Source organism: Condylostylus longicornis, unplaced genomic scaffold (genome assembly GCF_029603195.1).
Source record: "Condylostylus longicornis isolate FDR11 unplaced genomic scaffold, ASM2960319v2 ptg000075l, whole genome shotgun sequence".
In the NCBI taxonomy this organism is placed as follows: domain Eukaryota; kingdom Metazoa; phylum Arthropoda; class Insecta; order Diptera; family Dolichopodidae; genus Condylostylus; species Condylostylus longicornis.
Genome location: NW_026578043.1, coordinates 3,853,799 through 3,997,977, shown reverse-complemented (window position 1 = coordinate 3,997,977; position 144,179 = coordinate 3,853,799). Strand labels below are relative to the sequence as shown.

At 25.4% G+C, this 144,179-nt stretch overlaps 1 protein-coding gene across 2 annotated transcripts; it reads right to left on the bottom strand.

The window, feature by feature from the left end:
• Positions 1-49,811: 49,811 nt before the first annotated feature.
• LOC129612625 (uncharacterized) lies at positions 49,812-126,111 on the bottom strand. 2 transcript variants are annotated; one of them, XM_055526320.1, is made up of 2 exons: positions 124,380-126,111; positions 49,812-49,941 (listed from the first exon to the last, which is right to left on the bottom strand). In XM_055526320.1, the coding sequence occupies exons 1-2, from the start codon at positions 125,135-125,137 to the stop codon at positions 49,938-49,940; spliced, it is 762 nt and encodes a 253-aa protein (XP_055382295.1). In that variant the 5' UTR covers positions 125,138-126,111; the 3' UTR covers positions 49,812-49,937. The 2 variants fall into 2 exon arrangements, with proteins under 2 accessions (XP_055382295.1, XP_055382294.1); XM_055526319.1 differs by lacking the exon at positions 49,812-49,941 and adding an exon at positions 96,511-96,636.
• Between the last annotated feature and the right edge of the window lie 18,068 nt (positions 126,112-144,179).

Below are 144,179 nucleotides of genomic sequence, written 5' to 3'. Positions count from 1 at the left end.
AGAAACTATTTAAATTACAAGAAACATGTGGCACTGGTCCTTTAACCAAAACGGTTTCGGGTTTAACCCCTGATTAGGTCATTATAAAAATTATACCTAATATAATATAGCTTAATATATTAAAATGAAATGTCAATATAAAATACTCATATGTCCATAATATTTGATATTGAATAAGTACTAACAAAAAATAAGCAATAAATATCGATATTCATTTAGTATACAAGAGAAAATTACGGCCGGCAGGTTGCTACCAAGTTAATTCTGTGACTTTTGAAACTAAATCTTAACTCTAAAAAGGTAAGTGGAATGCCTTAATGCTCCCAAGCTGAGTAAGGCGAGAGAAAGAAAAAAAAAGCTGAAATAGTAGGTAATAAACAAGTTTTAAAACACTAAAAATTAAAATCCTGACTTTGGTTGAAATTTAACTATTTGATGAATGTTGCTGCAATCCTTATCAAATTATTGAGTTTTAACGTTGTGTAATAAATTTTCCATACCACTACTCTTTTAATATTTGGCTTGGAAAGTATTTAAGTAAACAAGCCTCTATGTAGGGAAGTAAATTTTTTAATCACTAATTAAGTGCAATGAACGGATATGAAAACGGAAATGGTAGACGCAAGTTTTCTACATATTAAGTCAACCATTTCTTGTACAACTGTAATAACGTTGGAATAAATTTTCTTAGGGCACTAAACATAACCATCAATTTACTTCATTTTGTCATATTTATTACATACCGTAGGCATATTTTACACATTTTTCATTTAAAATGTAGAAAAAATTTTGATTAACAAATTAAATTTGGCACTATTCTATATTACAGGATTAAAAAAGAAAAAAAAATTGTAAAAATGTAGGTCGATAAAAATTGGTCTAGACATAACTTTTTTTTCTTTCTCTTTTATAGTTTGTGCACATTGAATAGAATTGAAATGCAGACAGCACATCAAGAAATCCTTTCTAGTCTTAATTATAACATTTTAATTTAAGCAGTTTTATTTCTCAATGATTTAACGAACTATTCAAAGGATATTTTCATAATTTAAAAAAATATACTTGGATTATTGGAACTGACATAAGAGACATCAAGTTAGAACACTAAAAAATTTGTTCATAAAAGTGCATGTCAGAGACAAGAGTAAAATTTTCAGTTAAATTGTGTAATACAATCAAAAATTGTGTATAGAGTATAATGACAGCAGCAATAATGAATCTACAACAAGATTTTTTTTAAATCTGTTAAAAGTGAGGTATAACATTTTTTTATAAGAGTTTCTTACCCATATTTAAGTTTGAAATGGTTATATATATGTCGAATATTCATTGTAAAATTTCTTCATCAACTCGCCAGCATGTTAGATGCCTGCAAACGAAAACTGAATAAATCCAGTATATGCAAATTTTCTTAATAATGTGATACGAGCTCTACCGGAATAAATTCTTTCAGTCAGGAATATTATCAATAAGGAAACGAATGCTTTGCACGAAAGTCTTATCGTTTTTGAAACTCTATTAATTTGAATTTAACTCAAAATCCCGGTTACAAACATTAGATCCGACAGAATCGACTTTTTATAAGATTAATTAAAATAAGATTTAAAAAATTGTGGACAACATGGACACTCCAAGACAATATTTTGAACTTAAAAGAACTTGGTCACTCGATAAAGATCGTATTCTAAATAAACAGAATACATTTCTTAAATTTCACGGCACTCGGATATATTTATAAGATTAAGGCTATAAGATACCCTTCTACTATATTTCAACAACATCAATCTATCAATTCCATCAATATTTCAATAACAGATCACATAAGTAAATTCTCCTTATCAATATGCTTTCAATCACATTCAACAAACTTTCTTCCATTGAAGTACAATAATATTTCTTTCAATTGTTCAATAAAAATAAAAGAAAATTCGAAGAAGGCATTAATATTTTACAGATTGTTTGTAAAAATATAATGGCACTTGTCTCTTCCTACACATATGCTTCGTTATTTTGTTAATAATTGGAATTAATTACTTGTAAAATAAAAAAAAAATGATCCTTTAACATTTTATCACTTTTATAATAATGGCAATTAAATGGAAATTTTTCATTGTGGGTGTTTGATTCTCAACTTTATAAAGCCGGTTCAATAAGTGGGTACAACTTTTATTAGAAAGAAATGCTCGTAGTAATTTTCATAAAATATTTAAATAAAATATATGAAATAAAACACTCGAATTAAATGGAAACACAATAAAAACAAAACCTTAAATATCATTTTGTTTTTGTCATCATTGTTTATTGATTTAGTGATCATCCTTGAAATATGCAAAAAATCATTTGAAAACATTAAAATTTTAGAAATCCTTTAAAATAAGTTTATTTTTTCTTCATCCTTTCTTTGTCATGTACAATATACCTACATTTAAATTTTTTTTTAATTTATTTAATACAAATTTCACCTACAGACAGTAAGCGACGAGGATGACAATACCTCGAGAATGGAAAAAAAAAGAACAAACAAGCATAGAATAAATAAATTCTGCCCACATGTATTTTAGCTAATATCCTTTCTACACAAATAAAATAAATTGAAGAGAACAAAAACACGAAAAACAAAAAAAGGAAATTTAATTCTATAATTTGTATTAAATTTAAGTTTTCATCATTTCCCACATTTTTCCTACACACACATTTTCCGTTTTTTTTGTCATCTCTTCTCTCTTTTATAATCGAATCATCACCTCCTACAAACCATCACATTTATTTTGATTAATCATAATCAACATCATTGTAATGATGATTTTTATCATCATCATCATCATCATCATGATTCTTTACATTTCCTGCAACCATGAATATTAAATAAAAGTCGTGTACATTTCGTAATGTGTTTTATATTGAAAGTTGTTTGTGTGTATATAGAGTCTGTTTTTTATGCTAAAAATAAATTCTATGGAATACATACACACTTACATTGCTCGAAATTTTTAATAATTTTTTATTTTTTCTGTAGATTTTTTTTGCGGGAAAATCCTTGAAAAGAAAATTATTTTTTTTTTCTGGTGAAATTCTAAAAAATTAAATAAAAAATTTTTTTTAGTACATATTCATTTTCACAAAGTTTATTTGTTTAACGTTATTTTTGTCCATTCGTACTAGATTTTCGTTCATCATAGCTAAAAAATTGTTATACATATACATATAATTAAAGTGTACGAAATTAAATTTTGAAATTATTTTCATTTTTAATTTCTTTGATTTCTTAGGTTCAATTTTCTTTTAGGTTATTACAGAATCTCCAAACTTTATTATTTTCTCTTTTGGGGTTCAAATATTGTTATTGAAATTGAACATTATAAAAAATAGCTTTAAATTATTATGGAAAACACAAGCGTGAAAAATTGTACAACCCAAAAATGGGCGACTCTATGTAAAATAATGCAACTTAACGGACACATGGCTTTTATCTACAACGTAGTTTAGTAGATCATATTTGATCACAAAATATAAAAAATTTATTTCACATTAAATTTATTTTCACATTACAAATAAATTTTTTAAGAGTAAATTTGCTTTTCTATGCAATTGTTTACTACATAATAGCCGTAAGTACATAAAAAAATAATTCATTGTCATTTTGTTATAAAACATTTTTTATTGAATATTGAAATAATTTGTCAATTTGTTGAATTCCCAATATAACAAAAATATTTAAAGCAATTAATCGGATCAACTTGTTCGCTTTGTTTTGCTTTTTATTAAAATTTTCTGGATTTTAAAAGTATTTTTTTCTTTAAATGTCATTTGAATTCAAAATAATCGTATTATTATGGATGAATCACTCAAAATCGTGTAGTTATGGATTACTTATACAATGAAATAATTTTTTTCACAAATCCACACAAGTTTTTTTAATAAAAACTGCATTTTACAAAACTTACTATTGCATATACTCTTTGGTCCTTGGATTATTTGAAATTTTGCAAATTTAATTTCAAATACACAATATGCACGTTATCCCCATAATTCCTAACTGTTATGAAATGTACCGTTTTAAAAAACTTATTTTTTTTACAAACTTCTTTTTTAATATCCTTGTTTATCATTTTATACGACAATTTTTCCCTTTTCTTTTCTTATATTTATTACTTTTTATTTTGATATTAAGAAATGCGAAAATTGTTTTAAGGTTGAAGAAAAAAAATTTCCACGCAAAAATTTTTGCAATAATTTTTCTTTTTCTTTTGTTAAAGTCAAAATGTGAAAAATTTTTTTTAAATTTGGTTTATTTTACCTAAGTTTCCATGACATTTACCCTTAAATTAAATAAGAAATCTAAAAAAAAAATTATGAATTCTTGTTTTCTAACGAAAAGTTTATAAAATTTATGCGGGATAATTTTGACATTGTATAAAACATTTTTGCTAATTTAAATTTTAAACATATTAAAATTATACGAAAATTATAACAATTTTTATGTATGTATAAGTATGTCCTTAAAGGAGTGTATATGTAAATTGCAATGATAATGTGTTACCTATACTATTTGATATTATTTTTATTTAAAAAAGATAACAAGCAATACGTTCATTAATTTCGCGATAATTTTTACATTTATTCTTACTATCATTAATTAATCACTCTTAAATTACATATTTCTTAAATTTTACATATCTTGTGACTGCAATTGGTGTTCAACAAGATTAATTTTCTTAATTAAAGTCTTGGTACATTATAACAATCAATTACTTTCATTGCACCCAGAATGTCAAACAAAAACAATAATGTAATTATTTTCAACAAACAAATTTGATTTTACTCTTAGTGTTATACAAATTTTCTTACTTAATTATATTTAATTTTTTTTCAAGTTATACGCGATACGAGTAGAAAAACTTGTTACCATTTAGGACAAACGTATGTTCAAAATCACAAAAAAGGTTAATTTGTTACGAAAGAATTTTAAAGTACACTGCGATATTGCAAGATGTAAAACGGAGTAAATTTACCATTAAAATATTTTTAATTGACATTAACATTGAGTGACATTTATTTTAAAATGTTTTTCTCTTAAAACTTTCTGACCTTTCGTTTGAAATATTAAAATTTTAATATTTTATTAGGGAAGGAATTTTTTAATATTTTGTTATTGAGGCATAACGAATTTTTATTATATTATGTAATCCAGTTCCCCGTAAATTAACACAAATAGAAAAGAATGCAAACGAGCTTTTGGCAGTTAAGATTCTAGAAAGTTAATCTTTGGTTAGAATCAAAATTTACATTTTTGGAGACATATTACTTGACGTAGGTGGTTTTCTTAAAAGAACTTAAAACTTTCAATTTTTCAGAAAGCAACAGAAGGCATAAGAATACCGTGCAATCCTTTTCACGAATTTTTCGTTTTAATTATCTACATAACATTACGAGAAATTATTCAAAACATTTAATGATTTACATTTCGAAAGTACAAGGGGTACGAAATTACGTCATGGCTTTTCAAAGCCCTGTAAGACTTCTTTGAAAACCAAATAGAAGTTTTTCTAAGTAGACATTTTTCTTAAACCAAATGAGAACAGCCTAAAAAGCTGTACCTCGTAAAACCTTAAGATTTGATAACCATTTTTGATTTATTACTAGAGAAGAGCTTTCTAAATTGCCCTGTTTAATAAACTAACACTATTTTAAGGAAATTAAATCTAAATAGAAAATAAAATTAGATTTTTGAGGTCAGCGTGTCTTCGTAAACGTGCTAAAAATGCACTTAATGTTTTATTATACTCTAAAATAACCTAAAGTAGCAAAAGTAAATAGACCTAAGACTAAAATTAACAGACGAATTGTGTATTTAAATGTAAAGAAAAATATTATAAAAAACTAATTATGTATGTATTTAGAAGCTTTAAAAAAAACCAACACTACACGAAACACAAAATTTGTTGTGAAAGAATTAACATTATTCTCTGATTCTAGACATTAAAAATTCAATGTATAAAACAGACATAACCAAAATATATAGAAAACTTTCGAATAGCGTAGAATTAAAAATAAATTTTTTAGCACCGTATTTAAGGTATTTATTAGCATATTACACGTCTACAAATTAACATTTACAAATGATATTTTCTAAAAATAATTATTGAATCCTGGACTATGAATAAAAAGATTGTATAACATTCAAAAATTATTAAATTAAAAGTTAGTCATCACGCAACATGTTACTAAATTTTTTGTATTAATTTAAAATGCTGATTTTATGGAAATTTTAACATAAAAAATCTATTAAAAAAAATTATTGTTAAATTATTCAGGAAATAAATTTTTAGTCGCATTTGAAAATTTTTTATACCGTGTACATTGCTTTTTTCTTTATTTTCTACCCTAAAAATATAACTGAACCGATTCAAATTGAAAAATTAAGTTCGCCGTTCTACATTTATTCTAACTATGTAGGTATGCTAACTGAAAGAAAAGAAAGAAAAGTTTTATTCATTCTTTTACTGTTTCTAAAACACCACAAACATTAATAAATTATCAATGAGTTTTTTTTTGTTTTCGTTTTTTTTAATTTTAACACACCATTCTAAGGAAACAAAAACTTTTACTGTTTCTTATACAAGAGTAAAATATAAAAATTTTATTGTTTTCAAATGGTGTATATACCTACAAACACACATAATATTGTACACAAAATTCAAAAAATACTTACATGCTTACGTACATACATATATGTAAACACAAAAGTATGCCCAAAACCAAATATACGACACTGTTGAGCTTTTAATATTGTGTCGCGGTTTAGCATTTATTTGATTTTGGTTTTTCTTTTTATATTTTATTTTTGTTAACTGTGATTTTTAATATTTATTAGTTGTGACGTCACATTGGATTTCGCGTCGCTCTACTGTTACAAACGCTATTGTACATGTTGGTATCGTACGCGTATAAACAATATATTTTGATTGCGAAGGTCAAACAGACACGAATAAAAACACCATAAAAAGTTACCAAAAAAAACATACATGAGTACTTATTAAAAATGAATGTAAACTAAGCGAATTTTCAGACAACAAAAAAATTTTGTTGTATTTTTGAAAATTAAAGATTTTAATTCAACTCTATTTTTCCACGTACCAGTTGACTAACACATACATGATAAATAAAATTCTATAATCACATAAGGTTTATTGTGCCTGCTTTATCCGCAAATCACTATCGGATTATGCAAAGTCATAGAACCGGAAATTTTTTTTTCTAATCGTCATCATCAACCAAATAATACGCAACGCAACACAGTTTATATGGAACTATCTCAATAGGTAATAATGATGAGATGAGAGTAAATACTTTATTAATTTTGATGAGACGAGAGATGATACATGAATAAATTGTTTATTGTACAGTAATGGAAATAAAAGTTTATCTTATGTTTTAATAATCTATAAATTTGATTTTGGGTATCTGAGAATTGCATATTTGTATGTATGTATGTATGTATATTAAACTATATCGTAGATATATTTTTGATATATCGTCGCAAAACTATGGCGATATATTGTTAGTTCTGGAATATGCAAACTGCATAGTATGAGTGCAATGAAAATTAATTTTTAAAATACTAAAATACAAACTGGCATTCCTCAAATTGAAAACTTTTGAACGCAATAACCGCTATACCAGTACTTTAAGCATTTAAGTTTAAGCTCACTTAAATGTGACAAATTGTTAAGTTTCGATGAGTATTAAATTTCAATTGTGAGTTTTGGCACGACTATTATTATTTGTTTTCGTTCAATGACAGCTTACTGGAAATGTTTCAGGTCGAAAAATCTTGTTTCGTGTAAATTAAATTTACTATTTATAATTTCGAAAAGAATATCACTGATTGAGTGCAAATTTGTATACATTCTCTTCAATTTCTTATATTTTTACTCGTTGAATTTTAACGAAATATACTTAGATTTGAATTAAATTTTTTTTATTATCGACTGTAGTCAATGTGCATTACGCACAAAAGTTTAAATCCCATGATTTCCAAAAATTAAAAAACCGAAAATCAAAACGCATGAAAAAAAGCTTTTTAAGATTTATAAGGTAATAATAAAAAAACATCTCCCAGCCCTTTTATGGATTCAATCGTATAGAAATTTCGTCATCATCACGTTAATGACTTGCTTAATAAAATTTTGTTGTCAATAAAAAAAAAATAAATAAAACACTATAAATAAAAAAATCAAGTCTGTCATTCTGATTTTATTTATAAACCGATTGAAATATTTATTCAATTCAAGCACAGTACAACCTCTTTTTTGAAAAAAAAATTTTGATTGCAATAAGTTTATTATGAATGAAGCAACCACATGAATTCATGATGACACATGGCGCAAACAATATAAAATCTTGAATAAACTTAAAGGTTAAAAAAATGAATGCAATATGATAGCTTATTTGACAATTTACTCTTTCGCGAATTTCGTAAAAAAGAATAAGTAATATGTTTTCTGAACCACATAATGACGCATGAGTACACAAAACTTTTGTATAGAGACGATGTTCACAACTTAACAGATTTGGAGCTTAAAGTCAATTTCGACTGATTTTTTTACTTATTAAAATTTTATGTATTGCTCCTTGCCTGGGTAAAATACTCGTATGCGCATTATAAAATATGACTTCAGAAACCTCAGAATAAGGAATTTCTTACTAATATCGACATTAGTTATAATCTGTTCAGATTTTGGAATAACAGGACTTTAAAGGTTCGAAACATTTGAAATTTTAACTTTTCATTTTCAAAACGCGTTAATTTTCTAGGTGTCGTAACGTGGAATCTTTTCCAATTTTAGCTTCAACACCTGGCAACCTTGTCTACTGATCTTTAATTTAGCATATGAATCATCTTCCTACCTGTTCTGATTTAGGAGTTATTGAGAAAAAAAGTACTCTAATATTATTTTATACCAAATTAATTTCGAAGAATCTTTCAAAATTGTGCCTGCAAATGTATAACTTAAAAACTGATTTTCTCTCACATTTGTAAGAGTTAATGGCGCAGAGAATATCATATGGTGTCTTTCATTGGTACAGTTTTGATATAAGTCAATTTTGATTTCAATAATCTTTTAATAAACGAATTTTTCAACTGGCGCACATATGTTTAGGAATTTACTACTTCTGCTGCATAATTAAATTATTTCAATAATTAAAGTTAAAAAAATTTATTTAAATAAGGGTTTACTGTATTTTGCATTTTACAATTGAAAATAAATTTAACTACTATTTTTTTCATGTACTTGATATACTTATTTAAGGCGTACACAGCTGGTATTAATGTAAACTACTACTGTGAACTACTTATATCTGTAATAATTATCATGGCACAAGTATGCATATATGAAAGTATGTACATATGTATGTGTAGCTACAACATAAATTTCAAAGTAAATTTAAAAATTTTTGCATTTCATTATGAAAAATTTCAAAAATTACACATATTTGTTAAAATTATCATGTTTCAGATTCGTAATTAATATACTTTGAGGGCATTCAATTTTTTTAGCTTCAGTATATGCAATTGATGAATTCAATTTGCTTTTGTTTTGTAAAATAAATTTTCGTCATAATTGGATTTAATTATTAAATACTTTCAATTTATTTATTATTAGACATTTCTATTAATATTACTATTATTATCATTATCATTATATATTTTGTAATAATTAAAGCTTCAGCATATTAAATTCAATGAATAGTTTCCTTTCTTCTATTTAATTTTATTAGTTTTTCTTTTACCTTTAAGTATGTGCCTATAACGCATTTAGCATTTTTTACAATATTCATGTACAAAATATGTATGTATCTATAATGTCCATAGCCCACGTTATTATTATAATAGTAATTATTAAAATAACTCTTGAAAATGATCTTATAATGACAAATGAACAAACATATTATCATAGGTGTGCACACATATAAATAAATGTATGTATATAATTCATATATATTTGTATGTTATTAGTTTTCATAAGATATTAGTTTCAATCGTCATTTGGTTAGCCTAAAATAAATAAGTTTTAAGCTTTTTAGTATTAATTTGAATCTTCAGAAGTTGAGTCGTCTTAATTTTTATTTTTAAATAATTTTTGAAGTTTAATTTTAATTTTAGATATTAAAATTAAGAAAATAACCTTCATAATTATTTCAAGAGAATAGAGAGATTTTCATCACAAAGTTTATAACACGCTATACTTAAAAATTTTATATAATTTTAAGATTATATAAATATTTGAGCTTTAATGAAAGTTATTTAGTGAAAAAGGTTTACATATAAAAATCTTTTAAGTATTAAAAGTAAAGATTTTAAGAAAAACTTTGTTTTTTTCTTTATTTTTAAAAGATGAGGTAATATGAGATTTCTGTGACTTTTTTTTTTATTTCTTATTTATACCTTTGTGTATAAAATTTAAAATGTATAACTATAATTAAATTATTTATTTAATAGTAAATAGTATTTTAAGAAAAAATCTATTTTTGGGGTGGGTTTCTTATTTCAGTAAACTGACAACACAACAGAAGGCAAAAGATCATTGCGTTACAAGGCCAAAGAATTGTTTTCGTTCCATTATCTATGGTCTAATGATTTTATTAAATTTTATATTAGATACTAGAATATTACTTTGAATCCTAAATTTAAATCATAATATAAAAAATATTTAATAAATAAGAAAGTTTCATATACTCTAATAATATAAGATAAAATAAAATATAAAGAAACTTGTAAATATACAAAATATGAGAGAAAAGATGATAAAAAAATTCACTTATGTAAGCTTCTTATTGTTTATCAATGTCCATGTTCCAGTTCTGATAATACGTTTATAATAAATATATACATTATATATTATACGGCGATATATGTATATTATTGTTAAATATATTTACACTAATATTTATAATAATGTGTTCGAGTGTGTTTTCTAGTGATAAAAATATCATTATTAAGTATGAAAATGTTAAAAACATTTAATTTATTAAAAATAATATAAATAAAAATAAATAAAATGTATAACAGAATTTGTATATAACATTATATATGTATATTACTGCCAAAGAGTATTGTTAGTATAAATATAATTTAAAATAATAATATAAAAATATGTGTGTGTGAAAATGTAAGGAAAAATTTGAAAAGGAAATTCAATCTTTTGTTTTGATAAAAAAAAAGCAATTTGCAAAAAAGAAATCTAAATAAAAGGAAATTTTTTTTATTAATTCATTGTGTTCTGGAATTTTTATGATAATAAATAAAAAAAAATATGTAGATGTAAAAAAAATGTAATAAAAATGATAAAAATTTTTTCATAATTACTCATTTCGTCTTAAAAGTTAAGTAAATTTAAAGATTTCTTATAAATGTAAAGAATTTAAGAAGAGTTCCTAATTAAGTTTCAAAATTAAAGCAAAATAAAGAAAAAAGTTGTTATTAATTTGTTTTTGAAGTTTTCGCACATTTTCGGACAACGATTTTTCATTCTTAAATATTATCTTACTAAAATTCTCATCATATATAAATTTTGGAGATTTTTATGGAGAGATAATTTTTCTCAAAATTTTTCTACAAGATTTGTTATGCAAACGCTCTGATATTAAAAATTAATTTTTTTTATATATTTAAATTTTTGGAGTTCTTTGGAGAGTTTTCATAAAATGATAAATTAAAATATTACTAAATTATAAAACAACTTTTATATTTTTAACATTAAAAAACAAAATTTTCGATCAGAATTAGATTACCAAAAATTTTGAAGGAACATAATTTTTATAATGTAAAATTTTTGGAGAGCTTCTTTTACGTTGTACTCGTAAAATTTGCATTACTAAGTACTTCAATGTAATTTTGCTAAAATATAAAAATTTTTAAATAAATTTTTATCATTGATAAGAAAATTCTTTTAAAATTATTTAGTTTGATTGCAATAAATTTACAAAAAATTTAATTGGCTAGTTTCAATATTACCGCAATATTAATGTAATAAATAAGTAGTACTTATACTTCATAAATAATATTATTTTATAATTAAAGAATATGCAATTTATTAAATGAATTTTAAGTTCTGTTACTAAGTGTATGTATACTTAAGATTAATAATTTAAATTAATAATAAAATTAGAATGAATTTTGTTTGTTGATAAATTAATAATAATAAAATAAATAGTAGACATTTTTTATTAAAATATTGAATTTGTTTTTTTATTTTATAAGTATTTTTTATAAATTGCAGCCATTACAATTGAATATTTAAAATTGGAGCCATTATTGTGGTTTTCATAGTTATTTTGAGAATTTTTTTTTTCAAAGAAGTTTAAATTGATCATATTTTTGTAGTAGTAAATAACGTGAATCATAAACAAACCTGTTGACCAAGTCGGTATTGATTTGGTTTGAAGAAGCAACAATTTTCAATATTATTGGATTTTGATACCTTAATTATTACCATGAATTCGTAGAATTTATATTGGAAAATTAAAATTTTTTGTTACAAAATAATAAAGTTTCCATTTTAAAAAACTAACGGTTTCGTGTTGCTCTCAACTTTAGTTTGTGTTGTATTTGTTGTTAATATAAAATTAGTGCATCTTTTGATTATTGTGAATATATTTAATTACATGGAAATTTCTGTAAATAAATGCTTGTTCTTAATAATTAAATATACAGATACAAGCAATGATTTTTCTTTAATTTTTGAATTTTATTTCACATTTATACAATATATAACAATACTGATAATAAAAATATTTAAAATCACAACAAATAACAGAAATTTAATAAGGCTTCAAAAGTATTAGAAAAAAATAATCGAAGAGTTCAACACTATTCATTTCAATAAAACTGGAATTTCGTTTCACAGTCGAATTAAAAATAACAAATTAAATCTAAACAATTAAATCTAGTTTTTTTTTTTTGAATTGTGAGAATAGTTTTGATATAGCTTAGAACTTAATAATACTCTAAACAAAGAAAATATTTTATAATTATTTTAGTGGCTCATATAAGCTTAACAGTTTCATTAATTTTTTTGAATAGTTTTTAATAAATTAAAATTATTAATGAAGCAAATTAATTTTGAAATCATGAATACATTCATTTAGACAAACGAATACACAAAATATAAGAATGCCATATTACATAATCAGTAGACATTGATTATCATCACTACAAAATAATTTGTGCCGGCATTAATTCTTCATTCATATGTTTATACACTTTTAGTATGGCAAATAATTTTAGCTAAAAAAATTTTACTATATTTATGCTCGAATAATTTTATTGTAGCTTAATATGCTTCCGCATATTATAAAACCGTCTTGAACTTGAACTTTAAAATAAAAACGAATTGATATCGCCGTCTTTTGTTTAGTCATAGTGAACTTTACTGCGGAAAAAAATAGTAGCTAATTATATTTACTTTGGAAAAATATACAAGTAGTTACAAAATATTGGGCTTTTATTTTGGTCTAAAATTTTGATCTCAAACGTTATAAACGAAATATGTTTGTATAACTCGATAAATAAGATTTGTTCGAATTCATTATAAATACATACATACTACTATGTATAAAAAATTATAAAATGTTTGTATATTGTCATATTTATATATCTATAGCTTTGTGTGCAAAAGAAAAGCAAACGAATAAAATTCTGGGATTAATTCATGTCACGTATTTTATCGTAATTTTCTGGTCTCATATTATTATATTAAATTAGTTAAATATTTTATGTAAATTTATTAAAAATATTTTGTACCTTCATATGTAATATTATTATCTAACTCTTATATATTACATATATACATACATGAAGCTTTTTTAGTCCAGAATGAGGCGATACTCACAGCATGGAAAATATTTAAAGAAAATTTCGTTTGACCTTCAATTTACAGATTTCGCTTCATAAGGAAAATGTTGCCTTTGTTGTAATCACAAAATACAACTATGTTTAATACAAATTGTTGCAAGTTATGTTTTTAAGTAGATAAAATGTAGGGACTAAAAGTTTTAATTACGATTTAAATGGAAATTTTTTGTATAAATTTGAATTTTCGAAAAACTTATAATAGGTATAAGTTCATTGTAATTTTATTATTAGACTTTCCTTCTTAACAATGAAAATTTATCATTATTTTTCACGATTAAATTGAAGTCAAGATGATGTTCTTCTTAGCCAATAACTCATTAAATGACACAAAGTGTACTTATAAATTATGTTCATAGTTTAATTAGTACTCGATGGCCTAAAATTTAAATTTTAGCCAGTTTTAATTTTTGATTTAATTTGCTGCTCTTTATTTTAGGCACTCTAATAACCCTTTTAAAATCTGTTTGCTTAAAGTTTCTACGTTTTTTTGAAAGGAAGGTATAAGTAAAAGGAATTAGGCATATTAAAATTTCGACATATTTTCTTAAAATTCTTGTAGCTCGAAAACGGTTCCGATTTAACACTATATTTCAATCAAAAATTTTAGTAATTTTCGGCCCTATACTCGCATCTAGTATGTAAATCTTTTCTTGTTGCTGAATCATCCTGTATATACATATTCTAGCAATTGTGAAAAAAAACTGGTTTAAATAATTCAGTCAAAAAAAATTTTTTCAGGGTCATTCACTTATAAATTTGAATAATTAAATTAGAGAATCAAAAAAAAATTAAATATTATGCAGATTAAAGCCAAAATATTTGTATCAGACAGCTGATAGACACAAAATTGAAAATAGATTTTAAAAGCTTTTTGTATTTGCCTATTAAAAAAGTTTATGCGCTCATTATTCTATAGCATACCTATTTATTAGACCTAACATATTTTTCAGTAAATTATCAGTTACCTAATAAAATACAGTAATTTGGTGCAAAAAAAAAAAGTTTTTATGGAATGCAATAAAAAATGAAAAACCTTTTTTATTCACAAGAACGTGATTTGAATTAATAAGCAAAATTAATCAAGCAACAATTTTGTGGTTTTATAAAAAAAATTTGCTAAGTTAAAAAAACGTATTACGAGTAAATTAAGTTTAGGTAATGTAAAAACTTTAGGGTAAAAATTTACAAAAAAATTATACTAGCATAGAAATTGAATTTTCGTAAATATTTTTTTTTTGGAAAAGTTCTAAGAATACGCCTACATACCATTTTATTGCAAAATTAAAGAAATTAACTTTCAATATCAACCTGTTTAACTAATTACAAATTAAAATATTGGAAATATCAATTAAATAAAATGTTTTTCAAATATGAACATTCACTTGTTTCAAAAATAATTTCTGGTATAAAATCACTTTGATGAGCAAAAAATGCTACCCTTTTGTTTGAAAAATAAAAAAAAAAAGGTTCTTGGAAAACCGACAAAAATTTTATTACGAGTAACATAAAATTTTTACTAATTAAAACCCAAATATTTAAGCATTTAATTAATTTTTTCTTAGAATATTAATCATTGACTTTATAATAATTGTTCCCAGTTTTAAATTTCTGAAAAATTGTTTGATTCTAGCTATAATCGATAAAATGGCAGGCTAGGCAAAAGGCATTTCAAGAAGAATGACAAGATTTGATCTCAATTAGTTATTTGGGAAAAAATTTACATACTTATATAAATATTGCGAGATCATAGTGATCATATTTACTATTTCTAAACGATTACACGCAAAACGTTAATGGACTGACAAATATTTAATTTTCGAATTCATACACCTACAATTATAAGTGAAGTGAAAATTTTTTATTTTCTACAACAATTAATTTAATCATTCATTGTTTTCCAATTTGAATTGGAAGTGGCAATTCTTGATTCCTCATCATCTGTTATCAAAAACAATTAAGTAAACAAACTATGAATCACTTTCCCCTAATCTTATTCTACTGACCCAGTTTTTTGTTTCTTTTTCATAGAAAATAAACAAATTTCATACTGTAAAGTCATTAGAATTCGATAAACGAAAAATGAAAATTTTTTATTGAAATCCTTAAAAAATTCTTTTAAATCTAAACAAAATTTTTTTTCTTTTGTATTTTTTTTATTTAACCAAAAATCGATTACAAAAGCCCTAAACATCTTGGGCATTTTATAAAACAAAATTTTCCAATTTTTCTTTGTGTATTTTAGTACTTAAAATAGATAACCACAGATCAGATCATGCTGCGAATGTGATCTTTGCATTGGTTTTGATGGAAATTTTAAAAATTCATAGATTTTTTTCTTCCTATTTTAGTTTCATAATAAAATATTCTAAAAATATACGAATGATTCTGAAAATTTTATATACGTAAGTATGTATATGCTTATTTACTTGTGTATTCATTTTTGTTGTTGAATATTCTGGTACTTGTCTTATAATCTTTTATGATTTTAGTTGCATCGCTTGCGTTGTTTTGGTTGATTTTTAATAATTACACACATGCACACGTCTTTCATTGAAATATTTTTATAATGAAGTGAAAATGAAGATGAACCATAATGAAAAAATTTTATTAGGGTTTGCCGACTACAAAAAAGAGTAAAGTTTTGATTGAAAAGCATTTTGATGTTAGTTTGAGAACTTGTCGTTTGAAATAATTTGAAAACGATTTTACGATAAAATCTTAAAAATTAGATTGATACAAAAATTTGGTTCAATTTTAAGACACTGGAAGTGCTATAAATTGATAATCAAATGGACTTTTTGTCAAAAATAACTTTTTTTAAAGGAGGCATTTTCAAATAGGACGTGGGAATTTAACGCAGAAACTTTCTGTCTATGCTTTAGAAAATAATTCTGTATTATTTTTTAAAAATACTTGCAGAATCACAATTGCTTCTAAAAAATTGTATAAAGAAGATAAAATGCTTGTTCCATTTAATTAAGGGAAACATTATTGTTGGCGTTAACATGGTTTTAAAAAATTTGATTTTTCCTACAGTTCGAATGCTTAATATTCCAAAAATACATAAAATACAGAATCAAGCAACATGTTTATTTTAACCTCTTTACTAAGCCTTTCCGAAACTCTTTGTTTGAAGTCCCCATCTTTCTCAGAACGGAAGCTGTAATCAAAGAAACTTGGATAATAAAAATTTCGTGAAAATTCGTTTAAATTCTGGAACTCGGAAACCCTTGAGATTTGGCACCCGGAACAAATGTTTTACCCATTTTAGATCATCTAACCAATGGAATATGTTGTTGTATACCTTTCAGAATCATCCTGTATATACATAGATAAAATGCGTTAGAAGCCTCTGATAATATGGCAAAAACCAAAGTATCGCATGGTACATACTTTTAAATTAAATGTTCTTTTACAAAAACATTTGTACAAACATTTAGCCTCAATTGACATTCATTTACTATGATAAGTAAGGTGTAATGTTCGGTAAATAAATAAAAAAATTAATTTCTTTCTGCTCTCGTTCCTTTTTTCTATACAAAAAAAATTGTAAAGTTCAGTTCCATAAAGAGGGCGTTTTATTTATAGAATTTTGAGGAAATTTTCTTCTTGCTTTTTTAATAATTATTTTCGAATAATGTTCCTCCATATTTGGAAATTAAGATGAACTCTTTTTGTTTTTTGCTTCTACTTATTTTTACTTCGAGATATAATCGAGAATTTCCAATGGAAAAATTTTTATTTTTTTCAATAAGAAAATTTTTGTAATGATTTTCTATACAAGTTTGGATGTGTGTTATTAAGGTTCATACAAAAATAAAGAAAATATAAAAAGTAGATTGAATGAACTTTAATGATTCAATTAGCTTCAATATGGGATCAAAGGAATTTTTTTTTTAATTTTGTAATTTATCCAGAGATGGCGATAATTGATGCCTGCAAAACTTATTATAATGTGTATTTATCCTTTTAGTGAAATTAAACAGATTCTATTAATTTTTGTTTTGAAAAAATTTTATACTTTTTGATGTACACACTTGTGTATAAAGTAAAGGAATTGAGGGAAAGAATTTCTGGATTAATTTAAATTGAAATTTTTTTGTTCTTTGAAGTTAAGTCAAGTGAATTAAATTAAGAATTGTTTTATATGTGTTTTGAATTTGATGATTTTAATATGCGTACAAATTTTTATGAGAAAGGTCATAAAATTTTACGGTATTTTTGAATTTAGAGAACAAACGAGAGCATATAATACATATATATAAGTATTGATAAAAAGGTACTTAATAATACGAAAATATGGCTGGATTCAATATTCCCGGTAGTGATTTTTTAAATCACCTTAAAAAATAGAAAAAACATATAAGTAATTTTCTTGATTTTGAATATTGTAGCATATATGTATATATATGCCCATTAATATATATGCATAAATTAATTCGATGGGGAACTTCATCTACATTCAAGAACATTTAAATAAAATTCTTTACATTTTAATTACAAACTGAATATTATAAAATAAAGTATTCAAAATCAATTGTGCATGAAAAGAAGCCGAAGCGAAAATATTTTGTTAATTCAATAGATATAAGGAAAACAAGAAAAGAGATTATTTTTTAAAAATACGTGTATCTATGCAACATGTATATGTAATTGTGTTGTAATTTACACTAACAACTAACTGAGGATCGGGTATTTCTTAATAAAACATATTAGAAGGATGCGCGAACACATGGATATATATATAATAAAAAAATAATGGAATCTAATTATTACTAGGTTGAGCAATCAACCGCTTTTTGCAACCATAAATATTATAAATTTGTGATACAATTTTTAATTTTTGTCTGGAATCGCCAAATAACAAATAATAAAACTACAGAATACTGGAAAAAATATGTGAAATCTAACAAGAAATTTTAATTAAAACAAATTTACTTGAATTCACCTGATTTCAAAATTTTTTTAACAATTTCGCAAATATTTTCAGCATACCTGCTTTAATACATGAAACGCATAGGAACATCATGTTTTGAGCTATTAATTTTAAGAATATTTTAGAAAAATTTTGAGAAAAACATATTTTTGAATATTTCTTCGCCCGTCCGTTCAATCACCTGCGCGAAACGGTTTAAAAATAAAGAGCTGTAATTTTTGTAGATGAACAAATTCCATTGAAAAGATTACTGCCTCAAAGCAAAATTAGCGTCCATCCTTCCTCCCTCTCAAGTTAAAAGTTAAATTTCTAAAAATTTTATCAGAAATAAAAGCGGAAGTATAGAATTTATGGCACTTATCTATTCTATACCAAAAATTATTTTAAGGAAATATCGGGATATTGAATTACTTTTTAATCAAAGGTTCAAGAGGTTCAATATTTTCAAATATTTAAGGACTCGCTATTACTTATCTTATTGGAAAGGAAAAGTTTTTCATATTCTTTTTATGGTCAAGCTCTCATATCTATAGCGAAATTTCATCTATTTCCGATCAGTAATAATATATTTCTCAGAAATTATAAAGCTTAACAGAGCTTCTTTTAAAATAAGTTGATAAAATAAAATTTATCTTCTCTATGTAACATTCTTACATTCCTTGACTATTTTAACTGTCTATTTAATTGAATCGTTATTCTTTTACAAATTCCTTCAAAATTTTTCTATGTATGCAATATTATTGTATGCAAAAGATTTTCTTCTTGACCCACTTCTACTTTTGAAATGTGCTATTTTTCAAACCGTTTAGATTATAATAAACTACTCTTTTTTAATTGAATTATTCTTCATAATTGGTTATTAAAGTAGTTTGAAAATTCATTTGCATTATTAATTACAATACGTAGGTAAATAAGAAAATACACAATTTTACCTGAATTTAAATCAAATCATAAAAAAATCATCATATTTGGTTATAACTGTATTTACATAGTAAATTTAAGGTAACTTATATGTATAGGTCTACATGAAAATGTTCTATATCGGATATGGTATATATGTATATTCCTGGCCTTAAAAATAATACACTATTAATAAACATAAGTATACATAATATATACATATTTTATGAATGTTTTTGTAAAATAGAATATTTTAATTGAATAGATTTACATACCGGAATATTATTGTTATATACATATATACATATACATATTATTTGTAACTAAATTAAAATTTTAGGCAGAATTACACAAAAGATTACAAATTACAAGGTTAAAGAATAGCATAATTTATTCTGAATTTAATTTATCTCAAAACTATTTTTGGAAAGAAAATAACTCTAAGTGTTTTGTTGTATAATTAATGCTTTCCATATTATTCACCTTTGATGTATGCGTACTCATATGTAACTTATGTATATCCCAGAAGAATGGAAATTACTTCATTATTATATACAAAAATATATTTTTGTGTTACAATATGTGTATTATATTTTAATTTTATTATATCTGTTAGTAAATTATTCATGTGAATAATTAAAATTTGTTTTGTAACAATTGTATGAAAAATTTTTACCATCTTAATACCGATTTTTCCAACTTCTTATAGCATGGTCTGAAGTAATTGTTTGTAAGATGTTTACAGTTTTTATGAGCAATATTTTGTAAATATTAAAAATATTTATGCAACAATTTGATTTACAGAAAATTGATTTTTCAATTGATAGCATTTATTAATGTTTAAAATTAATAAAAAAACTGTTTTGAATGCACATAAATCTATACATAAGAATTATACACTACACATTCACTCACTAAAATTGCGTATAAAAAGTTTATATTTGGCTTTTCAACAGTCGACTCGGAAACAATTTTGCAAGAAACTCTTTTAAAAATTGAACTATAGTTGGTCCACCTTATACTCCGTAAATACTTCTAATTTTTCAAATTTTTCTTTTTATTTAAAATTCGAAACCATTAAAAAACAAAAATTACAGTGAGTAAATATAAAATATTTCGTTCAAAATTCATAATTCCTCAAATTTTTGGATTTATAAGTGAACGTAGTGTAAGTTGTTTATAACCGACTATGGGAACAGAAGGATTAAATACGATTAAAAACAATTCAAACAGAATAAAGAGTTTGAAATAATCAAAAAAATTTAATTGCGAATTTTACTAGATTCAAATCTCACCAAATTCAATAATTTTACAGGAAATTGATAAAAATTGTTAACAATGAATTTAAACGAAGTTGTCGAATAAATATGTGCATGTATGTGTGTTTGTACATATTGGCTCCTTTTTATTAAATCTCATAGTCATTCTTTTGGACTTGTGTTGCTTTCAAAATTTAAAAAAATAATAAAAACAGCTTATATATGCAAATTATGATGAAAATGAATTTATAATACCAAATATTCCGTCAGATTGCGGTTCAACTTATTTTAATCGAATATTTTAAACGATTATCAGTTCTGCTATTTTCCCCAAATAAAAAATTAGATACTTTCAAGTTAATTAAAAAAAAGTTTAAGTAAAAGAATATTAAAATAGACACGTTCCCTTTGCATAGTTACATATACATATTTTAAGGCGCTACAAGTTCTGACGTAGAATTATTATTAATCAAATTAATAAAGAAACTTGTATGCATAGTTTTCCTTTGCTTTTTATAATAAATTTTCTTATAAGATACATAAATTTTCAAAATTAATTCAACAACATATCCTCGCAATATTATAAAGAACACGTTTGTATATGTATAAGGAACCCTCTCAAATATTTATTTTATTTTGAATTATTTTAAGGACATGATCAAGAATTTTTAACTTTAAGAGTATATACATTGATTTATTAACTCATGAATATCCACTTATTTCCGGATTTTATATATGCACATCACATCAAATTCTTTTTTATTATGCTACTACATAAAAAAAAGAAATAATGAAACAGAAAAAAGAAAATGAAATTTTGATGCACAATTTATGAGCCACATCACATACGAATAGGTAAATATCTTTGTATACACACACCGTATATCCTTAAAGTCCTTTTTTTCTGAATGATGAAGAAAAAATACGAAATCATGCATTGTGATTTTTCTTCTTCGGTTTTTTTTTTTTCAATTCCTTTTTTCATCTTTTTTCTTTATCATAAAAATCATAATCACACCAATCGAGTATTAAATAGTAGACATAAGTATGCATGTATGTACGAGAACGTAAAGTTAAACAAAAAAAATAAGTATGTTTCCTAAATAGAAAAAACAATGAAAATGAAAGAAAGCAGTAAAAAAAATTCATATATCGTATGTATAATATATTTAAAACAAACTATAAGAAGGATACAAAAAATTACGTATCCTTTTTAATTTATTCTTAAGTGTAAAACACACATTATACTTATACCCACCTATATACGCATATATTTATAAGTACGTTTTCAAATATGTTTTATATACTAAGCGTACTATACAATATTGAAAATAAATTAGAATACCGTCTAATTTACATACATATATGTATGTACATATATACGAAATAATGTACACTCAAGTTACGTAATAAGGATATGAACATAATATAAACTTAAGACTCCAGTCTGTCTAGCGAATTCTCGAAACACGTATAAACAGAAAATTCCAAAAAAAAAAAACAGGATAAGAGCATAAAAGTTTTCCTTAATGTAAAAATCAATCATGACGCGATTATGTTTGTTGTACTGAAATACAATTTCATACAAACATACACACGCACACATACATAATCACATTATTAATTTTCCAAATGTTAATAAGAAATTACGAACGACAACGTTGCAAAACCAACAAGCAACATAATAATCCAATTTTTGTATTTTACTCATTTTCTCTTCTTCTTATAGTCCCTTTTTCTCTTGGCTGGCCACATCTCTTTTCCTTACTCCCTTGCTTCAATATAAAATTCGTTTTTTTTTTTAGAGTAAGTAGGTATATGTAAAAGAGCAATATAACATTTCCCAATACAAGCAAATACGTATGTTTTAGTATATTTTGGAAATGAGACAAAACTGAGAGAGACGAAAAAAAAAGAAACAGGAAAAAATCAATAAAAATAATGAAAACAAAAACAAAATACAAATAATATGGAAAAAGAAAAATAACAAAAACCACCCACCACAAAGCAGGAATTTCAAATTTGAATGTTATTAGAACAATTGAAGGCGAAGAGAGGAAAACTTTAAAGGAAAACACAACAACCCGTCAGGATTCAGGATATGTAAAGAGCATATATGAAAAAATACAATGATAGCATTGTTTTGTTTTTTTTCGTTTTAAAAATTTTTATATTGCTATTTTTGCTTGTACAATATTCTTGCTTGTCATATACACGGTTTTCTACTTACACATACATACACATATACATATATATATATATATTTATTACAGATGTTCACTATCATTTTGTGTTTCCATATAATGTAGAATTGTATTGTGATATTTTTTTTTTATATTCAAAGATGGAACGATGGATGAAGTATACCGTACACAAAATCTTGAATACAATTAAAACAAAGCATGAAGCAGGATGAAACAGAAAAATTAAAAGGGAACAAAAATGCTCAAATATTTTTTTTTTTTTTTTAGAAATAACTTTACATTTAAAGAAAAATTATTTAGTCCTTTTTTTGAAAATGATCAAAAAAGATTATTTATATGAAAAAAATTGGATTTGTTTCTCTTTTCGCATATTTTGAAATTTTATTATACAAAAAAAAAAACATTATAGCAATTGAAATCACAATATAGAAAGATAAGCAAAAGAATTTTTTAAGTGGATCTTATTACTAACTTTCAGTTGTTTACATACATATGTATATGGAATAATTATATTAGTAAGTATCGTTATTTTTGAAACACAAAATATTCATATTTACATTTTTTTCTTTAACATTAATTTTGAAAAATATTCGGCGATGAACTTTAAAAACGTTTATTGCTCGGGCAAGCTTTTTGTCAAATTCCTTTGTCAAGATGCGAAAAAATAGATGAATCTGCGATCGAATGAATACAAAAAATTAAAACCAATGGCGTCCTTTTTCTTACAAAAAAAAATTTTTATTTAATTCACATTGGTCAGCTAACATCCACTGCGCTTGATTTATGTAATCGAACTGAATTAAACTACATAATCAAAAAATTATTATATGTCGACATACAACTATGTCGACCATATCGACTGATTACCATAGTTTGATACAGGAGCTAAAGTTAAATACAATGAGATGTCAAATAAAACTTTTAAGAATATGAAAATTATTGCATACAAAAGTTAAATATTAAAAGAAATATTTAAAAGATAAAAAGTAATATTTAAATATTTAAAAGATAAAAAGGAAGTTATTTAGTATGTTCATAATTGCCCTACGTGACTTGGCCTCACACTTATAATATTTCTTGATTTTACGACTTCCAACCTTGAAAATAATTTTATGGAAAACGAAAATAAAAGACGGTTTTTTTTACATTTAATAAAAATTCAACATACAGAAATTTCAACCGATTCACACGATATAAAATTCACTTTAAATAGTTTCGGCTAACATACACAATCAAACAAATGAATTAAATTCAAATGGAATTGAAAAAAAATTAAAAACCTGCTCATCTAATAGTAGACGATGTGCTGCTAGAGGAAAATGTACTGGCCTTACTAATTTTTTTACTGCATTCATATTAAGCAAAAGTAATTGTTCAGTTTCATAATTGGATTACGACCTCATGCAATAGAATTTACACAAGCAATTAGGACCGCATAGCGCTGATCCTAAAAACAATACTAAAAATTAAAATTTGATGAATTAGTCAGTAAAAAATAGGTTCAGATTTAAGAAATTTTTTCTCTACAAACGCAATATTTCGCAATAGAAGAGGTAATAAAAATTTTGGCCGAATATAGTATTTGAACTCAAAACATTTACATCATACAATAAATTTGTATACAACAAATGTTTGCAGTACTAAAAGGTTCCTTGCTTCTACATTGGTTTGTTTTCAAAAGGTTGTGACATAAAAATATTTTTAAAAATTTTATATGAAAACCTCTTTTGTTTATAAATTTTTCTTTATTCATTTATGCATTATAAATTTTCTTTATGCATGACAAAACTTTTTAATTTATTGCATATAACTTGGAGTAAAAAATTTTTTATCGATTAGACTGAAATGTAAAGAAGAAAATTTTTTCCATAAATTCGTCAACGAATTTTGGATGTTTCCATTAAATTAATTTACATTATTGATAAAATAATTAAAAAAAAATCATGTTATGTTTTCAGCAACAATTTGACATGCGCTTACATTTATCAAAAAAAAAATGAGAAAAAAGGAAAATTAAAAAATAAAAAAGTAGAATTAATTGCAGAATTTTTTGCGTGTCACTTTGTTTTTTTACTTTTTTAATGAAATTTTGAATGTGCTTTTTTAAGAGAAATAAATTTTATTTATATTTGTATTTCTTCAGTAGTAGGTTTTATAGTTGAAGATTACAAATTCCATTTGCAAAGGCTATACAATAAAAAGACACTCCCTTTATTTGGATTCGCCTTAAAAATTAATCGAAAATTAAAATTTTGAATGCTTCGTTGGTTTTAGAAACGATTCTATTTATTTCGTATGAAGTCTCATCATAACCCTATGTGAAAATAAGAGATTTTATGGACATTTTTCGTCAATTTGCCATTTGCAAACCAATTATAATTTGGAATATCCAAGTTTTTTACTTTAAAGCAAAAATGTGTTTAACATTTTTTTTGTTAAAATTTTTATTTCTATTTTTTCAATTAAAGTAATAAAAAGAAAATTCATGAGTCCTCAGAAGTCTTAAAAGAATTAAACAAATATTACGGAACATTTAAAATCACAGTAAATATAAATTGAATAACTCAATTTTAGTTGAAGATTCTAAACATTGCTAGGATTTAGTTCATTTCTTTTTATACGTAATAGACTGATTGTTAAAAATATACTTTTAACCTCAATACTCTATAACTAAATATTCCCTTATTTACTCATTTATCGTATATAAAGAAAAATTATACACAAAAAGAAAATATTCTCTGCTAACAAACAAGTAAACTTTATTAAGTTTTTCATTCAAGTTTTTCATTTTTTATATCCTGCACCTTCGTGAAGGTATGGAAATATGCTCAGCGTAAAATTCTGAGTTGATTTAGACATGTCCGTCCGTCCGACGATAACTCAAAAACGAATAATGCAATCGACACCAAACTTTCACAAGTTTTTTCTTTTGTGCCAAGCACGAACCCTATTGTAATTGAACCACAGCTGCCACACAAGTCAAGCTAATTTAAATATTTGGAAAAATAACAAAGGTAGTTTCATGAAAATTGGCAGTCGTGTTCCAATTATAGGTCAGACATATCCGTGAAGTTTCTATAAAATGTAATTGCTAGATACAAAAATAAAAGGTGCAGGGTATAATTCAATCGGTTTATACCGACTGAAACATTTTTACTTGTTTCAATTGAAAAGCAAATCAAATGTTGTAATGTTTATGTTTGTAATTTCACATATTCTTACATATTGAAATTATTTTTGTACAAAAAAACTTCTTAGTCTAAAATATATTTATCCAAATAGGAAACCTTACGTCTATGCTAATTTAATTTACCGTTGCAAAAGATAGAAATATTAGAGAACTGAGCTTTTTTTTTATATAAAAAAAATACCTCAGTTCCGAAATGGTTTTCTTTTAAGGAATGATTTAAAAGAAAAAGTAAGAAAGTAATAATTTACCCTTACTAACCGTCTAAAAGTAAAGTGAGCAAAACTCATGTTTCAAATGAACTCTGGACATACATACTTTGCAATATTGTGTCTAAATTTGAAACTTGATCGAAACTATTTCTTTATGCAAAATTTGTATGCTCCTAGCCTTTTTTACAAATTAATTGTTTCTCATATTAATTTTTCTAATATTTATTCAGAAATGAAAAAAAAGTTTATAATGGTTTCACTTTATCCGCCCTGTCTGTTCATGAGTGCGTGCGTCTTCCAATTAAACTTCTACATCCTCTAAAATAAAAAGCTAAAAATCTATACAGAAATGGATCTTTTCCTAAAGCTTAATTTTCTTAGAAAAATTTTTTTTAAGACGGTTGATTCACTTGATCAAGAGAAAAATGGCATTTTACAAATTATTAACTTGATCCTAATTAATTGATAGCAACATTTTTTTCTACACAAAAGCATTGTCATATTTCTTTCAGTGTAATTTTTCATTAATAAGTAACCCACTACTTATGTATGTACATACGAGTATATATAAATTGTAGAACAAACATAAAGAATTTTAAATTCCTCGTTTTTATAACATTTTCTTTTATTTGGAGTCTATTAGTCTGAAAACTTCTTAGCCTCCTAATTGTAGTAACAATAAAATAAAAAATTCTTTTTGTTTATTTTTTCCAATTAAGAAATAAAATAAAAATATTTTATTAACAAAACAAATATACAATAATCATAAGTCATAAAAATAACAAAAAAATAAACAACTCACCAGTAAACATCCGATGACGTCAACATTATAAATTCTTGCTGTTTCATTGTTAGTTTGTTTTCTTTATTTCAAAATATTACAGTTACAAATGCTAAGAAATATCAAAAATTGCTTTCAAGGACTTTTCTATTTTCTTTTATTTTTTGTATAATAAATTTATTGTATTATAACTATATTTAAATTAATTCTTATATAATTTTTTATATAAATATTCCGAATTCACAAAGTCACCAAAAAAACAAAAATGTAAACTAAGGCGAAAGCAAAATTGTTTTTGCCTCAAAGTAGTATACCCACCCCCTTCAAAATGTTACAATAAATATCCTTATGGTAATATTAATTTATTATTCGTAATTATTAATATAAGTAATTATTATGAAAATGAACTTGAAAGAAAATTTTTCGATGTTAAGCGATAATCGATTTTTGAATGTTAATTAATTGTAATCTAAGTTAAAAGACACCGCCACCGTACTCGTTATTATTTAAGACTTGTTTTTTTTTCTGTTTTTATTCACAATAAAGATAGGACACCAATTAAAATTTCTAAAGAATTTTAAGGACTGTTGCCTTTTACCAGTTTATTTTTGTCCTTTTTTAAGATTCTAAATAATTAAGTACACCAAAGTCGCAAAAAAAAATAGAAAAATTCGGAACAAAAAGAAATTTTATATCCTCTTGTGGTTTATGAATATTTTCACAATTCACAATAGAAAAAAGGGAATCATATGCAAACGGAAGGATATTAAATAGAAAAACAAAAAACGACAGCAAAAAATAAAAAAAAAATTTCGTAGAAGAATTTTTGTTTTTTATTTTTTCTTTTTTTTTTTGTGTCTCTTTTGTTTTCTTTATTCTTTTATATTATATTTCGTCCTTTTTGAAATTCTTTTTTCCTTTTTTATTATTATTATTGCTATTTGCTTTTCGTTATGATTTTCTTATTGTTATTATTTTGTTTTTTATCGATTTCACTTTCATTTAAACTTTCAGTTTTTCAAATTTATTTCTTAGCTGTTTCACTGTTCAGGTATTTTAGTGTTCTTCCCCTTTAGAAAAATTCCTAGTTATTATTAAAAATACATCTATTTTCTACTAGAATATATTTCAGTCGTTCAGAATGATGAAAATTTCAGTTTGGATGGATGAGATTTCAAATTACTTTTTTACTTAAATGAAAGTAATAAAGTGTTGATTTTGAGTTTAAGATTATTCATGCACTCATTTGGTAAAGAATATTGTACGAATAATGAGATTTTAAGTATAAAGTAAAAAAAAATAGATGAAAATTTGATATTTTTTTATTTTATTATTATTATTTTTTTAATATGAATAAAAATGGCTTTTTTTTAAAATGGCTTCCAAATTTTTTGTTTCAACTCACAATTTTTCTTATATTTTTTTTATTGTTTTTCATAAATTTAAAATAGCATTAGATTAAAAAATAAAAGCGCATTTAATGAGTACTCTGAACTCTGATACAAATTTATATACATGCATATATGTATGTAGGTTAAAAGTACTTAGCAATGAGAGTCAGAGAAAGATTAAGTATGCAGTTATTATCAATATTTCTAAAGAGAATTAAAGAAAGAGAGAGAGGCAAAGAAAGTAGACGGATTCATTTTTTTTTCGTTTTTTACACATTTACTATAAAATTTATGCGAATAATGAATGAAATATAAAGCACAGTTAACTTATATATATATATTATATATTGAATTATATACATATAATATACTTGATTGAATATTATTTATATATTATGCAAATAGGAATTAGAAAAAATTACTACTTAAGGACACTATACACGCATACAAACACATTTTATATATTATTGAATTGAGAAATTATCACTGAATAATTAATATGATTTTTTTTATTAAAATTAATTTTAATTAAATTTTTTAATATTTATTGCAATAATTAAATAAATTATTGATTACATTCATTGAAACCGTATTTATTTATTTCACTTCGGACATGATATTCACATTCAATTAATTATTTCTTTATTTTATTTAAAACTTAAATTAAAAGTTCCCTTACAAAAAAGTAGAAATCACGTTTTTCTAATGAAATCTTAAAAGAATTTTTCTTAATTTTTCCTTATTATGCTCTGTATAAGTATTTCATATTTGAACTAACACACTCACATTTCTATACATAATATTCTTGTTATACTGTATACAATCATTATAGTAACGTCATACAATTAAATAAATTGAGAGCATATATACCATTTTATTATCGTGTACATCAATTAAAACACTATATAGGTAAATACAATTTATACAAGTATATTTTATAATGTAAAAATGGATGATTGCATTGACTTCATATTAAATTTTTCTATAATAAATGAATAGTTAGTTTGTACTACCACTAAAATTATATCAGTTTGTATATAGGAACAGAAAAGAAGAAAAGCAAGTGAAGTTCTGCCAAAAAAGAGGAAGAAATATTTAAAAGCAAATTAAGGGTATGAGAGAGTGATGATTTAACCGAACATAGAAAATAAAATAGAATAAAATATAGAGAGTTACTATTTATACGAAAAAAACAAAACAATAATATAAAAAGTAAGGAAAACAAGAAAACAAAAATAGAAAAGGAAACATGAAATCAAAATGGCAGAGAGTCCTTTTTTCCTTGTTTTTTTTTTTAAATATATGATAATGTTCTGTTACTTGATTTTAATATAGGGCTTTTCAATTTATTTTACTAGTGCTAAGATAGAATTTACTTAATTAATCACTATCCTACTAAACTCCATATATTTGTTAAAATGAAGTTTCTCAAACTAATGGTTTATAATTATTTATATTTCATTTTAATTAATTAGTACTATGTATTAATAGTTATTCCAATAACCCGTTTTATCACAATGGAAGAAATCATTCACCTTCAGTTCTTCAACGTTATTATACCAATTCAGTATTTCAAATTAACTAAAATTTTACACACACTATTTTAATTTTAAAATTTAAATTGTTTTTTTTTTTTGGAAAATATTTGAAAATTCACAATAATTTAGAGGACATACCTACATAAATAAATATCTTTTCAACTATTTAAATAGGAATTTAAAAAAAAAACACACTCCGAACCGAAGAAAACCCCTTTTTTTTATCTTTCTTTTTTAAAAATTTAATTTCTACGAAGACATTTTCTTATGACGGTATCTGCATTTAAACTGAAATTTTCGATAGTTGAATATCCTTTTTAGTTTTTTCTATTGTAAATATTTTCTTTTCTCCCGCTCTCCTTATTTTGTAAATGAGTAACATTTATTTGTGTATGTTCACGTTTAATGTAAAAAAATTATTTGTATATTATATACATAATACATGTATATATATATAATAATGAAAATAAGAAATAAATATTTTATATAAATATATATATGTAAATATGTACATAATAAAGAAAGGATACCATTTTGAGAGTAAATTTTAATATTTGTACGAGTATAATGTTTGTGAAAGAAAAATCCTCATGTTATTTTAATTCATTCAACGTAATATGTATATATTTAAATATAAATGTAGGTATGTATATGTATATTTTGATCAAAATCATTATTAAATACTCTATTATGGGGCATACACATAAACGAGTAATACACAACTGATATACTTACAATAAAAATGAAAATTGAGTTGAGCAGCGAATAAAGTAAACCAGTGACTTTTTCATTTAGGAAAGCCATGCATGAATTGGAATTGTAGCATCGAATTCTAAGGTCGATTCAGGAAATTTCAAAGTTGGTAGAATTTATCGAAGCATGTGCTTCAAAGATATTACAATCAGAGTTGCCATTTTAACTTTTGAATGCTTGAACTTGCCAAATTTTTAATATTTTTTCACCAGTACACCAATTTATTTAATATAAACTTATTAGCTCTACAATAAAATGAAATGCAACAATAAATTTTTTAGGAAAATAAAATATTAAATAACACTCATGGCCTGTATTTTTGCAACGTCCCTGATAAATCTGTATGAGCCATGTATACATAAAAGTTCATGTCTACGAGATGTGTATTTTGTTTAAACAAATATTTATATTTACAATATTACATTAATACAATACCGTTCAGTGTTTGTGAGCTATAGGATAAGCATATATATGAGAAGTGTTGCCAAAGTAATCGACTATAAGTTGTTGATTCCTATTTGATAAAATAGATTATGCCTAGTAAAAAGGGAAGACGTTTTGCTACTGTATATTGCAGTAGTGTTAAAAATTCAGAATACTTTTAGTAAAGTAAAGGCATATTCTAATTTTTCAAATAAAATAAATGTTTATTTCAGATAATATGGCAACATTATTTTAAATTTTTCAATATAAAATATACAGCGCAACAATGTCTTTCTCTTTTCCTTTACCACTACATTGATACATGTACATGTATGCAGTAGACAAAAGTATGTGTACGTTTTTAAAGACGTATTGCGTGATATAATCATGTAGTTTCCTTTTTTATATTATAGAAAAAAGTTTATAAAATTATAAGAGTTTCTATGACTATAATTGAAATATAATTTAAAAAAATTTCAGAGGACAATTTCATGTTCTGAGATTTAATAGTTATAAGCGTTAAATTTCAAACTACATATGAAGACTAACTAGATTTAAGTAGACAGCTACATATTGCATGAAATATTCCTTCTTTTTAGTTTTATTAAAAATTCTATATTTTTAAGCAATTTGAAGGGCTCTCAAATTTATTAAAAAATATAGATAAAAAACTTGAATATTTCTTCACAGTTAAATTTTTTTCTCATATACACTTATTATTTTGTGCACACACATACATTTGTAATAAAAAACAAATATTTCACAATAGTGAATAAAGTATACAGTCAATTGCAAACATTATTCCCAATATATGTTCACGTAAAAGGGTGAAATTAAACAAAAAATTTTAATATTATACAAGAGGGTGGTGGAAAGGACGAAATATACATAATAAACGTTTCCCTTCGATTCTGTTTCGTATTATTTTTTGTTTTTTATAAAAATGAAAAAAGAAGGAATTGTAATTGTGTCTAGATTTGTATCTCGTAACATAAAACTGAAATCATGTATAAAACAAAAAAAAATATTATTAAAAATAAAGGAAAATAAGGGAATAAAGGATATGACTGTAATAATGGAAAGTTCCTATCTTTTTGTATTTTTTTGTTTTAACATTATTTTTATATTTCATTTTACAGTCGGTTGTCATCATTTAATTGTACTTACAGGTACATATTGTACTTATATATATGTAGGAATGATAAACATTACGTTACTTTTCTGAAGGGTGTGGTAAAATGTAAGGCATAATGTACAAAACTTGGAATTATCCAAAAACCCTAATTAAAAATTTTTCATATACACAATAGATGTATGAATGTAAGTATGAGTATCATGTGGATGCCGAACAGGCAAATATATTAATACTTGGTGGTGATGGTTGGAATGTAAAATTTTGGCATTAAAATTAAAAAATTAAAATATTATTTTTACTTCATTATTCAACCAAAATAAATACATTAAGAAAAAATAATTTGTGTGAATGTGTATATATATTTGATATGTAATTATTAACAAATTTGTTAGTGTGAATCCAATTAGCTGGAACGTAAAATAATATGAATAATTGTAGTGTGGAATGTATTAGTTTCCTAAAAAAATTTGGTGAAAAATTGAAAGGATTGAAAAAATTTTTATTCTTACAGAATTTTTTTTTAATAATAATTGAAATAATAAAAAGTGGGGTTATGAAATAATTAATTTTTAAAAAGTCCCGGAATTTACATATTGTTTTCCATTCTTATCAGCCAATGGCAATTAAGCACAAAATTTTGTAAATGTCCATTAAGTAAATATACGCTCTGAATAAACTTTGGGCATTATTTTACAAAATAATTTTGCTGAAATAAAACGATTAAATGTAAAATCAGGTTTCGTGCTAAAAAACTTTTTGACATTATGATTAACACACTTGGTAAATCATCCTGAATAAGAACACACCTTTTAGAGCAGCTGACAAGCTAATGGTATCACAAAAACTGATTATTACAACTAACGGTTTGAAAATATATATTTTAGTTGTTTTGTGATCTCAATCATGAACTTTTTGTTAACATTCATTACTTATTCACAAAATAGTCCTCATGCACGAGAAGTCTGACATTTTCCTATTATTCTTTATATTCTATTTCCCAAGGAATCACTGGTTTAGGCCGATAAATTAGCATGTATATTCGTAATACACAATAATTTGTAATATACAAACCAGACTGCGGTAGAAATATTCCCGAAATAATTCTGATGTGTTAATCCCTCGACTGCTTTTTTAACGATATTATTTTGAAAATTTTATTTTTTAAGACTAAAACCCATTCATTTAAGTATTGTAGACTGTATGGTTTTGTAAGAATTTTGGTGAAAGTAATTTTATTTTTCAATTTTAATAAATAAATTGTTTTATTTTTAAAGTGTAATGGAAAAAATAGCCTGTCAAAATTTTCTAAAAACAGCATAGTTGAACAGGAAGGTATCAATGAATTATTTGGAAGAGACAATGAATTATTTTGCTTCTACATTGTTGATTCGATTTAACTGATTTAGAAAGACTGCCTTTGCTTTGCGTATGTAAGTTTTGTCGAATTTTATTTTATCGAAATTTTAGGACAGAATTTACAAATTTCGAAATTAACAAAATTTTATATTAAGATGTTAATTTTATTAGTTTTTAAATAGGAAAGCTGCTAGTTCAACTTATTTAAGACTTAATTTCCAAAATTTAACAAAAGTTGACTAATTAAAAAATTTTCAAAAAGAATAAAATTTTTTGTTATACTGACACGCCACATTTTAAAAACTTCGAAAAACTATAATTCTGTTTTAATTTCCATATAGATACATCGATGTTCAATTGCGCGTATATATTATAACTGTACAAGTAATTTAAAAGTACATGTGCATACGAGTGTATGAGCACATTGGTACGTCATGTTGTACAATATAAAATTAAAAATAAATATAAACTGCGAAAAGTTTTTACTCTCAATTTTTAAAATATTTAATACAAAAAAAAAGAAAATAGTTGTAATAAATTCAAAAGAAATAAAAAAAAAAGAAAAACTTTTGCCATTTTTCCGCTAGTTCAGCAAGTTTTAAGAGCTTTTTGATATGGAATTGAGTGCAGTAGAGCATTGAACTGTTGTTGCTTCGTTGAGCAGAGAATTATTTATGAAAATGAGAGAGTTGTACTACATCACAATGACTTAATTTCAATACTAGCATATAAATAGGAAAGAGAAATACGTAAAATACATAGAAAACTTATAAGGATTAAAGGAATACAACTGTACAAGTAACAAGAATATAAATTTGTTAATACTGTGAAAATCATTTGAGTAAAATTTTAGAATATTTTATTTACCAATTAAATTTAATTCGAATGTATTCGAAGAGAAATCTTTGGAGCTTTACTGATGAAATATTTAAATATAGGAAATAAATGACACGAAGATACTAAAGAGCGAAGTTTTAACTATTAAATTTAAATTAAACGTTAAAAATTATTAAAAATATACTTCATTATAAAAAATATAAATTTTATTATAAGATATGAACTTAATTGAATTTTTATTTAAATTAGCAGAAAAAGAGCCTTACATGGCACACATGACTATAACAAAATGCAAAAGCCAACAATTGTCTGAAAAAAGAAAACGAAAAATTAATGTCGCTTTACATTATCGGATCACACCTTGTATGTTACTGCTTTCGATTCCAAACTCAACACAGTTTCTACTCTTCTCTCTGCTGCTAGTATTATATTCAAAGAGAAAAATTTTTATGAGAATAATTTTTAGTTGAGCTAAATTTAACATTTACTTGTGAACGTGAATGAGTATGTGTGATGTAAATGTGTAAATACAATACCTACTCAACACAAATAAACAGAAAGGACTATATAGAAACTTTTATTTCATAAATTTCCCAATAGAGGGTGGAAAACATTTTGTTTTTGCTTTTGTTTTCATTTCACCCTCTTATTTAAATTATAAGAAAAATAAGCCGATAATTTGTATGTGAGACAATTTTCATTTTATTAGAGATGCATTAGAGTTTATACGTGATGTGAGCATAAGGAATGAATGGAAATGAAACTCGTATTATTATTCATTATTTGTGTGTATTTGTGAATTTCATAAATCTTTGTATTTACATTACATTTTTCTTCGAAAATTTTCATTTTTCTTCCGTTGCGTTTTTTCCTCCTTTATTTTCATTTCATGCTTTTTTCTTTTTTTGTGAGAATATTTTTTTTCCATGCTAGTCCTTATATGTGTATATAAATACACACACCTATATAATAAATTTTGAAAAACTGAAAAATTACATATGATGCCGACACGAAATTAATATGTCTGAGTTTTAAATTGGGAAGATTGTTATTTGGGTTGGAATTTTGATCGCCGTATTTTTTTTTATTCTTGTACATTTTATTTGCTTTTTGTAAGAACTTTGAAGAAACAAGGGGATATTGAAAGAAACAGAGGAGAGTGTATAATAAAAAATGAAGTTGCAATATGGAAAATGGCATAAAGTTTCAAGAGATTTTTTATGTTGTTTATGGAGAGACTTTCTATATAAGAGATGACTTAAATATGACTTAAATGACGGCATCATATTAATGCCGTTATTTTGTTTATTTTAGTTTAAAGGAATAGAATTTAAGGTCGGGGAGGCGAAAAAAAAGACTGTTAAAATACATATAATAAGCAAGATAAGAGAAAAAAAGAGATTGCGTTTTTCTTTTTATGTTATGCTTTTCTATGCTTTATGTTTTACGTTTTCCTTTTTCCTTTGCTTACTACGTTTCCACCGTCTTTTCTGTTTTGAAGCAAATTTTATGATGTCTGTTTTCAGGGTGATAATTTTCTTTTTTCTTTAGGCTTATGTTCTTTTTATGATACGAGAATGGGTGCGTCATTAGATGTCTGCTGATGAGTGGGGTTTGAAATTTTTCTATGCTTATATAAATATTTTAAGAGGAGAATTAAAAGAATGAAAAAATAAGCAAAAATACATTTTCGTTTTTCTTTCTCATGTCCATTATGCAAATCTTTCATTGAATCGTACGGTGGGGGTAGTTCGAGGAGAGGAATTTTCACGAAAAATTTATATGAAAAATTAATGTTCAATTTGAGGGTAACAATAAAGAGGTGTATTTGCAGGAATATAAGATAGAAAAGAAGAAAAAAGTTTAAGAAAAAAAATTTATGAGTATCGAATTAGATATGTTTAGGTGAAGGGACAAGAGAAAGAGAAAGAGAAGGAGAAATAAGGGTAGGAGAAAATAAGAACTGACTTTTATTTGTTTTCAAGAAATATCCGGCGGTGGAAGATTTGTGATTACATGATTTAAGTGACATTAGTATTTTTTTCGGTTTTTGTTAGGAATATTTAAAAATTTTGATTAAGAAGCAACTGATTTTTATTAAAAAAATTGTAATCTTGATGGATTAAAGAATATCGGATGGATTGTTTTTAAGGGAGGGAGAAAAATTAATGGAATTTTTAAAGAAAATTATTAAAATAAAATTTTGAAAAATATTTAAAGTACCTAGAACCATAATTAATTTTTATATATATTTAAAAAAAAGAAGAAAAATATAAAAGAAAATTCTTTCTGTAATTATTAGAAAACTTTTTTATCTCATAAATTTTACTCTTACCCTTCCTGCCTTAAAAAAAAAACTTTTTGTTTTTCTTTCGATTTTCACCAATTAATTTTATGAAAAGTTTTTTTCTTGTTTTTGTTTATTTTGCAAAATAGAAACATATTTTTAAATTTATTTTTTTTTTCGAAAATTTTATGAATTTTTATTCTTAAATATTTGAAACAATATTTTTTGTAATTGTTGTTCTTATAAGGTTACCTTTTTTAAATACATTCATACCTATACACATATGTATGTATGTATATGAGGAATATTTTACTTCAAAAAAATTTCACTTCTTTTATTATTAATTCATGGGGGAATTTCAAATTCATTAATCATTCTTGAGGCTAAAGAATTTTTATTTTCCAACCCAAAATGAAAGTATGCTACAGTTAAATCCATTTAAATTTTGTAATAAGTTTAACATGATGTAAATTTATTGATTAAAAGCGGAAGCAAATCCGGTAAGACTACTACAATACGATTTAGTTCAAAGAGAATTTTATTCAATAACTTCAGCCATGTGGCTGTAAGAATATAAAATTAATTACTGCGGGTATAAGAATTACCTAACATTTTAATCTCAGAAGTTTTTCAAAATATATGGCAGCATTCAATTAAATTGCATTAATCTTAACATCATTTAAAACTTTGAGCTTTTTAATCGAAGCCAATGCCCAGCAGTTTTAAAAACTATAGTGTACCTTTAATTTATTAAGGTATTAATTTACCTTCAAGTTTGTCAAGTATATAACACTAATGAATAATCAAAACATTAAAAATTTCTCGCAATATCATTGAACTTAGATGTTAAACCTTGTTCTTAAATCTATTCCTATTAGGTTTTTTCACACCATTGAAGCGTTTTTCTGTACCACTCTTAATAAGCCATTATTTAAATTAGTTGAAAAACGAATTTTGTTTTGACACTGTAATTTTTTTAATTCTGAAGTTAAGATTATTGGTTTTTCACTGTATACAAGAAAATCTATATCTAGTCAAGTTATGTATTTAAAAGGACTTAAATTGTCTGGTATAAACAAATTTGTGGTTTCTATCTATTTAAAGAATAGTTTTTAAGGGTGGTAGATAGTTTCTATTAAAATATTGGTGAGCATATACATTAATATATGTACGCACGTATGTGGAAAAAGAAAATTTTTGTGGTTTTATCTTATAGAAAAATATTTAATATAGGAAAAAAAAATTTATAATATTTACACGTGTTCACGTGTATGAATTCTCTACATATTGCCGAAGAATAATTAATGAACTTGAAGGGTATATAAATAAAAAATGTACAAAGAGACGCAAAAAACAAAATCGAAGTCTATTGTAAAATAATGGTTTACAAAGAAGGACATTATATCCCTAAGAAATATTAATTTTTGTTAAATAACCAGTTTGTAACGATAACACTTGTGTGCAATCAGACTAACAATCAAAAACTTCTGTTATAATATTTTTGGTGACAAACGATCTGAAAAAAAAAGGAAAAGGACCACTGAAGATAACTACAACAAACACAAAGTCCAGGCCGTCAACGTAAAATCAAATGCAAGACCATAAATTTGGTTTCTATACATGAGCCGCTTTATTTCAAAATATTGACTTAAAATTTGTGAAACATTGGTTTTATGTTCTATTCTAAATTTAATAAGTCACACTATTTAAAGTTCTGTTTTAAATTCACTATTTAAATATTTACCTTTTCTGGTTTGGGTAATATGCATGAAAATTTTTCTGAAAGTAACAAGTCCAATTTAGCAACTGTAAATAATTTTTAAAGTTATTTTCAAGCTTACGAAGTTCTTTTACATTTTCTCTTAAAGTATGTATACTACGAGTAAAACAATCAAGATTTATTATTGGAAAATGTTGTATAAAATAAAGAAAGAAAATGCAATTTTTCTATGAAGGGATGTAAAAGGATTTATTAACGTACGATACACGGATTAATATTGATTTAAACTTAATTTTACAAAAACGAAAGATTGAGAAAACTTTAAAATTAATTTAAAATGTCCCGAAGAGGAATTTGTTATAGTAATTTGTTTTAGTTTGATTTAACACACCTGATTTTATTGTGTGTATATACAGGTTGTACTTATTAATGTATATTTAGGATAGGAAAATTATCGTAATTTATATTCCCATAATTTATTGATTTTCCCCTTACAAGTACTGAATTTGGGGGTTTTAAAAGTATATATTTTTGTATGACTCATTTAATTGATTTGTTCAGAATGTAAAATTAATTAAGAAATAAAGTTATTGAGCGTACTATAAAATAAGACAAACATAATGGAAACTCAAAATTTTGGTAAGAGTATAAATTTGTTATTTAAAATTCAGCAACTCATTTGCGTAGTTTTTGGTAATAATAATGAACGGAGGAGGACGAAACAGTCCACATATGTCAATACACTCATACCCCGCTTAACGAATTTCGGTTTTCCGGAATTCAAAAATTAAACCTAAGTCTCTTTTTACGGAATAGAAATTCGATTTACGGAAAATTTTTAAAATGCAAAAAAAAAGTAGTCTAAAAAATTACAATTTTTATAAAAAAACTTATTTCAAGACATTTTTTTGTTTAAACATACATATGTATATGTTAAATATTAAGTAGGTACATTATAACCATTGTGATTATGTATGTATGTATGTATATGTACTTCAATGTTTTATATGTTTGCCGTGATCTCTGGCAAACTAATGTAAAGAATTTATGTATGTAATTGCTTTTTTTCTAAGAATTAAAATTTCTTGTTGATTCTTTTCGTCTAATGTTGTAAAAATAATAAAACCCCACTATATTTTTTTGCAAGTTAACAAGATAACAAGATATGTACTTATATAAGTTTAGTTAAAAAATTATGTGGTTGCAACGTAATATAAGTAAAAAGATTCGATTTACAGAATTTCGATTTACGGACAATTCCGGAACATATTAGTTTCGTAAAGCAAGGGATGACTGTATTGTATAATTAATTCTGATTGAATCCGGAATGACTTTATCATATGATAAAGTTATGATTGACTTATTCAGTCTTCATTTTTGCTTTTTAAATTAAGTTTAAAGTTTAAAATTACAAAATATTATGCAAACATTTTGTTATGACTGATATCGAATTTCAGTAATTTCCTATTCCATTCTTTATACATTTCGAATATTAAAGTACGAAATCCTTAACTGGTATGATAAGATTTAACAACGGTATAGCAAAAGAACATACAAACAATTTAAAATGATAATATGATTGCATACATGCGCATATACGCCTGTGCCCAAAATGTAATAAATTAAATCCTCTTATGTGTCAGTGGTGACCTCAATATCTAAAATGTGCATTGTAGAATCTACTAAGAATCTATCTAGTCTGTTCAAATTGATCTCTAATTATAATGCATAATATTTTTTTTCTTTTCAACTAGTTCAGGCTTCTTCATTATATTTATGAGTAAGCTCTTTACCTCTTAAGCTACAATAGGTAAACATAAAATTATGAAAAATGAAATTTTCAAAACGACAATCTTATAATAAAATTCAAAACTCAAGAAAAGTTAAATATTTACACTGTAGGAAATCGAGGACACGAAATGGGCAAGTATGAAATTACATTTGGACAGAATCGCGAGTTTGGTGAAAATAAATAAAAAGAAATAAAAAGAAAGAATTAAAATTAAAAAAAATCCGTCGAAAAAACTTTGTAGCTCGACTTCAGTGTGCTGTAGGAGGAAGAATTATTAAGCGTCGTAAGTAATTGATAACTTTAAATTTGGGATGAACATAACATACGAGTATTGCAAAAGCAAATTTTCACCTTAATTTGCTTAAGACTTTGCCTTTGTGTTGTAACACCTCCACCTAAAAAAATCTTCTATTATATGAGGTGAATGTTGTATAATATGATGCACCACAAATTTTTATACACAAAATTCTATAGTTCATTTTGTTTTCCTCTTTACGAGTATTATCCTCTTTATCCCCGTCCTATTTTCTCAGTAGGCATTTAATACAAAAGTATGTGTTCACCAATCTAATTTTCAATTTTTTTACAAAACATGGTGGATGGACGCCTCATCCCTGATACATATGTATGCATATAATCAAAGCAAAAATTGTAAATATTGAGTATGTATATGAAATATTTATTAACATATTTGATATTGATTTGATTGTGTTTCGAAATCTTTATTAACTGATAAATAATTAATGAACCGGCATTATTCCTTTCTAGCTCCTTTATAACTTTTTTCTTTTTTTTTTAACTTGTATTAAATTGTTTCAATACTTTCTGCCAAATTTCGTTTTCTTATTAACAGTTTTACTGTTTATCAATAGCCTTACGATATTATCATAGGGTTCAATATAAGAATTTTATTGGTTAATAAAGAAAATTAAGTTTTCATTACAGATGAATGAAAGCGATTTAGTGTGGATTATTGTATATAAGAAATTTTTACGAATATAAAAAATTTATTGCGTTTGATAATAAATTCTTTATATTCAATTAATAAATGAATACTTTATTCTTTCCTTCAATATTTTCTAGTATTATTAGAAAAGATTTATTTAGAACTAGGCTTGGTTTGTTTTTGAACAAAAATGTGGTATGATTTGTTAAGCAAGTTAATGATTTTATTAATTTATTAGTTTTAATTGAAATGTCATAAATTTTATAAATATTTAGGAGCTGTGCTGAATTTAGTGTACTGCATGTACTACATGTATTGCGTTTTAAATTAAAATTAATAAAAAATTATGTATTTTGATAGGGCATTCAACAGAATTCAACCTAAAATACACAATTAGACCTTAAACCTTATCACATTTCAATTTTTATGAAATTAATTTCGCAGGATGTTAAAATATCTGAACTTGCGATTTATTTTTCCATTTTACCTATCCGACTTTAAATATTTCTTAATTTTTTTGATATTCATGTAATAAGTGCATACATGTACAAAATCCTTCATTCTTTTTTACGTTTTTCTTTTTGTTTTAATAATATTGTTTTGAATTTTTTATTTTCATTATTCAATTCAAGTGTCGTGCCGTGATATTCTTCAAAAGGAAAAAAACAATAAAACCAAATACACTCGAAAAATGTTCAATTAAAATTTTTTTTCACATCAAAATTCACATTCAAAATGTAGGAAAAAAAATGGAATGGAATATCAAGGATGCATTCCGCATTATTTGTCCTTTTCAATATATAGGAATTGATAAAATATGAATTAAAATAATAACATGTATTTTGAGTATGTGTGTTTGAGTATGTGCCATTTTCCTAAAAAAAAAATTAAAAGAATATTCCTTTTCTTCTGTAAACTTGAGTTGTTTTTCTTTATGAACGAAATAATCATATACTTATTTAGAATAATATTAAGAAGCCTGAGAATTTAAGGGTATGTTCAACATAACAATAACATTGAATGGTAACACTGCATCCCCTTTTTATTAAAAAATTATTCGATGTGAAAAAAGAAGTTTAGCGTTTTCAAAATCCTTTACATATTTAATGCTTCAGTATTTTAAATTTTTTGCCTTTATTACGTTCCAACACTTAAATAGAGGGGCAAAATTGTGAAATATTGAAACAAAATGCTGTTTAAATTATTTTGTTTCAGTGAATTCAGTAGTGGGTAACAAAAGTTCGGGAATTAGTACGAACATTTGTTTCATATGTTCGCTTATCTGAATTTTGGGAATAATTTTAAAATCGCAATTCTGTTAATAACTTAGACAATTTGTTACTAACTCAGCTATTATCTAATATGCACTCAAACTATAGTAGCTTAGAAAATTTGGTAAGTATTGTGTTATTTCGAGAATTATTTTAAAAAATTGAAATGTGAATCAGAATGAAAAGTAAACAAAGGAAAACTAAAGCGCCTCCAAGCATAAGAGTTTGAAAATTCTGGGTGTAAAAACAAAATATGGAAACAAAATAGAAAACATAAATTCATAAATTTATGTTTTCTATCATAAGTGACGTTCATAAATTTATAAAGTCATACTCATAATTTTTTTAATTAAAAGCAATTTTTTTTATTGGTATGAATTCGCCGCCCATAATAAAAGGTCTTATTTGGTTTTGAATAATAAAAAGTTTTGTTTTACAATATTTTGTTGTAGGTTTTTTAAATCTTTATGTTCTTGAAATATTCAATTAATTTTTTCTTCATTTGAATTAACCGATCCTTTGAGTTTTATTTTTTTGTTATATAAATTCATTTTCCAATATAAATATGTATAACACATTTTAAGTGTAATAAAATAAATTAAAAAAAAAATTTAAAACAAAACATTTATGAAAAAAAACTTTTTAGAAAAATTTCAATTTGATTTCATTATCAATTTTTACATTGTCTATTTTACAACCCAACAATCACTAAGTTTCTTATTGCAGTAGCAGTTAAAGACACAAAAATAAGATTATATTTTTGTAAGAAATTTGATATTAATTCTTTCGATCGAAAATTGGCCTAATCATCAATTTCGATCTAAAGGATCGAATTTTTTGATTTTAAGATTTCAAAGATTTTGTGTTATGAGAAAGCTGAAATTTCAATCTAAAAATTAATCAAGTCAAATGACAAATTAATCAACTTCTAGGAAAATTTGATATTTTTATATTGCACCTGTACAATGAGTGAGTTCCCTTTGAAACTGTTACTGAAACCAGTAGAAATGTGAATAAACGAACTTAACTCATAACACGATAAAGAGATAAAGTACAAATAATTTTCCAACTTATTCCGAAATTTCGTGACTGGCACGCCTTAACATAATAGCAATAAGTTGACATAATAGCAATAAGTTTTAATGATCATTGGAAAATGTTTGAAAATTTTATTTTTAATTAAGTGATTCACATAGCAGAGAATAAGTTGATTTTAAAAGTTAGCAGCAAAGTTTATAAAATTCTTCGTCTATACTCCATACACAAAAACTTTTGACAGAATCCCTTTAGAATAAAAGAAAACATATGTATTTATTTTAAATATGAAATTTAAACAGGAAAATTCTATTCTCTTATTGTATGGACGTGAAACACACATACAAAATATATAAAAATACAAAAACCGTAAAGGAGAAAAGAAAAAAGTGAAATAATTCCAATTTTCAGGGTTATCATTGCAACTTTTATTTTCGTTATGAATGAGGGAGGAACAAGAAGCAACAACGGGCGACAATAGGGATTTAAGAAGTATAAAAACGAGTCGCAGTTGACAACAAGTTCTTTTTATATTTGCAAAGATGGAAAAATTTAGAAGCACGATTTTTTTTAATTTTCTTTTTTTTGGTTTTTGGTGTAGTGACAAGACATATACAAAGGTGCAAGGACACCTGAAACCTTTATTGATTTTTTTAGTGTTTTTTTCTTTGCAATTTTTATACAAAATAAATACAAATACATATATATAGCCGCATATGGTCGTTGTTATAAGCAGATATGAAGCAGAATTGATTTTTTTTTTAAAGTTTCAAAGAAAAGGGAAAAAGGATATCTTGCTTGAAAAGGAAATTATTATTAGATATTTTTTTTTTTTGGCATTTTATATTTGTTTTTTGTTGCAATTCTATTAATATTAAAAATTTATATAACTTGTTAGTTGATTCTAAACATACGAAAAACAACAATAAGTAAAAAAGACAAGTTTATTGAAGAAATTTTTCTTTTCTTCTCTAGTTTTCTATGATAAAAGGATAGAATTCGTGTTGCAGGACAGCAGCAGAACTTTTTTTTTTCTAATATGAAAGTTTAATAAAAAAACAAATACACAATTTCTATACTCTAATTGAATTCTAAACTTATTTATATAACAGAATTGTCTTTATAATGACTTTTTCTCTTCATTGCAGTCGTCTATACAAAAATCAATTTTTAAAACATAATAACTTCGATTGAATTCATAGATGCATTGAAAATTCACATTATGTACATAAAGTGTAGAGTGACATTTAAAAATTGCTTTATATAAATAACAAGACCACCTCACAGATTATTTATAATGGTTCAATAACTAAATACAATGTAAAATAGGAACGCAGGTGTTATTAAATACGAAACCAAGATTGTGGCATTTGATATTTGATTTAATCTCTTTGTTATGAATTAATTAATCACTTACTGCTTAATTGAAAATTAGAAACTGTAATGTTATGATTATTGTCATAAGGGCAGAAATATTTTAGCTAGTTTTGTTAGTTTACGATATTTAATTCCGTAACAAAGAATTAATTTTCGTTCAGTTTGCATTTTAAATTAAAATGATTAAAATTTTCCAACATGTACATATATAAATTTTTAATGATTTTCGAGTTATACAATTTTTCTTAATTGCTATAAAATTTCTAGTTCAATTTTAAGTTTCACAATAGATTTAGAGACTGCTATTAGACCTGCTAACATTGCGGTTCATATACGTATGTATATTTTTATAACCTGCAGGTTATAAAAATATAAAGAAGGGTATATAAACTTTGGTATGGAGTTTGTAACTACTTCAAGGAGTCGTCTGCGATATGGATATGTGTATATATTCTTGTCAGCATAAAATTTTGCGTTAATTTAGACATGCCCGTCCGTCCGACGGCACGATAACTCAAAAACAAATAAGGCGAATGTCATCAAACTTTTACAAGTTTTTTCTATAGAAATTTCTACAGAATGGTATCACAGGTTCGAGTAATTCCTATATAAAATGAAAGGTGCATGACTAAAATTCAATTAATTTATACCGACTGAAAATTTTTAAATAAAAATATTCAAACTAAATTTCCTCAAACAATTCCTTTTGTATATTTATTTTCACGTGTATTAACTACCAAACTGCTCAAATTAGTCAATAAAACTGCTTTTATTTTTCAATTTAAGCTATTATAAACACGAAAAAATTATTTAGAATATTTCGGAATTTCATCTACTAAAATACCAAAATTATTTAAGCAAAATTTTGATTGGAAAGTAAGTTGTTTTTTCTTCGGCTAATTGAAAGCTTTTCACAAATTGATAAAATTCTAGACAAAAAAGTGGCTATCAAATATTTGAATATTTTTTGTTTAAATGTTATAGATTAATAAGTTGGTTTAGTTGAAAAATTCCTGGTCTAATCATAATGAATTTAAAATGAAATGTAAAATTGAATACAAAAAATTGAAATTGATCAGATATTTAAGACTTTAGTAAAAAAGTTAAGGGCACAAAATATGAGCTAACAAGCATAACTTAATTGCTTTTAAAATTTAAATATATACAAATAAAATAATTTCGATGAGGGAATCAATTCAAACAACAGTTATAAGCACAATTTCCTTGACGTTCAAAGGATTTTAATTAAAGCTCCATGCATTCACATCTACATATTATGTGTAGGGAATATATACTATACATAAATACAGTAAATGTCTAAGTGTGTATATCATGTTCTAAATATTTTTTGAAATTCAAATATTTTTTTTAAATTAAAATTTTAATTTGCGTTCAGTTTGCATTTGACTTCAGTCATTTACTGAAAAAAAATTTACTTTGTAATGAAGTTCATTTTAGGATTTAAAATAATTATGTAATTTCAAAAACATAAATTTTTGTTAATTTTTTTTTTCATTTTTTCTTATTGTAAAGGATACGTTCAATTTTCGAAACGGAATTTGATAAACATTTGCTCGAAACTTTTTTATATTTTTTTAAGTAAAAGATCATAAAATATTGTGTTGTGTTTTGTAACACAAAAATTTCTTTTAGAATACATATTTACATTTTTTCTTGTACTTCTTTCCCTACATGCACATACATACACACTTACAAATATTTTTTCAACATTATAATTTTCTTTAACAAATGAAATGAAATTTAATTTAAAAAATTTTTTTGCCGCCCTTTCAAATCTTTATTGTACAAAAAATAAATATTTATCAGAAAAGTATAAAAAAAGGATGCGAACATGTGAAAAAACATTCCCGAATTTTATAAGGTAAGTAAGTATGTACATTAAGAAGGAATTAGGTAACTTATTGAAGAATAGGCAAAATAAAAAAATTAAGTTCTAGTCATTTCGATTTCCAATTTCAAAAAAATTTTTTAAAATTGTAAAATAATTAATAAATAAAATTTAATGACAATCTATTAGTTTGATTAAACATAAAAAACTTTAAAGTTGACTTCAAGTTCTATTAGTAAATCGAGTTATAATTATAAAATATTGTGTTGTGGTGAATTTGCGGAAGCATTATTGAGAGGTATTTTCTGTGAAAATACGACATTTGTATGATATTTGACTTAAAAATTTTTTGGGGAATTTTTGCAATGGGGTTTTTTTGAGTATCGAATCAGTAAGTGATAGTGACATTTCTCGTAAAACGTTCGATATTAGGTTTGTAAACACAAAAAAAATCGTAAGAATGGTTTGTGTATATGGAAAAATTTTTGTTATAATTGTTAATTCTTGTCTGATAATAATTGGAATTTTTAGAATAAAAAGTTTCCGAAATGTCATTTCGATGTACTAGATGGAGACAGGGTAATCCATTTTAACTTTAAAATTTAGCCTTACGTGGAATAAAAGAAATTTATTCCAAGATACAAAATTGAACTATCTGTTACAATAATTCTACGCACTAATATCAATTCATGAGACGGTAATTGAATTTTTATTGAATTGAACATAATTCTAATTCGATTTATACGACAACATTTCTAATATATTAAATTTTTAAATTTGCTTATGCTTTATTGCTTGAACGTAATGACAAATTTGCAACACCAATATAAATGTATATAGACCGCTGCGAAAGAAAAAAATTGCCAAGTTAACATTTTACATTGAAGTCGTTTCTCTTGTCCAGGATATAAAAGGGTCCAGAATTTAATTAGACAAACAAATAATCAAAAAATGCTCAACAGAAAAGAAAAAAAATTTGTGCTTTTTACCATTTTTTATCAGCTTTATTTTTTTTTCATTTGCACTGCAAAAAATTTTAACTGCAGAAAATTTTCTAATTTCTCCTTATTTCCAAACAAATAAGTCGTTTTACTGATGTATTATAGACCATATATAAAATAACAGGTATTGTCATCGACAGGTTAAATTATCACATCAAATTTCACATACAAATGGAAATGATCTTCTCCATATTAGAGAAACTTAACCGATTTACATCAATTTAGTGAAAATCATTTTCATACAAATTTACATCTGATTTTTTTTTTTGAAGATTTGATGAATTTATCAACTTTTTGCACATCCACTAACTTAACCTTTATTACTTATGGGCTGATTTTACATTTTTAATGGTATGTAGGAAATAATCAACAAAATTTCTTTGAAAATGTATTTAAAATCCAATTTTCAAAAGAACAGGCCAATAATATTTGCTTTTATCTTTTCAGAGCAAAAATTACATAAATATAGTACAAATTTTGAAAAATTCGTAAGCCCTTCACATTATTCTTTTGCTTGTATAATTTTTCGTGATTACAATAATTTTCAATATACGAGTAATGGTAAAAAATATTACGACGAGTTAAAGTACATAAAGTTGAGTTATTAACCGTCCAAAGTTAACCGTAATAAATGTGACATTCTTGTTAAATAAGAAGTATGGATGTCTAAGATTCTAAATTTTGAGTTTTACAGTTTGATCGCGTATCTCGCTTTTTTATTCACTTTTTATTCACTTTCAAGTCACAATTCACAGTATTTTCTAATGGATGTTTCACCAAAAAGATTACTCATTTTTAAAATTAGACATTTGCATTTTTTCTCAAATTATCGACTCAACGTTAACTAATTCTTCTCACTTGAAAATTACATTATACAAATATATGATAGTTACTCACTTTCTTCTCACTCGAGTAAAATGGCGAGATATACGATCAGGCCCTTAACTTCAAAAAGAGATCAATAGCTCTTTTCCTAATATTTTTCTCATATAGAACGGGAAAAGAACATCGAAGAATCAGAGTTATACATTTAATAAAATCTGATATGATCAGCACAAAACCGACCGCATAAGGCTAATAAGCTCGTAGTTAACATACCTAGAAAAACGTAAATTTGGCTCTTAGTACAGATTCATTTTATCCCAAAAATGTAAAATTGGCTCGTAGTAAAAGTCCACTTGATGATACCAGATTTTGTTAAAAAGTTATGTCACATGTTGTATTGTGAGGCAGTGCTAGTATGTGAAATTTCAGAAAAATTAGTTGATTATTTTCTTAAGAATAGTGTGAGACCTGACAATCCCAAAAGTTGATCAAATCATTTAACCTTCAAGTAAACTCAAATATAAAATTTGGTGAAAATAGGTTCAGCCGAACTTCAGATACTGATTTGCACAGATGGACAAACAAACGATCGACATCTCTCTAAACATAGTTTATTAACGCGTCTCTATCATAGGGAAATGCATTTCCACTCAAAACTCGACATGTGAAATTTAATGCCAACACATAACTTCCCTTATTGCATGCAATGTGGCAAAAATCAGATTTCAGAAATCAAGAAATTGCATAATGCATAAAAAATAATAAAAACAAAGTACACAAACACAAACAATGCCTTCAGGGTCCGTGCTATTTAAAATCAGAAGAGAAAATAGTTGAAAAAAATTTTAAGATTCTGCAAGCAAACATTAACGTATATCTTTTCATTTGAATAGCAATAACAAATTAAATAAAAAAAATTATTACGTGATGTTTGAATGATTTTAAAGAGACTTCTACTGAGCTTTATGAATTTCCAACTAGTTGATGTGATGAATTTTTAATACTCACCTGCAAAAGAACAAAAAAAGGTAAATAATTAATTATATTGATTGAAATGCGAAATTTTAAAGATTTTAATTCAAACTTTAAATTTTTTAATATTATAATTAAAACATTAGCTGGTCATAATTTTATTCCATTTCCAGGCAGTTAGAAATTCGAAGAAAATTAAATTAAAACTAAACTTCTGCAATTTATTGCCCTATAGGTTCGGATTATATTTCTGTATTCAAATATGTAATTCGCATTACAAGAAACCATACAATGTGTGATACAAATTTCAATTTGTTTTTAACTTAATATTAATTGGTTCAAATGTGTTCTTCCGACCTGTTGTCACAGTTAGCCTACTACGTTATACTTTGATTTTTTAAAACAAATTATAGCCTTTTTCATTATAAATTGTTAGAGCTCTGCTTGTTAACTACTTAAAGATGAATCTCTCTTTACGCCACTTTAGCAGAATTAAATTAAACACATTTTACTTTAAATCAATAACATCAAATTATTCTGTTTGTTACTGAAAATTTATACAATTATATGCATCTGTATAAATATACTAACGTTGTTTTTTTGTTAAATATTCGAAGTTAAAATAAAGTCAATGAACCTACTTGTTGTTTTAAAAATTAAACGAAATTTATAATCTATTTAAGAGCTCAAAAGTATTAAAACCAAAATTTGTTAAACATATGCAAAATAATTTTCCATTCTCTTTATAAAATTCATGCAAATTAAAATGTTTTTTATAATATAAAATTTGTTTTATATGTGAGCAATTATTCATTTATATCTTGTCTTTATTAATTATTCACGCTCATTACTGCTATATTTATCCAACCTCATTTTGAAAAGTAAATTTTCTTTCAAACACCAATGTCTGAAATGATTTGAATCAAATATTGTTAAACAGACGAACAAACTTTTTGCGTGTTCGTATAAAACTTCTCTCAAGTTTATAAATACGACTTCTAGGAGTGAAGGTACATATGGTAAACATACACTCATTCAACCAAGCAAACTATATAAAAAAATATTATTTAAATTTCTCAAATTTTCAAGCTAAAGAAACTTGCCCTAAAATATTGAAAAATTAGTTATTTTTTCCATTAAACATTAAAAGATTGAAAATTTAATTGTGCACGTAAATTACGAAATCCATCGGAAATAATACTGTTACAATATCGAATACAAATTTTGGATTTAATACTGCCATAAAAAAAATTTACATGGAAAACTTTGTTAAGTATACGAATTTGTTATGTTAATTTAAATATAAAGGATTGGAGATTTATTTTCCAGATAATGTCACTTATCCGAAGAAATATGCACATCTAGTCCGTTTAGCTCCGTTTTTTTATACAGGCCGGTGTAACAAGTGCCATAAGCCGTAAAAATTTTTTGATTCTTTCGGAAAACTTTGTGCATGCGTTCGTTTTATTTATGGTATTCAACATTTTTTTAATTAATCCCAAGGTTGACAAGCTCAATTGATTATTCTGTTTCTTTAAAGTTTATTTCAACTTTTTCCACAAAAAAAAAAACAAATTTCTGTAAATATTTGACAAGTGTAACGAAAATAATGTAACACGAGTAAGATAATTATCAAACATGTGTCTTGTCACAATGTGCTAAATTTTTGGTGCATGTGCTCTTCTTATAAAAGCCACAATTATAATTTAAGTTGATTTTTTTTTGTATTTTAATTTGTTGTTATTGCATACTTATTTCCATTAAATATTTTTACTGACCGCATTGAATATAATAAGGAAGATTACGTAATAATGGCAACAAATTCTGCATATCAACTTTTCGACACAAACGCACTTCTCCATAGAGGTGACGGTCTGTCGACTGAACCGATTTTCATGAAATTTTATATGTGAGTTTGTTTTGGCCATGCCACGAATTGATCAACTTTTAGCATATATCAGGCCTTGGGAGCTGCTCTTTTTTGCGGGCCAATTTTAGATTTTTGCCCATATAAAGAGAAGTAATCAACCAATTTCCTTGAAATTTAATATTTAAATTTGGAGTGTTAAAACAACAAACGAGCTCCGGTTGTTACCGAAACTAACTGGCGAGCCTTTCAAGGAATTCGAATGGCACAAAGCGAAACTCTACTAAGAACCAAATTTACATTTTTCTAGGTATGTTAACTGAAAGCTTACTAGTTTAAAAGGCATTTTAATATTGTTCTGTAACACTTTCACTTAACTAGACAATAACCATTCCGATTGGTTGTTATGTGCTGACCACATCAGTTTTTTTTTCTAGATTAATAAATTGATGAAAAAATATTATTTTTTCTACATTATTTCGGCATAATTCTCTATTGACTGATTATATGCACATAAATACAAAACCTGCATACTCGTCATTCGGTTATTTCGCATTATTAAACTTGCTAGGCACAGTAAAATCCGTTTAAAATTTATGGAATGAATATTTTAAGTAGAAAATTTCTGTAAAAAATTTCTCGAATTAGTTTTTTCACATTGCAAATTTGATGTAGATTGTATATACTGCGATAATTTTTTTTGGTTAAACCTGAAAATACTATAAAAATACTATAAATTTTTATAAAATATATGATGAATCATTATTACTAAATTGTGTTTCCACTGATTTTTGTTCTTAAAAAGGTTCAGGTTTGAAAAGTAATTAAAAAGAGTGTATGCAACAGCCAATGAACTTCAATAAAAAATGAACTCGTTTTTGCAAAAGAATATGCGAATTTTTTAAATTTTGTTGTATTTGCCATGCGTTTACAGGGGAAGTTTTATTTAATTTGTTTATACTGTTTACTTTTAATTCAAACATTGGTCCAGGCTTTAAATTTTAGCAAGTTTTTAATGGTTTCGAATACTTCAATACGAAAACTCTTGTTATAAATTTTTAATTTTTGTTTTTTTTTTCAGCAATGCAGGTGGTTAATGAAAATGAATTAATAACCAACTTTATTATAATAAAGCGCGTAATTTAATTTTAATTTATTTTGTAATTAAATATAGTAATTTAAATAAGATAGTATGTAAAATGTCTACGTTAAACATTAAAAAGGCAGCAGGTGCCAAAATCAACTCAATTTATATTTTTAAATCTACAAGTTATAAATGACAAATATAACACAAATTATAGTCAATGTAAGTAAGTATAAAGAAATATATTACCATAAAAGGAAGTAAATTGTAACTAGTTTTTGTTTTTCGAAATGAGCATATTGGATGTGAACATTCAATTTTATAATAAATTCGATATTGATATATTCGATCGCGGTTAAAATTGTTTTACCTAGCATTATAAATTTTTAGACAGAAATTCTTTTTATTATACAGTTAAAGCTCTGCCCACAAATAAAATATGTAAAAAATCCGAAAAAAAAAAGAACACACAAAAAGTTGAACCTTTGAAGAACCCGAAATTGGTAATATTTTTTGCGCATTTTCAAAAAATATTGGCATTAATTTTTAAGATTCTTTCTAAATGTATAGAACATTAGCAATACGAAATATTTCATGCTTCGAAATATACTATTTTACTATAACCATTACTATTTACAAAAAAATCCAAAATTTTTTTTATTTGAGCTAATTTAATAAACGGAATTTAAGTGGTGAAATTTTTTTTTATGAAGTAAAAAAAAAAAGGAAATCATGTTTATACTAAAATTTGTGTTGCAACTGACGAAAGAACCTGTTTACGTGAAGTTTGGGCATCAGTCACTGTAGTTTGTATAAGTTTTTATAGTTTAACAATATTTTTGTTGCATGACACCTATATTGTTAGAACTTATAAGACTAAACCTAGTTGGAGTAAATTTAATTGGTACTTCCGAGATGTGACTCTATGTACCTACTCAAATCTCTTTTTAAAGCAATGACAAGTTTAAACGATTTGTAAAAGTCTATAGTTTAATGTGTTTTGAGTGAACGCTTTAAGTAATCATAACCAAGCATTCTTTAATTAAGTGGTGTACTTACAATAATGTTTACAATACATATTGAAGTAAATTAGACAGGGATAAAAAATTTGACAAGAAATAATTATGAAGAGGTCAGTGGGATTAAAAATTTTGAGTTTTAATTTTTTTTTCATTTCATGAAGAAAATATCATTTCCGGTAGTTTTTCTTGAAATTATGTACGTATGTATAGTTCACCTTAAATTAATAAATTAATAAACAGTTTGATGCATTAGAAGCATTTTTAGCATGAAATGGATTCAAAATTTTATTGCTGTATAATATATATGTATATAGAAAAATACGTGAACACCTTTAGAAAAATATTCTTAATAGCTAAGTTAACTGAATTTTATTCGTGAACCGGAGATTAAATTTTGTTTTCCTTAATTAAAAATAAGTTGATTTCAGTTGTTAAAATTTAATTAATTGTATAGTGTCATAAATAGTATGCATTTTAATTTGCAAACTATCGATGTTCAAATAAATTCCCTCGGGCATTGATTCGGTTATTTATATCAAACATGATATAAAAGTTGGTGTGTTGTAAATATATAAATGTTATCAACTTATCACAATAATTAGTAAAACTGTTAAAACATGTACTTGATTAAAATTAAAACAGAGCAGTGTACGCCGCAAATTACATGCAAAAATATGAAGTGTATACGTTTTTTGTTTTTAACAATCACCAAGGATTTTATACATACTTTATAAATTTTTTTTTTTTAAGTATGCTCGAACGTTCAGTAATTTTTAGTTCGCTACTTAAAAAAAAAAAAACATAAGGAATAACATGTGCATCAGGACCACGTCACATTTTTATTCATGCGAAAAAATTCGAATTTTTTAATAAAAATAAATAAGGTTGAGTCAAACCAGTGGTTTGTATTGTAGCACTTTTTCCTTCAACAAGTGAAAATTCTGCTTTTAAATACAGTATATGTAAAACTTGTATAAAATTATTTTCCTTCAACGAAACTATTATTAGGATTGCATATATTTAGGATGAACGATTTATGCAGTCTTCGAAATAAATCAAAAATTAATTTAAAGAGGAATTAACATAATGCTTCATTTTAAGGGTTAATTAAGAAAAATAATTATGTTTTTTAATGGCATGGAATTTACTGTTGGCTTGCAGCGTTTATAAAAATTAAAAAGCTTGTGGTTTCGGAAATAAAGGTTGCCAAATATTCAAATTTTACAAATTTCGAGAGCTGATAACTTGAGAGAGCGTGGAGATGGGAAAAAATTTTCTTCTAACGAAATAAATTTTCTTCTACATACCAAATTTCAGCTTTCTATCTTCAAGGGTGTAGAAGTTTTGTAAACAGACACGGACAGACGGACGGATGGATTTTTTTAGAAAAGCGTTAAAAATGGGTAAACGAGGGGAAAAGAAAGATTTTGTAAAATTTGCATAATTTTTGCAAATTGAAATTTAAAATTATCCTATTTTAAATACGTTCGTCTACATATTACTTAGCAAAAATGGTGCTTTCGTTAGCTGATTTTTAAAATTAAAAAAAAAATATCTTGTTGCCTCCATAAAATCGCAAGATAAATAAAATTCAACAATTTTTTATTTACCCTATAAAGTTTTGCGTATCACAAACTATAATGGTTTCTGGGTTGCTTGTCCCCAAGGAATTTTATTTGTATTGCATTATGGTTAAATTGTATTATTAAAATTTTACTACAAATTCAAGAAACTATGAAAGATATTAACATAGTATTTAAGATTAATTAAATTTAAAGCCCACGATTTTATTCCTTCATTTTTGGCATTTTTCAAACTACAATTCTTTTTTTACCAATTAAATTTGTAACTTTTCGCTTTATGTCTATTGTTGTCACTTGATTCAAATCATTTTTTCAGTTAAAACGAATTTTGCCCATTTAGTTAGCAATTTTGATATAAAAACCCATACAAGCACCATAGAAAACACTCTTTTTTTTACTTGCAAACTTTGTTGTCATTCATTGGATACAATTTGATTCTTTCATTTTCCTCTACCTCTTGTGCAGATTTGCCCCATTTTTGTAATAAAATAAGATACTTAAGCGATACTAAAAATATTTTAGCAATTTAATAAAAAACTCGATTTTAATTAGTCGTACTCTTATTTGAACATCATATTAACAACTTTCAACATAATTACAATCAAGAATATTATGTATGCGTCTTTGTATAAAATGAACAAATTTACTAATGAAAACCAGTTGGTTTTCTTCGCCGAATATTGCTTTCATAGAAAATGAATTTTGTTCATTATTATCTTAAACTTTTACTTTTAAATATTATTTCTATTGATGACCTAATAATAACAGTAAAAGTATTATATTACATGATTTATAGCTCTACTTTTTTTTACCATTATATTTACATTATAATATGTACATTTATTTAACAAAAAAAAATTTGATACACCCGTATTTTTCGCAATTTTAGTATACACCAACATTATCTTCAACGACAACTGTATGCGATAACTGTATATTAAATTTTTGTATATTGATATATAATTTAAGTGTATAAGAACATTGCAAAGATGAAATATTTAAATTACTTGTACGTGTGTGTTTCAGAATAGTTAAGGTGAAATTAAATTAAAATACAAGTAACCTTAGTTCTTTATTTTAGTTTTTATAGGTGTCATGAGTTTTGTATAATCTACTATTATTATTATTTGGCATTTTACTTAAAAATATTAACTATATAGACCTAGAAATAATATATTTTTCCACAAAATCTTGATAACATACTTGTAATAAGTTTATAAATATAAATAATTATTTTTCTACATTAGAACGCACTGTTCATATTAAAATCTAAATACATACATATGTACATATATATATGTACATGTTCTAAAAAAGCAGATATCTAATTACTTACGTGTTTTACTAGCATAATTAAAATGGAAAAATTGGAACAAAAGAAGAATAAAGCCGGCCGTTTTAATAGTATTTCTACATTGCTTAAACATGAAGGCATGTACATAATTTGTGTATTGACACAAACATGTTACATATACATATGTATGCGATTTCCATAAAGGTATAACATCGTGTAGTTTGTTTTAATATGAAAATATTGTACTTGTACCTTCTTTTAACGTTTTATTTAATGCACAATTGAGAATGTTATTGAATTTTTTAAAAGTAAAGGAAATATGAATATGTAAATTAGTTCGAGAAGTGAGAAAAACTTTCAATTCGTCCCAAGAACAACAAACTCGTTGATCTAACAATCTATTGTAAAATCATGATTTCTGAGCTATAAAAACATATAAAAGTTGAACTATTTTAAAGAGAACAAAAAAAGAAAATAAATCTCTGATCATGTTTTATTGATCTTTTATTTCTTTTTGAATTCTATCACCTTATTTTTAGAAAGCAATGGCGTCCGTGTACCAATGACGCCAAAATTTTCCAATATTTTGCTCAGATTTAAAGTTTATACGATTTTGGATTCTTCCGACTGAACAGAGACAATTACTTTTGAGTCATATTTTGTGAATATCAATAAAAAAAATCTGATGTGGTCAGCACATAACCGACCGCAATGTGTATTGTCTAGTTAAGTGAAAGCGTTACAGAATATTATAAAAATGTCTGTTAAATACTTCTTTCCAATTTTTAGGACATTAGTAAGCTTATAGTTAACATACCTAGAAAAATGTAAATTTGGCTCTTAGTAGAGTTTCGCTTTGTGCTACCCGAATTCCCTGAAATGCTCGCCAGTTAGTTTTGGTAACAACCAGAACTCAAATATCAAATTTCAAGAAACTCCATCAATTCGTTCCGTATATATGGTGAAAAATGTAAAATCGGCCCGCAGATCAGTTTTCGAGCCCTGATCTTTCCAAAAAATTTACATGTTCATTGTTTTAATACAAGGAGTTCAAATATTAATTTTCAATGAAATCGGTTGATTATTTCTCTTTATATACACAAAAATGTATATTTGGCCCGTAGTAAACGTCTAGTTGCCGATGCCTGATCTTTCCAAAAAATTTACATGTTCATTGTTTTAATACGAGGAACTCATATATTAAATTTCAATGAAATCGGTTGATTATTTCTCTTTATATACACAAAAATGTATATTTGGCCCGTAGTAAACGTCCAGTTGCTGACGCCTGATTTCTTCCAAAAGTTAGGAGGTTTCATCGCCGGTAGAGCAAAACTTATATATGAAATTTCAAGTAAATCGGTTGAATATGTTCTTCAATATGCTCAAAAATGTAAAACAGGCCCGCTAAAAAGTGCAGTTCTCGAGGCCTGATATATACCATAAGTTGATCGATCCGTGCCATGGTGGAAATAAACTTACATATAAAATTTCATCAAAATCGGTTCAGCCGAACTTGAGATACACGCGTGCACACACACACCGACAGACGGACAGACCGACAGACCGACAGTTTGCTAAAAATAGTTTATTTACACTTCCCTACTATGGAGAAGTACGTTCCCACCGAAAACTCGATATGCAAAATTTGTTGCCATCACATAACCTACCTATTGTTTACACAATACGATCGGTAAAAATGAGTTAATACTGCCTTAACCAAAAATTTATGCTATATTTACAATAGCTGATTTTTTAGCATTACAGTATTCACCAAAAACACATAAACTAGCTTACAGGATTTTTATAATAATAATAGTAATTAAAAATTTTATTATTAAAATATAAGTATAATAAACATATTAACTCAAAAAATATAATCGAATAAGCTGCTTATATTGGGAACAGTTTAAAAACTACTGAATCATGTTAAAAAAATAACTGCAAAACAGTATTAAAACAAGCCACAACATAAAATAGTTCTATAAAAACAGGCACACTACCTTTCGCTTGTGTCAGAAGGCGTGTATTGAGCTTCAACATCAATAGAATAAATTACATGCCCCCTTCAAATATTTCCGCGTAAAATTAAATTGATTTGAATTGGATTATGTAATAATAACATAACAAGAACCCTGCATTAAAAATTAAAATTCTACATTAAAATGACAAGTATATTATGATAATGACATGTTTTCCATGTTCTCTATCAAGTATACAAAAAATATATGTACATTTTAAAATTATTTTTGAAAGCAATAAAAAGAAAACCTTCAAAATTTAGATTAAAAAAAATTTAAAAATACGTGATAGTTATTGCATATGAGGAGTTTTACAGTTTTCAAATTGACCCAATAAGTGGAGATTTCAAATACTGATTAAGATTTATTTTTCATTTCATATTTATATTGTTCTAGTTGACGACAACATTCCTATATGCTTTAAGTAGTTATTAAGTGTATTAAACAGAATACATTTATTTTATACATGTAACATATGTAGATCTTGTATTGGAAATCCGTTCTCAATTTTAATTTTTTTTTATTTTAAAAGAACTTATACTTTTTAAAATTATTATCAATGGTGTGGTAGCAATAATAAGTACCACTAATGTTGTCGCTTCTATTATAACTTTATTTTATATTTTAAATAGTCGCGTTTATATAACATAATAATCTCATCCTAAATCTCTTTGGGCTTTATTTCAATACATTTATCTTAAATGTGCTTACGAAAAACCAAAACAAAATAAAGAAACGCGTGTAGGATGAAAACTACTTACATACATTTTTCTACTTACAACAGGTATTTTTGTCTATACATTTTTTTGTTTTGTCATTTTATATTTTATTAAACACGAGTACATAAACAACCATTTAAATCAAAAATTTTTTACGTAGGTGAATTTTGAAAAACTATGAAAAAATTTGAAAAAAAAAAAAAACGAAAATAATATTACAAGTTATTAAACTAAGAATACCAATATATTTATGGCTTATTGGGAGGCCTTTTATAAAAGCTTACGTATTAAGCTGGTATATATACTCAAAAATACGTAAATAGCCTCAGTTCAATACTCAAATTGTATGTACAACATACTTGTTGTTTCGTATACAATTGTACAAATGTAAAATATTTATAAGCATAAACGAATGTGGCGGCATGTTGCATATTATGCAATCCTATTAAATTAACATTTCTGTATTTCACGGTATGTTTCGGTTTCTTTACAATTTTTATACTTTTCTGTTTATAGGAACGAATATGAAAGGTTTATCAAACTTTACGAATTTTATTTTCATTTATAATGCACAAAATACGAGTATTTAGTGAGATTTTCCAAAAAATAGCCGTGAACATAAACAAACTCATTTGTCATAGACTTCTCACAAAAGTGAGAGAAGTTTTGAAAGTAACCAGACATTTGAAGTACAGGAATTGAGCTTTTCTAAATAACAAGCCTTTTTAATATTTTTTTGCTTACTTAACTGGTTTTGAAAAGAGAAAATGCATGCAATCATAATTTGTTAAATTTAATTTAATACCTCTAAAATTTTTTGAAGATTCCATTAAGAACCTTTGTTATAAAATTCCAAACAGACGTTCAAGTAAGTCCGCGTTAGGAGTATGATGCAAAACTATAGCGCAAAATTATCTTTTGCATTTATTTTCATTTGCATATTAAGAAAATTATGCACTAATTGAAATGAATGGTAAATGGCGAATATTGTCCTCATTTTTAAAAATCACTCAAAATAAAATAAAAATTGCACAGCTGACTTAAAAATATGATAGCCAGATAGTTAACAATATGGAAAATTTACGATTCATGAGATAAAATTGGTAAGGAATTTCAATTAGTTTGATCGCTACACTTATTTAAATAAATTGAGACAAAAAGATAATTAAGAACAATGCTTTTCAAACGACCACCTCAAGATCAAGAATGGAATAGAATCCAAATTTTTAATATGAAAACGAAATTAAAATTGTTTTACAAAACCAATACAAAATAAAAACATTAAAAAAAAAACGAAATTGATTTTTCGTAATCTTTTACTTCTGCTTGAATAATAAAGCAAAAGCCAAACTCGGTTTCCCGGGATCGTTAATTAAATAATCAATATTTTTTTCAAATAATTACTAACTTAAACTTATACAGGTTTGTGAGTGAAGTAAAATAAAAAATACCGTAAAAAACAAATTAGGTAGGTATCCTACTGTTCCCAAGGTAAAATATAATTTTCGTTTAATACCGTCGGCTAATATATATAAATTAAATATTTAAAATGAGAGCGTATTATATAATATACAGTAAAATAAATATATAACATTAAGGTCAGAATTTTCATCTTTCGCTAACACTATTTGTGGATTTCACAGGGGATTTAAAAAAAATAAGAAAATTACCAGAAGCAAAATCAGTAGTTACCAGGAAGGAAATAGCAAACCTTACAGATTTTTCAAACTATTTTATAATCTGTATTTAATTGTTTTATTTCACTAAGAGGTTATAAAGTAGAAGGTGTGTAGTTACGCCTGACTATTTAAAAAAAAGTTATTAAAAATTAAGTAATTGAACACGAAAGAACTTTCCACTATTATGAAAATCACATCAATATATGCACTAGTATTTGGTTATGAATTTCGCATTACAGTTAAAAGAATACAAAATTTATAATTGTTGTATAAATAATTAGGTATAAAGTACTTGTATTCGTTTTGTTTGAAATCATAGAACATGACACACTTCTTTCTTTAATTTCTATTCTAACAAAAATAACAAAATGAAAATGGTAAAACATTTTGTTTAGTTTAATTTCAGTTTTATAGCCCGTAAACTGAGGTTAATAACATTTAAAAATTTTTTTAGAGGATTAAAGAATTCTCAATTATTAATTTTATTTTAGAAAGACTTTTAATTAAAATGATTCATTTTTTATTTTTCAAATAATTATTTTCGTCTTTTTTTTTCAGTTTTAGAGAGATAAATGAATACAAAAGCAACATATTAGTTTCTTCTAAGAAATTTTAAATAAAAAAATTAATGCTGTTAATTACTTACAATTATCTGCAGTAATAAGATTTTTAAATCGAAAAATTTTATAGCAAATAACAAAATTCTATAGGCAATTTCATATACAAGTTAAGATTAATTAGACTCATATTCAGTTTCAACAAAAGATTTGATTTAATTTTCAATAATTTTTTTCTAATATTAAATAAAATTTTTTTTCTAAATCAATAATACATCAAAAATTTTTATTTGCAATTTCATTTTACTTATTCTTTAATATCATCTAATTTTTTAGCACTTTTCCAAAAAATTTTTGAAAAAAAGTGCTTATTAGTTTCACTCTGTCCGTCCGTCCGTCTGTCCGTATGTCTGTTTACAAAACTTCTACACCCTTGAAGATAGAAAGCTGAAATTTTGCACGTACATAGATTTTTACTAGAAACTTATTTTCGTAGAACAAAATTTTTATCTATCTCCCCCCCTTTAGAAGTTATACCCCCCCGAAACCCTAAAAATGCCATTCTTTAACTATTTAGTGCAATGAAACCATAAGGATTTTTCAAATTTTGCAAACGCAGAAAGGCAGTGGCTTGCTTCCCCTAGCGGGGTATACTACAGGTTAACTTTAGAAAAACAAAATGGCCGCTCAAATTTACCGTTATCTAAAGTCCGTTTTTTCCAAATTTTTGATGTCGTTTATTTTCTAGACCCCAGCCTGTAGAAGCTTGAAATTTTATGATCTTTTAGACATTAACAAATAGTTCATTTCGTTAGAAGAAAATTTTTTTCCATCTCCTTCCCCTCTCAAGTTAATGCTTCTTGAAATTTGTAAAATTTGAATTTTTGACACCTTATATTTCCGAAACCGCAAGCTTTTTCAAATTTCTATAAACACAAAAACCTAACGGTAAATTCCATGACATTAAAAAATATAATTATTTTTCTTAACTCACATAATTAAACCTTAAAATCGAGCATTATGTTAACCCCTCTTTATATTAATTTTTGCTTTATTTCAAAGACTGCATGTATGTATCATCCTAAATATATGCAATCCTAGAAAGAGTTTTGTATATGAATGAAAATAATTTTTAGAATGTGTGAGAGGTATACATAGACTGTATTTAAAAGCAGAATTTTCACTTGCTGAAGGGAAAAGTGCTACAATACAAAGCATTGGTTTGACCCAACTTTATTTAGAAACTTTGTCTCCCTAAAATTTAAAAACAAGAAAAATATATTTTTTGTTACCATTCGGAAATGAAATAAAAAAAGTAAATGAATTGATCAACAAATTGAGTAGTTAAATTTTACCACTTCCTTATTCTCTTATAGCAAATAAAATTTATTGTTTCCTCAAAAGAACACGAACGAAAAACTAAAGCATAATTTTACATAATTAAACTTAAAATTATACATTTTGTGTACATACATAAGTAAAATTCAATTGCCACATTATCGATTCTAGATAATCCCGATTATGTATGAGATCAAAAGAACTGCACAAGATGTTTTATTCAGACGTATGAAGAAAAGGAAAAAGCAAGAAACGAAACAGAAACAGTGAATGAAATACCTACATGTATTCAACCTTTTGTTTAAATCTCACCTGAGGCCATTCTTATTATTCAGTCTGTTACTTTGTACTTTTTTTCTCATTTTTGTTTTTTGTATAAGGAAAAAGTAACCACACTTCAATGATTTTTTCCAATAATAGAAAAATAAATCTCAATTTTATTCATTGACTATTTTTCTTTTACTCCAAGATTGATAGCATTGATAAATAATGCACATATATGTACGCACACATTTACATTCAATACGAACTTGAGATTGTTCTTTGTAATATAATAGAAGATAAGAGGACAAAAATTTAAGTGAAAAAAAAGAACATGACAGCTGGATAGACAGAAAACTAAATGAAAGGAACAGACAGTCTTCTTTATTTATGTCATTATGTGGAAGAAGTTCTTGGTTATCATTTTAAAATTTTCAATTTTTTAAATATTAGATGAGGTGACCATAAAACTTCAATTTATATTGTTAAATAGGTACCAAAAAAAAGACCTGAATTTCTTTGAATGATGGCTAACAAAAAATTTCAAAACTTGTAATTCAGAAAATTGGTTTAATTTACTTTTATACAACAAATAATTATTTTTATACGTATTGATCAAATATTTATTGCCCTAAGTGACAATGCAGTTATTTTGTGTTTAATAAAATTTAAATTATAGAATTTATTTCCAATCTTTGACTTAAACAGATTTAAAAAAATCTATGCACACATTTACTTTTCTAATATTCTTCTTACTTAAAACTTCCCTCACAAACAATTTGATATTTAATACTTGAGATCATGTAAATATTAAGCACAAATAGTGAGCACATGACTATCTAAAGTGTCCATATAACGAAATCATATTTTAAGAATATGGTCACTTTAATTTTTTTTTAATAAGAAAACAGAAACATGTATGACTGATACAACAATTCTTTTTATGCTTTGTAATGTCTAGGGTTCCGCATTGATACCCCCTGTCGCGATCATATCATTTCTGGTGATGCAACTGAAATGCAATATGGTTTTCATTCAATTATGTAAATATTTAGTAATCGAGCACATGTCTATGAGCTTAAATACGTATTTTTCCATACATGTGCACAGTGTAAATATGCATATCGTTCATACAAATGTATGTAAGTATGTCTAATTTTAAAAAAATTAATTAACAATAGAGAGGAAATTTTCTCGTGGCATCTAACTAAAAAATTGATTATTAGTGTTAAACATTTGAGCACATGTTAAAAAAAGAATTTTGAATCCTTTAAGTTTTTGGTTTCACATTTTATTTTTTACAATTAAAATAGTATTGAAAAAAATAAAAGTTTTATGACACCTTAAAAAACTACATTTACAAAAACTTAATTTGCAACTATCTTGACAGTAATACTATTTATGTTTTCACACATTGGCACATAATGCATCAATAGTCCACTCATTCATTCCATTTTTTTCTTATCTCGTGACTCAAAATGTTCCTTGACTTTTATATTTTAGAATACTTATTTAAAAAAAGTCACATATTAGTAATAACAATGGTTGTTTAATAGTCTCGACAGTGAAATATTGTCTCGACAGTAAAATGACTACTATACAAATTAACATTATACACGATTAACACGATAAAACATTTGGTTATTACTTTTTTCGTGATGGTATTTTATCGCTTCACTCAATTCAATTAAGCGATAAAAATTGTAAGATATACCTACAATGACAATTTACGTTATGCACCCCATTTCTTTGATTGTATACATTAAAATGTATGTGCATACGTAATACGAGTATGTATGTATGTATACAAATTAAAAATTGAATATTTTTATGTTTACATATACAAACATATGCTAGTAAGGTAAAAAATGTTCACAAAGTTTTTAACATGAAGTCACGTCCTTGTACTTAACATCTTGTTATAATATATCATTGAATTTTTTATATGATTTCTTAAAATGTGTAAGTATGGTAAGGTTGTCAAAAATATAATTAAGAATATTTAAAATATTTTGTACAAAGCTGTGGATTTACATAGATAGAGGTTGGTAACTAATATTGATATTAAAAACCATGAGAAGAAAGTAATTTTTTGCTAATTTTAAAAACAATTAAAATATCGTTTATAATACATGTTATATTAGCAAAGTACTAAATATATAAACTGGAATGAAGGTTTCATATATAAAATTGATGTAACACTTATTACTATTAAAACAGAAGGCACATCTATAATGTAAGATACGTACTCTCTAGCACAGGGATGGCAAACCTTTATCGGACTGCGTGCCAAAACATAATTATTTTAGAAAAATGAAAATGCTCGCGTGTCTTAAAATAAACAAAATATATTTGTCATTTACACAAATATGTCGATTTATTTATAACTGACATAATCTTATTTATACATACATATATTATAAATATAGAATTAATGAGATTTTTTTCATCAATATCAGGATGATAATTAGTTGTTTTTAAAGGAAATACAGGTATCACTTAAAAAATTTTTGGAAACAATTTTTAGCAAATATAAGTTTTATATTTTAAGCAAATATAATATCGGAAATATAAAAAATTTTGCACTAAAGTATTTATTAGCGCGTGCCAGGAAAAGTAGAGACGAGTGCCACCTTGGGCACGCGTGCCTTAGGTTCGCCATCCCTGCAGTCTAGTATATCTAGAATAAAATTAAATTAAAAGTTAAAGGTGGTTATTTTGGTAAAAATTTCAAATGCGTAAATAGAAACATGACGAAATTAAATTTTATGATTTATGAACTTAATAGGGCCGCTTATAGAAGTTTGGATATCCGTAAATATTGAAGCCACTCCACTTCTTGCGGATAGAGTTAGCACAGAAAAACTGAATGCAGACCTCTCGATTTGCCTTAAAGTGGTAAGACAGTTTGTCTAGTTAGTGAGTTTGTCTAGCTTTAGGGAGTCATAGCAACTCAGGTATGCTTGTTTAAATTCCTCACTATTGACAGACCTAATGACTACTTAGGTTCTCCTAGTTTATGTCTCAATAATTTTCTATTTATCGTATTAAAAAAACTATATACAATTTATTATAGTGTAAATAATAAATTATGTTTAATTTGATCGCGATTAAGAAAGTGGTTGGAGTTTTGAAACAGCTGTTTCATATATTTTGTATACACGATGCTGTATACTCTACCTATTCTTGTTTTTAATACGGTATTAATGACTTTAATTTTAATTGGAATCTCATGCTAAAAAAAATATGGAACAATTGCATCTTTTTTATACCCTGTTAGGTGTTTATGGAAAATATTCGATTGACAAAAAAAAACAATAGAAAAATATTAAACTAGAAAAATACAACAATTTAATCTTGGTACACATATTGGCTACCACATGCTTATGTATATGATTTGTCATTCACAATAGAATAACAATAATGCATTATAACATAACATGAACATAATATGCCCGTGAGCAATACAAGAAAATTTATTATAAAAATATAGAATACTCAATTATGATAAATTAGTTTAAAATAAAAAAAAAACAAATTCCATGTAAGGTAAAATGCAATTTTGATTATTATTGTAGCTTGTTATGCATTATACTTCTAAGTTTTTACAGAGCGCACACCTTTAATAATAAAACGTACCTCATTAAAAATATTATAAAAATAAAACGCGGTGGCACATCAAACGTTTAAAAGATTACTACCCAAATATAAAAAAAATTGTTTCAGAAATATTTTGTATAACGAAAAGCCCCCGAAGCAATTTACTCCTTTAGAATTAAATGAAAAACTGTTTTGAAATTATTGTAATTTTACAACTGACATTTTAGGAATTTCTTTTAAAAATGTTTTATTCTAAGTTAAATTTATAAATTCAAAATAAAATACAATTTCTTACAAGTTGATGACTTTCTTTTTTGCATTAGAGCTTTTTGATAATCTTCAACAGTGCCACCAAACAGTTCTTGTTTTAAAAATTAGAAAAATAAATATTCAATGTCCCTTTATCTATTTTCATTTTTTACAATACAATATATTTTCTATTTTTCAATATTTAATTTCAACACAAAATATTGATTAAGGATTGTCATAGTGCCGAGCAAACGGTTCCGATCTGATCATTTCGCAAGAGGTCTGAATGAAATGTTAAATAAATATCATATAATTTTCATACTTAATAGGATTATCAGATCACTCACATCGTCCTTAATAGTAATCCTTAAGTAAAGGGAACTAGCATAATATTTCATAACAAATAAGCAAATTTTCCAAAATCCGGAGCAAATTTTTCGTGGTGAAACTGTTTATTCCCATTTTAATTACTATGCTCCGGACAATGTGCACACAAACTTAGTTAGATAAAAATGAATTGAAATTGTTTTAAGTATTCAAACGGAATAAGTATTTAAATGGATTTTTAAGTATTTAAGCGGAATTCCAATGTTGATATCAATCTTATAAAGAATTTGGGGTTTGTAATTAAAAAAAATGTTTAGGTTCACTGTTCTGCAGCATAATTTACGAATATTGTTCATAAACAACAAATAAACTTTAAAAAGCATAACCAAAACAGAGACAGAGAATAGAAAAACCTAAAAGTATAGGACAATGTCCTTTTCGCAACAATATTCTTAACAATTATTTGTTTGGTCTAATTACAAAAAGTTTTTTCTATAAAATAACAACAACAAAATATTGTATAGTACGTTATTTAGATTTTCATTCAATGACAAAAAGATGGACATCAGTTTTCATTATAGGCAACATCAACATCCTTCCTTCTCTTAGTAATATTTCAGAATATTTTTTTTATAAATTTCCTATGTATTCTTATTATATTTTTGTTCAGTTGCTTGTTCAACATTTTTTTAATAAAAAAACCTTGCTTCCATATTACAATAAATAAGAGCAATAACTTTTTATTCAATAATAAAAGAAAAAATATTTCAATAAGAACTTTCGAAACAGATGCTGGTTGGTGTCTTGTATAATGTATGTACATACATCATATATTTATGTAAATTTGAAAAACTAACAGTAATCAGCTCCTATGATTTATGAGAAGAAAAATAACTTTTGAGTCTAAAATTTTTTTTAAATCAAACTGCTTGGTTACAATGCCAAAAATCGAAGACTAGTTTTAGTGTATTGATCAAATTAACAAGTTAGATGAATTAAACTTGAATTTGTCGTTATATCAGTCTAGAGCAGGGATGGGGAACCTTTTCTCTATATAAGGCCAAATTTTAGTCAATGCAAAGTCAATCAGGCCGCAATGTTTAAAAAAAGTTCAAAGGTTTTTGCTTTGCGTAGGTTGATGAAAACAAAATTATGTCAGAATATAAAAAATAACATAAAACAGTTTGTTTCATAATATTAATAGGATTCAAATATTAATATGGGTTTGTTTTCAAACAAATATGTATGTAAATTTTGAATTCAAACGTTGTTAGAAATTTCATGGCTTTGAATTTTCCAATTTTTAGTTTTCAAATTTGAAAGTTTATGTGCACGGTTTATTTTTCTAAATGTTTGATTTGTTTTCGAAAATTTGGCAGCAAAATTTTAATTTTTAAAAAATATAAGAAATAAATTTTTTTAAGGACAAAGGCCACTAAAAAACAGTTAAAAGGCCGCATGCGGCCTTAAGGCCGCAGGTTCCCCATGCCTGGTCTAGAGAATACCTAGTCAGGAAATCTGTTTTTCCGGATAAAAAGTTACTAGCCTATATTGCATCAAGTAAAATGTTCGAATACTTCTCTAAATTAAATTTTAGAGAATATGAAGCATTCCGCTTGATTAGTCTAGTTGAGCTAATAATTGCAGACACAACTGAACGCTTGGGTTTCAAAAGGTTAATATTTAAAATTTTAATAAAATCGCCATGTCTGCTATATAAATCAAAATATAAACTTTTATAGATGAAAATGTATGAAATATAAGCACAAGATATTAAAATAAAGTTGAAGAATAATGGTTATTGTCCTACATTTTGTTTCGTTATATTTAATATAAATATAAGAAAGCAAAATACATGCAATGTATATGTATATGTATATATACAAATAGATAATTGAAATTTTGAAGAGATTACAAAAAAAATGACTGAAGATGAATTGAATGATCAAAATTCTTTGTTATTCAAAACAATTTTTAAAACTTTGATGTGTTTTTTTTCTGCAATTTTATTCTTAAAAGGAAATGTTTTCAACGAATTGAAAATTATAAACATGGAAAATGAAAACCTAGACTTATTTTTAAATTTTTATTTTTTCTCCAATATTTGGAAATATTTGCTATTTATTCTAAATAATGAAAATTATGTTTAAAATGCGGAACTTTGAAACCAATAATTTCTTCCTAATAAAATGAAATTAAATTCTTTAGAACTAAATTAAATTCTTTTTAGAATTCATAAAATTCTTCAGATTACCTAACGTTTGAAAACTCATAAGAAATTACTCCACATTTGTTGAGTTAAAGCTACCACACATGAATTATTGGAGAATTGAACGGATTGGTTCATTTTCTACAGATTTAGTCAATTCCAACAATGAAGCAAGAAACTACTTTTATTTCGATGTAGCTATTATACTCGTTGCTTGTTTTGGTCGTTAAAAGTTGAAATTTTGAATGTCATAAAACTTTTAACACAAATACCTTTGAAATAAATTTATTAAATCGACAATTAATGTGCAAATGCCATACAACACGGAACCAGTACAAAGTTCTTTTGTGATACTTTATTTAAAAGGCAATGGTATAATGTGAAAAAATTAATTTTTCCCATTGAAAAATCTAAACATTTTTTTAGTATTAGTAATGCTTACTCTGTGCTACATAAAAAAGTTTATTTTTCATTATCTCATTTCATATCATTTTCAACTATCATATTTATGATAGCGCCGAAAACAAAACAAAAAAAAATTAGACATTCATTGTACAAAATATCAAAAGCTTGCATATTATTGTAAAAAAATATTTTCGCTATAAAATTCAGGTGAATTGAAAAAGAAACACACACAAAAACTATTCTATAATAATCAGAGTGAATAATAATCAGCGAGTCATTCACCTGAAATTTCAAGTCAGAACTATGTTTTATATTCATTGTGTTTTATACATCAAGATAATATAGCCAGGTACAATTATATATACCTACACAAATATAATGTTTTAAGTATGCAAATATTTTCGCTTTTATTTTACATTTGCTGACTAGGATGTAAGTTTAATACTCGTATAATCCTATATATATACAAACATAAATAAGCGCAAGTCAAAACCAAAGAAAAGTGTATTTTTGCATTTTGCCCCAAATTTTTCCACCTTATATTTTGAGAATTTTTCTTTTTGAAATTATCATTTTTAGAACAATAATTGATAACAAAAGAATAATAAAATTTATAGAAATTATAGTTGTGTCTGATGGTTATAAGGTATCTTGTATGTTCGAAAATTTTCTAAAAATTAAAACAAATCTGTATTATACATCTGAAATTGTGTTTGCGTTTTCATAGTTATAAAATTTTTTAATATCTCTAACCTGCTAAGGTTCTTTAATTGCGTGCCTCGACAATTAGCTGTGTATATCGTTCAGTAGATGACTACGTTCTGTGCTTGTAAACAATGTGTTTTTTTTTTGCAAAGAAGAATTTTATAAATTTTTATGTTAAAATTCACAATAACTTTAACTATGATTATTTAACACTTGAGTTGTAACTATTGCACACAGACTAAGAAATAACTGTGAAATTTGAACAAGTTAGACTATGAAATTTAATTCTTCAGTAACTAATCGATTGCAAGTTTAGCAAATTCTTCAGTAACTAATCGACTTTATATTGCAGTCAACTTTATATTTCCAGTATTTTATAAATTTAAGTTCTAAAACAAGTCGTTATATAAAAATAGTTAAATTTTAAAAGCAAATCTAATATTGCTTTTCTGAAAAAGTACAGATACAGAACGAAGTAAGTACATTTTAAATAAAGGCTAAGCTATATTCGAAAGAAAATTTGAACTATTAAACATATTTCGCTGTAGTAGACTTATATAAATACGCATACATAAAAGCATCACGCTAATGGAGTTTAATTTAGAAAAACTATAAGTAACAGAAAAAATTGGCACACCTTAGGGAGCAATACATATTTTCCCCCAATATACAAATTTTTCACACACCCACGAAAAGTTTCTTAACACTAGAACTACCAACATTTTATGTATACCTAGTTGTACCAATCCGTCAATTTGACGGATATTTAAATTAATAAAAAAATTGTGAATAAATAAACTTCTATTTTATTGTAATTTAAAATAAAAAAGGTACAAATTCAGTTATATAATATATAGTAAATAAATAAAAAGGATTTATGTAGCACATTTCTTACAAATAGAAATTTTTTCGGCAGTACACTTCCCACACATGTATTTCGTGCATTTAAAACAAAGAGAATTTGTTTTGTTTTTATTGCAGAGTCCAATTACACAAAATTTTCGCTGCATATCTTCTTTAGGATATTCCGAAGTAGATTTCATGGTCTCTATTATAATCCATTTTTCTGGCTGCGAAGATTTCAGCATTATATTATGTGTATATTTATTCGCGAGTTCTTCACATAATTGGTATAAAAATTGTTTTCTCGTTATATTTTCGCCAGTAATATCCTTATATAAGCTCCAGGCGTTGATTCCTGCCAAATCTAAAATACTATAGAAAACTTGCAATGGCCATCTACGGGAACTTTTACACTGTACTACCGAGCCATTTGGTCAACAACATCTACTCCGAACTTAGTTTTGCTATAGAATTCGACAGTTTCTGGTAAAAGTTTATATTTTTTGGCAATCTTCACGTTGGTATGTTTGGAACTTAGAACTAATACTTTTTTTGCAGGCTTTGATTTGTAAATAGTCAGAACTATATTATCAGATTTTAATAGTATTGTTTCATACCGAGCCATGTTGTCTTTTTTTACTTTTGCTATTTGTGGTAATTCTTTTTTATTACTTCGCAGAGTTCCAACTAATGTGGTTTTTTTAGCTAAAAGTTTTTTTGTCATTGGAATACTGGTAAAAAAATTGTCAGTAGTTATACTTCTTCCGCAACCTAAATAAGGCTCAACAAGCTTCAGAACCACATATTCATGTAAAGGTGTCGATGACATTCGTAATTTATCTTTTTCTAGGTATGGAAAACCATTTAGTGTATATCTATTTTCAGTATCGGTTACCAACCAAAACTTTATCCCAAATTTAGAAGGTTTATTTGCCATGTATTGCGTAAACCTACATCTTGCTTTGGTTATAAAAAGTTGCTAATCTATGGTAAGAGAAGAACCCGGTTTGTAGCAGTTTTGACTATCATTGATAAATGCATTCCATGTTTCGGAAACTAGTGCAAATTTATCTACTTGTAAACGATTACTTCTTTCATTTTTTTATCAAATCGAATTAAACGCAAAATTTCCGTGGACCTGTTTCTATTCATTGTACTTTTGAACAAAGGAGGTCCCCATTTTTTTGACCACAAATATGATATTTTCATATTTTTTTGATTATACAACTAAAACGCATCAACTAAATAAATATATATTACCTAACAGTATTTTATTCTATATTTATGGCGATTTCCCGGAATATTCATGGGGATTTTTCGGAATATATAAATAGAATATTTATTCAATGAGAAGTTTTACTTTTTTTCATTCAAGCAACTGCAAATTTGGCCAGTATTTATAAATATAAGAACAAAATTATTCATTCCGTCATTTTGACGGGTTGGTATGTATAAGTATACATAAGGCGTTTCCTCAGAATTAACGGTTTTATAAACAAGAGGATAGTTAACTTTTGAGTATCTTAGTTTCATATTAAAAGTCATTATCAATTTAAAAAAAAATATTTACATAATAACAATAAAATTTATTTGTAAAATATTAAATTCCGTCATTTTGACGGATTGGTAGTTCTAGTGTTAATATTTGAAGATATTTTATGTGCATAAATCTAAAAAAAAAAAACAAAATTTCCACTGTCTTCAATTTCCTTAATTTCTTAGACTGTAGGTGTGGATGATGTTGGGAATATAATATGGACATGTAATAGGGACAAAACATCAGTTCGTCAATATACTTACATATATGTAGGTATATTCATTTTCCACAACTTTTAACTTGATCTGTTTTTCAAATATTGTCTAAAACATGCATCCGAAATGTATAACAAAACCGCAGTTTATTTTATATGCGATTAGTAGACGTGGTCGTCGTTATTTATTATTGAAAAGAAAAAGTTTACAAATTTTTTTTGTTTTGCTCATTTATTTTAGGTGGCCGCTTTTATAATTACCAAAGTTTATGATTTATTTTACATTTTATTTATAAAATCTAATATTATTAATTGCGTTGTTCTCGATTTTTATGTTTTAAATTGGCTCAATTAGCGTTGAACAAATACTATGGTTGTATAGCATATAAAAATTTAGTACCATAAAACATTTTTTAAATGTTTTTTTTATTAAAATTAGAAAGAGAATTAATGGGAAATTCGAACGAAATTTATAAGCTTTAAATATAAAAATTGTATTTCTAATAAGTTAGTCTGAATTTTCTTAGTTTTTACTCTCGTAAAAATACAGAAAATTTATGAAAGAACAATTTGTATTTAAATATAGAAGCATGTTAATGGTCGAATAGCATTTAAATTAATTACAATTTACTGTTCAACAACATGAAAATATGAAAATTCTGAAAAAAGAAAAAATTAATTGGTAGTCCAAAGTAATTTTAATAATTATGCTATTAAGTGTTTATTACAATTTAATTATTGATTTCAATTATTAATTAATGGTGTAAAAAGAAAAGAAAAATTCAGAATATTCTAATAACTTGCATAAATATATATAATTTTATAGGCAAAAATGTGAATGTAAACAAAATACAAAGATCCGGAAAATATTAGATTTCAAATGAAGTTTTTTCTAAACGTGTTTGTAATCAATTAGTACGCAACAGTGCGATCTCTTTCAGTTAAAAACTCGTTTCTTTCATATTTGAGTTCGTAACAGTTGTTGTTAAAATTTTATTTGTCTCAAAAATTTCTAAAAATTTTTACTTAAGAATATAGCTAGAATATTCAACTATGGACTTAATTTGGGAACGCTTAAATCAATACGACTTGTATAAGAGAAGCAATTCATTTAGCCAATTAAAAATACAAATAAATTTTTTCAATACGATTTAAGACATCAAAAAATAAATATAGTCTACAATAATTCCAGAACACAACATTTCGAACATTTGGGATGAGATTGCTGCACTCCATGTGACAATTTGTAAGCGAGTCCTTGAAAATTTTGATTTGCCTCCCTAATGAATGAACCGGCTGTTATAAAACTAACAATTCGTTTTTAATATTATACTTTTATTTTTTATTCACATATATTCGATTTCTTTATGCAATCAAGCCACCAGTGTTGTATCTCATGCTGTACTATGAGCAATCAATTAATATAAAATTATGCAATGTTTGACGTGCTTTAAATACAAGATTAAGCTTTTCCTCTACGCTATTCATAAATTACTTATAGCGTTTGCTCTTTTTAAAAATATTTTTTGATTAGTGTTTTGCAATTATTCAGCAAATTTTATTGCTTTAAGCCGCAATAATCAATATAATAGGTGGAAGTAAAAATTTGATACTTCAGTTATTTTTAATATCTTAAAAATGTCAAAAAAATCTAGAATTATAGTTTGTTTTGAGCTCAGTTTTTAAATGTGTGAAACTAAATTCTGTTATTTAAGAAATGAGTAAATTAAATACGCTTATTAAAAGAACCAAACCACATATTTTCCTTGCCTTAAAATATTCAATTTAATTGCGTTATCGATTTGAAAAAGCTCAAAGATGCTTCTTGCTTTTTCTCCAATCATGAAAAAAAATACAAGCAATACCTATTATATATGTATGTTTGTATCTTTAATTTATTCATCAAAATATTTTATTTCTCAAAGGTTTCGATATACGGAAAATGAAGGAGAATCTACTAAGATTTAATTCAAACCACATACATATTTATATTGCAGTATAATTAAAATTAGAATTATTAAATTGTAATTTAACTCAAATATATTCAAACTGTTCTGAGTTAAAATTTACATAAGTATTGCACCTGATCTTAAAATGCTTGCCTTTTACATGCATATGTATATGTATATGTAAATGAGTAATCAGAAATTTTTTTCTGATATGCAATTCGGCTCTAATGTCATTTAATAAACAATCTTTAATAAAAGAGATATCGAGTGTTTCAATTCAACTTGCATCAAAACGACAATTTCTATCCAACATTAAATAAAGTGAAAATACGTGCAAATGTAAATGGAGTTCAAAAATGGGATCTATGATCGGGCTCATTTAAGTTTTATGATCGGGGCTAATTTTTTTTAAAAAAAAAAACTTTATTTTACCGTTGTCACTGTGAGATACCTACTTATATTTACATAATTATAATTTGATAGCTCATGCTAAAAGAGTTATTTTCTTTGAAAAGGGTGGAAATATTATAGCAAACATCGACCTTATTTCGGTTTCATTTAGATATGAATTTTGAACAAATTTTTTCATGGTTCGAAAATTTTTAAAAATTCAGTGTCTGTTAATTTTTATTTTACATAAAATTATTAAAAGTATCTAATACTAAAGTGATTGCTGTCAACATAACACGTTCAACTCTGATCGTTAAAGTGACTGAAATTTTCAATGTCCAGTAATTAATATGTTGTTACCCGTAAATATTTTCATCTGTCTAAAATACAGATACATATCACGAATTTTCTGTTTGTACACCCATAATGTTCACTATAAATACTCAATTTAATGAATATTGAAATTATTCTAAAGCAATGCCAAAACATGTTGGGTGGCAGAGTTGTGTGTGTAACACTGCGATTTCTTTTGCACATTAGAATTACTTACTATAGCAAATTAAAAAGTTCTGCATTAAAAGCTTGGCGCCATCAAATCGTTAGCATTTTAAAAATTTTAGAAAAATATTCAATAATAATTACAACAATTTATTAAAATAAATGACATATTTTGCCTTGAATTAATAAAAAAAAATTTGAGACTTGTGGTAAAATTTCAATTTTCTTTTATTGAATTTATATAAAGGTTATAGGAATGTTTTTTTTCTAATTTTTGTTAAACTCAAGTAAGAATCAATAAAAATTTATGGAATTTAAATTGAATTAAAGCTAAAAAGATATCCAGAAACACAAAAACCGAAAATAAAAATTCATTAGTGGAGGTGGTTTTTGGAATTAAATTATAAAACTTTAAAGTTACGTGTCAATACAGAATAATTGAGGTAAAATTATTAATAACTTAAAAGAAAAATGAATTTTGAAATAATTATTGAAATTTCATGTTCAAGCTCATTTGAATAATAAATTTTATTTTATAAGCTTATTAGTGAAGTAATGCGAAATATTTTGAGTGTCAAAAATTATAGCAAATTTTGACTAATTCAGTATAATGTAATTGGCTTTAGTTTTATTTAGAAAATAATTGGTCCAAATTAAAGTTGGTCCAAATTAAATGTCCTTCTACAAAAAAAGGCGTTAAAACTGGATTTTTTTTTAAATTTTGTTCCTCAAACGCTTCAGCATATTTGCAACCGGTAAGTTATGTTATTTGAAAAAATTCACACAAATTTTTGTTTTACTCTGAAATGAATTTTATATAAGTACATTCGTATATTATGTACATGTGGTTAATTGCCAAAATAAATGCACAACGCTGTCATGTAAATACAAATAAGTGAATTCAAATATTTTCCGCTGTGTATAAAGTAGTATATGATTAAAAATATCGGAAAATAAGAAAATATTAACTTGAATGATGCCATTGAATTTAATTTTCACCTGCGACTTGCTCAATTACTTATTTATTTACAATTTTTAAATATCTTAACAAAAAAAAATTTCTAGAAGATTAAGAGCTTTAAGAGAGAAGTAAATACTCGAAATTTACAACAAATTGTGCACATTTTGTAATTACTATTAAATTTTGTAAAACTATTTTTATAGCTTATATAAAATTATCTCTCGCGTTTTGACTAACATTATGAAAATTTAAAATTAGTCACAGCATTGTTGTAAAAAGTAAATGAGTGTTGCAATAAAATTAAAATTAAAGTCTCGAATATCTAATCAACATTATTTCCATTTTAATTTGAAATCTTAACAATGTTGCATTTATTGCTTATTTGAAAACAAAACTATTTTAAAAAATCTCTATATAATATTGTTTCTCAATAAGGAAAAATAATTGAATTTAATAGCACAATAAGTGCATATTATAAATATAAAATCTAAAATAACTAATATTTAAATTTCAAAAGTAATATTTTTCTTTTTATTTAATAAAAGATCAAAAAAGTCTGACGTAAGCATATTAAAAACTGCATAAAATCTAAAGTATTCATTTTTATGAAATCCTTATTCTAAAGCAACTTATGTAATGTGTTGTTGTGTACTCAAACTAATAATACGTAACCTCAAAATTAAATAATTTTTTATTGCTGAAGCATAAATACTTTCAGAATATTCTAAAAAACTATCAATCTGAAATATATTTACATAACATGACTATTTCAATACAAATGTGTACACCAGCATATTTGAAATTAAAAAAAAAAAATATATATATATATATTTTTTATATATTCCAAATATGAAATATACTTTGGGTTGTTCTTCAAAACTGTACTTACTAATATAGTTTAAAATCTAATTTAATTTTAGGTTTAAATTTATATAAAATTAGTTTTGAATTCTAAACGATGTCGTGGAATATATCACATAATTAGAACATTGCATAACATACTTAGAACATCGTTTTCTTCCAAACAAAAAAAGCACTATAAGTTCAGGTCTAATCATACTTTGTTGACAAGTTAAAATTTCAATTTTATTAATTGCATCTGAATTTGTTTTAAATAAAATTTTGATTTCATACTTTTTTCTATCAGCAAATAATCGAATTTACTTTGGTAGATTATGTTGCTGTTGTTATGTTATGTTTTGTATGTTTGGTAGATTATGTTGCAGAAATGCTGTTGTTTCAGCTTTTCTCAAGTAATTTCCGCAATATAACGGTAGAACATTATTTTGATTTGAGTTCATATTTCCTTTTTATTAAGTCTGTCAGACAAAATTTGTGATCTTTTCATAGAATACGTGATATACGTTTTATAGTGAATATTTAATATACAAATACACGACATTATATTATTTTGACAGAATTGACTGACGAATTATTTTTCATTTTTAGTCTTATACAATCCAACAAAAATTATGGTACTGACGAATATTTTCTCTTAATATTTTTTAGATATAGTTTTTTTTTCTTTTTAAATAAATTTTGAATTTAATCATTGCAATATTTTGAACACAACATTTTTATATAAAAAAGTCAAAAAAGTAAAAACACAGGTAATTCTTATGTGCACATAACATTTATAATTGTGTACCAAAATGCATTATACTCGTATACATATACGAGTATTTATGTCAAATTTATCACAAAAAAAAACACATTGTACTTACACATGTTGCAGTGTGTGTCACATACATATTTGCAGAATGTATGAATAAATGCAGTAGAACATTATGCACTTTTATAAAACTACAATTATATAATTTTAAATGTATATATATTTGTATGTATATGATTGTATAATATGAGAAGAAAATATAACATTATGGAAATCAATTTACACTAAATTGAAGTTTCTTGCTATATAAGTAAAATTTATGCTCATATTTTTATTATGCTGATTTTTTTTTTAAATTAAAACTTAAAAATGAAAACATCAAAGCTATATAGAATTCATATAACGTGATCTACCTACAGATATGTGCACGTAACTGGGTAAGGTTTGTGAATTTTCGTATAAATAGTTGTACATACCTATATACTAATTCAAACACTCTATAAGGATATGCATGCTGTTATAGTGTATTTTTATTTTATATGATGTTAGAACATGTAATATAGTATTTATGGAATTCAATTATTTTAAAATTAAGTATTTTTGAAGAAGAAAATTCAATGCAGTAAAAATTTTCAATCATAATAATTTTTGGAATATACGATAAAAGTAAAAAAAAGCATTTTTTTTTAATTAACATAACAGAAAGTTCAATACTTCAACATATACAAATTTCGTTTCATTAAAATGAGAAATGATAAATTTCAACTACAACATAAGTAAATTATGAAGTTTTTTTTAGATCGTGCTGTAATTAAAAACGTTATAAGGTCCTTATTGAGTGAATGAACTCTTTGAAGGAGTAGTACTTTGATTTCTTATCTTTTACAAATTACATGCACTAATATTTTTATGTAACTTAATAAAAAATAACGAGTTGGTTTAATTTTGTATCAAATCTAATTTAAAATAATTTTTAATATAAAGTAAAGTATTTTGGAAATGGCTATAAGTAAGTTCTAAATTTTAATTCAGCTAGTAGGTTTTCTTTCCCTATTTTTGTAACTTCTTAAAGTGATTTGCAGAACCCTTTCATTTATTATGTAGTACATATTATGTATTTAATTTCTTGATTAAGTTAAAATTAAGTAGATGAGCCCATATTAATATCGCCAGGAAGCTTTATATATACATATTTCCTACACGTAAATGTTCTAAATTGTTTAGATGTAATAATGTAATAGTAATTTTTACCATGAAGTCCGAAATTCCACTGAAATGTGATATGATAGGTAGTTCCAAGCGAGAATCGCAAAATTCTCTTGCATAGATTCAATTCTTCAATAAATAATTTTCTAATTACAAAAACTGCATTTTATCATTTACTAAGTTAGATGGTTATTTATAAAATGAATGATTTATTTACATATATTTAGTTTGTTGCAAAGAATTCAACTTTGTAATTAGCTTGCATACAGTTGTCAGTACTGAGATGTTCATGATTTTGTTGTCTTTTTTAGATTTAAACAAATCGTTATACATATTTTAATCCGAATTAGCAGTGTCTTTACAATTTTCAATTTTTTAAATCTATTTTTGATTTTTGGAAAAACCGAATAAACGTTGAAAGCGTGCAAATGTGTAAAAATTGATTTTTTTAAAGGCTCTAAATATTGGGAATTAATGTTCACTTTTTAAAAAACAAAAAACAACGGCGCAAGACAATAAATTATTTTTACTCTTCACTGAACATGTCAATCAACTATTTTCGATGTTTATGTATCATACTCTCTCCAATCATTTTGCTATTAAGTGCATTACAGTGGTTAATATATTTTTTTGAACATTAAATTTTGATATGCATGTGTTGTAGTCTTACAGAAAAATGTTAATTGAAGGACATTAACAGCTATTTCTTTGATCTTCATTGAACAATATTCAAACTATTTGCATGAAACTGCTTTCTTAACCTCTCCGTACACCACACATACATTGACCTTCTGCTATTGTAATCTTTATATGTTGGAACTTCGATGCTATAAGTCTAATTTATGTATTAGATGTTACGCTATTAACTTTATTAAGGAATTGTTATAAGTACTTAAAATTATTTTCAAAATTTTGAATTTCAATTGAAACATTTAAACAAATAACTGCAGTATGAGTACATATATGAGCTTAATTAAAAATCAAATTAAAAATTAATATTTCAATAATTTGCTTATCTTCATATTTTATTGTGGAATACATTTACATGAGAAGCTTAAAATTCAAGCATGTAGGTACATAAGCAATAACAAACTCTTTTTCAAAATACTTCTAAAAGCAAAAGAATATAAATATGGGGTGCAGGTTGTTATAATTTTGCTTATAAATATTTTAGATAAGATAATAACAATTCGCTATTCCACGTATACATATATATGTACTTGTATGCGAGTTTCTATGATAACTTATCAAAATATGTACTAAGTTTAATGAAAAAATTTCTGATTATGTGGCATAGAAATTTTAATCAATAGCGTGCATATAAAAAACACAAAAATTTAACGCTCCTTAAAGTTTATGAATAACTAACTGTTTAGGAAAATTATTTTTAAACTTTTGAACTTGTGATTCAGATTTGACTAACATTCTTTCTTGTAATAATAAATATATGAATACTTAAATGAAGTGAATCAAGTAAATTTGCCAAAAAGAAAAAAATTTCATTCGCGTTTCAATTTTTTTATTTCTGATTAAATCATTTAAAATATATGCAAACCATATATGTATGTGTGGATGGAAAAAAGAATGGTGTCACACAGTTTTGTTGTTAAAAAACAATCATTCTGAAGGGTTAACTCTAACAGACCGTAAATATTTTTTAACTTACATATACTACATACTTATTCAATCTAAAGTTTTTATGCAAAGAAAAATTTTTTTCAACTTTATAAAAACACTAAAAAAAATTTTTTTACCACACTTTTGAATTGAAGAAATAAAATTGTCGGATATAAAACAAACAAAGAAAATGTCATATTAAATAATTTTTAGTATGTATGCATATGATATAGTCATAGTAAGAGAACTTTATAAAGAAACGCAATATGACCTCAACTGAATGGATCAGAAAATATTGAATTTAGGAGGACATCAGGAAACATACATGAATTTACTTTATTATATGTGCAGCACATATACATACGTAAGTATGTATATAAATAAATTATGCATTTTTCATATGAGTACAAATATGCTAAATATATATTCACCATATGGCGCCTCAGTACGATTGTCGCGCTATAAATCAATTATTTGCACACTATTTAATATTGTGTTGTCGTAGTTTTTAACGGTTTAATATGAGCTAGGGGCATAAATTGAATTAAATGAAGTGAAAATATATTTGGTTGCATACACAAGCACATTTGGAAGAGAATTTTTTTTTGTAATTTAATTTTCAGATTTAAATGAAAGTGATGAATTCATTTTTTATTGTTTTTTCAAATGATTAAGTAATTTAGTCGTAAAAATTAAAATAAATTAAAAGTATGCATACAATCTACAATCTATTCAAAATATAAACAAGTAAAAACGTTTTAGTCGGTATAAAACGATTGAATTATACCCTGCACCTTTCGTTATTGTGTAGCAATTACTCGAACCTGTGAAATTATTTTATAGAAACTTCACGGATATGTCTGACCTATAATTGGACATCCGACTGCCAAGTTTCATGAATCTAACTTTATAATTTTTCCAAATACATATTTAAAATTAGCTTTTGGACTTGTATGGTAAGTACCTGAACCTGCCAAGAAATTCCATTAAAACTTCACAAATATATCTGATCTATAATCGGACATACAACTGCCAAGTTTAATGAATCTGACTTTATTTTGCCGAATATAAAAAATTTGCTGTTGGAGTTGTATGGCAGCCACCCGAATCGGTGCAGCTATCCCATTATAATTTTTAGAGCATGTGTAGAATATAATTGGACCTATATATATAAAATTGTATATTTATAGCTTTATTAGTTTTTGAAATATTTAAAATAAACTCTTTGAGTTGTATGGCAGGTACCCGAAACCGTTGTCCGAATTAGTCCAATAACAATAGGGTTCGTCCTTGGCACCAAAGAAAAAACTTGTGAAAGTTTAGTGTCGATTGCATTATTCGTTTTTGAGTTATCGTGCGATCGGACGGACGGACGCACATGTCTAAATCGACGCAGAATTTTACGCTGAACAAGAATATTTATATATGTCCATACCGCAGATGACTCCTTCAAGTAGTTACAAACTCTATACCAACGTTAATATACCCTTCACGAAGTGCAGGGTATAAAAATTGGTCCAAACGCTAAAAAATTATTTATAATTAAGTATTGAGAGACTATCTAACGTATATGTATGCTTATTGTATTGTGTTTTCATTACGTTCGTTTACTTTTCCTGGGGATTTTGAGTGCAACTGAAAAATTAAAATAAGCATTAGAGATTTCTAAAAAATGAAAGATTAAATTTTTTCAAAAATTTTTGATTTCATATTCCAAATTAAAAAAAAAAATAAAATTTAAAGGACGTCTTACGCTCACGAAATATGAAAATATAAATTAAATTAAATGAACCAAATTGGTACAAGAAATCTACGTCTACTTTAATGGTACACAATAATATGAGGGCAGTTACCGGGTTATATTTGAATTTTTTTCATTTCAAAAAAAAAGCACAGAAACATAAATTAGATTACAATTTTACAATGCTAGGATTATGTTTACAAACTCATTTGACGTTTTAACTTAAATTTCATTTGAATTAATGAAATTTAACCTCTGTAACGGTGTTGATATGTAATACTTCATTTTCTAATTGATAAAATGATATTTTTTTTAATATGAATCAGAGACATATATACTTACAATACATTTAAGTAGTATCAACAAATCTAACAACATCACACAACAGACAAGAAATCTAACTCACTTCCTAATTATATTTTATCTTATATAGCATGTTTGATACTAATTTTTCCCGAATGTGTTCATGTAATTTATTCCTTGAGATATTTTTTTTGTTTAGAATCTCTCTTTAAAGCATTATTATTCAAAATTTTACAAACAAAAAAAAATAAAAAATTAACTTACATATGCGACCCCGTTCTTTGATATTATTCACCATTATAAATTCCTGAGCGTGATCTAAATTTGCAAGTTTCTATAGCAATATATAGCTCGTTAATTTAAAACCTTATATCATTCACCATTGACAAGAATAATGCGTGACTCTTACAATTTTGATTTAAAATTACAAATTAAATAAGTATAATGAATATGTAAGTTATGCACGTAAGCAAGTACAATAGAAGAGTTTTCCAGTATAATAGAGAAGTGTGTAAGTAAGTACCTTAGACTATTCGAAATAAAGAAAAGAATAATGAAATAGTAATGTTGTACCAAACTTTTCTAAAATGCAAAAAAAAATATTTTTTTTTACTATTACAAAGTAAGTGAGTTTTATAGCCTTTTTTAATGTTTTACAATAATTCTTGCTTTTTATTTATCTTTAAGAACCAAGATTGAAAGTTAGTGTTTCCTACATTTACTCACTTTTGGCATACTTTTGAACTGCTACTAGCAATGTGCATAATATATCTAATTTATGTGTTGTTATGTTTTTGGCATTCTATAAAGTTTGTATACCTTGATGAATTTTTTAAATAATTCAAAATAAGAAGGTTAATTGAATCCTCTAATTAAGAAATTATTTTGTTGCCATTGATCGCTTTAAGTAATAAAACAGTTCTGTTGGAAATTAATGCAATTTTTCTTCAGCTTCTTCTATTTAAAGATTCTATTGTTAAATGAATTTCTAAAAAATGAAATTAAAAATTGATATAGGAAGGAAATCTTTTCTAAAATATTTTTTTAGAATATGAATACCCTTCCAATTCCAATTCATTTCACAAAAAAATCAGCTAAAAATAAACGAGGTCAGTATCTTCGAATGTCTCCTTAATGTCGTTTTAAAATTAACACATTTTTTAATATTAACGTAACGACGAACTTAACGGGCGAACATGGCGGACATTTTTTAAATCAAATTTAGTTCTTAATAGATTTCTTTTTTGCAAATGGCCGATCGATCTCTGGTATTGAAACATAAATTCAAAAATTGATGTCAAATATATAAATGGGTGAGCTTGTGGCTATCTATGTATGTTTAAATTTCTACTAAATATTCCAAGAAAAAAAAAACCGTTGAGATCAAAATTTCCTAACAGACTAAAAATTAAATGTGAGGTGAAATTTGAATTTCATACTTCCGTGTACCGAGCCAGACCATTGCCGCACCATTACTTTTAAATGTAGAAATGTAAAATGTTCTAATTGCTGGTAACATAAGTATGCTATTTTGTAGTTTTATACTCGTATGCGCACCTTAACTAACTTTTAAAAGTATTATGTTTATGAAAATGTACATATATGTACTTAGGTAAACTTTACATATTTTAGTTTTTTTTTATTATTCCCGACTGTGTAATACAAAGTTATAAGCAAAATATTGTAAAAATTAAATTTCTTGAAATATAATTTCTTTAATCAAGCAAAAAAAATCTTTAATGTATAACAAGCTTTGTCTCTATGACTACAATAGCATTATAATCATCGTCATCATTATTATTGTTATTAAAAATTGCTATATGCACGAGGCCATTATCAAATACTATTTTAAAGTACATTTATTAATATTTATGTAACACATTTACACACAAGTTTACACATATCTTCTATGAGCTATATATATGTATATATATACATGTGTATGTACACCTAATGTGTGTTTTGCGAAGATAACAAAGTTAAAAGTGAATAACCAAGTACTTACTAGCATAATTCCGTTTTTCTTAAAGTTCATTAAATTCATTGTTATATTTTCGACAAAAGTACCACTTCTCAAACAACTTTAACTCTTGCATGTTAGTATTAATAACATTAAAAAAAAAAAATATTTTCATTTTTAATTTACGATCCAGCTTTTTCTTTTGCAGTTAATTTATTACACAGAAAAAACAACTAAGTAAGTTTTTAAAATAATTAAATGGCTAGCACATAACTAGACTATTATTATTTTATTTAATTAAGGTCTTTTTCGGATTTTCGACCCCTTCACGGCCTCACACGACCTTTTTTAAGATAAAACAAAATTTTAAACTTTTCCTTAAAATTACCCTATATTAGATCATATAAAACTCATATGGGACCTTGTTCTGAAATTTTCAAAATACTTCGTGGAAGTTTGCGTTACAAAATTTGTATTTGAAATTTATTTTAAATTTTTCGTCTAAAAAGGTCTTACGCATATGCAATGAAATTGAACGACTGTTGAAACCAAGAAAAAAGTAGACTTAAAATCAATTAAAAATTTTTTTACTAATTCAGGGAAATATCATATTTAAGCCCTTATATTATTGAACAGAAAACTTAAGACGAAAATATTTCAAAAATCTTCATGAAAATCAAAATCAAACACTGAAGGTATGCATTTATAGATGTTTTATTCAGTTCTAAAAAATTTTTGGTTTTCCGATGTTCCTTTGGTAGGATGGGATGGCTCTATCTTAACATGAATTGAACCTTTAATAACAAATTAAATAACTTATACAATATTTAGTTTCTTCGTCTACGATGTTTTACATATTTTACAAGTTTTCTATATTCCGAGAATATTAATTAACCTTTATTTGAATACTAATAACTTATTTTTATGTACCAATGATTACTGATTTGCATTCTCCCTTTCTTCAATCTAAATATAGCCAATTAGAAATTTACATATTAAAAGTAAAATGATGTTGTCGTGCAAAATTACAACTTGAAAAAAGATCAAGTGCAAAAACAAAAGCAAAATTTGAATAATTTCATTCTTTTCTAGTGAAAACTGTTGATTCAATTCAAAAAGTTAAACTCAGTACAGATGAGTAAGTAAGTAAGCAAGTAAAGTAAGTATATGAATGCAATTCTATTTTTAATATTTTTATTTCTTTTTCCCAATTTCTCTATTTATTGTTTATAATTTTGCTTATTATTAAATTCCCTGGCAGTTTTCTTTATTATAATTTTTCCCACGCATTTCATTTCCCTAAATTATTTTGTTTGCAATTCTTTTATTAATATTTTTTTTCTCATTTTAACAATTGTTTATTGTTTTAATATAATGATTACTAAAATATTTTTCTCTTTATGACGAAGGTGGTTAAAGACAGAGGGTGGGTAGATTACAAGGGCAAAAAAATTATGATGAATTATTCTGACACGTTCAATGAATTTAACATGCTCATGTTAAATCATCTTTCAAGAGTTATTACTGATTTTCAAGTAATGCAGTAGCCTCAAGGATATATTTTAAAAAAAGAGTGAAAACAGTAGAAAATTTATTAATTGAAAATTCGATTACGTACTCAAGTACTTGGAAATAAATTTTGTGTTCTTTGGTGATCTGAGCAAATAAAAAATATAAAAGAATTTATTTTTAAGTTAATGATATAAGAATATATAAACTTTAATATTTAACTATAACGGCTTTAATATTTAGCTATAACTTTGGCAACTTTTATATTGAAATTCAAACGTTTCAAAACTGTAATAAAAATGAAACTTAATAAATAAATTTAAACAGAAATGTAGGTGAAATGTGAGTTTTTTTCGTTTTGCAATTGATCGCTCTTTTAAGAGAGATTCGAATCCACCATGAAAGATGTGTAGACGGTTCTTTTCATGTGTGCAGATGGTATGCATATGTGCACTGCACAACATTTTTTAATGTTTTTGTTGTAGCTGTTACAAGTTGCTTAACGTAATTGATATTATTTTTATTGATTTGCACAACGATGATTAACTTTATAATTTGCTTATTATAGCTGTACTAAATATTAAAATAATTTGAAAAGTTACACAAATTTATGGCCTAACATAGGGACAGATTAAATTTTAATGGCAAACAGATATTTGTTTCCATCACAAAAAAATAAAACTCTCAAATACGCAGGGAAAATTTATATTTTTTTTTTAATTTTTTAATAATCTTATTTAAAACGAGAAAAAATAGAGCTGACCAATAAATATGTCATAGCTGACTATGAGACTGACTATAACTTTAAGTTACCATATTAATTTATGCAAAATTTCAGTAAATACTGTGTTATGACCAAAGAAGATTAAAAGATATGACCAAACTACTATTGAAGTTGTATGGCAGTTACCAGAAAGAATCAAGCAATTTCAACGAATTTCATCAAATTTCAATATCACAGCTTTTATAGTTTCTGAGATATAGTAAAATAGCTTTTGAAGTTGTATGGTAGCTACCCGAACCAGTATCCAGATCATATCTAATGTAGAGTTCTGGCATTTACTATAAAAAATCATTTGTGAAAGTTTGGTGAACTTAGGGCAATTAGTTTTCCAGTTATCGTTGGGACGGACGAACGGAAAGAAAAATCTAAATCGACTCAAATTCGACGCTGATTAAAAACATACACTTATATCTCAGGTCATTATTTCGTTACAAACGTAAGGCAAATTTGGTATACCCCTTGAGCCTACATTCGTACGGGTGTAATAATTATAGTATACATAGCATTTTAACCTTCAATTCTAAGAAAAATTACTAATAATTCTAAGATGCTATTAGAAAGTATGGTGATATTTAAAATTCACTTTGATTTTAATAGGATTGAATTTTTATTTGACGAGTTATAAAATTTTTAGTTATTAGTTAGTAATTAAACAACATCTTGGGATTGTAGGTTTGCTGAACTAATTAGATTAAAATTTATAAAGTTTTGTACGTCTTAAAAGAATTCAAGCATAAATTTAATTAATTTGCATCTTTCAATTTTAAATAAACATTAAAAAGTTTATTGAAACGAAAAATCCCAATTAATTTAATTAAACGTTAGTGGGTAACATAAAGCAAAGTGCTACTGTTTGAAAAACCTTAAAACATATTTCATTAAAGGTTAATAATAGTCACTTGATCAGTGATATACGAAAAATTTAAAAAGACTGATAATATCAAATATCATAAACTTTGACAATAAATATTTTTCATCAAATTTTAATGAAATCAAGCAACGTCATTAAACAATTTTTGACAAGTCTTAACTTTTTTTGTTTTTTCCTTCTTCACTCCTAGGAGGAGCATAGGGCTAGTGCATGATATCATGCCCTAGTTTCATACAGTCATAGAGTTAGCTAGGTAGGTGACTAGCATACCGTAGTTTAATTTATATTAGATATTTTAAGTTTATTAATTTACTGTTTATTTTTCTTAGTCTTTAGTCTCGAATATTATGATTTGAAAATTACTTGCATAATATTTATTAGTATTGCATATTAAGTTATGTAATATTGAATATAATTTTTATGGTGGCCTGACCGGGGTTTGAACCCAAGACCCTTCGGTTAAAGGGCCGGTGCATAATCGCTGCACCAATGGTCAGATACAAGTCTTAACTAATATTTGAAAATTTGCGATAATTTTCTAAATATTTCTTTATTTACAAAATTATTGCAAATTTTAAAAACAAAATATTTCATATTAATATCAGACTTTCAAAATCTTCCTCAATATTTTGTAGTCAATATATTTGTTTCTGACGAATGGTGCAATCCAATACTATAAAACAAAAAATTAATATAAAAATAATTACTATATTTTTATAATTTTTAAACCAAATACCAACAAAAATTATATAAACATTCTTAATATTGAAAAAAATCACGGCACACTAGCCACCTGGCCGTAATTAAAACCAAATGACTTACTATATGAATTTTTGAGAAAACTCGTATAAGTTTAATATGCCTGAATCTGAACAATTTTAATTGAAAGCTAACTAACTACCAAATTAAAGCAAAAAACTTATGGAACAAAATACTTATCCTTATTTAAAAATCCTTTGGCAATACAATAGAGAATAGAAATTTTTCATGATTATAAATCCTGTGTTTAAACTACTCTTCAACAATTATTTCGAATGTCAATACAAATAAAACTTCTGATTTTTTTTTCTTGAACTTCTATTGTTTCAACAAAATTTCGTTTTATTTCTTTCATTGTTTCAAATACCTACACAATACAAATTAAAAAAAAAAATATGGTTTTTATTATTTTTTCATCGTTTTACTTGTAAACATTAGCATGAGTTCAATCACTTTAGAACATCCTTGTTTTTTTTAGTTTGACAACAAAATTTTATGTAAAAGCTATGCTATTCCAATTCTTGACATACTTACAACTTTACATATTATGTACATAATGTAAATTGTATGTATACATCGTTTATACATAAACAAATATATGTACGTACATTCACAAATATGGTGTAAAAAAAAACAAAAATTAAATTCCTATAAGCATTTTTTTTATTTTTTTCTGAATTTTTTATCCTTACAAATAACTTACAAGTTTGCAAATCATTTGTTTGCATTACAATCCTTGCGGAATACTTTGTTCTTATTGTTTTAATTTTTTTGTTTTTTCTCTTTTCATTTATAGTTATTTTTCAACCATAGAATGTGCGAAACAATAAATCACATTATTATAAGACCTACTTTTAAAAGTCACAATACAAAGGAATGTCGTTGAATATTTTAGAATCCAGTGCTTTTATATGAATCCGATTTTATAACGCTAAAATAATGAACTCAGTCTTCTTAGATTTGCTCAAGGCAATGTTATATTATTCCTTTAAGCATGTTATACTTATTTATTCGCTATACTCGTATATGGGAATATATATATATATATATATACATGTTATTTTAAATAGAATACAAGGTGTGCATAGTTCATAACATTGGAACTTCAAGAAATGCAAAGGGTTGGCTTAGATAAGAGCGGCGAATGATAATTAATAATTTCCAATTTGATATATACAAAAATTGAAATGATTAGAAATCCTGCTAATAATATTTTTTTAATACATTATGTTCATGTAGAATGGTTCAAGATTCAGAAATTTGGAATAGATATATTATACATATTGGATGTCAGTCGCACCAGTTACATCGAAATTTCTCTTTGAAGGGCATCAAATTTGAGCATATGGAACAGAGAATACTCTGTACAAACAAATGTAAGCTAAAGCTCTTTGTAAAATATGTTTATGTTCATATTTATTTATTTGTATAGTTGCAGATATATTCAAATAAATCCAGAACAAAACAAAAAAAATTATTACAAGTATAGCACACACTATATGCAAGTACCTCTATATATGAGAATAGAGAACTTAGTAGAGTACTTCTAGAACAATGAATGCATCTCATGATGCATGCACTCAGTGCACTTTAAGTCAACATTAATACCATTTTTAGCAAAAATATATTATAAGAGCACTTTAATGTATGTGCAATTATGTGTATATTTACATAGTTCTATAAAAGCATAAAAAAAAGCAAAATAAATGTTATTTTTAGGGTCTTTTTCCTTATTTTTGTTGTTTTTTGTTTTTTTATTCACTATTATGCTCTAGCCACATTAAAAATCGTAATAAAATAAGATGTCATTGAACTTAAAAAGTGAAGTTTGCTTGTTGTACGCTCGAATATATTAATTTTTTTTTAACATTTTTGTAAAAAAAAAACGAGTGCATTTTTACATTATAAATACTTTGCTTTACTCATATTTGATTTTATAATTGTAACTGTAGTTTATAGTTATGTAAATTTATATTCTACATACATGTACATATAAATTCGTAATGTAAGCGAACCAGGGATGCATTACAGATTGTTTATGTATAATTTTCGGCTAAGAAAAGACTAAGCAAGCTTCCCGCCACAAATTGATTTATATTTTGTAATGGCATGGTCGCATAGTAGAATGATATTTGAAGAAATTTTATTCTAGATGTTTTATCCTATTTTAAGATGATTTAAGAATAAAAACCAAAGAGGACGTTCGAAAGCTGAATTTTTTATAGATTTAAAAAAATTTTTTATCCTTTCCAATTTTGAAATTTGCTGAAGTCAAATTTGAGACCGCAAACTTTTTCATATTCCATTTCATATAACTTTTTCAAAATTTTTCCAAAAAATCGTCTATTAGATACTCGTAGGAAAAGTTATAAATTTTCACACGTTCTATACCTACTACAATAAAGTTATTTATTCAAAATAATCATAAAAAAACATTTCCAAAATAATTTATTAATAATTAATTCTGTTACTATATCCAAAATTCAAAAACATTATCCAAAAACACTATAAAATTTCAGTTTGGCCTAATAATCTATGAAAATTGAATTTCTCGTTTCGTGCTCATGAGTAAATAATTTGTATGTGTTTATGCTTACGAGTACAATAGCAAAACAGCGAGTTAAATTGTGTTAATAAATTACAACAAAAAAATATTTACAGCATTTATTTAAAATAAATCTCATAACTTAATCAATTGACTTTACAGACTGCAGCACAGGTTTCGCTTTTTAGCAGATGTAGCCTTTTGTTTTGTTATATTTTTAGATAACGAGCGAGATTTTTCTTTAAACAATAACAAACAAAGTATTTTCTTTACTTACAAAAAATTAATACAAAAACACTTAGATTTAAATTTAGAATCGGATTTATTAGCTTCGTTCTACATTTTTTTCTCCGGGTATTTTTAGTTTTAAAGCTCTGTGCTTCAAAAGATCAACATGAAAAATAAACACAAAATTTATTGTAACTTTTTTATTTTTGCCGATAATACTGAAAGAAGAAGATTCTGTTAGCAATATGGAACTTTAGATTCTTATTATGACTGACGCATGCATGTCTAAATCGAATACATAGTCCAACAAATTTAATAAAAGTTTCTAATATCTACTGTTATTTTTAAATCTACTAATATCCATTGTTATTTTCGTTAAAAAGAAAATTGAATGAAAATTTAAAAGAAAATGCGTGACTCAATTTATTTCTTCTGTTAACAATAAACTAATTCAATTAATCTCAAGATATAAAGTGCTTAATTAAATAAAAACTAAGAATGTGTATTAAATATAAAATAGATAGCCACAAAACAATTAATGTTATTACATTTTATGCTCAAGTATCATTTAATCATACAACAATTCTGTCTACAAGCTATGCACTGACCGTAGACATAGACATTATATATGCGTATGTGTATCGCGTATATAAGATTTTTTTTTTCTGATGATTTTCTTTATTGATAGAAACTGATTTCTTATAGTCTTGACATAGAGAAGAAAAAATCTCCGGAAAAGAGATGTTATGTTTTCAATACATAGCTATATATTTTTGTTTTTTACGTATGTACATTAATAATTATAGGAATCGTATAATACAATAAATACTATTGTATTGTTATACAATTAAAATGAAATGAAGGCTTGGGAATTTTTACTCGTATAAGGTAAGAAAAAGTTATTGAGAAATAACTTTATTAGCTCTATGAGATCTATTGTGTTGCGGTTTCAGATGTCATATGACAGTTAACATAGAAATGTATATATACAATTTCGACTACTTTTGAGTACTATACTAAGTGCTAAATTCACTAAGGAAAATATGAGTTTTCCGACCAGAATAATTTAATTCTTGCGGTCTAAATACAAAAATAAACATAATAGTCTTCAATTTTTCCGGTACAACAATAATTTGTTGAAGTCATTTCGCATAATTATTTTGATAGCTTATCTACAAAATTTTGTGTCCAAATTCAGTGTCGCAGCCCAAATAATTTTTGAAATATTCATTCTGATTCAATGGTATAGGTCAGCGTCTAGGATTTATATAGTCTTAGATCTCTTTCAAAAAAAAATAGTGGTATAAATACAGTAAATAAATTTTAAAATCTGTTTTTTAACTGGACTACTTATCCTGGACTTCCTTTCACATTAATTAAATTTTTATGAAAATCATATTTTTTTTTTAAATAAGTGAGATCGACAAGCGAACTAAGTCTCTTTTTGTTTTCTGTTTTGACATTTTTCAATAAAATTGCACTTGCAAAAGTCTTTCGCTTTGTATGAAGTCAAACATGATTTTTTTAAATAATTTGATATTCGTGCACTAATGGCTAATTTTAATTAATAATTAGGACATATTTAGTTACAGCTACTAATTAGATTTAAAAAATATATAAAAATCTATTTACTAAATATATATTTTTACATTAATAATACTAAATGTACATAACTTTTAAATAATTATGCAAGAATTTTGTCAAAAGATTAAAATTAATGTTATTAATTAAAAATTCAAAAAAATTAGTGAAGAAAAAACTTGTATAATTAGAATCATTGGTAATTATTTATTTAATATAAAAACTAAGTAAAATTATTTAACTTTAATCTTTTACATTAAATCGTAAAACTACACTTTACTACAATTATTTGGTACACAATCTCAGATTTTATAAAGTGTATTACATAAATTCAATTAAATTCAATCATTTTTTATAGAAAAATTCAGTAAAAAATAAGCATAAGGCTAATTCTAATAAAATTTATTCTCATTGCATTTTTTATTATGCAAACTATGTAAATGATATTGCAAAAATAATTTAAATTTATAAGTCATATAATAAATTAAACATAAAATTGTAAGCACAAAATTAGTAAGACTTTTAAATCACGTGCCAAAGTCGTTATTACGTTAATCTGGCCAATGGAAATTTCAACAAATAAAACATCATTTCATTGGCAAGCTTAATTTTATTCGCAGACTAGAAATATTCGAGAAATTGAATATTTTATTAAAAGTGTGTTTACAGTGAACATTTTTATTTCAGTTTTTATTAAAATACGATTTTAATTTTCATCGCTTTTCGCTTTGATTTTATACTTATTTCAAAATTCCTTGTTATGTATCAAAGTATCGCAACTCAAAAATTCGTGTAAAATTTCAAAAAATTATTTTTAAATTCGTAACCTTAGAATTTCAAACAAATTCCAAATTTACGTTTTAAATATACTCAAATTTAGAAAACTTTTGAAAAAGAAAATAGATTTAAAGCCTTTAATGTTACAGGCTTACACTTGTATGAATATCTAAATAATTATTTAACAATTTTTTAAAAATAATAAACAAATATTTTTATAACTATTTTAGGTATCTAACCTTAAACATTAAAAGAATCCTTCTTCAAAAAGAATTTTATGAAGAGAAACATTAAGTGTATATATGTATATACATATATACTGAAACATATTTTTGTTTTGAGAGTATGTACTTGTTATAGAAAATATAGTGCTAAACTTTTCAGGAAAATTTTAAACTGGGTAGATGGTACTCACTATGACAATATAAAAATAAAAATGAAAATACATTTTGGATTTGAAATTATTTTTTGTAAATTTTTTAAGTTTTTAGTCGAAGTTATAACTAAAAATATAAAAAACTAATATTTTCAACGAATAATTTTGCTTATTAATCCGTCAGTGTACCGGGGTGTCTTTAAACATCTAAAAATTTTCCCATTTTTTGTAGAAAAATTTTGGGTACTATAGAAATGATCATATCTAACACAATAATTTTATAGCAGCCTAAACTACTAGAAAAGTTTAGGCTGCTATAAGCAGTAGAAACTGCTAGAACAGAAAAGTATTGACTAATTTATGTAAATATATTTCCCCTCCTATGCTTAAATCCTTTAAATTCTTTGTGTTTTTTTAATCAACACTAACAGACGTTCAAGTTTCTGCCTGTTTCTACAATTTTCCTAAATCATTTCTGACTATAATTAAAAAAGTATTTAGCTTATGAAAAGCTCGGGAACATTCTGCAATGTTCCGATTCTTCATGATCCTAACGTTTTATCTTGTAAGATGTTTTATCTTGTAAAAACTACACTCTGTCGTTCAGCACTATATATTATTTACAACAAAATTAATCATCTCTTTTCTTCATATCATAACTGTGGTACATTTGAATGGAGCTGAATTTTTCTTTTAATGAATATGCATAAGAGTTATGACACTTCAGAATTTTGTATAGTACAAATGCTTCATAATAGCAACAAAGGAAATAAAAACTAAAATGCATAAAATGAATGCAAGTAAACAATTTAAAAAAAGAACAAAAAAAAGAAAATAAAGGGAAAACCCTTACAGTACAGTTATTATCTCTTTTTTTTGTGTTTTACTGTAAGAACAAAAAGAAAACCATTTTCAAAGAAAATTCAGATTTTGTCAAAAAATTAAAAAAAAAAAATCTTGTTTAAAAAAAACAAAAGAAATCTACGGTATAGAATTTTACCTTAACTATAGTACATGTGAATGTTTAGCGTAAGTATGTGCGCACGAACACTCTAGCTCTTACACATAAGATTTTAATGTCATCAGCCTATATGATAAACTAATCATAATAATGTTTAATGGATCTTTGGTGGCAGTATACAAAGGCACGTACATAAAAAATTATGCGCACATGTGCTCATTTTACCTTTGAGGTGTAAAGTGAATGAAACTATTTTTCTATTTTTTTAAAAATAATTTTGTATCATTTGCAAAATATAAATTATCTTTTTTACATTCTGTTGAATGAAATATTTTATACCCATAACTAATGTTCTACTTAATGCTTAGGCTTTTATATGATATATATGTATATATATGTACATGCATTCAATTTACTATAATTTTTTTAATAAATTTTCCTTATGTAAAATTTATGTGTATGTAAATATATGTAGGTAGTAGAAATGTATACGTATACTTACAATAACTTGTGTTATTATGCACTCATATAGAAAATTATTTAAATATTATAGTTTTTATACTTCACTGAACTGTATGTTATTAGTTACCTGAAAAAAATAAAAAAAATAAATTATTTTATTATTGTTGCTAAGTTATAGGTATGCGAGCATTTACTTTATACAGTGTAAAATGAAATTCTTTAATAGTAAAAAATTTTTGATATTATTTCAATTTATATTCAGTTGTTCAATAAAAAAAAGCGTAACCTTCGTACATGTTAAGGAAATTGGTTTTGGATTTAAGTTTAAAAAGCTCAGCAGGAGTTTTTTATAATGTTTTCTTCTTAAAATATGTCTAAAGAGTTGAAAGTCACAGGTCCTATCCAGATAAAACTAGAGATAGAGTTCTTTTAAACAAACCAACGACATACAGGTCGTTACGTACTAAAGAGGAAGTTTTCGATTCTTCAAATTTTTTAAGCCTCTAACTGTTTTAATCAAATATTTCATCAACAATATTCACTCAAATTAAAACGAAATTAGCATAATGTTTATTCAATTAATGTTGAAAAATATAGAATTAATTTTTCCAACACTTAATTATAATATAGATTTGACAAGATCAAATCAAAAGGAATTAAAAATTGTTTACATCATACTAGAAACAAAAACAAACAACATTTTGGGAAAATAATTCATTTATTTTCGCTGTACATCTATATACTCGCTTCGTACTGTTATAACAAAAATTAATTGTGTAACAAATACTTTGTTTATAATAGCGCAATTCTTTTTCAACTAAATCAAATGTTTTATAACAAGTTCTCCTCCACATTTCTTTACTTTGTCTGATTTCAATATATTATGCACACGCATACATATACAAACCTGACAAATATTAAAAACACTAGTTTTACAAAACTTTAACAAATAATTAAGTACGTATATATATATGTGCATAATTACATACATGCATTGCATACATTCAAACACATATATATGTACAATGTGCAAAGGTATATTTAGTATACTTATTTATCTCTTGAATCTTTCTGGATACAATTGAAAAAAACCTTTTTGTTCCTGTTGCTTTTTCTATCTTATGTTTATTTACTTTAGATAGTTTTTCCTATACTGATTTTTTCAATTTTTTTATTTTACGATTATACAATTTTCCGATTATATTTTTTTTTCATTCGGAAACTTATGCGATATGAACGAGATGACAACGTCTTTTTCTACATACTGGGTTCTTTTTTGTATAGGAGAAACCTACCATCGTCTGTCTAAAGTTTCAATTTTTTGTCTTGTCTTCTCGTTTTTTAAAGTAATGCAGGTTTAAAAAATTCTATTTGCATCATTGCTTTTCAATTTCCACATTTCTTTTTTTTCATGTATCTTAACTTTTTTCTTAACTGGTATCTTCTAGTGTATAATATTTTTTAACTTATCTTATACATAACTGAGTATAGCATAGTTCTGCATATAAGGCTATTGTTAATGAGATTGCAGTATAGTTGTCGTCATCATCATCGTCATAATCATCATCATAGTTATCGTTAAGTATTATTATGAGCAAATGAAGGTTTAGACATGTTGAATGAGCCTACTTGAAATGCCTATTTATTTTTTTCTTTGTTATTTTTTATTTTATGATTGTGTCATTGACAACATCGTCTATAAGGAAGCGTTTCTAAAGAACAGTGAAAATAAACTAATGATTGTAAATCTATAAGCATACCAACATGGCACAATAAATATAGTATTTGTGATATCAAAATTTAATAGAATACATTAGAAAAGGATCGTATGTGGAAATAAAAACCAGCAAGAACAAAATAATAAGATTGAAAAGAACCTGAGATTTGTGTTAAGCACATAAATGATTTAAAAATTAATAAATTTTAAGAATATTCAAAAGAAAGCGGTTGTACTATATTCCAATCAGAGTGGTTTCTCTTTTACAACTTACTTGATTTCATTTCAGTAACTGAGTAGGTGAAATTGAATAGTTGAGTACCAAATTGAATACTCGTAGTTGAATTTAACAAATTAAACCATTAAAATTCAGAAACTAAGTTGTTTAAAAAAAAATATTCCAAAACTTTGATTAACAACTACGTTTTGCTTTCCTGTAAATATTGCTTCAAACTCACTTATTAATTACTGAAGCAATAGTCTAAAATCAATACAGAATTTTAGCTTAACAATAAACTGAACCAACTTGCTCATGTCAGTTTTAAATGAACTTGTTGAACAACTGGGAAAAAGTGAATATTATGTGAAAAAATAAAATTAAGTGATAAGTCGGGTATATGAATGAGAGAACAGTCCAACTGATTTATTAGCAAGTGCACTAAGTAAGCAAAAATTTTGTTAATAACCTGCGAAAATGTACGCGATTGTTACAAAAAAAAACGATTTGTTTTTTTTTAATGAAAAGTCATAAAACAAAAATAATGAAAAGAACTTGAACTTTGATTTAATTTAAATCTTTTTCGTTCTTTCTTTTCCTATTGCGTACTTATGTATTTGTTTTTCCCCATTATTCCCAATATTTTCTTACATACATAGATATTTATGTAACATGTGTGATTATAGTCATTAATGGCTGAAACTATATGCATATTTCGTAGAAATCACAAAACTGGAAAAAATGGAATGCAAGAAACAAATTAAAATTGTGATCATATGTGAATTCTGAATGTGACAACGATGACGACGACAACATAAAAGACGCCTATGGCACGATACGGTTTATCTAGTGCAAGGAAAAAAATAAGAAAGCTATTTTTTTTTCAATAGTTTACTTTCTCATTAGAAGCAAAATGAAAAACTAAGCAGGATAAAAATAAAACTACTACGTCTGTCGTCATTTTCAACTGAAATTAAAAGTTCAGAACTCGTTTAGAAGTCGGATGCATTTTAAGAAAAAGAAAATAAATTTTATGGCTTGCGTTTTTTTACTTCTGTTGTTGTTTTTTCTTTCTATCGTCTGTGGTGTTATATTATGTTCATACCCTGAAACCACAATATCTGTAGCACATAAAAAAAGAAAAAAATAAAATCGCGTACTGAATTTGAAAACGAAATTATAAAAAACTTACATTAGAAAAAGAATAAAAAACAAAATATAGAACTAGGTTTTTAAATAAGCAGATTTAAACTAACGAACTTAAAAATAAAATACATACTACATTTGCTTTAAAAATTAAATTTACAGCAGGTTTCTACATACAATTATGAATTTGAAATTGGATTATTCGTTAGAATTTATGTTGATTTGATAAAATTAGTTCATATAGGACTATAGCTCAATGACCAATAAACACAATTTTAAGATATAGGAAAAAGTGAAGTTTTTTTAACAAATTTACTGAGGAATTCAGCAAAAATCACGCAGAACGCTACATTAAAGCCAAAATATATGCTTTAATATTTAACGTATTTGCTCGTGCGGGCTTATTTTTGACGGCAGGAGATTTTTATTTGATTCGCGATTAGATAAATGATACCTAAAATGGTTATTCCTAACCTAAAAATGATCACTGTGATTGGAATTGGAAAACTAAATCATTATAAAAATTAATACTTAGAGATTTATCCTCCACGTCCTGAATACAAAAATAATATGAGTGGTGCGATACAACGAATTTCTAGATGAAATACATATGTAGTTATAAGCGACTATCAAACAAGTCATTACAGTAAAACAAAATTTTTCTAATTTCGCCACTTTATACTAATATTTCATTAGGATTTTTCCAAACGAGCAGAAGGAGTGACAATTAAAATTCAAGAAAAAAAGTTCTTTTTTAATTTTTTCTTTAAAAATACTAAAAAATAAAATCTCTATCTTCTCCTTTAAATATCGGTATAAGAGCGTTGTCGTTTTCTTCTTAGAATGAAAAATTTAATTTGTAGCAATTCTTAGCAAAAATATAAGGAAGTGAAGATAAAAGTCAGGCATTTTATTGTTATATTTTGTTGTAGCACATATGGCACAAATGGCGATATTACAAAAACTTAAAATGTTTAACCTTGTCTACAACTGAGAATACAACATTTCAGTTGCGAATAAAGGAAATCTTTTAAAACTCAAGATAATCTTTTAAAATGCAAATAAAAATTGCAAATCGAAAAAGCAAAAATCTATAAAATTAAATTACATTACATTAATAAAAAGTGAAATTAATTTAATATTTTAACCTTAGTCCGTGCACATGCATACAAATACATATATAATAATTTGCTTAGCAGTCGTTCCTATTCTACTTGCCTCTTTTCTTTTAAAATAATTTTTTTCTTCATAAAACTACTTAAATAAGAGAAAATTTTTCTACATCAATAAAAGTTTTAGATTAGAGTACAAGTACTCTGATTTCTATTAAACAGTAACCTTGTGTACATAATTGTATGAAAGTTCGTTGAATTTTTTATTAAATCGCAATAAGACTAGGGAAAAATGGAATGAAAAAAAAAAATAAATCAAATAAAAAAAAGTGTAATGTTTTTAAAAATGCAATCAAAATGCATCTTAATTGTAAATTAGAACTTGAGATTGTATAAAAAAAACTTTAAATGCACACAGATAAGAAAAATTTTAGAATTTTAAAGTTTTCAACATTAAAAAGTTTTATTCATTTTTATAACAACAACATGAAAAAAATGAAAATTTAATTTATATCTTTTATTTTCCATAAGCATTACACAAAAAACAGTTTTTTAAAGAATAATTTGCTGATATTATTCTGATAAATTTCTATGTTGCAGTTTGGTCTTTGGTATATAAATTAGATTTTACAAGCATTCATAACTACCAATTCGACAAGTTAGTACTTAATTATTTACATTAAGCAAAGAGTAACTAACTACTCTTACTTATGAATAGTTAAACAAAAGATAAGAATAAAATATTAAAAAACAATTCGCAATGACATGCTTCTAATGTCCATTTCTTGTTTTATATTACTATATTTATTATTCTATTAGCAGACTGAATAAGATAAAAACCATTTATTACAAGTAAAACAAGTATTCTATTAAATTAATTATAATTGAATCAAGCTATTAGCATTCAGCGAAGCACATGACAGGCTTATGAGGAATTTTTCTTTATTTTTTTTTAAAACAATAACAAATTATAGCTGGTTCTTGTAAATTATAGCGTATCGCATTTATAATGTACTTACATAAAAAATCAAAAAAGAAACATTAAGCAATAATTAATCTGAACTTATTGGTAAGGTTTAAGTGTAATTGAAACTGTACATAAAAAACAGTAGTGATGTAATATTAAGGTTTACACTACATACTAAGAAATGTTTATTTTATTATAAATTTTTATAAAGAACGAAAAATATCATGAATCGGCCAATGTGATATAATACGCCACTTTTACGACCTATAAGATTTTAATTATGTCTTGTGAAGAATAATTTCGCAAGAACAAGGTAAGTAAATCGATACCAAGTAATTTAAAGCATTTTTAAATAACATGAAAAACCTTTGCAATTTGAACACGACAAACAAAATAAAATTTTTAGGCTTGAATTCTATTCAAATAACTTAAACAAATGTTCAAACAATCATTATTACTTCAAAATTGCCGAAGTAATTCATTCAAATTATGAACAAGTATTGATTTGGATAAATGCGATATGTATGCATATTTGCCAGTTGGCTTCCATGGCTGAGCAAAAAATCAGCAACGCGACTCAGATAATTCTTTCAAGCAAATTGATTTTTAACCAACCTTAAATAAAAACAAGTAAAAACGTTTCAGTCGGTATAAACCGATTGAATTATACCCTGCACCTTTCGTTATTGTGTAGCAATTACTTGAACCTCTAAAATCATTCTATAGAAACTTCACGGACATGTCTGACCTATAATTGGACATCCGACTGCCAAGTTTCATGAATCTGACCTTATAATTTTTCCAAATATTTAAAATTAGCTTTTGGTGTTGTATGGTAAGTACCTGAACCTGTCAAGCAATTTCACTAAAACGTCACAAATATATCTGATCTATTATCGGACACACAACTGCCAAGTTTCATGAATCTGACTTTATTATTTTTCCAAATATGTAAAATAGGCTTTTGGAGTTTTATGGCAAGTACCTGAACCTGTCAAGCAATTCCATCAAAACTTCACAAATATATCTGATCTATAATCGGACACACAACTGCCAAGTTTCATGAATCTGACTTTATTATTTTTCCAAATATTAAGAATAAGCTTTTAGACTTGCATGGGAGCTACTCCAACCTGTCAAGCAATCGCACCAAAATTTTAGAAATATGTCGGACCTATAATTGGACACACGACTGCCAAGTTTCATGAATTTGACTTTATTATTTTTCCAAATATTTAAAATAAGCTTTTAGACTTGTATGGGAGCTACTCGAACCTGTCGAGCAATTCCGCCAAAACTTCAGAAATATATTTGAGCCATAATTGGACACATGATTGCCAAGTTTCATGAATCTGACTTTATTATTTTTCCAAATATTTAAAATTAGCTTCTGGAGTTGTATGGCAGGTACCCGAACCTGTCAAGCGATTCCTCTAAAACTTCAGAAATATATTTGACCTATAATTGGACACATGACTGCCAAGTTTCATGAATCTCACTTTATTATTTTGCCGAATATAAAAAATTTGCTGTTGAAGTTGTATGGCAGCCACCCGAACCGGTGCAGCTATCCCATTATAATTTTTAGAGCATGTGTAGAATATAATTGGACACATGTATACAAAATTTTATATTTATACCTTTATTAGTTTTTGAAATATTTAAAATAAATTCTTGGAGTTGTATGGCAGCTACCCGAACCCGTTGTCCGAATTGGTCCAATAACAATAGAGCTCGTCCTTGGCACAAAAGAAAAAACTTGTCAAAGTTTGGTGTCGATTGCATTATTCGTTTTTGAGTTATCGTGCGATCGGACGGACGGACGGACGGACGGACGGACAGACGGACATGTCTAAATCGACTCAGAATTTTACGCTGAGCAAGAATATATATATATGTCCATACCGCAGATGACTCCTTCAAGTAGTTACAAACTCCATACCAAAGTTAATATACCCTTCACGAAGTGCAGGGTATAAAAAACGACTTATAATAGATTTGATGAGATAGTTGATAATTGTTGTACTTCTGCTTATTGAAAGAAAAAATATTAATGAAATCTGAAAATAGGCATTTCAAACAATGAAAAAATTGAAGTTATTAAATAGAAATAAGTAATATTCTAAAATTCACAAAATCAGTTTTATTAACCACCTTGAAATTTTTTCAAAATATGTAGAGCGCGTTTTGCTTTATCACCACAGATGTAGTAACATAAATCTTTTACTAAAAATGAGGTAACACCAGGTGAAAAAGAAAAACGCCTCAATTTGAAAAATCAAAATTTAGCTGAAATGAAAGGAAAGTTTTGTAATTTTATGCTAAATACGATAAAATTCTTGCAATATTTTAAATTTTCTATTATTTTTATATGCAGGAATAAAGCTGCAACTAACGGTCGAAAGATATTACGTGCTATTATACCTGAAAACAAAAAGAAAACTGGTTAAATCAAATTGAGGGTTCAAGTTTGAAATTACTAAATTTATTGGATCTTAAAAAGCATATGAACACGCGTTTAATTAAAGATTAACGTTTAGATTTTGCAGACGTGCTTAAAATTTCTTGTGTCAATGATTTCATAAAAATCGACACATATTTTTAAATAATTTATAAAATTATTAACCGTGAAAAGTGTCATTATAAATTACTGATCACAATTTTAACTATTTCCCCCAATATGGTGAAAAAAAAACTTTTGCGTTAAAATTACTATAAAAGAACGTTTGTATTGTAAATCTCTTGTCACTATCAATTAGTCAGCAGTGTCTACCTAATTTCATTAAAAGTCATCATCATTTAAATACGCCTAAAAAATTCTTTAAAATTTTGTATATTTTTCTTACTTTTTGGGAAATTTCCAAATTTGTTACTTAACATGTTTTAAGCTTATATAAGCTTATTTTTGATTTTCCCAAAATATAAGAAAACTATAATAAGTATAAGCATTTTAAAGCTGCTAAAACGGTTTTTTTTCCTATTAATAAATAAATATCAAACCTAATAACAAAAAATGGGAAATTAGAAAATAGCGTGTCGATTTGGTTTTCTCTTTGTATAACTGAATGAAAAGTTATAGCAGCAGAAAAGAATGCATTTTTATTCATCTTCCATATCTGAAGAAAATAAAAATAAAATTTTATTATCATATTTTGTACGCCTTGTTTTTGTTGGTGTGTTGCACTAGCACACATGTTCCCATAAACCATCATAATGATCATAGACAGACTCTGTTATACTCTGCCTTTTTTCATATTGTCCATAAACTTTAAAAAGTTGCAGCAGCGTGAATATAATTTCTTTTTTTTCGCTTTTGTTGTTTTGTTTTTGTAATATGTGGCAGTGCAATAAATTCAACCAAGAGAATGCTAATAGTATGTGGTATTAAAAATATAAAAAAAAGTGTAATAAAAAAAATATTAAACGTTGATCTAACCAACACTAAGATTAAATATTAAATATTTCAGTAAACAACTGACTGCATATGAAGCAAAGTGATTACAACTACATGATAATTAAAAAACAATGTTCACCAAAAATTAAATAACACAACTTGGTTCGTGTATTTGAAATCGTTAGTGCTTAGAATTTTTACTTAAAAGTAGTTTGATTGTTCTGCAGCACGTTCCGTAAGAAACTTACACTTAGTATTAAATGAAATTTTAAAAGTTTTATACCCTTAATGTATTGTAATTTGAATAAATATTTGAATTTTGAAATATACAATAGCTTCAAATTGTGAAACACTTTATGTAAAGAAACTTAAAATATAAAAAAGTAAAAACTTTTTTAATATATGTAAATAAAAATTTATTCATAAATTCATGAAACAATGGCAAGAACAGCGTTTTCAACTAAACGGTTTGCGCTTTCAATTAATTTAATTTAACCTAGACGAGGTGATTTTGTGGTTACATTCGATATTATGGAACAGTCTATCTAACAGGTTCAAGGTTTCCATATACATATTTTAAACTAGTCAAAATAACGTCGGCTCATTTTGAGTTACAAGACTCTACAGATGAATATTAATAAAGTTGGGCCAAACCAATAATTTGTAAAAAAGCACTTTCTCTTGAAAAAGTGAAAATACTGCTTCAAAAAGCAATCTACTACATTATATTACTTCTTTAAATTAGTTTCATTGATATAAAATATAGTTTCATTGATTAAAATACATATAAAACTATTGCATACATTCAGGATGAGCTAAAAGAAAAATATTAAATTTTACAAATTTCAGGGCGTGATTTGATTTAATTTCAGGGTACAAGTTTTGTAGACAGACAGACGGATAAACGGACGGACAGAGTAAAATTATTAGCACATTTTTTCAATTTTTTTTGAAAAAGTGCTAAAAATGAATATTCTTCATAATAAACAGTTATCTCAAAATGTCACAAATTAAAAATATTGGAATGGTAAAAAAGAATAACGTGAAATTCTAACAATTCGTTAAGAAAGTATGGCCGAACTCGGAACATATATGAACATATTTAAACATGCATGAGTTTGTATACTTAAATAAATTTTACCATAAACTAAAAACGGAAAAATTTACCATAAGTAAGTGAGTAAAACTAGACTAAAATTGACACATTAAATCCAACTAGATTACTTGATTGCCAGAATGATACTTTTTCGAACAGTTAAGTACACTTATAAAAATTTTGTCAGTGCAATTTTAGTTTATTAGTTTAGTGTTTTAAAAATTTCAAAAAAGCTTTTACGTTTTAAGTAAGTAAGTATAAATATTGTGGCAATTTTACAATACCCCTTAGTACCAAAAATTTTTAACATCATCTTTAATACATTTGTAAATAAAACTAAAAAAATGCGAGTATTGAACTATCACATTTGTATTGTATACAAGTTTTATACATACATGTGTATATAAAATTATCATGGTTGTTTGTGCTATGTGTTATTTAAAGATTGCATAGTCGTGTATTGAATGTGATGTGAATTGGTATTGAATGGAATGAAATTAAATGGGATTTACGTTTAAAATATAATTCTTTTCTATAATTTAATTGTTACATTGCACTAGCATAAATTTTTATAACGGGAATTTGGGCATTAAATCTTTTCTTTTTTTTTCGGGGTTTTGTGCACTTTTGTATTATTTTCTTTTTAAGCTAGCATTTAAAATTTATATAAATTATGTGATTGAAATCACTTTGAACTCTAGTGCATATAAGTAGAAATCATAATGAAAAGAATTTTAAATATGTATAAAATATGAAGCTTTTAATTTTTATTTTGTAAAATTACGATTTTTACCAAAGTGACCATTTGAATGTTTCTCAACAGGAGAAATTTCAAAACAAATGGAATCAATTTAAGTAAATATTTGTAATGCACTTGTTGAATTCAAAAAAATTCAAATAGGGTTTTCACAATTATCCGGGAAGCATCATTAAATTATCCATATGGAAAATATCTATTATTTGCAAGGTGAATATTTCCTAATTTCCAAAAATAAAAAATCAGTCGACTACGTTCATTTGCACATAAGTAAGTGCTAATAACAAAATAAGTATTAAGTTAATTTTTGCTCAGAATTTCCATTTTTTCAATTAGTTAATGATCTTGAAATTCAAAAGAAGCTATGTACATACATACACTTAACATTCAATTTCAATTCAGTGTTCTTTTCAATATACATACATACACAAGTATTATGCTTTCAAGTGTAGTAATCATTTAAAGTGTCCTTCCTTTATTTTTAGCACTTATTTGTTGCAATGAAACCATAAGCATTTTTGAAATTTTGCAAACGCAGAAAGGCAGTGGCTTGCTTCCCCTAGCGTAGTATATTATAGTTAAACTTTAAAAAACCCCAGCTTATAGAAGCTTGAAACATTTCTTATAGACCCCAGCCTGTAGAAGCTTGAAATTTTAGGAGCTTTTAGACATTAACAAATAGTTAATTTTGTTAGAAGAAAATTTTTTTCCATCTCTACCCCCTCTCAAGTTATCGCCTCTTGAAATTTGTAAAATTTGAATTTTTGCCACCTTATATTTCCGAAACCGCAAGCTTTTTCAAATTTGTATAAACGCAAAAAGCTAACAGTAAATTCCATGACATTAAAAAATATAATTATTTTTCTTAACTCATACAATTAACCCTTAAAATCGAGCATTATGTTAACCCCACTTTGTACTAATTTTCGCTTTGTTTCAACGACTGCATAAATCGTTCATCCTAAATATATGCAATCCTAGAAATAGTATCGTATATGAATGAAAATATTTTTAATAGTGTGGTAGATATACATAGACTGTATTTAAAAGCAGAATTTTCACTTGTTGAAGGGAAAAGTGCTACAATACAAACCATTGGTTTGACCCAACTTTATTAAATAGTATTATTACTTCTATAAAAAGAATGGAAACAAAAAAAAAATTTATGAGGCGATGGTCTTTAATATATTTACTTTAATCTGTTGTTGTAAAACATCGAAATTGTTGAGCACTTGTTATTAAACAAATAATTATTATTATTATGCTGTAAATTTTAACTGAAAATTATCGTTTGACACAAAAAATAAACAATAACTAATCAAACTCAGATAAGACACTGTGACAGCAATTAATTTAAAAAATAAAAATAATGGGTATTTTTACAAATTTTAAAATATCAAAATTAAATTTTGAAGATAGTAAAATTTCGAGGTCTTGTTTCTTTATACATACATTGTATATATTTATGGTTACATAATTGTCAGCATCAAATATATTTCAATTACAAATATGTACATGATTGTATAAATTTCTTAAATCATCACAGATAAACCCATATTCACTTTAGCTTTTGAATGTCACTTTAGCCTTAAAGATAATAACTTTTGTCGATCAGAAAAAGTAAGAAAAACGAACTGAATCCGCACATTGATGACAACATTTTAATTACCCATGCAATCAATGGCAAATGTAAGATAAATGATTTCCTTGTATTAATAATTAATTTTGCTTGCGCACTTCTTAAATAAAAAACTAAATGTGAAATTTATTTTTGGATAAGCATTGTAATAGTAAATCAACAAAAATTTGCAAATTAAATTTTTGTTTAAAAAGTACACTAAAGCAACAGTACGTAGAATAAAATAATTGCGTTTTTTCTCACATCTCAACGTTTTTGTTCTTTTCATATTTCTGAATGCTTACTCTTAACATACTGGATTAAGTATTTAGTCATAACTTTATAATTATTAACGCATATAGTGTTGGTAAGCAATTTTTATAGCTGTAAATAACATAAGTAATGCAATTAAATTTATTTGTTTATTAATAAATGCAACGTTCTGTATATAGGTACTAGTTTAAGTACAGGAAGTACATTGACATTCTAAAAATAAGTACACACATGTAAAATAAAATCAAATGACAAAATTATTTTATATTTTTGTTTTATTCAAAATTTTGAGGAATTGTAAAAATTAAAATTCAATTTTAGTTGAGTCTCATAAATTTACAAACAATTTTACTCTTAAATTTGTGTAAACTCAAGAGCTTATATTTGAGGTAGGTGTTTTAAGTTTTGCTGATTCATAATTTAAGAGCAAAGAAATGATGGCGTATGAGAAATTTATTTTATTTAGTATTAAACAAAATTTATGTGGATTTTCTTTTAGTAATACAAGAACATTCAATGTTAATGCAAACAGAATACATTATCAATTCATTTCTTATTGCACTTTAGTGCATTAGGATGATCTAAAATGATCAGACCAAACGATCTGGTAATTTTAGATCAACAAAATTTATGACTGATCATATCTAACAAGCTTTTCTATCGTTTGTGACTAAAAATACATGTTTTTGATTGGTTATATTGAACTGTTCGTAATTTAATTATACTCAAACCTATATAATCGATCAGAGAAATATGATCATTCACATTACTAAGTAACAAATAAGTACATTTAAGACTCTGTAATAACTCTATATTTTGGAAATCTATCAGATGGTATTCAAAAAACGTACTTATGGATTTTTCCAAAGAGCTTACATATAAAAATAAAGTTTGAAAAAGCAGAGCTTTACCCTCAAACAAATTTTGGATTATGATTTCTTAAATTCCGGTTGCACGTACAGAACACAGTATTGAACTCACTCAAAATTATTTTTTTCCATTTAAAGTGAATATTACCGGTGATTAACGAAAGCATTTCATTAATATAATATAATAGTAAAATAAAGCGCAAAAATAAAGAAATTTATTCCATTTAAGAAATATGTAAAACATTGGTCCAATATGTTATGATATCATTGCTTGCCGATTGCCCCAAATATCTTTAATTAACTCTTATACACTTACTTTCAAATAAGCTGTCATTGTTACTAAGTATATTACACAATTCTTAAAATAACATAAAGTAATATCTAAAATCAGACAAATATTGGAAAACACATTATAAGTACATTTGTGTAGAACACAAGAGTCACAGAAGTATATAAAAATTCTTTAAGCCTAATTTAAAGATTGACTACAAAACTATTTGAAAGTAGGATATAACTATTAATTTCAAAAGAATTGTTTTAGTGGCTATAGATCCCAAAGTACACTTACTCGACTCCTGACGGAATCATAATAAATAAAAAGTACCAATCAATAAAATAAAATGAAAACGTTCCATCTACACACTGCACATAATCATTTTTTTAAATCTCTTAATAACAACATGTATGTACAAGAATAGCTATTCAAAATAATCGCAAAAATGAATGAAACAAGGAATATTACTTTAAAAAACATACAGACACAACATATGCAATCTCAAAATCTAGAGATCAAATGTGCATATATGTAATTGAATTGTTCTATTTTTTCATCTCCTTACAAAATAATTAAAATCATTATTACATGACAAAATTAACAAAAATTTATACTTGTTCATTTTCGTAATAAGTTTGTTTTCTTAAAAACAAAAAAATATTTTTGAGACCTTTGTTCAAATTTTCACTTTTCATTGTTATTATCAACATTGTATACAAGAAAAATATTTAAAAATTACTCTGTGGTTGAAAATGTGGTTGGGACTCAACATGTGTTTCATTGGGGTTTTAAATTTTTTGTGCTGTTATAGTACAGCTACTTATGTATACATATATGTATACTTCTGAACATATAAATTTTTGAATATCATACAAAATCTAAAAATTATTCACATACAAGCACAAAATATGTAAATAACATATGACGGCTATATTTAAGTGAGTAATCAAAGAAATTGTGTTATGTAAATTATATACATATATACACTTACTTTATATTATTCTACAACAAAAATCAATATCATGTTTATATTTAAACTATGTATATCAACAAAGTGAATCTACGAGTATGTCGTGTATTTTTAATGAAATTAAAATTTCAATTTTTAAACTTTTAAAAAATATTAACTGATATTAATTAATTAAACAATAGTTCATATTAAATATTAACTGATTGATGAACTTATGATTCGGGAACGGATAATGGCTTTTGACTTCTTTTATTTTATTAAATTCCCTTAAGTATAATTTATACGGTGTAAATATACGTATAGTCTTTATTCCTCTTTTCTGTATACTTTAACAAAACTTATTCCAAAATTATTTTATTAAATTTATAATTGAACTTAATCGTCAAACCGGAGATTTTTGATCGTTTAATCCGTTGATTTTGCTGTTGAAACCGCCGTCCTCTGAACTCTTTAGCATAAAGCTGCGTATTGATAAAGACTTGCGTTGAATAATTATATTTTTTGCACTTTCCAAAAAAACTTTTGAAAAAAAGTACTTATTAACTTCTTTCTGCCAACCCGTGTGTCTGTCCGTGTGTCCGTTTACAAATCTTTTACACCCGTTGAAATATAAAGCTGATATTTTATACATGAGTAGATCTTTAATAGAAACTTACTTCCTTAGAAAAAAATTTTTTACTGATTCCTCTCAAAGTCCTAAAAATGCCATTGCTTGACTATTTATCGTAAAAAACCACAAACATTTTTCAAAATCTGCAAACGCAGAAATTTAGTAGTGAGCTTTTTTGACCTTAAAAACACAAAATGGCCGTTAAAATTAACCGTTATCTAAAATCCGTATTTTTTAAATTTTCAATGCCGCTTTTTTCCTAGACGGTAAGCTGTAGGAGTCTGAAATTTTAACAGGTTTTAGATACTAAAAAGTAATTCAGTTTGCCCAAATAAAATGTTTAACACAGCTAACTCTTTAACTTAAGCATTACGTTATAATGTCTATTTCAATTTTTTTTTATAATATTATCTAACTGATATATGAATGAAAGTAATTTAAATAACGTAGTTTTTTGCATTATTTAATATGAAAGAATAATAAATAATGTAAACTAGTACTTTATTTACTACACATAACTACTACATTATTACAAAATATATTGCAAAAGATAATTTTTATAAAATAAGCAATTAATCTTTTTTATTTCTGTTTAAGTATGTATGCAAATACAAATAATAATTATGAATGTGAGTAACTACACAAACAAATATGCCTAACATTTCATACAAATGCATAGTTATAAAGAAAAATCATGTAGTATAAAAAAGGAAATCTTTGAAAAGACTGGTTTCGAAAATTATGATAAAATTGTAGATAAGAATTTTTTTGGTTAAAAGAATCCAAAAGTCACAACTTAACTAAGCACAATGACTAGAAATGCTTGATTGTCTTTCTTATTCTTATAACAGAAGAAGTTTTTACAGTAGTTGAAATATAGTAAATTGTAGTATAATTTTACAAATAGAATTGTAGTAAGTTTTCTTAAACGAAATCTATATTTATGTATGTACATATGTATATGTTATAAATATGTGATCAAAGTTATGTGTCCCGAAGAAATATTTCTGCAATGTTATTCATATTTTATTTTCAACATCATTAATCATAACTATTTTAATTCATTCCAGTGTTGAAAACAATCGAAAAACCTTATAAATAAAATATGATAATTGTATGTGTGTGCATACTCAAAAAAAAAGGTTTACTAAATTTGAACACATATGTATAGTTTCATGGCTTCAGAAAATTGAATTTTCAGTAGTTATAACTACTTATAAATATCAACATAATTATAATCTTTGAATTTCTACGATATGGAGAAAAACATATTACACAATATGTACTACATACAAATACTTTTGTTTCTTAATATACTCGTATGTATGTAATTTCATAATATGAGCATAGTTAAATATGCATAGTTCCAATGACTTTTAGATCCAGTAGGACTTCTTTGCTACTTTAAGATACTTTTGATAAACAAAAAATTGTCCATGAATTTTGATTTTCGAATGGTCCATTAGTAAGAATTCCGAGTAAACCGAAAAAAATCAAACGATCTGGGTGCCATATGAAATCGTTCTTCCTTTTCAAATCGGCACTCATCTTGCAATTTCACTTACCATTTAAGAATGCGAAACTTTACATTTTTTACTATTTATTTTTCTGTGTATTTACGGTTTTATTTTACAATTTTTACTGTCTTTTTGTTTTAAAATACTCACAAAACATAAATTTAGTATTCGTTGCGTTGTAACTCATTACTGCAATACTATTACAATAAAATTGATTGTATCTCTGCCTACGAATAGAATTAGAAATATATTATACTAATGTCGATATTAATTTGTTCTATTAAAATTGGTTTGCTTATGGTGATGGATTGTAAGAATATTTCCATTCTCAAAACTATTTTAATTTAGACAATTAATTCTATCAACCGTAAATAAACTTGAATGAAACTCACCACTGCTTGTACTTTTGCTCTAAATAATCCTCATTAAAAATTAAAACTATATCTAAGTACATCTTACATTACTTTTACAAACTATAAATAACTAAGTACCTATAGGGATGGTAATAAAATATTTTTAGTATGTACGTAATTACAAAACTACAACTATAACATTAAGTACGTAAGTATATTTAAAAGAAATATGATGATATCGTTTAATAAGTAGGTAAATTTTAGTATAAAAATTAATTTCTCCAAGGATTGGTATTCTAATGTAAAGGATTCGTTTTTATTCTTCTCTTCTTTAAATTACCTTCATGCAAAAAAAAAATTTTTTTTTTAATTCCGTTCATCAAAACAAACAATAAAACGAAAAAAAATTCAACAAAAATCCTACTTAAATTTTTTCAAACTTTAATTCTTTCTTTCATTTTTCTTGTGGTCTAACCGCATAGATAACATTAAAGGACTAAAAATAAATTCCCAAAGAAGAGATTTCAGTTAATTAAGTATTTTATTCATTGATGTTTTAAGTATACGTAAGTATATGGAGCAATCATACGTATGTAGATAGTTAATTCATAATAACCATAATAATGTAATGGTAGGCTTTGTACGTATATTTGATGTGAGAAAGTGCTTATTAAATTGAATCATTTATATTTAAATTAAATCAGGTTGGCAAATTAAAATTCTTATATGTATTTTCCTTTTGGAAAATATTAGGTAAATGGGTTCATTTAGTTGGTTAACTAAAATTAAATTTGTTATGAAAATGAATATTAAATTTTTCCTACAAATATTTAATTTTGTTTTTATTTCATTGAATTTTGAATTTAAAAATTAAAATCATAAAGGGTACATTCGAAATTACATCATCTTCTGAAATTTCAACAAAAAAATTTGACGATGTTTTATGTTCAGAATTTGTTTGATGTTATGTTTGCCAACGTTGTTTACATACTGAAATATCTGTCAAATTGTGTATCCAAAATCTTTTCAATACAATGTTTTATTTTATATTTTCAAAGGCTAATGTGATAAATTTAAATTACTATGTAATTTTCTGTTAAATAATTAGAAATTTTTAAATTAAAATAAATTAATACAAAAAATTTTCTTATTAAAGTATAAGCAATTTGATTAAATGCTACAATGTATCGACTTTTAAAGTTCTCAAATGTAAAATAATACAATATGTTTACAAAAAGACAGATTCAATGTATCAAAAATTATATTCAATTTTTTTTGAAAATTTACACGATTTTTTGACAAAATCGTACAAATTTATTTGATCATTCCGAAGAAACTCAAACTGTTCACTCTTTTCTATGAACAAATAGAAAATCTATTTTGATTCTATGAAATGTTTTCAATTTTTATTACTTTACTGTGAACTACTTAAAACCCAGAAAAATAACAAAAAAATTGAAATCTTGAGTTCTTATAAAATTTAAATCTTAAGTTCTTATCTTAGCCCATTGGGTTTATCAATGGGCTAAGCTTTATTAAAATAATCATAAGCGTTCTAGAATGGCTTCCACATTAAATTTTGAATATTTCGTATCAAAAATTGAAATGCATTTCGTGTGTTTTACAATACCTTCCAAATTAAACTAAGGTTTTTCTATACCACGTTTTCTTTGACGGTTGTACTTAGGATCAAGTTTTATATTTTAAACTAACCCTAAAAAGTAATGTGGACCCAAATTAATGAAGGTCAAATTATGCTAAATATAGGAATGTGAAATGCGCTGACAATAAAAAAAAAGGCATCCATGCGAAATAAATATTTAATAAATACATGCAGTCATCTTATGTGTTCTGGAGTAAAGTGACTAAATGTTCTTACGTAAAATAATTTAGGTAACGATAAAATAAACAGTCGGACCTTTACAATACCAACCACCATTTTGCAGAGAAATTAGGTCATGTTAAAGAAAATTAGTGTTAAGAGTTATGAAAAATTAAAATAAATTTTATGCTAAATTAACAAAACTGATCGTGTTACTGAAATTTGTTTTAAGTAAAGCGATTTGCCACTATTATAATAAATTTTCGCAGAAACTCTGTATTTTTTTAAATTGATCTGCTTTTAATTGATTTTTAAATGATCAATTGTAAAAGTATCACCGCAAACATTTAATTTATAATTGAATTTTAAAAAGAAATTTGAAAAAGCAAAATTTATGTTAGGAATAATCTAATAAAAAATTAGTATTTAGGTGCAGGCTGTAAGATTATAAAAATTTGCATTTCAAACAATAACAATCAAAATCAAATACAACAAAATATTTTTACGAAGTTATAACGAAATTATAAAAATAAGTACGTTATAAAAGTTAAAAGGTTGGAATAAATTTATTATTGTATAAGAACTAAAAGAAAAAAATGATCCAAATTCGTTTTACAGACCATTTTAAGAATTAAACACCGAAAAATCTCCATAATGAATCGATTTTCAATGAAATTCATTTCGGATGTTTGTAGGCGATTCAAAAGAAGAAAAAACAACAATTTTAAAAAAAAGCCAATAAAAAAGAAACGATTTAATAATAATAAAAAAATGGTTTTTTTTATAGTTAACAGTTACTAAAAACGGTTATTTTTAAGACAACAACTGTAACAACTGTAAATAAGTATGCAACAACAACATATCGCCTTGACAAAGAATATTAAAATAAAAATTTATCTTAAAAATATACGCAATAAATTTTATTACAATTTTTAAATTTAAAACCAGTGTTTTACTAAAAAAAAAACTTTTAATATGAAATAAAAATTTTTAAATTTTATGCAATTTGACTAAATACATACTTATATACGAAAGAAGTAAGAATCAATCCTGCCCCCCTCCTAATTGAAAATTGTCCGTACGTGATCCGTAATATAAAGAGTAATTCGACGAGAAGTATGTTTATTTTTGAAGTATGAGTATGGTACTATAGGCATAAATTCCAGAAGTACATTTCAGTAGCTGGTTACATACCATGAATTAAGCAATTCATAATTAAATTAGACCCTTCAAATTCATAATAAGTATTCAGGGTCCCTGTTAAAATGTTTTTTTTACAAATTGGGAACGAAAATTAACTATCTAAGGTTCTACAATTGGAAAATTATTGCTACTCGTACGAGGTTTAAATTAAAAAAAGACTTTGCTTTAATTAACATTAGTAACGAATATTGAAAAATCAGAAGGAATATGACATCATTTCGTGTTCTTGTAAACTGAAATACTGATTTCAAATGATTATATTTTAAAAACTTTTATTTGTCTAGTTAATTCAGAAAATATTAGCTCTTTTGAGAGAGTTAGTTTTGAGAGAGTTGAGATGAATTATTTAGAGAACATAGTTTAATTTTTATAAGTCCAAAATATAAATAGGACTATTTTCAGAATTAAGTTTGGTTTCAATAAAAATTTAATAATATCAAATTGTACTTATGGTAAAACGTTAAAGAAAAGAATTTTAAAATTAAGTACTTTTGGAATCCTTTCATTGGTGTTTTTTACATATTAAGTTATTTTGATTACAAAATTTGCAAACTGACTTCTTGTTGCACTTAACAAAATATTTTTAGTCTTAAATGACTTTTAAAGTTAAAACGGTAGTGTTTTATAGCGTGTTTGTAAATAATATGCAAATCAAGTTCAAAAATATTTTTGATAAACCACTTCAGATCTATAAGTATCTCAAATCAAATAAAGCCAACAACTAAGTATAAAAGTTCAAAATCAATCAAATATTTGCCTTTACTTGCTAACATTTAAGAATAGGTACGCTAATATGAACAAATTGTTTTGAAAAAATGAAAAAAAAAATTATTAAATTTAAGTATTAAATCTAAATAACCATATAAAAGCTTCTACCTGACCATTTATTAAAGGTAATTTAATTAACTGTATAAATTAATTTTATTATTTTTATAAAATAAAATTAATAAAACTTCTTTTTCACCATAAATGAATTTTCATTAACATCAGAAATTAATTCAATAAATTATAAAATGTCAATTTGTTTTTATCTTTTATATTTTTTTGAATTATTAATTGAGTTGTGAATGAAAAATAATATTAAATTAATTTTTTTTCACGAAATTTTTTATGAATGAATCGCAAAATAATTATGGCGAAGTTCAGTAATTCATTAGCTAAATTCAATGATAAATTATTATTCTTTCATTAAGAGTAAACATTTTATTTATTAGAAGACCTGAAATCAATGAATTGAAACCAAAATAAGAAATGAATTGCTCTCAAATATTGAAGTTCAAGACAAATTCAGTTAAGCTTGAGTAAAAATCAAATTTATTTTATTAGAATTTGAAATTGAAAGAAAATCAAAACAAAAATATTAAGTAAAAAACTTTATGAAGTGTAAAAAATATTTCAGCACATTATACCAAATCGTAAGGTGCGCTTAAAAATAGAACTATGATAAAAAACCGATTGAATTTTTATACCGCCAGAATGGATTGTTATATTATTACTTTTGACCATAATTTTGAATCAAATATTTAAAAATAATATTTCATCAATTAGGTATAAGCTATCATCGATAGCTTCTTCTTCAATACAACTTTTATTTGAATTAATCAACCAAAAAAACAAATTTCAAATTTATATGTGCGTGTATACAAAAAATATTTGACCAACAATACTTTAAACAAATTCAAAAATTTTAACAGCAACAAATGTCTCAATGAGCACAAGAAAGAAGAAAAGGCATGACATACAAAAATAAAAATAACAAAAAAAAAATTGTTAAAACAAAAAACAAACATCAAAAATAACGTCTGTTAGTTAAGTGCTGACTGACCATGAAAACCATCCAACGCTCACAAAATTATTTTTAAAATTGTTTGGTTATTTTTATTTAAGCGTTTCTTTTTTATTTTTTTTATTTTCTCTTTTGATTTTAGTTGGAGTTTCGATCCAAAAAATTCACCACAACCGTACCGCAAAATTTATCGTCAGCATGAAAAATCTTTATTTTTTACTTAATTATTCAACTTTTTCCTTTTTTTTCAAAAAATAGTAAATTAAATATCCGTTGTTGTTGCTAGTACATGTGTGCAATTAATGTGTTATACAGTAGATATGTTTTTCTTATAAGTAATAATAATAATTATTAATAATGATAATAAATGTACAAAACAAGTAAGCCAGTCAGCAACGATATTTTTTTTGTTATCTTTCTGTTCTTTATTTGCCGACTTAACTTACTGACTTAGTTACCATCTTTGTGTTGATAAAACAAAAAGCTAAAATGAAAAGAAAAATTGGATGTGCACCAGCATATGATCGACAGCATTGTGTACAGTCAATTTTCCAATCAAAGCAATAACAAATTGACAATAACACGAAAGCAATAACTTTACTAACATTAGAGCTGAAATGCTGTATAACATATTATGTAAGTTTCTAGTAGTTCCTAGTAACTGTGTATAGTTTTCTAGTTTGTTTTTTCAACACAAATTTCAATATACCTAATATGAGCAAAAGTATAATTAATATTCGCTCCTAGTAGAAGTTCTGTTGAATAATGCACGCTAATAATCGAGCAATTAATCTGAAAAAGGTTAGCTATAAACTTTTGTTCAAACTGATTTGGGGAGTGGTGAGGGGTGAAATATGTAAACTCACCAATGATCCAAAATGTCAACATTTCAGTTAAAATTTGATTTTTTCAGCAATTCTTGCACAGAAAAAAGTGAATTGGATTTCTGTTAAATTTTCGAAATGGAAAATTTATTACGAAAACAATACCTTTCTTATTCGGGAAGTCGGAATACGAGGTCGGAAAAAAAAAAATTTGTTTAACAAATTATACTTACTAAGTAAAACTAAAAATTTAAGTAAATATTTAAAAACTACTTAGTTATTAGGTAAAGTTGAGAATTTGTACTCTTTTATATGATCGTGGCTACGTATTTGTTCAGTAAAATGGTTATGTTCAACGAAAATTGTAAGGAAGTTAGAAATTGAAAGTAAATGAGTAAAAATAATTAATTAAGTGAGTATTCATGTAAAAATAATTTTTTTTGCTTTTGACCTCAGTAATAACTAATTAAAAATCTTTTTAATTAACCAGAAATATTTATCTGGACCCTATTACACTTTTTCTTTTCAATTTTTTTAAAAAAGTACTAATTTTGTTAGTAGGTATAGTTCATTAGTGTTTGATTGTTGGCACAACATAAACTTTGCAAATTTTTTGATTAAATGTTTGATTAACAGTTGGAAAATTCGTTCTGTCAACTTCACGTTAAGTTATATTATTTTGTGTAATTGTAATTTCATTATCACAATTTCAACGCGTACACACATAAAACCTATGTACGAAATAAATTTACAGGAAAGGGTTAAATAATAAAAAAAAAGTTCAATATCATACCTCAAGCACAAAATTTTTTAATGGCTCATTAATATGATCCTAACTAAATCCTGATCCCAACTAATATATACTCGATTTGAGTATTTCAAATTTGTAAAAATATCCACATTTTCTATTACATCTGCATGACCTGTACATTTAACCCTAAACACTTAATTGAAAATGAATAAGTAGAGTAATTTAATTTCATGAGATTTTTTTTCTTAAAATTGTAATGAAATATAAGTAGATTCACTTGCATATTTTTAACTCTAACAAAAAATATTTTCAAAATAGGTCAAGGTTTAATGGATCCTTACAAAAAAAATTTAATAAACAATTAAGTAGCAATTTAATAAATTTTCTAGTTTTCTAATTGAAATTTAAATTGAATGGTTAGTTTTTATTTATAATTGCTTCATGGCTACCAAATTGTAAATTTTGTATTTTATTTGCATATTATCATTCATCATTTACCGAAAATTTTACGGAAGAAAACGCTTTTAACTTGAAAATCCTTGCTTATGTGTAATTTCACAACTCAAAATGTGAAAAGTTTGCAAATAATTCAAATTTAGCCGGATTGAACGAAAACAGACTATTTATAAGTAGATCTAGCTTATAAATAGATAAAGCTTGAATATACATATTTAGTTTTTTTTCAATAAAATATTTTCTAAATTATAGAAATGTATTCTTAGTTTGAAGTAACGTTACTTTGTTACAATTCATAAGTACTTTTACTTTGTATGCAACTTCTATTACTAAAATCTACTGAAAGAATTCCAATTAAATTAGAAGAGCGTGGATCAAAACTGTTTTTTTTTAATTCCTTAACACCATACCTAAGTAAATACACCTCAATTCATATTAAGTTGTTTTGATAATAAGATTGCGTCATAAACCGATTTCATGCTGTTTTTAGCAGTGAAGGACAAATAAGTATATAAAACGCTTAAAGTAAATAAATAATAAAATAAGTATATAACATTCAAAGTAAATTTTATTCATAAATACATATTGAAATCTCAATCATAGGATAAGGAAGCTATTCTCATCTTTTCATAACTCAATTTACAGGCGAAACCCACGAAATGTAATTTTCCACATAATTCCGAAAAGACGAATTAGCAACGAAAACAGATAAAGTTTTAGATTATTAGTCAAGATTAATAGAATTTTGAAAACCGATAAAATATTTTATTTTATTTCAGTTTTGAAACAAACTAATTAAACTTACAAAATTCACATACATATGTACATATACAAATAAATGAAAAATAGTTTCCCTACAATATAAATGTAAATTTATGATTTTAACACATTCAATTCTTTATGCTTACCTTCATAGTGTAGTTTAAATAAGAACTAAAACTTCTCATATACTTATATGCAAACATGTCATGGCGCCCTATTTCTTAAACATTGATTATCAATGGGTCACTTATACAAGTAACTATGTAATTTATTTTTATTGCTTATTCCTAGAGAGTAACTTTAAAATAACTGCCCTTTCACATTTTTTTTTTCTTTTTAGTTTTGTTAAAAGCAAATTCAAAAAAGTGTGTTCTTTAAGTGTTCAAATAATATGGACATAATTACAATTATTTGTGTATAACTTTGTAAGTGTCTTACTGCAACTTTAAATAATAAGACACGCAATAATAACAGCACAACAGCAGCAGCAACCATATAATTGTGTGACACAAAACAGAGGAAAATAATGTCATCGATTGGGTCAATGAAAATAAGTATGTGAGCAGAAGAAAATCACATTTTACTTCAATAAAAAAGAAGAAACTAAAAAATATTTTAGTAAATAAATAAAAGAAAAAAGAGCAATAATAAAAATAAGTGTAAGTAAATAAATAAATAAGTGTTGTATTTTTAGGGCTCGAAAACTCAAATAATAAAAATAACAGGAAAAGAAAAGCAAAAACAGAGGAGGTGTTGATACGATTATCACTAATAGTTACAAAAAATTTTACACGATTACACGATGTTGCAGTTCCAAAATGCATTCTTTTGTAATAAATTTCGAAAACTGAAAAAATTCAAGTAGGTTTTAAAATATTCATAACTCAAATAATTTTTTTCTTTTATTAATAAATGCATAATGACTATGAAAATATTGAATGTTAGATATTCGAACAACAAAAAAGAAGCGATAAGCGATTTAATACGACTTGGTAGTTAAAATTTGTAATATAAAGAAGTCACAATATTGAGAAATATGATAACAATCATAAATAGAAAATAAAAAAAAAATCCAGTTGAAAAAATAAATTTTAACTTTCTCCACACTTACTTGTGTCACAGCCTTATAAATTAAGACTAAATTATTTCATATGCAAAAGGAAAAGGTAGATTTTCCGGTATCAAAAAAATATATGTAAGTATATATTATACTATTTGTAACAAATTAAAGATTGATCATAAACAGAGGCAAATATTAAGAACACCAAGAAATGGAGAAAGAAAAATTTAACAAGTACACAAAAAATTAGTAATTTTTGATGTCTTATTATTTTAACAGTGTGATTATAAAATCAATTGGAGTCAGTTTAATTTTAAAGCGGATTGTCGGAAAGCAGATGAACTGAAGAGTTTTGTTACATAGTCAAAATGCAATTTTTTAACATACATGCGCCTAATACAAAAAAAAGGTTGTTAAATTTAAATTATTTATCTTAATTAAATTCCTTTGTGACACAAAATACACGAAAGTCTTAAATATTCATTTGTTATCATGATTCATGATGAAGCACAAAAAGTTTTATTGAAAATAGTTAAGTACCACTCAGTGAGCAAACCGCATGCTGTTGAAAAATAAGCTAATTTTCAATAAGTTTCTTTTAACAAATTGTAAAATCAAAAAACAGGGAAGGAATATAGTATGTGGTTCTTATGTAGTTCAAGTTAACAGAAATAGTCACATTGAATTACTCACTTAAGTAAGAAAGCGAGAAATTTTTGATAATTCAATCACAATTATATAAATAATTAACAAAAAGGATCTTGTTAAAGTAATCAAGTAAATAAATTTATGTAGTTATTTACTAATTAATTAAATGATAACGAATTTGACGAAAATTGCAAATGCCTACCTAAGCATTTTGTAGGACGTGAGTTAAATAATATAACAGTTATAAGAACTCGGACATATTAATTATATTCGAAATATTTCTTCATATTTTTCTACATAGAATAATAAAATAAATCTGTCTATTCTAAAATATTAGTGATACGAGTATTTCCAAATTATCGAATGCAATACTTAATAGAATATACTGACTCAAAATTAAAACTAGTCCTTATTTGCTAATTAGAATGCAATTTGTAATTGGACTGTTGATGTTGAAGGAATTTTTTACTTTAAACTGAAACGCAAGCAAATTAAAGAGCGTTAGAATTGAATCGCAGATACTTGATATAACTTTATATTTACAAGTAATGACCCTTAAACAAATTTTATACTAAACAATTTCTTCTAACAAATAACTGCAAGCCCTTTCTATTTAAAGTAAAAAATATGTTAACATTTAATTTATATTCATTTCCAAAAATACACGTCGTACATATTAATGACTTTTTTTTCATTTCATCTTTTCTCTTCATCAAAATCAATAAAAACGTATTGATCCAGACAGGAAGTATTCCTAGTTTTTATCTCTAACCAACAATAATAAACATTTTTTTTTCAAAATTTTAGTATGTATCTAATGTTTTCTATATTGAGATAGAGCATTTTATATGTATAATTTTTCACTATAGCTTTATACTTACACAGGTAAGTATATTACGTATGTATGGGCACGTATTGCTGGGTCCTTATTATCCTTAAACATTTACTAAAATACATCGTAATAACCATAATGGATACATAACTGCTTTTTAAATTTTTTTTAAGTGAAAATATTTCTAAAATTATTTTTATGTACAATTGTATCTGACTTATGTACATAGTTTTGTATATATAGACCTAAAATACGCACAGGTCACGAGCTAAGTCAGTGCAAGTACAAATTCAAGTTAATACAAGTACCAATTTAATGTAAAAAAAACTCAAGAATATTTATATTGTGAAGGTCAGAAATAAAAAAGGATCTTTTAAATACATATACATATATATACTTATATGTACACACGCACGCTTCCTTTCACAAGAAAGTACATCCTTTTACGTTAAGTTTTAAGAAGGTATTTACATCGTTATATGCTAAGCTTGTAATACCTTGCTGTCTTCAAGCATGTTGGCTTTCAAGTATAAGCCCTTTCTTAAAACCATCTTATCATTCACATCACATAAAAACTTCTACAAATGCATTCTTCCACATGACGACTACGCAAAATCAACATGTACACAAAACTCAAAGTATTCAGAAAATTCATTCGATTAAGTAGACGGCCAAGCTCTTTCAATTTCGCAAAAATAAACTAAACATATTTAAGTAAGGAAATTTTTTCAAATAAAAAATCGTTTCTGCCTGAAATACCAGTGAATGTTCTTTTGTTTATACAAGATCAAAAAGCTGCCTAATATTACAAAAAAAAATAAAATAAATTTTCTCACCTTTCTAATTCTGGTAAACGCTTCAATTCTTGCATATCCAATTCTAAACGTAAATTAGAAACTTCACACAAAAGGCGATCACGATCATTTGTTATTTCTTTGAGTTTCTCTCTTAGAGCATAATTTTCCAAAATTAGTTCATCAATATTAATTATTTGGGTTATATTGCCGGGATTAATATTCATATTAATATTCATATTTGAAATAGATTTCGATAATTGATTTTGATTAATTAAAGTTGGAGTTACACCATTACTACCAGCAGCAGCAACATTTCCACTTCCATTACCGCTACTAACATTTAAACTATTAATAGATCCACCAATTTCAGCTGCAGGTATTGCATTAATATTCATACTGTATAAATCATGCGGTGTTAACATTGTATTTTTATCCAAAGATCCATATGGAATACCAACACCAATCAATTGATGTGGTTGACCAGCTGCAATTAATGTTGCTGCTGATGCTGATTTTACTGTTGCGGCAGCAATATTTACTGCACTCATATTAATATTATTACTATTTTTAGAATTTTTTATACAATTATCAAATTGATGAAGTTGCTGTGGAGAGCTTGTGTCAAATATTAATGAATTATGTTTTGATGGACTTTGTGCTTGCATTGTTGTAGCTTGAATTGAACACATTTTTATTGGTGAATGTATGCATTCAATACCACCGGCACTAATTCCTGTTGGAGTTGTGGAAGTTAATCCTGTTGCTGTTGAAGTATTAACAGATTCACTATCACACATTATGATTTATCGTTAGAACTTTTTTTTTAATGTGTTATTATTTGCTATCAATATTACTATTATCTTGGATTTGTTGTTGTTACTGGTATTTGTTCAAGCTTACATTATAATGTGAGACTTAAGAATTTTTTTTTTTTATTTTCGATAAGGACAGATATGAAATATTTATGTGCGTGCACACATACGTACTTATATTAAATTTATAATTCTTATCAAATTATATACAAGAGATAAGTACAACTTAAATGGGAAAACTTTATTTTAAATTTCAAATTTATTATTCCTTCAACTTCTTTTTGGTTTAATTTAATGCAAATTTCCTGTAATTTTCAATCACTTTTTCATTATTTAGACTTTTTACTTAAAATATTTAAGAATAACTATGACACACTAGTTTTTTAATAATTTTAATTTTACATTTTAAAGAAATTTAAAGCTAAGTGAACTTTAAAAAATTTTAAATTTTAAAATTTTCAAAAATTTTACAATACACAAAAATATAAAAATTACAATATAAAAAACTCTTTCTGTATATCTTTTACGTGCACACCAATAGGTACATGACCCTCCGCTAAGGATATAAAATTCCTTATTGGATATTTTTAAACGCATTCGATTTTAACCAACAAATTTTACCCGCAAAAATCATCGGATACTCGAACTGAAATTTAAAATACATTCACATTTTATTATTAAATAAAAATTTTTCTTTATAAAACTTTTTAATAATTATTAAATATAAAAAATTTTTTAATTAATTTCGTATTAATTCAACCGAATTTGCGTGGGTTAATCCCGGACAAAATAAATTTTTTTTTTTTTAATCGTTGAAATGCATAAACTTTTCGCTTTCAGATATGTATAAGATTTAATGCTTATTTTTTTGTTGTTATTTATTCCAGATTGCACCACCAACCACGAGTAACGCAATATTTCTGGTATTCTCTTTTCTTCTTTTTAAATCTTTACCATTTGATGAGATCTTTCAAACTAGTTCTAGTCTTGTTGAAAAAAAAACATTATGTGAAAATTGAAAAATAAACAAAACAAATCAAACATCAACCAACGCACACAAACAAAATAAAAATGGCATTTTTATTCATTTTTATGTATGATTGCATGAAAAGGTCAGATTTCGAGAATCGAAAAATTATATTTTGATTATTTCATGTATGACATTTGCTGTCAGTAGTACAACATTTTCACCGTGTGCCAAATTGTTTGGTATGGAATTTTTCTTTGTTTACTTTGTAGTTTGTAATATTTTAAATTCAATAAAATGAAAGAAATTCGGAATGCAGTAAATACTTATAAAATATTCTTACATCCTCCATGTCAAAGAATAGATTTTAACAATAAAATAATAACCATTTAATGTCTCAAAAATAATGTAGATAAATATACATACATAATACATAGGTTCGAATTTTTGTAAGAATTTGACATGTTCCAACAATTTTTTGTAAATTATGCTTAATTAAAACACGATTATTTTAAATTTTTAGCTAAAAAGTCATTTATTACGTTTAAGATGCAGTATAATAAGCCTAAAATGGCAGATAATTAAATTTATGCCACTGAAATAATGAAATTTATGTCTGTAAGTTGTAACTAAATAATTTTTTGTTTTAATCTAAACTCTAAGACTTAAGGCTTGGCTAAGTGTTAAATTAATTTTGGTTGTCGTGTTTTATAAGCAAAATCTTATTTTTGTAAAGATAACTGTGAAACGAGAAAAAAATGTGAAGTTTTATCAATCGAAAGACCATGTCAACGAGAGTATTAAAGAAAATATAAAAAATTTTGACTTCATATGACTTTCTTTGTGTCATTTGGCTGAATCAATAATTTTTTATTTCTCTCAATTTTGTGCTACCACAAGTCACAACTTCCATTTCTATTTTCAACGCTTTTTATTTAATAAATATATATATATATATATATATATATATATATATACGATATTAATGAATTATGTATTTGTGTTGAACAGACCTAATATTTTTTGATCAAATAGACTTAATAGATGACTTAATTCTTGTATCTCTACCGTAGCCTTAAAAAATACGTTCTTCGAATTCAGAAAAACAAGTGAGATTTAAAAAAGGATGGTTTGGGTCCGAAATAGAAAAATCTTTTTATTGTATGTGTATTTTAATTTTGAAACCTAATCTGAAGTTAGATTCATAAATAGAAGATTGATTTTGGCAGTTGTAATACATTTTTTTTTATTCCATTATAACAAATTAAAAACTCAAAATTTTGGCTTGACTTTCATTAAAATCTGGGGTACAATTCCATCTACAAAATTCAAAACGAATATTGTGCAAGTTAATGAAATAAAATTCATTTCTGCTACACCTGCGCTAGCAAATTTACGGGCGTTGAACTAAAATCAAGATTTTGTTCTAAGTTTTTTTAAATTATCCCCACAGACACAGTTTCTGCACATTTGTTTAATACTTAAAATTTTAAATATAAAATAACATTGGAAACACTACAGATGACTCTGTTTCGGGATAAAAATTTTTGTTGTTGAGTTTCTGAATGACAGATGTCTCTTCACTAATTGTTAAATGTAAGTACATTTTTCTTTTGCGTTTGCGTCTACAATACAATTTAGTTTTTGATAGTTTTTACACGCCATCTATTGACAAGTATGCAAAAGCAATTAAAAAAATTATTATGTGCCATCTTTCATAGAATAGAAACATTTTTGTCATTAATTAAGCATTATGCCACATAGATCGTGGTGCTTAGTTTTTTAAAATTTTGAATATAAAAAAATTGAATTTAATAAGTAACAATGTAAGCAAAAAATTTAATTTAATTTGGAACAATAATATTTTAATAATATTTTAATATAAAAGATTAAATTTTATCGAAAAATCAGTGGAAAATTTATTGTAATCAGTTGTATTAAAAAAATTAAAAGTCAAGAAAAAGTAAAATGACAGAATAAAAGGGAGAATTAGAGGGAAGGAAAGCATCACTAACAAAACGCTTGTAGTATTGCTTTTAATAATTCCGTATTTCACTGTGGAACAATGAAAAGAAAAGGCACAACTGCTTTTGCAGTTCTTTCACCAATAAGCCTCAAAAACTGTTTTAAACTAAAACCAGATATAATGTAAGGTTCTTTTTGGCGAAATTTTTTGAAAAGTTTAAAAATTTTGTGTTGGTACAAAAAAATTTTATTATTTCACCTATTGTGTACGTAGATGAAATTTATAAGAAAATTTGGTTGTTTTTGCATTTGCTATTTCATCTCGTTTTCAATGAATTTATATAGTGGGTATTATGGAAGAGCTACGAAACTGCATTTTTGAGGATTTTGAGTGAGAACAGAAAGATTCAGAATTTTCTAAGGTATCTTTATAAAAAACGCACGTTACTCTATCGTTTGTATTTTCGGAATAATAACGTTGTAAATTTTACACGTATCTGTAAAATACCGACCATACGCAACGAAAAACAATCAAAATGGTTTTAGCATGAGCAGGTTAATTTCAGAACACGCGGCAATAGTGATAATAGTATTGCTTTGAAATTATTAATAAAAAAATATTTTTTCCATGTTCCCAAGTGTTTGAAATAAGCATGAGAAAAATGGCATTGTTGTGCAAAATCATATTATTAGCAAAGCAAAAGCTCAAGAATTTATAACCAAAATGAGGAGGTTTTGTTACCCGGTTGTGAACAAAATCGGAATTTTACTACGTATAATCAATATCTGCTTCGACTTCTGAAGAGGTTGGGTACATACTATTCAATTTTGGGATAAATAATCAAAAAACCGAAGCTTGTTATGTGTGTATGACTGGAAAATTGACCATACCTTTAATATTCAAATAAAATAACGAACCATACCCGTTTCGTACAGAACGAACCATAGTATTTAACGTTTCATGCCTGCGCGATAATTGCATTGAAATAACGCCGACCATAAATTAAAAAGATTCACAGAACTATGCCGCAATAATTTTCATAAGTATCTTCACTTTTATTTCCTGAAAAACACAAATAAAAAAAATTCCCAAGCAATTTTATAAAGAAAATTTACACTAAAACAATCCAATTAATAGATAAGTGTCCAAATTTCCTTTTCTTCAAACACAATTGAATACAGAAGTACCTACTCATAGATTCTAGATGCATATACACCGGTATCAATCAGTTTAGAGAGGTGAAGACCATATAAACAAAGTACTTCTCATCTTATTCAAAATTTAATTTCTATTGCTCAAAATAACAATCAAAAAACAAAAACAAAAACTCTTTCTATTTCCCTCACGAACAATAGGAAGTTTTTAAATTTTTAAGACGTTTAAAATTCAGAGAAACTCTTAAAACCTTTTCTATAAAGTTTTGACATTTTTTTTTTTATAATTATGGGAAGAATAAAATGTTGTTAAAACGCATTGAAATTTAAACTTTTCTTTAACCAAACCAATTATTTTGTGTACCTATGCGATTTAAAGTGAATTTTGTTTAAACACGGTTTCAATTGACATTCCAATTGAATATATGCGATTAAATGAAATAATTCGAATGAAATTCGAACAAAGTATAGGGTCTATCAATATTAAACATGGCTCTAATATTAAATCCAGTATGTAAGAGAAGATAATATAAAAATTACATAATGAGACACGGATAAGATTAAGAATATTTATTGAATTAGGTGCACTTATAAATGACAAAGTCAGAATGTAGACAACGGTGAAGCTAAAATTTACATTAGAAGGTATCCAAAGGTCTCGTCTATGCATTTTTCGATTCAATAGAATTCTAATGTAAATCTTTCGTGCTAGTCTATCTGTTATCTACGGCCGTTCTTTATATCATATCGTAAATTTTGATCGAATTGGGTATGGTATACTTTAAAAGTAAATTTTTTTAAATTCGACTCTAATATCAAAAACTAGGAGTACACATTTCGAACTTCTAAACTAAAAGTCTTTGCCCACTATGAATTTATCATGGCTGACGGTTCTGGCAAAATTTTACTCAATAAAAAGTTTGTACTCTTAAGCTACGGAACCAAGTGAGAATTAATTAACAAAATACGGATAAAATTGTAAAAACATACAAATTGAAATTTGAATGATTGTACTTTATTGTTTGGAGCCATAATTAAGTTACATAAATTTACAAGAAGGCCTAATTTTAATGAAAATCGTGAACTTCTCATAAAACATTTCAAATTATTTGATAGCGTGTTTATCCATTAAAAATTCCATTTTCATTTAAAATGTTGTCGAGACTGGACGATATAACTTGCACTCAGATTACAAATTCTTACTTGTGATGTAATATCACTTACATTATAAGTCAAAATTTTTGGCTTGCCCGTTTTGTTATCATTTTACTCTCTACCCTTATGTTAATGTACAGCGAAATTGCCAAGCTACATATTTGCATTATTGCCTGTAAAGTTTGTGAAGTTAAGGCTTGAAGAGCTAGGGCGCTACATATAACACCTGATAAATTCTTGACATCGTAAATGTAAAATTTCGAAGACAAACACTAAGAGACAATCTTATCCTAACTGGGCAATCTTGTACTCGCATTTCATTTATGGTTAAAAAGAAGCGTTCGCATGATTGACGATTCGTGCGTTTCTATAATAATTTTTTTTTTTATTTTTTTAATAGCACAACTCTTTAATTTACATTTCGGTTTTATTTTCTATTTTTTTTTTTGTATTTAATATTTGATTTCCTCTAGAAAATTTAAGCTTTTTATTTTATGTAGCTGTTATTGTGAGCATGATGAATTAAAAATCTTTTGATAATTTTCAAATAAAAATAATAATTACTTTTCAGGTTTATAAAATGAGTAAAATATTGGTATTAAATACTAGGTTGACTGATTGAATGACGGAATAAAATTATGCGGTTAAATAACAGAGGAGAGATAGTGAGACTGTAGCAGATGAACAAGGCATTTTGTGTATTTTGGAGTACGTACAACACCTCATATATATGAAGAGATTTTTGATGTAGAAAGGCGCACTTTTGGCATCAAATTAAAAACATTTAAGAATCATAAAAGAAGAAATTTATTTTTTCGATTTTTCTTAAACAATTTATTTGTTTGTTGTGCCATTCATTTGTTAGGCCCTCGTAAAACATTTTAAATTTCAAAAAAATTTTTAAAGCTTAAATTTTTGTATTGGTTGTTAATTGATTTGGTTGATTTGATTGTTGAATTTTAATACATTTTAATTGTAGATGGAAGAAATTAATGGAAAGTTGAGGTTTCTCTAATAGTTTTCAACATTTTATTATTCAAACCATTATAAAATTTATACTTGTCTAATTTTCTTGTGATTTAGGTTCGAGTGGATGCTTCGAAGAGTGTTTGTTTTTTTGTTTGTTGCATGCACATTTAATTTTAATTGAAGAAGAGTTTTGATTTCATTCAATGAAATTAACAAATAATAAATTAACAAAAAGGTGGATGAGATGAGGTAAACCGGCTATACAAAATGGTTATGGTTTTTATTTTTCTTAAATTTGTTTGATGATTTTTATGATTTTATGACCGTGTAATTATAGCGTTTCATTTCTATTTTTTTGAATTAAAAGTAAAAAAAATTTAACATGAAAAAATTTAATTTAATTTTTTTTTATAAATATTTTTTCTCAATTAAAAAAATTATACAGAATTAAAACATAAAATCTTTTCTATTTTCGAGTTTTGATTTTTTTTTTCGTTTGGAAAATCAAGACTTTGACGACATTAATAGCCTAATAAAAGAGTTTTAATTGCTTGAAACGCTTAGATTTTCGAATTCAAATTGCGTTTAGATTTTCTTTTTTATTTTTTATTATTTTTATTTTATTATGTTTTAATATTATTGAATTAAATTGCGAGAAATTAAGTAATAAATCATTTAATTTTTTTTCTATTTTCTTTGCTTTACAATTGTAATTCAATATATATGTATGTATGTAGTGAGTATATATATGTATGTATATATTTGTGTATAATATCTTGTGAATGTTTGTATATATAAGTACATAACTGGTAATATAGTTACACACACTCTATATTGATTGTAATTGAGAACTGACACATTGGTTTCTTTTTCCTCTTTTATATTTTGTGTATTTTTAGATTTTGATGATTTTATAAAAGAAGTTCGCAAGTTCGCTGATTAATATGGTTCAATGGATACAAGAAATCATTGTGTAAAATGAGACTAATGACAGATCGCAACATTAAGTTGAAATTTTTAATGTTCATTGGGGTAATTTTAGTTGACAAGAAAAGAGATCAGAACTATATTCAGTTGTTGACATTCTGTAAAATTTTTGTTATCAAAAACTAATTTGACATTCAATCAAATATTTCAAACGAATGATTTAAATCAAAGAATGACAGTAACCACCTGTAATAATTATGAACATCGTGTAGAAATTAGTTGAGAACCATGAATAAAAAACGTGTATAATTTTCTGTTTTAACTGATTTATGTAGAAAACTGTAATTTCAGTATTACCTACCATTGTAATAATTTTAAAAAGTGTCCGTACAAGTCATACAATTAAAATGATAACTAATTGAGTGTATAGTATTAAATTTTTACATTACATTTGTAGAAGGGCTGTTATACATTTTACCATTAATGATTTTTACTGAAATCACAGAAAGATTTTACCGTATAAATATTAGCATGACATTTTTTTTTTCAATAAATAATTCATCTGGTTTCATAGTTCAAGTTTCGAAATTTTCAGTTTGATTATGATTTATCGGCTTTTGACTAATTTTTTTTATTCATTTTGAAATCAGGAGCCTCGTTGTTTTTATTGGATATGCCAGTTTTTCGATGAAACTCAAACTACTCATTTTTACAACTAAATTTTCTCGTTTTTTTCTCAAAATATATTCGCCTTAACTTGTCTTTATCAATAACAAAGTAAGAGAATGATGACGAAGTTTTGTGTAGATTTTGGAAAAAACGAGATATAGAATGCAAAAAAAATTCTTTTTACTTATGAACGTATGGTATCCGCTCATTTTCTTCTCACTCACACATGAGTGCAAAAGGCGAGATACATAGTTAAGCCTCTATTAAAAAATTCTTTCTCACGTAAATAACAGCACACTATTGTACTGTCGAAAAGATTATTATGAGTGACTTAAAACCAAACTGGGTCACTCTGGCTTTCATACAAAAACCATTTGGCCTTAATTTTAAAAATTTATAAAACGTGTACCGAAAATCGAAAGAAGCAAACCATCCTCTAACCATAAAGACTTTTCAAACTTTTCACAATTTGGAAATTTTTAATATAAATTTTTTGCAATCAAACACTCGAATAAAAAAACATGATTTGGTAATGTTTTGGAGGGAGAGGGGAGGGGTCAATGAGACAAAATCATTTTGAAAAAGCAAAAAAAATCATTTTTAAGTCCTAGCATAGAAAAATTGGGAAAGATGAATGTATAGAACAAATTTTTGTTTTTTTTCTCGAATTTTTGAGGCACGGGATCTTCAAAATTGTCAAAATTAATTTCTTGATGTATATTATATAGTTGACATTTGCTATTAATGTGTAGAGTTATGAACCCAAAGCTTAAAGTTCTAAGATATAAAAATTAAAGTTTATATTTTGTAAAGAATTTATTCTAGAAACCTAATCTATTTAACTACACGAGATCTTCTCAATACTCAGTCAAAATATTTAATTAAAGTTTTTCTATGTAGGATCATTTTTTTAATTTATAAATTTGTTTTAGAGGTGATCTACAGTATTTTTATTCTAGAGTCTAACATAAAAATTAATTTAAGTTTAAATAATTTTCATCTGTAGCCACAGAACTTTCAAAGGAAATCTAAACTCGTTCTTGATTAACTTCAGAAATCAGAACATAAAAACATCATCCTCCGCCCAGTTTCCATTCTCAGTTTATTTTTTTTTTGTATATTTTCTTTTACAATTCTGATTATTCGCATGTGTCTTATAAAAAGTTGAACTTTACTTATCGCAATGAAAGAAACAAGAAATGTATGAAAAAATTATTATGACAGCCTAACGTAATAGAAAGAAAATTGTGTGTTCATAAACATAAAGACACACAGAAAAACAAGAAAAATAAGAAAAAATTAAAAGCTAAAAAAGAAAAAGGAAAACACAACGGAGCTGATTGAATTTTTTGTATCTGTGACTGTTTAATGGCTGCGTAAATGTTCCTTTTTTTTTATTCTTCTAAATTCAAAGCCGCTCGTACACGTTCACACAAACTAGAAAAATAAAAAAAAAAAAAAAAATTCCATAAAATAATAAATTTTTTATAGAGTGTTAGTAGAGTGCGAGTATGTTGAAAATTTTCGCATAATTGCAATTTTTATTCTAAAAGATCATAACTTGTAGCTGCTACTGCTAGTTACTACCGTGAAATTATATGAAATATGGCGTTTTAAGATTAAAATCGCAGCAAGTGATCGTTGTCGTCGTGATATAAATCAGAACAAGCAACAAGAAAATTCCATACCATATGCATATGAAAATGAAATAAAAAATTTAAAAAAAAATTAAAAGTTCACAAATGAAAATTTTAAAAGAATCTCATAAGTATAAACATATTTGTATATATGTGCACAAGTACACATACATACATTTTGTGTATTTATAATTAAATAATGTATGAAATGTGAGATAATTATTATTAAAAATAAAATGGCGGAGACAAAATATCATAAAATTATGAAAAAATCTATTTTGGAATTGTATAATTGATTGGAATTAAGATAAAATGATGGCTTTCGAGACTATGGGATTCAAAAATGAAAATTATAAAAATTGTAATTTAGATTGAAAAAATGATTAATGAACTTATCCAGAAATGAGGAATTTTATTTTATAATTTTAACAATTTTTTTTTCCACTATTTTTCCAAAGAAAACTAAATCCCATGATAAAGAATTTCGCAAGAAAAGGAAGATTAGCGTTGTTTTTGTAGCAAAATATAAATGTATGGTATTCGAAATAATTTTTATTTGGTGTATGGCTTTATTTGTGGCGCTTACAATACCAAATATTGTTAAACTGTTTATGCTTTTCAAAGGATCCTTCAATTCAAGTATTTTGTTGTAGTTTTTTGAACATAATTCAAAATATTTGTGGTAATAAATGAAGAGAAATTTAATTTCGAATAATGAAATTGAAAATCCACAAATACCTCAATAATTACATTTTTTCATGGGAAATTGGATTGACAATTTGTTTAGCCTAATAACTATAAATAATGGTACAATAAATTTAATTTCTACCAAGAAACAGACTGAGGTTTACGTACATATACCTTTTTTACCAATTTAAGAATTGCAACCGAAGATACATTATGGGATTTTTTTACTGCTTAATGGTATGAGCTCTGCTTTTGAATTCAAATTTTACCTCAATTTTACCTCAAATAGCTTATTATCATTTTAAATGATGAATTTTTTTATATTAAAATAATTAATTACAAATGCTACCACAAACATTTTTATCAATAAATTATCCTAGTCTGATATAGCTGGTCATTTTGTTTTCTAATAAATTATTTGGCGATAACCAAATTAAAAGTAATAAAAAATCAGTGCAACTTTTCACAATAACGTTAAATTGTCATTAATTGTTGATTTACAATTTCTTTATTGAAAGCAATGTTGAAAAATTGCATACAGGTAGGGGCAAAATAATTGTGAAAATAAACAAAGAAAATTTTGTGTGCTACACTGAAAATTCAGAATAGAAATGGTATAGAACAAAGTGACCGACCGCTTTCTAGCCGCACGATCTTCTAACTGCAAGTTTTGATTAGGTTGTAATTGTCACCACTATGACATTTTATTGTGTCAATTCCATTTTCTTATGTCTCTGTTATAATATGATTTCTACATTCACTAAACTACTGAAGAAATGCAACTCTTCTGCGCAGCGGTGAAGTTGTTGTAAATTATTTATAAACTTTAACCAATTAGAATTAAGCAAAAAAAAATATTTGAAATTATTAATTAAATAGCGTAATTTATTTTTTAAAAAGCGCTTAAGTATTTAGTTGAATAATTAGAAAACATATGGAAACTTAATGAAAGAAAAAAATGGTGAGCAAATGGCGGAATTTTAAAAAGAATTGTTGTTTACAAATTTGAAAGAAAAATTCATAGGCACGTGTTCGAAAACAATTGCTTTATTTTTGACAAACAATGATAAAAAAAATAAAGTTGTTTTTTTTTAATATGTAAATTTGCTTAGTTGTTTGTAATTTTCAATAAAAAAATTTTCAAATAGAAGATTAATCCTTTTTATTCATGTTAAAAATAGAATTAAAAAAAAAAACAACACCGTTTACTAAAAATACAATTTTATTTTTGAACTGCTTGTTTTGGAATGAAGCAAAAATATCGAAATAGTTTGCAAACTAACAATATGCAATTGTACTTGTTTTAATTATAGTCATTGTTACAATTTTAAAAAATTTCAAATAAGTATGACAATTGTTTTGAAATTACGGCGACTAACTCGGGGATAACCGCATATTAATATTTACTTTTATAAAATTAGACTGGCGAGATTTTTAAAGGCATATTCCTAATTCAACTAATTTGGTAACTTAAGAATTACAGTGCGGATTCATGTTAGGTTCTAAAAAATTTTAATAAAATTGTGTTCTTTGCTAAGAGACCCTGCTGTGGTAAGTTGTACTGGGACTAATTATAGTTGTCATGCTGAACAGTTTATAATACAATGGCTTCTATCGAATTTGTAATTAAATGTCGTATACAGAAGTGACTTTATAGAAATTGTTACTTTATTTCCGAATTTATAATGTTAGACTTAAATAAGTTGAATATTTTTTTGTTTTATGTTACAAATGGAAATGAAATTTAAAATACCCATTAAAAATACTTTTGGAATACAAGAAAAGAACAGAAATATAATGACGACTTATCATAGTGGAAATAGTTTTCCTTAACATTTTGTTTACATACAGACACAGTCAATCTTAATGGGAGTACTTTTGATAGTTTTTTAAATCTATCGAACGCTGTTACAAAATTCTGTAAATGAATAATAAAGAATTTAAGAAATTTTAGGCTTAAACTTGTCTAGTGTGCGTGAATCAGTAATTTTAAAGACTCTACATGGGCTTCTTTACTGAGACCATAGGTAGATTGAATTAACGCTTAGAAAGAACCATAATTTAGATAGGAAAACAAAATGAACTTTTACAAGATTCGCAGACCATCATGCAAAACTCAGGAAAAGTAATAAATTTTTGATAGTTTGAGCAAATTTTTCTTTTTTACTTTACCAAAACTTCCATTTTTATTTTTCTATATAAAAGTATAAGTTTGGACATATTATTTCAGACAATCCCGAAAATTCTATAAAATTAATTTTATTTTGATATTTTGTATAACAGAGAATAATAAATAGTAAGTTATTTAAATAATTTTAAAAATGGAAAGAAATTGGAAAAAACTTTCAGGAAAAATCATATAATTTAAAAAAAGTAATTTAAACACAAAATATTTTATAGCTATCGACATAGAAACTACTCAAAATTTTCACAATGTCTGTTTATAGGATAGTTGACTGTATTTCACAAATTTTATTTAACAATCGTAATTAAAGCACCCTTAAAGTAACACTAGCACTCCTAAAGTAACAGTAGCATACTAACAAAGACACAGAAACGATGCTGAGCTATGACTTTAAATAAAATTTTTGGTATTTGCACTGCCAATTCTTAAATATTTTGTGAATTTCGTTGCAAAATGACCTAAATATGAGCTCCCGACTATGAATAGAAATTGGTTTCTTTGTTTAGAATAAGGTTTTCCTTGGTTGAAATTAACCAGAAACTTTCAATGTTTAAAAACTTTTAAGGGTAAAATCTTTTGATTTTCTACTAACAATGAAGAGTTGATTATAAAATTTGGAAAAAACAATTCCAAATTTTTAAAGAGGTAATATTGGAAGAAGTGTTTGGAAGTACGTGGAGTAACTGAAAAGTGCTCTCTAAACCTAATATTTTACTAACCAAGTAACAATTTCAAAATATTTTAGAAATTATTAAAAAATTTCTTTTATTCCTTAGGGGTGCGATATTAACAAATGTACAAATACTACTATATACGTTATATGTGAACATATGTACATACATTATTAAAACTAGCATCGTAAAATTTAACATTTTGTATTTTATTTAAACAAGTGTCATTCAATGAATTTGATTTTAATAATTTTTATTTTATTGAAATCAATTTTCAAATGACAATGTACATACATTTGTGTTATATGGTATGTGTTTGCGTTAACTGATATACATATACGTAGGTACATTTGTTTTATAACCAAAACGTAAATTTGTAAATATTAACGAATGAATTTATTTAAGAAATTTTCCATTATTTACACAGATTAATTATTGTTTAATGAAATTGAATGAACAAATAGAATAATACAATATAAAAATATGAAAAGAGTTAAACAATTTAATAATAATTATGACAAAACAATAATTTAATTTGGTTTAAGGGTGGAAAAAGTGGGAAAATTGTGGAAAAGAAAAAAATTTTTTCTATTGTTAAAACACAAGTGTTATTTGAATTGCGTATGCAAGAAGATAAAAATTTTAAAAATATCTGTAGGTACTTTTTAATTGAATTGACAATGAATATTTATGCAAATAAAGTAAGTCAATGGAATGAGAAATGCTGTTTTGTTAAAGCTAAAAACTGTTTTTAGAACAAGTTATTTATAAAGATCTTAAAATTATCTAAAATTGGAAATTAGGGTACGTTTGTATAATTTGTAAGTTTAGTAAATATAAGATAAAATAAAGAGGAGAAAAATTAAAAAATATTTGAAATACTGAAAATTACGTGGAATTTATTTAACAAATAATGGCAGCAGTACCGTTTAACATCGTGTTATTGGCGTGTGTTTTGCATACAAGAGCAATACTCGAATATTTCTTTAGTAAAGCACAACAACAATAATCGGAGAATTGACATTGATTTTTTAGTGATAGATGCAGCCAGTGGGTCACAAATGATGCCGTTAATTTTATTTTAAATTATAAAATTTTTATTTTTCATTCAAACTATAATATAAAATTTAATTTATGAAAATTAAAAATAATAACTTTAGAATCTAAAAATTAGGTATTGCAAATGGTATCAATTGCCTCCTCCCAAGCATCTGCTTTTTGCCTAGGTGCGATCAAAACAGTTGAATTAGTTTAATTAATTTTCTTATAATTCGCAATGCGATGCATTGTTGTTTGAGTTGATCTACTGCTTTAAATTTATTTACGTATGCTCGGTCTACCAAAATATTCTCTTAATTCCCTTTTTCATTCTTTATGTTAAAACATCTGTGAAGTTTATATCATGTAAATTTTTTTTGTGTTTGAATTATCGGTTTTTGTTTCAAGTTATAAAATTTTGTAATCTTACAAAATTATTATCATATACGTATATTATTACTACGAATCTTCTGAATGGTTGCGTCTTCATTATTGAAAAAACAGAAAAAAAAATTTAGAAAGTTATAATAAAAAAAGATTCTTTAATGACTTATGGCTCAATCTGTGGCAATGTGCAATAACTGTGCTCCATTAAGATTTAAAAAAATAGTAATTGGATCACATGATCATTTTTGTTCCAAAATAAATGCTAGCAGTTTATATTTTATATTTAAATTTGTCATAAACGCGACCCAACTTGTTCTTAAATATTGCTGAATTTTCGCAATTTAGCGAAATTATTATGTGGGTGTCTTAGTTAAATTCCCTGTATTGCATATTGTAAAAAAACATTTTCACTGCAATCTTTCATATTCCCAAGCTTTCGACGATGTAGTAAGTTTTAAATTGCTTGGATAAGTTTTATAATCAAAACCGATGCCTTTTGTAAATTTTTTTAAGCAATGCTGCCACTGGATGTAAAATTTATTAAAATCTTTCTGTTTGTTAAATATTTTAAAAGTTTATGTGAAAATAAAAAATTCTAGAAAAACCTAGTGAAAAAACCTTAAAAGCACAACTTTAAAGGCGGTTTAAAAATGGTTTTGAAACTGTTTTTTTTTACAATATGAGAGTCACCCATTATATGAACTGTTTGGAGGATTTAATGGAATAGTTGAAAAGATGCAATTATTGTTTTGCAGTATTTTGTTTATGAAAATCTCTATTAGTCTAAAAATTGAATTAAGTTTTTAATTAAAAGGTTGTCCTGTTCAAGTTGTTTTATAAATTTAGTTTTAAACTATACGTTAAATAGGCACTATGAACTTCTTATAATAAAATATTTATGTAACAATTGAATTACTTTTTAAGCAGAAAATAAATTTAAATAAAACAAGATAGAAATTGGTTATGTAGATATGTACTTAGTATATACAAATGTATGTATGTATGTTGTGTTGTGTACAATAACCATAATAAAATTTCCAATTTTACAAATATATTTTTGAACAATATTTTTATTAAATAAGAAAATATTTAATTTAATTAACATTAATTTTATTTAAATTGACTAAAGCTTAAGTTAATTAAATTAACTGTTCAAATAACGGAAAATTTATAAAAACTATTAAACATTTGTTAACAATTATTTAAACTTTTGAGTAAAGGCGCACAGTAAAACTTGATTGAACTGGATTTCACCAAATATTTTTTAATCCGGAATGTCATTAATATAATTGCGAGCAAATAAAATAGTGATGTTAATATTTAATTAATTTGGGCGTTAAATTAAAGTTTAAAAACTATTCGGAAAATTAGTTAATGAAACGAAAAGCGAAATTTACCGAGAGCAGCAAAAATGCGTTTTAATTTATTCAAAAATTTTTTTTAAAACTGTGTTTGAATTGAAATGAAAGTAAAATGGAATTAAATTTTGCTATGATGGAGAAAAGTAAATTTTAGAAACTGGACCTGATGACTTTTAATTCAAAGGTTATAGTGATAATGGTTCTCAAATTCATAAGATTATAAAAATATATCACAAAATGAATAAAGTTGGGTCAAACCAATGGTTTGTATTGTAATACTTTTCCCTTCAACAAGTGAAAATACTGCTTTTAAATACAGTCTATGCATATCTACCACGCTATTAAAATTATTTTCATTCATAAACGAAACTATTTCTAGGATTGCATATATTTAGGATGATGCATACATGCAGTCTTTGAAATAAAGCAAAAATTAATATAAAGTGGGGTTAACATAATGCTCGATTTTAAGGGTTAATTGTGTGAGTTAAGAAAAAAAATTATATTTTTTAATGTCATGGAATTTACCGTTAGCTTTTTGCGCTTATAGAAATTTTAAAAATCTGGCGGTTTCGGAAATATAAGGTGTCAAAAATTCAAATTTTACAAATTTCAAGAGGTGATAACTTGAGAGGGGGTGGACATGGAAAAAAATTTTCTTCTAACGAAATAAAGCATTTATTAGTGTCAAAAAGCCCCTAAAATTTCAAACTTCTACAGGCTGGGGTCTAGAAGAAAAACAATATCAAAAATTTGGAAAAAATGGACTTTAGATAACGGTAAATTTGAACGGCCATTTTGTTTTTCTAAAGTTTAACAGTAGTATACCGCGCTAGGGGAAGCAACCCACTGTCTTTCTGCGTTTGCAAAATTTCAAAAATGCTTATGGTTTCACTGCACTAAATAGTTAAAAAATTGCATTTTTAGGGTTTTGGGAGGGTATAACTTCTAGAGGGGGGGAGATAAGTAAAAATTTTGTTCTACGGAAATAAGTTTCTAGTAAAGATCTATGTACGTATTAAATTTCAGCTTTCTATCTTCAAGGGTTTAGATATTCAGTGATATTGCTACGAAATCTATAAGTTTACTGTTTATTACCCAACTTTGTAAAATCAAGGCAGGAGAACACTTATATATAGCTATACATTTATAAAAAACTTTTTACTAATCCAAGTTTACTTCTTTGATTTTATTTTTACATAAAATATTGGATATTGCATAAAAAATTATCAGATTTTTGAAAAAAATTTATTTTACACACAAGTTTCGCATATCTCCTACATAGTTCAAAATCTGTTCTGACACACATATTCCATTATGTTAAAGGGCTCAGCTTTTTGAACTTTGATTTTTATTACAATTGATAATCAACACAATTTTTAAGTAAGTTCCTCTTTCACGATAACTTGTAAAATAATTCACATTTTTTTATTAATTATTTTCAAAATATTTTACCGTCAAATTATGATGTGATTCTATGGATTCAGAAATGGAAATAATCTGTGAGATTTGTTCTTAAAATTTAGGCATTAAAGACCTGATTAAAGACCCATGTCTCCAATATCTTAGAAATAATTGAAGTTATGTACAATTTATTATTGCGATGCAAAATTAATTATTTTTACACATACTTTTGTAATTATATGTAGGAATCCGAATATACCAATACCATAAAGTGTATTTTAGTTTACACTTCTAATACAAATTAAAATATTCAAATAGTAAAATATTAAATCGTCTTTAACAAATATTTAATGTACTCCCCATAGTTTCAAAATCATTTTTTAAACTTACAAAAGATTTTTGTTTTATATAATTCGAAATAATAAATTGAATAAATTGAAACTTTGGCGCTATTAAATATTTTATTTATATTTTAATTTTTTACTGTTTACTATTAAAAGATTGTTATATAAAAGCTCTAGTTAAACAATGAACACACGCTCTTTAAATAAATTTCAAGCGCGAAATCAATTTTCTATCAACTTCTATACTAAAATGTTTAAATATTTTTTTTAATTGTACTATATTTGAATAAAATTGGAATTCACTGGAAAATATGAAAATTTCAATTGTAAAAAGAACAGTTAATTTCCATATTTCTTAAATAAGAATAAATAAAATATTTATTTTAAAATACAATCGAATTTCCAAATTAATAATATTAAATTTCTATAAGCTGCTTTTGTGCTTTATGTACACCTATAATTTATAATAAAATATACAATGGAAATTTCCATTACACACAACCATATATGACGATTTTTTAACTACACTAACTTTCAAAAAAAAAAGGCCAGAATAAGCGTATTGGGAATTTTAAGGTTGTTAAATAATTATTTTAGTTCAAATGGTAATTAACTTGAAAGAAAAAATAATTAAATTTTATTTGCATATTCGGAATTAAATTATTTGGAATGAAATTAAAAATTGAAGAAACATAAAGTGTTTTAAGAAAGATTGAAAATTTATGTGGTTCAAAGGAATTGCAAATTGAAATAGCTGACCTTGTATAGCTAATAGTTTATTTTTAATAGATTTTTTGTAAAATACATAATATTGCATACTTTGCGGTTGTTTTCACCATTTCCTTAGTTATTTTATTAATTTTAAAATTTTTGTTTGTTTGACAGAATTATGGTCTTTGCAGAAAAGATGAATAACATAACATAATTAAGTATTATAGTTAAAAAAACTATCTTTTAACACTTATTGACGTTTATAATTTATTTCAGACTTCAGACGGATTGGCCTTATAAAAAGATATGTAAATTTTTAAGTATGCATCTTAACCTGGTTGTATTTACTGTACTGTCAAACAAAAAATTCTTAATATACTTTTACATATATCCATCTAGCAGAGAAGCGTCGTTTTATAGAAAACCTTCTTGAAATAAAGAAATTTGTGTAATTTTATTCAATATCGCAATTACAATGGTTATTGTTTCCGCATCTATTTAAAAGTTATTCAGAGCGTTTTCAACTATTTTTGAAGCAATTAAGTAAAAATATGTCACAAGAAAATAAAATAGCTCATTCTTAAATTAACATTTCTAGAAAAGCTTTGCCCCAGGAAGATAATTAAGAGATAAATGCACATATCTTAGGATAAAGCAGAAATTGAGTAGTATCAGATTGATAGCAAAAGAAAGTATAAAAAGAAATGGCACGTAAATATATTCTAGTAGTTAATTTGAGTACGCTTATTTTCAGAAACCCTTTAAAATTACAAAATCTTGAACATTTTCCCATTT

Coding starts and splice junctions, on each gene's coding strand:
- LOC129612625 (XM_055526320.1), bottom strand. CDS start 125,137: ATGTGTGATAGTGAATCTGTTAATACTTCAACAGCAACAGGATTAACT.